At 35.1% G+C, this 144,179-nt stretch overlaps 1 protein-coding gene across 5 annotated transcripts; it reads left to right on the top strand.

Moving 5' to 3' along the window:
* Positions 1-34,103: 34,103 nt before the first annotated feature.
* On the top strand, positions 34,104-143,535 carry RPS6KA3 (ribosomal protein S6 kinase A3). Of its 5 annotated transcripts, none has more exons than XM_081276820.1 (23): positions 34,192-34,627; positions 63,895-63,951; positions 88,117-88,233; positions 94,706-94,787; positions 103,060-103,140; positions 104,472-104,551; positions 105,134-105,240; positions 107,725-107,762; positions 107,960-108,102; positions 108,748-108,818; positions 118,295-118,383; positions 118,586-118,650; positions 118,724-118,826; positions 119,578-119,702; positions 123,897-124,022; positions 126,379-126,468; positions 128,627-128,785; positions 130,454-130,615; positions 131,824-131,900; positions 132,252-132,369; positions 137,629-137,769; positions 138,313-138,403; positions 142,078-143,535. In XM_081276820.1, exons 1-23 carry the CDS (start codon positions 34,559-34,561, stop codon positions 142,140-142,142), a joined length of 2,256 nt encoding a protein of 751 aa, XP_081132946.1. In that variant the 5' UTR covers positions 34,192-34,558; the 3' UTR covers positions 142,143-143,535. The 5 variants fall into 5 exon arrangements, with proteins under 5 accessions (XP_081132944.1, XP_081132946.1, XP_081132943.1 ...); XM_081276819.1 differs by lacking the exon at positions 34,192-34,627 and adding exons at positions 56,618-56,692; positions 57,681-57,717 and having other exon boundaries at positions 138,313-143,535; XM_081276818.1 differs by lacking the exon at positions 34,192-34,627 and adding an exon at positions 34,104-34,185 and having other exon boundaries at positions 138,313-143,535.
* The last annotated feature ends 644 nt before the right edge of the window (positions 143,536-144,179 follow it).

Below are 144,179 nucleotides of genomic sequence, written 5' to 3'. Positions count from 1 at the left end.
TTAAGATTATACTATCTTTTTATGCTTGAAAAATTTCAAAATTAAAAAATTTAAAATAAGCTTTCTACTGAAACTCTTAAACATTGCTGGTGGAAATATAAAATGATATAACCACTTTGGAAATGTTTGCAAGTTTCTTAACAAGTTAAGCCTACACATACCACATGACCTGGCATTTCCCTTCCTAGATATAGACCTAAGATAAACCAATGAATAATTCACAAAAAAAGAGATGTACCAGAATGTTTATGCCAGCTTTATCCATAATAACCAAAAATAAGAAAGACCCCAAATGTTCACCAATAAGCAAAGGGATAAACAAATTGTGATATATTCATATAATGGAGTACTACTTAGCCACAAAAGGGAGAGAACTCCTTTTATCTGATAATATGGATAAATCTCAAAAAACATGATGAACCAAAGAAGCCAGATACATACTGTGTGGCTCTATTTACATCAAGTTCTGAACCAGGCAAAAACAAACCCATCATGATACAAACCAGAGCAGTGGCTGCCTATTGTGGGGGAAGATTGCCTAGAAATAGGCACACAGAAATTTCTGCAGTGAGGGACATATATTGGGAAATATCTTGACTGGGGCAATTACTTACACAGGTGTTTACATTTGAAAAATAAACGGAATTGTACAAAGAATGTATGTATTTATATGCATTTTCATGCATTTCACAGCATATAAATGTTACCTCAATTTTTAAAACTACCTAGAGCTGGTAAATATGTGTGTTAACTTCATGGACTCCCAGGAGATCTGGGGACCTCAGTACAGGAATTAGTCCTGGATGGAGGACCCCTGCAGTCATTTTCACCTCTATGTGATATGAGTTAACTTTCTCTGTCGCTCTTCATTCTCATTACAAATGAGGTCTTGCTTTGAGAATATCTTTCAAAGGCAATGTGGCATAATGGAAAGAATATAGGCTTTAGAAATAGAGCCTTAGGTTTGAGCCTTTGCTCCACGGCTCACTGGCTGTGTGACTCTGGGCAAGGAAGTGCCCTCCTTGAGTTTATTTTCTTAACCTTACACAGGAAAGTACAAAGCTTACTTCCTGGGGTTATTCAGAAGATTAAATTAGATCACACAAGCAAAAGCATATTTCACACAGCCAGGCTCATCACAGATGCTCCATACATTCTGGTTTCCTTTTCTTCCTTCCTTTACTTTTTATAGACCCTCCACAGAACAGAAGCTTTATATCTCCTCCATCATCACAGTTCAAATCCTAAAGAAATAGGAATAGCCTCCTTGCTCCTCCTCAAACGTGACAAGCAAAAGTGCCATCCATAGGTCCTGACAAAGGGGCTGCTGTTCTAAGCCCCATAATTCCAAGGGTCCTACTCCAACTCCTCCCCTACAGCAGCACCCTTCCCCTTAGGGCAGGAGTCAATGAGATCAAAGGACAATGCCCATCCAGAGCCTATGCCCATTTGGACCACTTTATGGGAGCCAGGCCCCATAATATGCTGCTCAAATGGCCAATAATTTCTTTCCAGGGCTGACCTGGGCTTTTAACCTGGTGCATCTTCCCAAGAACAGACTGTAATCATGAATGTGCACATTCCTAGTCCCAAGAAACTATCAAAGGACAGCTATTTGGAGCTGTGTGGACAGAGCTTAGACTTACAGAGTATTTACCCACATTGTATAGTACCCCTCATGGTAGAGGAAGGATCCTGGGGTGAAATTAGAAAGGGAAGATTGACCTCCTACTAGGCCCAGAAGGCAGCAGCTATCTCACACTGAACCACCAGGTTCTGGTAACGGCTGGACCCTGAGGAAGTCAGGATTTCTAAACCTTGGGCTGGGGATGTGGCTCAAGCGGTAGCGCGCTCGCCTGGCATGCGTGCGGCCCGGGTTCGATCCTCAGCACCACATACCAACAAAGATGTTGTGTCCGCCGAGAACTAAAAAAATAAATATTAAAAATTCTCTCTCTCTCTCTCTCTCTCTCTCTCTCTCTCTCTCTCTCTCCTTCCTCTCTCACTCTGTCATTAAAAAAAAAAAAAAGATTTCTAAACCTGGACCTAGTTTTCCAGGTCAATATTGGGGTATATTAGTCAAGGTAGGATACAAAATACGTTGTATAAAGTTTAACATTTAAGCACAGAGTACCTGGGCTTCCATTTGTACTCTTTCCCTGCATTTCTCAAACATTAGAGATTGGTTTACCCAGCACATGTCCCTCTCAGGGGCTTTGCACTTGCTGTTCTTCTACCAAGAATGCCCTCTTCCCTATTCACTTCTCTGACCATTGCATTTAAAATAGCTCCTCAGACCTCCTCCTCTTGAAACATCTTTTTCACATTAAAATTTGCTATTTTATTTATTAAGTGTCTGACTCCTTCATTAGAGTATAAATTCTAAACCAGAAAATTTTCAGCCTTGTTTACTACTACTGTATTCTCAGCATTCAAAATATAGGAGTGGTAAGTAAGGTATTTATTGAATTAATGAATTAATTATTTAATGAATGGATTTCAATTCCCAAACTGTTCTCTGTTCTGGTCCTGGTCCTAAAGTTTGACAACATAAAAAATTTTTTAAATAAACAAACTCACTTGCATATTAGATTTTATTTCAGTTTTAATAAACCTACTGAAAACAACCCACCATTCTTCCAGTTCTCTTGCTGTTTTTACCATTGTCTGTTCTTATTACAGAGAGCTCCAGCCTTTTGATATCCCCTACTTCATCTTCATCCATTAACCTTCATCTACCTCCATCTTCTTCCCTCTTCTGCCTTGAACCCCAAGGTCCATCACTTGAACCTTCAAGTAGTACATTTCTCTTTTGCCTGACAAAACCCTAACTCTGAATCAAATCAAGGAATGTTTCCATTTCTACACTTGAGCTACATCACAAGGTAATAAATTAACAGACATATCAAAATAGTCTAAAAATATAATCATTTCTTTCCTGGCCAAAACTCTTGCCTACCAACTATTGCACATTCTTTACATGACTAAAATTAAATATGCAAGTCCTCCATGGCATTTAATTAGCAATCTGGCAGGAAGAAAATGCTGATCTACTTTCATTCACAAATTTTAGTTTAATTACATTCTGTATACTTTTCCAAGCAAAGATGGTTGGGTTCAAATCTTTGATTAAGAAAATCTGAGGTAAATGTTACATCACATTTGAAAAACCTGAAATTCACACAATCAACACATATTCTCTCTGCCCCCCCATTCTCTCCAGCTACAGTGACATAGTCTCCTTAGTACTATTTTGCAATCTCCTTGTAGAAATTCCAGTTCTCTTTTCAAAAGAGTCCACAATAAAAAGCAGAATGTAAATTTTAGATGAGAGGAGTAAATTCAGCAGATCTATGTACAACATGATGAATATAACTAACAATATGATATTCTTGAAAAATGCTAGGAGAGTAGATTTTAAGTATTCTCAGCACAAAATAATATGTGAGATTAACTCAATTTAATCATTTAACTATATATCAAAATATCAGGTTGTACATGGTGGGTATAGCTCATTAGAATAGCACTCACCTAAGCACGCACAAGGCTCTGGAGCTGATCCCCAGCACCCTGCCCCCAAATTGTGCCCAAAAGAGTTCTAAGTTATAGTTAGAGAAGTTCTGTGCTATTGCACATTAGGTAATGATTATAGACAATGATAATGTGCTGTATATTTCAAAAAGCTAGAAGAAAAAATGTTGAATGTTTTTACCAGAAAAAAATAATAAATATTTGAGGTGATAGGTGTATTTACTCTGATTTAAGCCTTTCATAATGTGTGGCTGGGGATGTAGCACAATGGTAAAGCACTTGCCTAGCATGCATGAGGCTCTGGGTTGGACCCTTAGCTTTGCCAAAAAAAAAAAAAAATTCACAGCATATACCTACATAAAAACATTACATGGTACCAATAAATATGTAATATTTTATGTTTTATCCATTAGTCAAAATAAATTTAGAAAGCATACAATCCTGTATATATACTATGATTGCTACTATGTTTAAAAATATAAATGTGCATGGGCAAAAAGTAGAAGACAACAAACTGAAATAATAGTATCAATATTAGGAATTTTATTTCTTTTCTCTAAATACTCATTAGTGCTATAATATTGTTTTTGCAATAAAAAATAAGGACAGGATAGGGAAGGAGAGAGCCAAATTTACTGAAGATATGCTATCCTGTTGAATTTCAAATCGGCAATCATTCCACTGACACCAACAAGTAGTATCTCTCTGACTTTTAATAAATATCCTAAATAAATCGAGGCAGTCACAGTAGGACAATTATAATCTTGTAACAGTTTGTCATGTGCACCCTACTTATTACAAATGTATTACTGGCTTTTTAAAAAAAGATCTCAGAATACAGAGGATTTGAGACATTTTGCATGAATCAAGTTACAAGAGAAAATCACTATAACCTCTCATGGAAATACAACAATACATTAAAGATTATAAATAACAAATATGTTGTTAAATTTTCTCATGTTACACATGCATTGCTTCTCAGGATAAAAAGGGAGGCACAGAGCTCAAAAGGCTCAATTCTTGCAGGGGGAAATAAAATATCTCTTTTAAACTGGTGCTAAATCTCCACACTTAGAAGAAATATGAAGAAAGGGTCTTACCATTCCCTTTAGGTACGGGTACACAAACAATACAGTTTCAGTAAACAAATGGGATAAATAATCCTTTTGTGGTCGCATTAATATCATGAGGTTCAAAAATGTACCCTAGATATAAGTGTCTTTCTAGTGACTTCTCTGTAAATAAAATTACAAATAAAAAATTATGTAAATTTCCTTAGCAATGCCTTAATTATTACTCCATGTTGTTGCATAGAAATGTGAGTAAAACATAAACAAAATTAAATCAAGAAGATTCCAGTGTCTTCCTTAGCAAATATACTATTATTTATTGATTGATTTGATTGATTTTTTATTTTGGTACCAGAGGTGCTTAACCACTGAGTCATATCCCTAGCCCTTTGTTATATTTTATTTAAAGACAGGGTCTTCTTGAGTTGCTTAGGGTCTCACTATGTTGCTGAGGCTGGCTTTGAACTCGAGATCCTCCTGCCTCAGCCTCCTGAGATGCTGGGATTACAGGTGTGCACCACCATGCCTGGTTCTACTATTATTTAATAACCTTTATTTTAATCTGTTACTAGGGATTGATACCAGGGTCTTATGTGTGCTAAGCATATATTTACCACTGAGCTACAGCCTTAATTCCTACTACTTTTATTTAAAGACATTTTCCTCAAACATATATGTTTATCTTAAGGGATTCTCTGAGGGGCAGGAGGATTAAATTGGTACAGTTAAATATCACTGAGCATTCTAGTAAGAAATGATATTGAGTTTTAAACACATTAGTTGAATTATCAGTAGTAATATGGCTCCACTAGCATTCAATTTTCTCCAACAGCAAGTTGTTTATTATTTTGTTTATGTATATATTCATTTATTTGCTACCAAATTTTGTTACAGAAATAATGAAAGAAAGGCAAAGTACAAATTAAGTGCATAGATCACAGAGCAACATTTGTAGAAGCAGCAGCAAGTGAATGTACCACCTCTTTAGAATAATATTGTAATCACCCCTTAGGTGGCCTGCTTACACTCCATGTAAGACCGCATTATTAAGTAATAAAGCATGAGCAGGGTGAAGGATGATGTAATCATTCATGCTTACCACTTTGTGCCGTTTGAGCTCAAGTCAAGGGACTTCTACGCCCCTAAATGTGTTTTATTAAGCAACAATAAAGAGTCCTGAGAGATTCTTTTGTAATTCTCATTTTTAAATAAGAGCCAAAGAAAAAGAATAATTTCTAACAATGCAGGAATCCACTAGCACATTTTAATATACATATCTTTCAAATAAAAGGTAAATCACACTCAAGGGAGTGAGGCTAGTTCTGGAGGAATAATGACAGTGATTCCTCAACTACCTGTGGTGTGTCCCGAAGGATACTGGTATTCAGTGTGGGCCAATGGGTTGCTTTTGGGTTCTTGATACTTTTAGATTTCTGTGTTGGTGGGGATATAAAAGGAGGATAACCTAAACTGCCTTTTCAGAGTTCACCTGAATTATTGAATATAATGTATGGAATCTCACAGATGAGAGACAAGTTAAGGAAGAAAAAAGGTTGAGTAACAAGCTATGCCATATTCTATTATAGGACATCCTCATATAATATTGACTATAATACAATATTGGCTTTTTGGAATTTTAGATATTATTTCCCATTCCAGGGCTTTATATATTTAAAATAAAGATACTCATATCTTGACAAATTATAAACTGCTTCCACCTTTCCTCTCTTTGAAGTCCCTCTCCTTTTTTGTTATTGTTTTATGTGCATTTATCAAGCAGGCCTAAATCAACGCTACTCCAAAAATAAGAGTTACTCTGGGTAGCAAATACTGTCACCAAAATATTTACATATGTATCAGTTTTTTTATTTCGCCAGTTATGAGAGTAAAAACCCATGAATGAGAGTGAAGGAGAATGAGAAAGAGGAATTTTTTCCATTTCTTTTACATTATTATCAAGTTTTATTCTGAGATTTCTGTGTGACATCACAAGAAGGAGAATATAGATTGTTCAATGATTTTCAGTTATGATATAATATACAGAGACTAGATTAGGCCTTGATTTTTACAGCCTCTTCCTAAAAACTCCATTGTCATTGCCCAGTGATGGTGTGTCCTGAAGATATGATCCTTTCAACTGGGTGTTCGTTAAGCAGGGGAGTTTATTATCTCTTAGTGACCTATTCTATTGTGAGGTAGACTAAGAGGAAAATTATAATTTGTTTGAAATAATTATTTTAATTAGACTCTTGTTCTGAGTGTTCTATTTTTCTCATTCAATTTTTGTTACTTCATTCTTAAGATTTTTGATTGGGTAAAATTACAGCTTGGAGATATTTAGTCCTACCCTTTTCTTATACAGATGATGAAATAAGCACAGAGAGAAGAAATTAGTTACTAAATTAGCAGAAGTAAATAATGCTATTTAGTAATAATAACCGGGATCCAGGGGCTGGAGTTATAGTTCAGTGGTAGAGGACTTGCCTGGCATGCATGAAGCACTGGTTTCCATCCTCAGCACTGCATAAAGATAAACAAAATAAAGTTATTGGGTCCATCTAAAACTTTAAAAAAATTATTTTTAAAAAATATCTGGGACTCAGAACCTAGGTATTCGATTCCTGGACAAGTGATCTTTCATCTACATGTAGAATATATATGTCTGAACATACCAACTTTAGGGAAAAAAAGTTACATTAAGAATTTGTCTTGCTGGTTGCAGTGGTGCACGCCTGTAATCCCAGCGGCTCAGGAGGATCAGGCAGGAGGATCTCAAGATCAAAGCCAGCCTCAGCAACAGTGAGGTGCTAAGCAACTCAGTGAGACTCTGTCTCTAAATAAAATACAAAATAGGCCTGGGGATGTGGCTCAGTGGTCGAGTGCCCCTGAGTTCAATCCATGATAACCCCCCCCAAAAAAAGAACTTAAACTTCTCAACTTCATCTCCTATATTTCATCCCCTATGCTCTTAGTTTTTTCTCTTTTCTTGAATTGACCCCTACCATAGATTGTCTTGGGTATTTTTTTTTTTTGTTTTGTGTGACTTCTAACTAATTTAATTAAATCACAGGATAGTGAGTGTCATGTGTTTCTTCATGCTAAGCTTTTCAAACAGATTCACATCAGTGTAAAACCAACTTCCATGTGTTAATTTAAGCCATAGATTGAATATTATAATTCATCCTCATCAATCATAAAATTTTCTGAAGAAATTTGTTGTAGAAGAATCTTTGCCCCTTCAAAATAACTCTGTACAGCTCTCTCCCCAGTTCTGTGATCCTGCTGATCTGTATGGACTGCATCAATGTGCTTCCTTGTTTTCTGGCTTTCAGTTGGGTTTCAAAAACAAGAGGAAACCAGCAGGGAATCAGACAGTAGCAAGAACTTGAGGTAGTGATTCCTAAAGTTCTTTCTCCATAGGATCTCTACAGGTTGTCTGCATCCCTTTGTGGAAGGCCTGAGCTACTGCCAGACAGTACCGGATAGCGCTCCCTCCCTTTGTTCCTCCAGGCCTAGAAGTGGTAATGACTATTACCATTCCAGGGTAGGGGCACAATGTCTTCCGGTTTCCTTAATTCCTGCTTATGCTTTTGTAAATAGTTCCTCTGTCAAACCTCCCCCAGTTACCTAGTTTGAATGGGCCATCTGTTTTCAGGTAAGACCCTAACTGACATAGTCAAATTATTTGATGTCTTATTTATTCTAAGTAATTTAAGCATTTTTATATTATCACAAATTGATATTTTAAAGAGGAGAATACAAAATATAAATACTGTTCTCTGCTAAAGGGAATCACTGTGGAAATTTCAAAGCACATTAGTAAATGTTATTTTCTTTCCTTAAGGAAGATTTATGATCACCAGAACTCAATCAGAACTTCTGCATTACCACTTTTTCTGGTCTTTGGCTTATAGTAAAAAAGAAAAGGACAAGAAGAAAAATGAAAAGAATTTCATGGAAGGAATTCACCTAATAAAAATGTTTTCAAATTACACCCTGAGCTCAGAACACTTGATTTCCTTTTTTAAAAATCTGGTATTCACATTTCAATTTTTTTTTTTTTGCCTTTTACATTTCTACCCACAAATACAATTTTACAAAAATGTGTAAATGTAATCAGATAATACACATTTGGATTTTTCCATGCAGTCTTTATTACTTCTTTTCCTATTCAGATTAGCTTTCCTCCCCCTTCTCTTGACCCTTCTCTCACATGTATCCCCATTCCAAATGAACCATTATAGAAATTTAGTGTCTTTCCATAGATATCTTCTCCATGCTCATATAATTGTACATACATGCACACAAAATGGGCTATTTGGTCACTGTCTTAGAAAGATGAGATTATATTATACATGTTTTCTACATCTTGCTTTTGACATTCAAAAATGCCATGAGGAATTTTAAGTATACTGGTATAACTCTCATTATTTTGGCTGAATGAACAATATTCCATTGGGTAAATAGATCATAATTTATTTTACCATTCTCTATTAATAGGCATTTGTTTTGGTAACCATCTTCTACTAATACAAGCAGAGTATGTGTATATCAATTGCTGTTCTTAATTTCTTAAGAGTTGGATACCCTAAAAAGGGATGACTGGGTCAAGTGGCATAGATAGTTTTAGTTTTAATAGATGTTGCCAGATTGTCCTGCAAAAAGCTGTAGCAGGTCAAATTTCCCTCAGCAATGAATGAGAGTGCCCTTTTCCCTGCATTCAACCAACAATATGTGTTATAAATCTTTTTAGATTTTGTACCTGCTTCATGGGCAATATCTTATTGTTGCTTTATTTTGCATTTCCCTTTGCTAAAAGTATCTTTTCCTGTGCTATTGACCATCTGGGCTTGCTTTGTGGCCCATTTTTTATTTGCAGAGAAATTATATGTATAAAATAGAAATGTTGAAAGCTTAGAAAATATAACTGCAACGTTTATGTATTTATCTTCCAATTACCTATTCTACGAACGAAAAACACTGTTGACATTCTCATAGTGTAAGCTGATCTAGATTTTAAAATGTTTTTCACTTGTCCAGTAAAAACATGTGTCCCTTCAAAAAGTTAGGTTAATAAATTATTTTCAACTGTGAGTTTTGAAATAATTGCCTCTTTAAATTTTTTACACATTTTTATATTGAGTTTAAAAGCTATTTTTATTAAAGATATAATGTTTATATGTTGTTGCCATTTTCACATTTTTATAAAGTAACATACCTCAGCCAATTCTGGTTAAGAAGGTCTAACCCACCTCAGTTTCTATGTGTACTTTTCTAGATATTCTATCAGGATATTTTGTTTTGTTTTTTATATGTAAACATTTAATCCATCCTAAATTTATTTTTGTCTACAATACATAAGGTCTGATTTTATTTTATTTTAGGTACACAGGACACTGAGGTCTTCCCCATTTATTTAATAGTCCATCCTTCTCCCACATGTCTCCCTTCCTTTTACAATTCTTCCATTCCTTGCCTCTCTCATAGTTTTCCATTTTCTCCACCAGTTCCTTGTTTTTCCCCCAGTTCCCTGTTTTTTCCCCCAACTCCTCATCTTCCCTACAGTTTCTGGTTTCTCCCACTAGAGAACAGGAATTCTCTTCCTCAAGTACTTAGGTCTATTTTATTCCATTAAACTGTTTGTCTCTTCTTATTTGATTCAATATCGACGAGGCCTTATAATATGTTCACTAATTTGGCAAAAAAAACATTGTTCTTTCTACTATGATACTTGTTTAAAAATATTGACTATTCTCAGACATTCTTCCACTCAGGAAAAAAGAATAATTTGTTCAGTTTTTAAAAAAATATATACCCCCAAAATCACCATTGGGATTCTAACAGGATTAATTAAATTAATATATTAATAATTGCATAACAAATTACCTCAAAATTAGCAACTTAAAGCAAAACCATTATCTTAAAATCTCTGTGGATCGGGAATTTTTCAGTAGTTTAGTTCTTTTAGTTGCTCTTGAGATTGCTATCAAGATGTTAGCCAAAAGTGCTATCATCAGAAGACTTGACTTGGGCTGGAGGTTCTATTTCTAAAATGATTTCCTGTGCTGTAGATATTTGTGATTGCCCACATCCAAGGACAATTCCTATTTAATGCCTGAAGTAAAATTCTGAAGTGTATGCATAACCATTTTTCTCTGACTATATTTCCTTGACTTCTATGCTAATTTTAAAAGACATGTTTTGAATATGAACCCATCTAAATGTCAGACTCTGGCTACAAATGTCACAACCCATGTACATTTCTAAAGCCTATAAGTACTTTCTTTTGGAAGCACAATAGCATTTATAAGATCAAGAGGATGGTAAAAAAGGAAGCATAAATATTTTAAAACAGGAAATATGGGGAACCTCCAGATTTTGAGAGAATAAGATAGATGAAATACCATGTATTATCTGCTACTGTTTTGTAAATAGAATAAATGGTAATATCTATCATCATGGACACACTATTACATCCACCTATTTATAAAGGGGGAGTCCTCATGTAAATGAAACAGGAGCAGACATGTTTGGGAAGAATTACTCCATCCTCCAAGAGCTCAATGTATCTTTTGAATATTAGGTTACAACTTAACTACAATTTCCATCTTTTTCTTCTGGTTTTATTAAATGTAGTATTATTGAAAGTGGAGGGGCTGGGGATGTGGCTCAAGCGGTAGCGCGCTCGCCTAGCGTGCGTGCGGCCCGGGTTCAATCCTCAGCACCACATACAAACGAAGATGTTGTGTCCGCCGAGAACTAAGAAAAAATAAATGTTAAATCTCTCTCTCTCTGTCCCCCTCTCTCTCTAAAAAAAAAAAATGGGGGAAACCAAGAGGTATTTTCTTTTTTTTTTTTTTATTGGTTGTTCACAACATTACAAAGCTCTTGACATATTATATTTCATACATTAGATTGAAGTGGGTTATGAATCCCCAATTTTACCCCAAATGCAGATTGCAGAATCACGTCAGTTACATATCCACAATTTTACATAATGCCCTAATAGTAATTTTTGTATTCTGCTACCTTTCCTATCCCCTACTATCCCCCCTCCCCTCCCTCCCCTCCCAACTTCTCTCTCTCCCCCATCTACTGTAATTCATTTCTCTTTGTTTATTTTCCCATTCCCCTCACACCTCTTATATGTAATTTTGTTTAGCAATGAGGGTCTCCCTTCATTTCCATGCAATTTCCCTTTTCTCTCCCGTTCCCTCCCATCTCAAGTCTCTGTTTAATGTTAATCTTTTCTTCCTACTCTTCCTCCCTGCTCTGTTTATAGTTGCTCTCATTATATCAAAGAAGACATTTGGTATTTGTTTTTTAGGGTTTGGCTAGCTTCACTAAGCATAATCTGCTCTAGTGCCATCCATTTCCCTGCAAATTCTATGATTTTTGTCATTTTTTATTGCTGCATAGTACTCCATTGTGTATAGATGCCACATTTTTTTTTATCCATTCATCTATTGAAGGGCATCTGGGTTGGTTCCACAGTCTAGCTATTGTGAATTGTGCTGCTATGAACATCGATGTGGCAGTGTCCCTGTAGCATGCTCTTTTAAGGTCTTCAGGGAATAGTCTGAGAAGGGCAATAGCAGGGTCAAATGGTGGTTCCATTCCCAGCTTTCCCAGGAATCTCCAAACTGCTTTCCAAATTGGCCGCACCAATTTGCAGTCCCACCAGCAATGTACAAGTGTACCCTTTTCTCCACATCCTCGCCAGCACTTGTTGTTGTTTGACTTCATAGTGGCTGCCAATCTTACTGGAGTGAGATGGTATCTTAGGGTGGTTTTCATTTGCATTTCTCTAACTGCTAGAGATGGTGAGCATTTTTTCATGTACTTGTTGATTGATTGTATATCCTCCTCTGAGAAGTGTCTGTTCAGGTCCTTGGCCCATTTGTTGATTGGGTTATTTGTTATCTTATTGTCTAATTTTTTGAGTTCTTTGTATACTCTGGATATTAGGGCTCTATCTGAAGTGTGAGGAGTAAAAATTTGTTCCCAGGATGTAGGCTCCCTATTTACCTCTCTTATTGTTTCTTTTGCTGAAAAAAACTTTTAAGTTTAATTAAGTCCCATTTGTTGATTCTAGTTGTTAACTCTTGTGCTATGGGTGTCCTATTAAGGAATTTGGAGCCCGACCCCACAATCTGTAGATCGGAGCCAACTTTATCTTCTATCAGGCGCAGAGTTTCTGATTTGATATCAAGCTCCTTGATCCATTTTGAGTTAACTTTTGTGCATGGCGAGAGAAAGGGATTCAGTTTCATTTTGTTGCATATGGATTTCCAGTTTTCCCAACACCATTTGTTGAAGATGCTATCCTTCCTCCATTGCATGCTTATAGCCCCTTTATCAAATATAAGATAGTTGTAGCTTTGTGGATTAGTCTCTGTGTCCTCTATTTTATACCATTGATCCACCCGCCTGTTTTGGTACCAGTACCATGCTGTTTTTGTCACTATTGCTCTGTAATATAGTTTGAAATCTGGTATTGCTATACCGCCTGATTCACACTTTCTGCTTAGAATTGCTTTTGCTATTCTGGGTCTTTTATTTTTCCATATGAATTTCATGATTGCTTTATCTATTTCTACAAGAAATGCCGTTGGGATTTTGATTGGCATTGCATTAAATCTATAGAGAACTTTTGGTAATATCGCCATTTTGATGATGTTAGTTCTGCCTATCCATGAACAGGGTATATTTTTCCATCTTCTAAGATCTTCTTCTACTTCTCTCTTTAGGGTTCTGTAGTTTTCATTGTATAGATCTTTCACCTCTTTTGTTAGGTTGATTCCCAAGTATTTTATTTTTTTTGAGGATATTGTGAATGGAGTGTTTTTCCTCATTTCCATTTCAGAAGTTTTGTCGCTGATCTACAGAAATGCCTTTGATTTATGCGTGTTGATTTTATATCCTGCCACTTTGCTGAATTCATTTATTAGTTCTAGTAGTTTCTTTGTAGACCCTTTTGGGTCTTCTAGGTATAGAATCATGTCATCTGCAAATAGTGATAATTTAAGTTCTTCTTTTCCTATTTTTATGCCTTTAATTTCTTTCGTCTGTCTAATTGCTCTGGCCAGTGTTTCGAGAACTATATTGAATAGAAGTGGAGATAGAGGGCATCCCTGTCTTGTTCCGGATTTTAGAGGGAATGCCTTCAACTTTTGTCCATTCAGAATGATGCTAGCCTGAGGCTTGGCATAGATAGCTTTTACAATGTCAAGGTAAGATCCTGTTATCCCTAGTTTTTCTAATGTTTTGAACATAAAGGCATGCTGTACTTTATCGAATGCTTTCTCTGCATCTATCAAGATGATCATATGGTTCTTATCTTTAAGTCTATTGATGTGGTGAATAACATTTATTGATTTCCGTATGTTGAACCATCCTTGCATCCCAGGGATGAATCCTACTTGATCATGGTGCACTATTTTTTTGATGTGTTTTTGTATTTGATTCGCCAGAATTTTATTGAGGATTTTTGCATCTAGGTTCATTAGAGATATTGGTCTGTAGTTTTCTTTCTTTGATGTGTCTTTGTCTGGTTTCAGGATCAGGGTGATGTTGGCCTCATAGAATGAATTTGGAAGAGCTCCCTCTTTTTCTACTTCCTGAAATAACTTGAAAAGTATTGGTATTAATTCCTCTTTAAAGGTTTTGTAAAACTCCGCTGTATACCCATCCGGTCCTGGGCTTTTCTTGGTTGGTAGTCTTTTGATGGCTTCTTCAATTTCATCCATTGATATTGGTCTGTTCAGATTGTGTGTTTCCTCCTGACTCAGTTTAGGAAAATCATATGACTTAAGAAATTTATCGATGTCTTCACTATCTTCTATTTTATTGGAATATAGGTTTTCAAAATAAATAAATGTTAAAACTCTCTCTCTCTCTCTCTCTGTCCCCCTCTCTCTCTAAAAAAAAAAAAATGGGGGAAACCAAGAGGTATTTAAAAAAAAAAAAAAAAGTGGAGTTAATCTCAGTATCCAGCTTTCTGTGGACCTTCTCCTCATCAAATTTTCTGAACCTTAGGAATAACCAAGAACTAAAAGCCTAGGAGATAAAGGCAGAAACTAGGATGTAGATGAATAGTAAATTAGGCAAAAGTCACAGAGAAGGCAATTTTGTCTGATGAAAATTAATAAAAGTCAAGAAGACATTTAGGATTCATCTGGCAGAACAGCTGTCAAGAAAAAAAATGTCAGTTCAATTAGAAGGATATCTAGAACTTTCTCACTGACTACAATTTTGTTTTTGAAAAAAGTAGTTCATTAGGATCCATCAAAGCCTGAATACTACATCACTTATCATCATCTGATTTCCTCTCTGTAATTCCATCCTCAGCATGGTCTTCAGATCTAGGTATACCGGGAAAGGAGTACTTTAGAGAGAAGGCTTTGTGGTTCATATCACTTGAAAAGTCTACATCCTGCTATAAATTACTGAAAGTTTCACTGTGCTTCACAAACTGGACAACAATAAATTTTATTTTATAGTTTGCTAGGGCCTGATTGCTTCCCAGAGAAGGAAAAAATAAACTTGTGTGCTATTGTTTCTTTTTCTCTCATTTCGTATTCAAAAAGAAAATCAATATAACGTTAAAAGCACTTAAAACTTTTTAAAAATCTTGGCAAATATGGGTGGAGAAATCTAAAATATGGGAAAGTCTGAATTGTAGGACATTGCTAATGAAAAAAATTAATATATGTATATTATAATCCAACCTGATAACGTTTTGTATATAGAAGACCTGTTAAACTTACTTCATTTACTAGATAATTCATGTCTAATTAGCAAAATCCATTTGATCACAAGTAGTTACACTAATACACAGAGGAATCCTTAGCCCCTAGTGAATCCCCTGATAATGTAAGTTCAGTTTTACATGTAGCTGTAAATGCTCAAATCAACTTTGTTTGAGCAGAAAAAGGAAGTTAGAATAAAGATTTTTCATAAAATTCAAAATAAGATTTGTGATTGGCTGGGCCTTAAAAAAAAGAATAAGGGGCACATTTGTTAAATTCTCTCCTACTTCTTTCTGTTTGTTAGTTTTACTCTTCTTCCTTGCTACAAACTGATTTCCTCCATTACATGGAAAACATGGGTCATGATGGGGTTCAGGGCATGCTACTCCAAAATATGGCACCATGGCATTCAAGAAAACCACAGAAGCAGGAAGGTATTCTCTGACCTTCCTCTGCCCTTCTCCTTTTAAGCAAGTCATAAAATCTAAGAAGGATTCTCTGTCCTTCCCCTGAAACAAATCATAAGACCTTCATTCAAGAGGGCCCTCTCTATACATGTAAGGAACATCCTTATCTCTAAAGACACAGGAACACAGACTCTCTGAACAAAAAGGTTTACTAAGTCTCATCCCCCAATTTATTATTATTGGATCATGCTTTGTTATCTAATCATAGTTTTCTATGACTATCTACTTCTCCATCAAGCCTAGCATGAAAAACACTGATTTACTTATTTGAATTTTAAATTTCCCTATAAAGGCCCTCATGTCACTTAAAACTTATATTAAATGAATTTGTATGCTTTTCTCTTGTTAATCTGGCTTCTGTTATAGGTACCTCAGCCGTGAACCTAGGAGTAGGTAAAGAAAAGATGTTTTCATCCACTAAGTTGATTCTAGATTTTTTTGTATTACTTTTTCAAACATCCTAGGAGAGACTGGCCCTATTTCTTCTTTCTAGTTCTAAAAAGTTTTGGGCTCAGACTCTGATTGGCTTGACTTGGTTCAAGTGATCATTGCTGACCAATCAGAGGAAGCCAGTGATGAGCTTATGTTGTACCAGAATTAAGACTCCTATGAAAACCAAGTAGATGGAAAATCAGTTTCCAAAGAGTACTAAGCAGATAATTCCAATGTATGTCTGCTGTCTTGTGTATGTGTGTTTTCTTGGGATGGATCCATAATTTCCATGAAATTTCCATGGAATCTTGACCTCAAAATATTTATGAGCTACTACCTTAGTGAAGTTTCTGTCCTTAAACATTCTTTCACCCAAGATCATATAAAAATATACCCCCTTCAATATTTCTGTACTACATTATTAGTTAAATTACCTTAAGGATTATACAAGGTATATATAAAAAAGATTCCTACAAATTCTAGATTATTAGAATCCAAACTAAAAATGTTATCATCCCAAGACAGACAGATTGTATAGTCAATCTATTGGCAATGTATAGATGTTTATCTAGTTTTGTATTGCCTTTCAGTTTACTGTAATGGGAGGCAAAGATCAGGCCTTCCATTGGAAAAGAGGGATCATAACCTGTGTGATCTTTGAATGTCAGACAATGACAGTTCTAAAGTGTATACCAGTAAAAAAATTGACAAACTATTTCATACTGTGAACCAAAACTCACAAGACCCTGTCCCTGTTCTTTATTACTATTAATATATTTGATAGTTAAGGATGTCTTCTGAAACCTCTTGAACTTCTTTCTGAGGTAATGGCTTCTAGAAACTGCCAACTCTCATGACCTCCTTATCCTTTATTATACAGGCCACAAAAAGGTATGCATGATTAATAAGCTTGGTGTACAAACTCAATAAAGGAAAGAGCTCTTTTTGTTTGCATCAACCTATACTTATGCCTAAAGATATCCAAATCAGGGTAGGTCATATTATATGTGGCTACACCAATTGGCGAAGCATTATCTTACAACCCAGCTTCATCAGCCCAATTTAATGTCCTCATAAACAACAACAACAACAAAACCTGAGATATTTCAACTGTGTACTTAAAGGACAGAGAGGTAGGAGATGAAGCTTTAGAAAAGGAGGACTATATAGAGCCTTGAGGGTATTCTGGGCCTTGAAAGCTACAAATGACAGATAATTGTTTTCTCAGCCTCCCTTGTAGCTGCCTGGACATGGAACTGAATTCTAGCCAATAGGACTTGAGGCAAAATATGTAGGCCATACAACTGATAAGAATTTTTTCCTGAATAAAAAATAGACCTATGAGGGGAAATGCCACTACTCTTCCTCAGGCTAATATTTTCTCTACATATGATAGTTGGAACTGTTGTACATATCTTGCAATTGTGATGGGACACTTTAGAAGGCCAAACCAACTCTCTAAGAATGGTGGGACAAAAATATGGAATGACCCTGGATACTCAATGATATTGTGAAGCCACTGAGTTAACTAACTTTGCAATCACCCAATCCCTAGTCATATACGAAAAAATACCATTATTGCTTAAGTTACTTTTGGTTGGCTATTCTGTTTTCTACAGTTAAATACATCCTTAATTGAGAGGCTTCCCCTGGTATGAAGAAGGATATACTTTAGCTCTATTTCACATTAGCTTTTGTGCATTACTGTAAAAACTTGACCACCAAGATAAAAAGATGTGTAGAAGTGAAATTTTGTATGAGAAAGAAAATCATTTCTCTTGAAGAGAGAAAAGATTATTCATTTTCAGTCAATTGTATTTGTGCAGATAACAATGACATCAATGATCTTGAATTATTTAATACTTTGTTCCACACTGTCATTTATGAGCAATGTCTTGCAGGTCAAGATTAGAAGCATCTTAGTTTTGCATTTAAATTACCTTGCTTACATAGTTTTTGATTGTATGTTTTTCCAGGTTGGCTGTGCTTCAATTTCTCTTTTCAATGTATTGAAAGCTTCTGGATTGATCCTGTGCAAAATACAGCAATATATACAAAATACAAAAGCAGAAAAATAGAAGTAATTGATAATCACCTTAAATAAAGAATCCAATCTTGGAACTGGGGTTGTAGCTCAGCGGTAGAGTGCTCTCCTAGCCCTGGGTTCAATCCTCAGCACCACATAAAAATAACTAAACAAAATAAAGATATTGTGTCCAACTACAACTAAAAAATTAAAAAATTTTTTAAAAAGAATCCAATCTAAAACATTGACCTTGCTATACAAAGTTTCAGTGAAACAAGTAAAAACTAAAAATGACAAGAAAACTATGGCAGTAAAACTTGTGAATGATTCTATTAGATGAAAATATATTAAAGAGTATTTCTCTCTGAGGTTTAGCTGCTATGATATTAATGGGTTTGGTGAATGAGTTTAGACACCAAGTACAAGCCTGGAATAGTACCAGAAAAGAAGCATAGTTCATCAGCAAGTCCTGGAAAACTAGAAAGAACAAATGAAATGGAGTCAAGGAAGAAGATGAGATCATAAAAAGCAGCCTATTAAAGGTTCAGGAGATTTATATAATTAAAGTGAAAACTTTTTCAGGGACTTGAATTATGTTCAAATGGATTTTGATAAAATTCATTATTCAAACTTTATTAGTAGGACCCCATAATTGCTACCTATCCATTATATAGAATATACCCATGGAATTCTGCTGACCAAATTAGTCATGACTCTTTGCCATGTTTTTGTAACATTTACTCATATTGGTTGCATGAACATTTCAGGCAGTGTTGTTTAAATTTGTCTCAATCAGAATACTGCAGGAGATTTCAACATTTCTAATTAAGCACTAAAACACTTAAGAACCACTTAAAGAACATTTTATAATATAGACTTAAGCGAGTGAATGATGTTTCATTAATTCCAAAGGAATTCAGCAATAACCAATAACCAATAACCTAAGATTATTGTTGGCACTGTTTATAATGTTAATAACACACCCCTTCAATAGAAATAAGTATTGGCGTGGTTATTTATTCATTCACACAAATCTATCAGAACTGCTCTGTGCATAGTCCTGCAGCAGGCCATGTGGGGAATACTCCAATGAATCTAGCAGAGACTCTGCCCATTCTGATTTGATTGTTAATTTGGTAAAATAAAACACATATGCAAGTGACTGTAACATAAGATAGGAAGTGGTAAATGCTAGAAGAAACATGGACATAAAATTCAAGGAAAGTGAGAGTATATTTCCTTCAAGAAAAACATAGTAAAAATGCCCCTACTCTCAAAGATACTACAATCCAATAGGGAAAACTAAGGTGTTAGAATACTCCTGGAAAAGGGAAAGAGTTTGGAGATATCAAGAAACAGAAAAGGGGCCAATGTGGGCAGAGTGCAATGATAAAAGGAAAGAGTGATAGAAAATGATATCAAATGGATAGGTAGGGTTTGGATCACATAGGACCATGTGGGCCATAGAAAGGAGTTTGGATTTTATGCTAAGTGCTTTGGAAAGCCACTGAAGCAGAAGAAGGATAACATGATCTGGGTTGCATTTTTAAAAAGTCACTGTGGCTGCTGGTTGGAGAATAGATTGTTAGGGAGGTAAGAATGGAAGAAGAAACACCTCTAAGGAGACTACTGGAAAAGTCCAAGTAAAAGATCAGAGTGATTCAAATTCCAATTGTAGCTGTGGGTCTAAAGGGAAGTGGATGGAGTACAGATCTGCTTTGAAGCTAGAGCCAAAAAGAACTTACTGATGGATTGCCTGTGAGGTATAAGGGAGGTATAAAGGGTGAGGATGTCAATCTATGAATCATTAGCATATAAATAGAATTAATCCATGGATCTGGATAAGATCAGTAGGGAGAAAGTGTTGATAGAGGAATACAAAGACCTGAGGCCAAGATATAGAGCATTTGAAAAATGGATGATATTTGATGGACAGAGATGGAAAGGGCATCTAACAGGAAAGAAAAAAGTGAATAAAAGTTCCATTAAGGAACGGCTTGACATAAGTGGGAAAGCATGTGTAATCTATTTGAGGGGACACCATAGTAATTATCAAGCCCACAGACTTAATTTGGCCCACAGACTTCAATGGAGAGTCATGGAAGGTGTTAAATTTGTGGAATGGTTCTGCTTCTAATAATGTCTGAGTAGCTCTCATGTGACCATGCTTCGCTACATAACAACTATAAACATTGGACCAAGTTTTTAAAAATCCTTCCTAAAGGCACTGAAGAACAGACAAAAGCAGGCAGATGCAAAAAGGATCAATACTTGAAGGATAGTACCAGTTCTTTGTGAGTTTCTCATATGTATTTTACAACTGTCTACCTAAAGACAAGTCTCAGTCTTCACTAAGCAGGGTAGCTAAAAGTAGGAGTCCAATTGGACTGAAGAATCTGAAGACAGAATTGAGGGAAGGAAATAAAAATTGCTGAAAGGAGGGAGCCAGATATGGAGTGTTAACTGCCTAAATCTCTGTCTGATCCTGGAAGCACATATAAAGGACAGACTACAAGAGCCCAGATAAAGCTAAAAAAGTGTGTGGGGGTAGGTGGCTAAGAATTCAGCTGCCACCCACCACAGGGAAGACAGAATTTAGAATTTCAGTTCAACTAAGTTCAATGCCTATAAAAACAAACAAAAAGACCAAAAATTCCTTTGGAGGAACATAACAGAATCCAGAATCCCTAACACATGTCACTTATAATATCCAAGATATAATCCAAATTTATTAGGCATATGAAGAAAGAGGGAAAACATGACCCTTGCTCAAGAGAAAAGGTAAGCTGGGCACAGTGCTGCATGTCTGTGATCCCAGTGACTTTGGAGGTTGAGACAGGAAGGTTGCAAATTTGAAGGCAGCCTCAGCAACTTAGCAAGACCCTGCACAATTTAGCAAGACCCTGCCTCAAAATAAACATTTTTTAAAGGCTATGGATGTAGCTCAGTGATAAAAAGCCCCTGGGTTCAATCCCTAGAACCAAAAATAAATAAATATTTTTAAGAAAAGAGAAAAGATATCAAGGGAGAGAGTCAATGGAAACGATCCAAAGGTTAAGAATAAAAAGACAGGGCTGGGGATGTGGCTCAAGCAGTAGCGCGCTCGCCTGGCATGCGTGCGGCCCGGGTTCGATCCTCAGCACCACATACCAACAAAGATGTTGTGTCCGCCGAGAACTAAAAAATAAATATTAAAAATTCTCTCTCTCTCCTCTCTCACTCTCTCAAAAAAAAAAAAGAATAAAAAGACAAAGGAAAAACATTCTTGTAGTTAATAAAGCTGAGAAGTAAACTCATCATTCAGGAAACTGAATCTCAAGTCACTAGATAAGATTAACTTGAAGATGCAAAGGCCAGAGCTGAGAGAACAGTAAGTAAGCTATTAAGGTCAATAGTCCTATAAATAAAAATTAAGAAAATTAACAAAAAGGTATTTTGAAAGATAACATCTGACTCTGAGAAGAAGAAAGAGGAATTGGAGATGATACTAGGGTTTTGAGAATGGTTTACTGAAAAAAAATCATAGTACCACCAACAAAAATAGAAACATTGATGGCAGATGTCAGGCTTGGATATAAGATGAGAAATTCAGGTTTGGAAATATTTAATTTGAAGTGTTTACATGATATCTAGTTGGAATATCCAAGATGGAGTTCCAAATTCAAGATGGAACTATATGAAAAGTTGAGTCAAGGCTGAGAAGAGTAATTTGGAGTCATTCAATATAGAAGTGATCATTGAGGTCCCTATGAAATTAGATTAGATTTCCAAAGGAAGATATCTATAGTTTAAAGAGGAATAATATATATTAGTTATTTATTGCCAGGTAGCAAATCACAAATGCTTAAGGCAACAATCATATATTTGGCTCATAATCCCACTGGTTGGAAATTCAAGCTGGGTTCAACTGGATGTTTGTCCTGGTCTTTTGTGGGCTCACTTATGCATCTGTAGTTAGCTATCAGGTCAGCTTTGCTGAGCTTGGGTGGGCACTCCCACTTCTTTCAGGCCTCATCTAAGATGGCTCATCTCTGCTCATATACTTGCTTATCCTTGAACAATTCTAATCTGGACATGTTCACATGGATTCCAAGAGAGTAAGCAGAAGTATACAAGAACTCTTGAGGCTCAAACTTGAAACCAGTACCAAATTGCTTCCATCATATTCTATTGGTCACAGATAGTCATCAGGCTGTCTGAGATTCACACAGTAGAAAAGTAAACTCTGTACTCTGATGCAAAGTCATTTCAAAGGGGTATGGATATATGAAGGGGAGTAATTTGTGACCATTTGTCAATCTACCATATAATCAAATATAGAACTATGAATTTGCACACCCATGTTCATAGGAACATTATTTATGATAACCAAAAGCAGAAGTAAACCAATTGTCCATTGACAGATAAATTAATAAGCAAAACATTGTTTATAAAGGATATTTAAAAACATCCAGATGAACATCCAGATGGAAAGGGTTCATAGGAATAGGTCCAGATGAGTCCTGATGTTACCGTTGTTTACTGGTGATGAGTCCTTGCTTCCCCAAATGCTGAAGTATAACGGAGAGGCACCCCGAGACAAGGGTAGAATGGAAAGTAGAAGGCTTTATTAAAGGATAGAGAAGAGACTTCTCCCCGGAGGAAGAAGGGGACCCAAAAGGCAAAATCCGGGAAGGGGGAGGTCTTCTCTTTTTTATAGCTAAGATCTTCTTTTAGTCCTTCCACATTCCTGTTCTTTGTTTCCATCTATCCTGCAGTGATAGAATGCAGGTGGGAAGGCTGAAAGGTGGGAGATAGGTGGACCCTGGGGATGGAGTGGAGGAGTAATCTGGGCAGGAAGGGCCTAGGATGATTTGATTATCACCTCTCTGTTTGCTGGGACCTGCTTCATTAACAGTTCCTTAGGATGGGTTCCAGGCCTTGGGGACATTAACATTTCAATTTCCTGAAGTGTTGTTCTGTTTCCTGGACTCCATTCTCAATAATGGTTTCTATTTTCTTTATCTTACTCAATATTAAACCTGATTTACCTAACTACACTAACTACCTATCTGTAAATCTGGCTTCACTGAGTAAAGGAACTTTTATCCTTGTGGAGTTGAGGTATATCATGCACCTGGGCACATGGATATGTTCACCAATCTGGAAACTCTCTAAACCCCACAAATTAGGAATTTTTAAATTTTTAATGGAGACTTCATCATGTAGGCTGGATTGATTTTTAACTCAATTTCCAGTTTTTCTCTCCTCCCTAAAGGACAGGGGAGGATGCTGAAAGTTCCTGCTTTTTTTTTTTTTTTTTTTAAGTTTCAAGCTTTTAATCATGCTCAGTTTTGCTGGTGACCAGTGCCCATACAGAAGCCCAGGAAAAGTCCCTTATTAGAAAAGTCATTCCTAGGGCTGGGGATGTGGCTCAAGCGGTAGCGCGCTCGCCTGGCATGCGTGCGGCCCGGGTTCGATCCTCAGCACCACATACCAACAAAGATGTTGTGTCCGCTGAGAACTAAAAAATAAATAAATAAAAAATAATAAAATTAAAAAAAAAAAAGTGGGCTGGGGATGTGGCTCAAGCGGTAGCGCGCTAGCCTAGCATGCGTGCGGCCCGGGTTCGATCCTCAGCACCACATACCAACAAAGATGTTGTGTCCGCCGAGAACTAAGAAAAAAAAAATAAATATTAAAAAAAAAAAAAAGTCATTCCTAGCTGGCTCAAGTGGTAACACACTTGCCTGGCATACACAGGGCGCTGGGTTCGATCCTCAGCACCACATAAAAATAAAACAAAGATGTTGTGTCCACCAAAAACTGAAAAATAAATATTTTTTTAAAAAAGTCATTCCTAACACTCAGGAAATTATAAGGATTTTAGGATCTCTGTTCACAACATGAAATGGAATATTTTTCAGTCTTAGAACAAAGGAAATCCTGTCACACACTACAACGTGGGTGAACTTTGAGGACATTATACTAAGTGAGATAAGCCAGTCACAAAAAGACATATGATTCCACTTATATGAGGTATCTAAGTAGACAGAGTCATAGAGACAGAAAGTAGAATGATGACTACCAGGGGCTGAGGAGAGGGAGAAATAACGGGTTGTTGTTTAATGGATACAGAGTTTCAGTTTTACATGACAAAAGAGTTTTGGAGATTGAATGTGCTACTATGAGAATGTATTTAATGTTACTGAATATAACAGTTTAAAAAACAGGCAAGATGGTAAATTTTATATGATGTATTTTTGCTATAAAATATTAAAAGATAGAACTTTAAACATGACCTATATTTTTGGGAGAGGAGAAAAAGAACCAAAGGAAACATTTTGCCAAGTCTGGAAGTAATGGAAACCAATCTAGCAAGTGGGCTTTAAAAATGGTTCTCTACTCTTCTGTCTTTAAGGACCACAATCAGATAAAGGTATATCCCCGAAAAAGGAAGGAGGGGAGCCACCTGCTATTTGGACATTATCTCTCCAGGATCCTGGGGTTTACACCATTTATCTTGTTTTCCTGACTTATAGTTTCTGATGGATATTCCAATCCCTGATCCAACCAGCTTTCTTTCTCATTTTGCCAGTACCATCTATGGAACGGTGCTAGAGTTTTATCCTGGTTTATGGAAAGCCACTGAGGTTTTAAGCAGTGGGTAAACAAGATGATACTTTCATTTTAGGAAGCTATTGTGGGTTTTAAGCAGGGAATAAACAAAATGTTATATTAGGATCACCCTTTGGCCATAGTGTGGAGAATGGGTGAACGTCAGAAATACTCTGAAGGAAGCTGTCATAATTCAGGCTGGAGATGGTGGGGGCCTAACCTCAGGCAGAGTAGGAGAGAGTCTGACAGATTGTGTTGATTCTGCTTTCTGTTCTACAATCTAGCTGTCCAATAATGGAGGGGGTGAGGTTAAAGAAGAAGGGGAGAAGGAGGAGGGTCAGATGACACCTACATTCCTTTTTTTTGTTGTTGTTTTGTTTTGTTTCATATGTTTTTATGCTGAGGATTAAACCCAGGACCTCAAGCTAAGCACAAGCTAAACACACACACTACCACCGAACTAAACCTCCAGACCCTGAAACCTACATTTCTAATTTGGTAAACTAAGTAGATATTAATGCCACAAAACATCTTAAGAAATACAGGAAGAGAAATAGAGAAGAGTTAGTTTCTAAATAAAACACAAAATCTGCACTAATATGGACCTCCCAGATAGGAAGATTTAAGAAGCTAGTATGTTTTCACTGCAGTCTAACAAATAATAACACTACACCATACTAGGAGAAAATTGTTCATATGGAGTCATCCAGATTTCGGAGATCTTTAAAGAAGAATTGGGGTTCTTTGTTGGCCTTAAGTGTTTAACCTGAAGAAATTAAATTCTATGATCTATTGCTAATCCAGTTTTAAAAATTTTTTAAGAGAGAGTGAGAGAGGAGAGAGAGAGAGAGAGACAGAGAGAATTTTAATATTTATTTTTTAGTATTTGGCGGACACAACATCTTTGTTGGTATGTGGTGCTGAGGATGGAACCCGGGCCGCACGGATGCCAGGTGAGCGTGCTACCGCTGGAGCCACATCCCCAGCCCCAGTTTTAAAATTTTTACAAATTCCTTTCTGTTGTTATTTTTCCCCATTGCTTACATATGTACCTACTACTCTAGGAAATCCTTAATAGTAGATGCAGTGCTTTCAGAAGTGAAAAATGCCTTGCAAGTATTTAAGCAAAACCCATCTCAGTGGTTTTATTAGTCAGCTATAACTGCCTTAACAAAGAACCACAAACTGGATGGCTTAAAATAGAAATTTATTGCCTTAGAGTTGTAGAAGTTAGAAGTCTGAAATCAAGGTGGCAGCAAGACTCTATTCCCCATGAAATCTGTAGGAAACCTTTCCTTGCCACTTCTTAGCCTCTAGTGGTTTGTCAGCAATCTTTAACATTTCTTGGCTGGTAGATGCATCATTCCAATTCTAGCAGTGCTTCTGTCTTCACATGGTCATCTTCTTGTAAGGACACCAGTCATATTGGATTAGGAGCCCACTCTGTTATAGTATGACCTCATTTTAACTAATTATATCTGCAAAGACATTATTTCCAAATAAAGTCACATTCTAAGTTACTAGGGATTAAGACTTCAATATCTTTTTGGATAGGGAAGTAATTCAACCCCTTTCAGTGGTCTAAAGACCTGTGGAGAAGAAGTCTTGCTTTATCTATTTTAACATCCTTCCAAAAACCTTATATTGCTCTTTGGAGAAAGTGAAACTAATTTTCTTTTTCTTTTTTCAAAATGACATGTCATAGAATTCATAATAGAGAAATATGGCATGCAGATATATTTCATAAAGATATTCCTTTAAATGTTTGTTTAGTTATATTTATGGTAAAATATCCCAAGAATTTTCCTGAAATTTTCTGAAAGAATTAATTATAGGGAAAATATTCATTCTTTTTTTTTTCAGTATAGGGGATTGAACCAAGGCCTTGCACATGCAAGGCAAGTGCTCTACCACTGAGCTACATCCTAGCACTGAAAATGTTCTTTAACAAATTGAAACACTAACTTTTTTTCAATGAAATATAGCAACTTTAATGATGCCTATATTCTTATTTTTAAATATACCAATTAATTAATAACAATCTTCAAACATTTGGATTAGAGATTATTACATGATTTTTTAATAGTTTTTTAGTGTATTATAATTATACATAATAGGGGACTTTATTCTGACATTCATAAATGCATGTAACATAATTTGTTCCATTTCAGTCACCAATACTTTCACTTTCCCTCTCCTCTTCTGTCTCCCTGATCCCCTTCCTCTATTGTATTATCCTTCCTTCTATTTATTTAATTTGTACACTATAGTTATATATAAAAATGGGATGTATTGTGACATATTCATACATGAGCATAGCATAATTTGGTCAACTTCACTTCGCAGTTCTTCCCTTTTGCCCCTCCTTTTTCCTCCCCATTAGTAACCTGCCTCTATAGATCTCCCTTCTATTTTCCAGAGGTCTCCTTGTATTTATTTTTCTCTCTAGCTTCCACAAATGAAAGAAAATATTCAACCCTTGACTTTCTGAGTCTGGTTTATTTCACTTAGCATGATATTCTCCAGTTCCATCCATTTACCAGCAAATGACATTACTTCTTTTTCTTTTTCTTTTTTTATGGCTGAACTCCATTGTGAAACACTACTTCTTGCTAATAGTATCTAGTGTTAAAATGAAACAAGATAATGTATGTAAACCATTTAACAGTTTGCAAGCACTCAATAGTCCTTAGCTGCTACTAATATGTATTTAGTATCCTTAGGATTATAATGATGATTAAAAAGATTAATACATGTGAAGCACTGATGATAGTGCTTGACACAATAAGTACTCAATAAATGTCTGTGACTGTCATCATAACCATCATTATAAAAACTGGTAGTGTTCAAAACTGCCAATAAGACTTCCAATTGCTTTATTCTGGCTTAAACATGAACTTGCTATGTGTATGTAGTTTTTTAGGTGGGGTCTCTTAAATTTTCAAATAAAGTCATTTACCTATAGAATCCACTCCTTGTTTAGTAGACAGTTTTACAATTTGTCTTTTTTCAAAGGAATTCCTTAATGTTTATGGCCCTCTAAGATATTTATCTCAATATTTATTTATTTATTTATTCATTTATTTATTTATTGGTACCAGGGATTGAACTCAAGGGCACTCGACCACTGAGCTACATCTCCAGCCCTATTTCATATTTTATTTAGAGACAGGGTCTCACTAAGTTGCTAAGAACCTCACCATTGCTGAGACTGGCTTTGAACTCCAGATCCCCCTGCCTCAGCCTCTGGAGCCACTGGGATTACATGCATGCACCCCTGTGCCCCATTTATCTTAATCGTACTGCATACCAGAAAACTGACTTGAAAATAAGCTACTGAAATTGTAATCAATGTGTTGTTTGATGAAAATGTACTTTATTTATATATGTGCCATAATTAATCCATGACCACTTTTTCCAGCAATAGACCTGATTTGACACTGCCTAACTCACAACTTTGTGACTAAAGTTACAGATTTCCCAAGCACCAAATTGGGATTTAGCTAGCAGCCATGGAATTGAGTTCTGTTTAATTCTATAGTGTCACTTCCAGTTGAGGTCTGGTCAAGGGATGGTCTTAAATGCAAGTCACTAAAAAAAAAAAAAATGATAGTTTTCTTAAAGAAAACTCAAATCTACATTCAAAAGCACAAACACAAACTTTAAATAAAATAACTGGAGCTGGGATTATGGCTCAGTGGTAGAACGCTCACCTAGCACATGTGAAGCGCTGGGTTCAATCCTCAGCACCACATAAAAATAAATAAATAAAATAAAGGTATTGTGTCAAACTACAACATATACATATATGTGTTTTTAAAAAATACAATAGCAGCCATATTCTAAAGCAATAGTCCCATAAAGTTTTGGAGTTACTTTTTCTTTTGTCCTGTGGTGATGAGTAGGAACTGGTGGTCTTTGGGTTTTGCTTCAAAATGGTTTGTGGACTGAAAAATATTTGAGAACCACTGTTCTAACTAACCAAAGAAAATTGATAGTTATAAAACAGGAATGTTTATCCCCTGGAGGAATACTTCATACCATGATTTTTGCTTAATGTTAAAGCAGTCACTTTTAATATCATTTTGAGAATGAAACTTTAATGTATTATCTCCCTCTTATGAATTAGTGTTTATAAACAAGAACATTTAGACAGTCTTTTCTGTTCCAGTAAAATGAAAACTGAAGGAAAAAAGTAGCTTATTAAATCTCCAAGAATGGCTTCTCAGTTCCTTGTCAAATCTCAAAGCCCCATAATTCTTTCCCTTCAAACAACTCTGAGACAAAATGACACCTCTAAGGATTAAACATTTTGGAAACCAATAAAGAAGAAACATTAAAGCATGCCTGACACAGGCTCCATACTTCCCTGTTCCTCCCATCTTCCCTACATGAGTCAGGTAATGTTAACTTTGAATCAGACATTTGTTAGTTTCTTTTGAGCATTATATAAACAAGGTTTTGATCATAGCCTATGAGGCAACTGACCTGTAATCATTTACATTTCAACACATGTAGTTTGAAAAACAGAACAGTCAGTTACTCTTACATGCTGTTTTATTTGAATTCCACAGGAAGTTACTCACAGTATCTTTTTTGTGATATAATAGTGCCCCAAAAAAACAGATCATACTACAATAAAATGCTCATACAACAAATGGAAAGAGATAACTTTCAAGAGTGCCATATTTCAATTGCACTGTGTATGTAGTAGTAGTTCCTGTCTGAAGCTGCTAACAATAGCTCCATTTTTTGAATGCTTTCTAGGGGGCAGACACTGTGTTTAATGTTTTACAGACTTTATCTCCACTTAATCTTCCCAAAAATCCTATGAGGTATTATTATTCCTATTTAAAAGGGGGGAAACTAAGCTTAGTTTGCAAATATTTGTTGAACAACTACTATATACTAATCCCTTTCTGGGCAAAGTTGAATCTTAGATAAAAGAACCTGGAATTTCGACACAAGCTCATCTCTGCTCTTACCATGACCCCATCCTACCTTACTGGAAAGAATGTTTAAAAAAAAAAAAAGTTAATTTATTTGTATCATAGGATGTCTTTACCTTAGTTCCTTATAGATTTTATTAATGTATTTCACCATATATCAGTCTAAAATCATTGAACTTCATGTCTGGAGGTAGAGAAGATCCTTACATTTTCCAAAATTTGAATTCTCTTAAGTAAATTGTTCATATAGATGCCAAATTAGTGGTGTGTGTGTGTGTGTACATGCTCATATGCTCATACAACAAATGGAAGGAGATAACTTTAAAAGTGCCATATTCCAATTGCATTATGTATGCAGTAATAGTTCCTTTCTGAAGCTGCTAACAATAGCTCCAAAACCAGAGCATGGTACATGGTAGGCAAGTGCTATATCCCCAGTCCTGAAAACTATCCCCAGCCCCAGGTACTTGAGATTGGATCCAGGGCCTCACATGTTAGGCAAGTGCTCTACCAATGAGCTTCATACCAGCCTCCTTTTAAATTTATATTGAACAGGGTCTCCCTACGTTGCCTAGGCTGGCCTCTAACCTGTATTCTTATTGCTTCAGCCTCCCAAGTAACTGGGATTTCAGGCATGCAGTACTATACTGAAAATATTCTTAATATTTTTTTCAGAATTTTCAAGGAAAAAAATCACATCCATGAAAGATATGCCATCACTTATTATCTTAAAGTATTGTCTCATGTGAGACAAAATAGGAGTCTAAATCTTATCTTTCTCATTGAAAAGAAATAGTCCTATTGATTACTTTTTTCTTTTTTGTGAAAAATAAATATGCTTTAGATAATGTAAAAGGAAAAGCATTTTCCTGGAGGTGATGAGTACATTTAGTGGATTTTCTATAGTAGTGACACATCTGTATCTATATAGCCATGAATTTGGGATATATGTGAGGTAGACATTGCATCATAAGCCATAGTTAGTCATTTTGCAACTTTTCCAGACTGAGGAAATTCCATTTTTGAACAAATGTTATTTTGTTAAATAAATGCCCATTTAAACTTGTATACAAAGGTTATAATTATAGCAGGAAATTGTTGGGGGCAGAGGAGGTTAAATCTAGTTGTCCTGTCATGCATTAGGAATGATTTCTTGGAAACCTAGTTCAGATTTTTCTACTGAGGTTTGCTGTTTCCCCTGCTGTAGGAGAAAGTAATGACTTTCCAATATTTTGGCTCTGGAGACTTGGGGTAGAGAGATCAAGAGATAACTGAATCAGCCCTTTCTTCTGATTTTGCCTTGACAAGGCCAAAAAAGACAATGGAATCTGAAGATATCACTTAAAGTTATAGGACTTGTAGGAATACATAAAATGCTCAATATCAAAAGAAAATTCTACAACAGTACTGTCTTATAGAATTATAGTGTGAATCTTGACAAGTAAGCCACATATGTAAGTATACATTTATAGTAACACAAAAAGGGTTTTTTAAAAAGTGAAGTTAATTTTAATGAAATAGTTTAACCCAATACAAAATATCATTTCAACATGTGGTAAATGTAAAAGTTATTAATGACATACTTTGCATTCTTTTTTTTAACTAAAAAAGAATCTGCTATGAATTTACACTTACAATACCTCAATTTCAATTGGTCAACCTCGTTCTTTTTTGTGTGGTGCTGGGGATTGAACCCAGGGTGGCAAGCACTCTACCAACTGAGCTATATCCCCAGAAGTGCTCAGTTGCCATACGTGGCTAGTGCTTACCTTATTAGCGTTTGCAAGTCTAGAGATAGGAGATAACTATTATTTGAATAGTTACCCTTCAATGGTCGAGGGAGTAACCCTGCTTAGGGCAACATCAACTTCTATGTTCAAAATCCTCCAGCCTTGTTTGATTTTTTCCCAAATTCCCCAAACAAAGAAAATTGTTGCATCACTAGATTTAATAGAAGAAGTAAAAGAAAAAAGCTTCTTGTTAACAGTAAGAAAACTCTTTTCTTTCAGGGCAAAGGGAAAGAGAATACAGTGTTTTTCTCAATCAAATCACAAATACTTTTCAAGTTGATCCTTTGTGCAAGGCATTTGTGGTAGTGCTATTACCCATTGTTAACAGTCCATTTAATGCTTAATTTCCACAATATGACCACTGCTCACATTACTTTTACAGATCACTTTGTTTAAAAAGTTATTCCTCTTGGTTCTCAAGGTAAACAGAAATGAATAAAAGTTGACACTGAAAATGGCATAGAATTTTCTTTATTTTAAAAAGGGTATTTCATGCTTTGTGTGCAGTAATTAGCACTGGAAAGTGTTAGACACATAACTGTCTTCAACTATGTTGTGTTTTTACTAAAGTAAGAATATAACTGGATTAATTGATCACTGGGGAGCTAATTTACCTTAAACCAACCAAATTGACGAAGTTCTTTTTGCTATGAAGATGATAATGTGGCCTGGCAATGTAAATGAAAGATAAATTAAGCATTCTGTACATAAATGCAAAATAACTGCACAACTCCTTATCTTCAAATTTCTGCTAGCAGAAGCACGTTTTATCATCGGGAATTACACAAAGAAGGCACTACCAAATTAGCTGAGTTTGGACACACCCAGGTTGGATTTGCAGTACCATTCAGGTATGTTGAGGGAAGTGACAAGACCACAGAGCCAGGTGGTCCCGTCTGTCCTTCACCTCCACCATCAGATTGAGCCTGTCTAGATGTTGCCCAACCTGAACTGTGGCCCCTGAGTCCAAGGCTGAGGGACAGGCCACCTATCAAGGATTTCTAGCTGCCTTCTCAGACTCTCTAAATAGTTGGTGCCTCCCCCACCCACGAGGCTCCTGGGCCCTGAGTGTTAAGGGGTGCGTTGTTGAAGGCAACAAAAAGAGCTCCAACCACCTGCTTCTTGAGATCCAATGAGAAACTTTACACCATCCGCACAGACCTGGCCGGCTGTGTGTGAGTCTTTAATCTCATTCTCACACCTGCTTAGGGAGGAAGGCTGGGGATCTCCAGGTGTCTGTGCCCTGGGATGATGAAAGGAAGTTGTTAAAAGGCATACTAGGGGAGCGCAGCGGGGGGACGCGCTGTGGTCGCCAGGCGTGGGAGGATCTGACCGCTTTAGCCAAGCCTCCAGGGACTGAAAAGAGGCCGGCTCAGAGATTTCCCTCTGCTTTCTTCCCTTCCCCTTACAGGGCGGTTGGCCAGGGTCTACATACAGTAGCTTTCCACTCAGGCTGGGGACTTTTACACACTTCTGCCTGGGCGCACTAAGCGTGTACCTGGTTTGGTAAACCAGGGGTCGAACCCTTCCGGAACCCAGTACGGACGCCCGGGCCTCTATCCGAGAGTACTCCTTCTCTTCTCGGGGTTGATTGCCGGCTGAGGTTTCCTTAACTGGGGCTTCCCCATCTTGAGCAGGAGGAGGAGTCAGAACCCCTCCCCTCCCTTTCTCCTCCTCCTCCGCCCACGACCAGCCTGATTTTTTAATCTAATCTTTTATTTAAAGTCAACAGAGAAGCAGGAACCCCGCACTCCTGCCTACAAGACATTTTAATAACTCCCCATTTCTGCCGAGAAGGGCAACCTTAAGGAACCTCCTTGCTTTCTGCTTTAACACTTAGGTAGCAAGAGAGGGAGGGCGAGAGTCTGGGCTGAAGATCCAGGGCTCTACATACTTAGGGAAAGGTACTGGCTTTGTTGGGTTAGAGGGGCGACTCAAGGAGGACGAATGGATCTCAAATAAAAATTCAACACAATAGCATCAACTTGGAAAGCCTTGAATCAAATCAGAAGCCAACCCCCTGTGGGGATTCCAGGCACGAAGCTCCCCGAGTCCGGGGGTGGGGGGCAGGTGAATGCCCGGCATGTGACCCTGGAGAGGGAGGATCTTGGGCCATTAAGGGATGTGCTCATAGACTAGGCGCGCCTACACGCACCCCCAGAGGAGAAAGGCCTAAAAGTCATTTCACGCCTCCTTCTTGGATCATTGGCACGGGACTGCGCCCCCCGGCGCCTTGCCTATCTTCCTCTCTATTTGGGCGGGGACCACTGTTCTCATTCCCAAGAAGCCTCAGATCTGCTTGGACCCGTGGCAGTTAAAGGCGCCCAGTTTTTCGTTCCTCCTGTCTTTCCCATTTCTTTCCCCCGCCTCTTGCCGACGCCCCCAGATCTCTTGGGCTCGCCCTTCCTGAAAGTAGGCGAGGCCCAGAAGCTGAGGCTGGGGCGAAAAGGAGGGTGGGGGTGGGAAAAGGGAGGAGCGGAGCGCAGCGGCCCGGGGCAGAGTCTTCAGCTAGCCCCGCCCCTGGGTGCGCGCGGCGGTGGCGGCGGCGGCAGAGCCTCGCTCTGAGAGACAGGTATCGCTTAGGCGCCATGTTGTGAGCGGAAGTGGGGGAGCGCGCGGCGGTCGCTGTTCTGCTGGGAGCGGGCGCGGGAACCGGCGGGAGCGGGGGGCGGAGCCGTAGTCCCGGCGGCGGAAGGAGGAGAGAAAGAAAGGGGCGAGACCCGGTGCCCAGCGGTGGCGCGAGGCTCTTGCTTGGCGCGCGGGCGTCTGTGGCCAGGCGCTCGCATTCGGGCGGTCAGTGTCGGCGTCGAGCTCTCTCTGGGGCCGCCGCCGCTATTGCTGCTACTGCCGCCGCTGCCGTGGGGCTAGGGCGGCGACGGAGCGGGGCCGGCCGCGGGGCGGGCGGGGAGGGAGGAGGCGGTGAAGGCGGCGGGCAGGGGGGGAAGATGCCGCTGGCGCAGCTGGCGGACCCGTGGCAGAAGATGGCTGTGGAGAGCCCGTCCGACAGCGCTGAGGTGAGTGCAGCTGGGCGGCTAGGGCCGGCGCGCCTCCTCCCCGCGCCCCCGCGGACTACCTCTTCCCCGGGAGCTGGCCACTCGGTCCCTTCTCTCTCTCTCTGGTGTCTGCCCCGGGTGCGGGATTCCGGTTTGGGTTGTTGGGTTGGTGTGTTTGCCCGTCTGTCTTTTCCTCATCCTCACCCAGGGGTCTGCCAGTGTGGTGGCGCGTGGGGTTTGGAGTGGGTGCTGGGGCTTTGCAAGAAGCTGATTTTAATCAACTTTGCGTGGGGGAAGCAGGAGGCGGAACGGGGGCCGGCGGGGAGTTGAGAAGTTTGGCCCTGGAGGGTCGAGGGTTCCAAGGACCTTGGCGACTTTGCGGGGTGAGGGAGTTCGCGGGGGAGCCGGACTCCAGTCCAGCCCAGGGGAAGGGAGTCGCTGCCTGGAGAAAGGCGCGCCTGGGCAGGGGTGGCGATTCATGGGGGTTTCAGGTAAGGGGTGCAGGACTGCCGAGTATTTTGCCTCCCCATCTGTAGCAGCGATTCCTGCTGCTGCAAAGGAGAAAGTGGAAGCTTGAAGTCCTCCACCCCAACCCCCAGGTTTCTGAGGTCACTGAGCTTGAGAACCCCATCCCTGCGAGTTTAAACTTGAGCTTCCTGTCCGTGGAGGTGAGCGGGTAATATTCAAGATCAGCGCCCGCCGTAAAGGGCTTCATAGTTTCATAGTCCGGAATCTGGTGACTGTCCCTGAGACACCCACCCGAGTGCCAGAAAACCCAAACTATATCCCCACCGGGTAAAACAGAATTTCCCCGGACACATCGCAGCCCTGAGCTTTTTGCAGCCTCTCTCATCCCAGAACCAACTCGGGGTCTGCGAAAATAATCCAGACAAGACTCATTCCAGGGTATCAGCGCTCCGCTCCGAAGTGGAAAATCAATTCCTGATGGTGGCGCGTCTGTGATTCTTCCTTCTTGACTTTTTGCTGTCTTCTTTCCTCGCAGCGGACTTTGGGGGATTAGAGGATGATAGGCTGCGTGTGTGTAATAGTTACTGAGTGAGTGACCCCATTTCTGGAAAGCATGACTGAAACGCGGGGGTGGAATGGGGCAAGCTCCGATGAGTGGTGTACTTGGCGGCAGCCGCTGCCCTGCCGGCCTCCGCAGTGTGAGAGGTGGATAGGGTTACTGGTTACGTCAGTAAAACCGAGGCTCAGTTTGATCTGAGATGCGGGACACTTGCTTTCTCCGGTATGATAGAGGGGGAGGGAGATCAGTTCAAATCGCTTTTCAATGTTTTCCCCGGCTACCTCCACTACTGTAAAAAAATGTTTACTTGTTCATCTTAATGCAGAGTTGCAATAGTGCTTATGATTTATGCTTAATATTTTGCGACTTGGATCATGCTTTTAAAATCTAAATGTTACGCTTCGATAGGAAAGACATTGATATGTTGCCTTAAAAAGAAAAGTAAGAAAAAGGAATTCGTATTTTTAAGATTGCCAGAATTACGAGAATTTCATTTAAAATCGTTATCCAGTTTAATACTATAATTCTTTTGTAAGAAAATCAAATTTAGAATGCTTATCCTTCAAATGGCCAGTGTGAAAAACAGTGTGCCAAGGTCCAATTTTCATTTTTTTTCAGAATTTTTTTACATTAAAAACAAAAGGTTAATAAAATGTTCTCAAAGTGCTGAACTTGTGAAAGAAATTGAATTAACTTTGAGCCTGAATTTTTAGATGTAGACATTAACAACTGCAACACATGTTTATGTTTGGCATGTATTGATATGTAGGGGGAAATCATTTAAAATTCTGCCTTATCCTTTTTCAATATAGCATGCATTTAGGTAAGGAAGGTGTAAAACTAATATTCTTTAGCATCTACTATATACCCGGTAATGTGCTGTTTCATTTTATCCTTGCTATGACCCAGCAGGGGGATTATGGTTCTCATTGTTACAGATTAGGAAACCGAATCTCAGAAGTTAAGGGCACAAAGATTATACATAGTAAATGGCAGAGCCATAATTCAAAGCCAAGTGGATACATTTCATATGCTTTGCTTTATGTTAGGGTAGCTGCTTCAAATCCTTTGTGGAAAAATTCAGGATATAAATATGCCAGTAATTAGAGGTCATGTATTTTTCAGAAACAGATTATTGTAAGAGATCTCATTTGGTAAAGCCTTGTTATTTCAGTTACTGTCATGTTTTCCAAAACCTGGCAAATAGGATTCCACAATTTGCAGTTTGCAAAGATCTGTTTTTAATTGCTATTCTGGCATAAGGTATGTCAAACAGAGTGCATTACCTAGAATTATTAAAACTAAACTGGAACATATTGCCTTTAGATATTTTGTTTCCTTTGGTTGTTCAGCTGTTTCAAGTCAGTTCTGATACAATTTGGAAATATTGAAGCCAGTGAGGGAAGAGATAAGAGTTTTCACTCTGAGGTCTACTGTTATTTTATTTTATCTCCTCTCTAGTGTGTTCACATCAGAGAAAAAGTTTTATCTTATCAGAGTAACATTGAGAGTTTTAAAAATAGTTACTTGAGCAGGTACATCAAAATTTTTCTCTCCAGGATAAAAGATTTCAGGGTTGGTTTATATAAAATTTTATATTATGGTCTTATCTGTAGTATTCTGTGAACTCTTGAAAGCAGAGACACTTTTCTATCTCCACATCCTCAGCATTTAACATAATACGTGACATGGACATATTGTGGAATTAGTAAATGTCTGCCAAGGGAATCATGAAGGTCAGAAATAAGGTGAATATGAATCTTTTTTCTTATTTTACTCTTACATTGAAATATGAACAATTTAAAATACCCGAGTGCCTCACTAAAAATAAAAACATAGGCAGTTTCTTTATTCCTTTACACCAGCCTTCCTGCTTTAAGACCTCACAAGAGAGTCTCATGGTGTTCAAAACAAAAAAACCCTTGTGGTTGAACTCAAACATGGGTCAGAACATGATAGGCTAGAACTAGGCCGAATGTTTAAAGAAGCAAATTTAAGGATAATAAAGGAAGTACTGTGTAAGCAAAGTAAGGGTTGATGCAAGATAGAAATCAAAATCACTTCCTAAATGGTCTAGGTGAATTCAGAGCGCTTTAATGAGTTATTTAAAGATGCTAGTACATTTTGGGGTGTTTGACTGTTTAGGAAATGAATATCAAGGAGTGCTGGCTCTTCTCTTCTAAAAAAACCCTTGCCACTGCTGTTAGGGACAACACTTACTAGTTTGTAAGCCTAACTTCGATACTTTTTTTCTCAGCTGCAGTGGCTTAGGTATAAATGATAGTAAATCTAAACAACTTTCAAAATAGCTAAATTAAGGAGATTATTTTTGTTCTACAGAAGTTTCTTGTATAAAAATAGTCACAATACAATGTGTTGTATACAATGTGTTGCATAAAAATAACCACATCAACGTTCTTCAAAAGCATTGAAGAATTTTAACTATAAAAATATTTGATCATGGGCTGGGGCTGTAGCTCAGTGGTAGAGCACTTATCTTGCAGATGGGGGCCCTAGGTTTGATCCTCAGTACCACATAAAAATAAATAAACAAAGATATTGTGTCCATCTACAACTAAAAAACAATTTTAAATATTTGCTCACAAAAAATAAGATTCTTGTATTGGAGATCATCTTTAGTGAATGTGCAGTCATTCTAAACCTCAAGAGATGATGTAGTATTCTGTAATATAATATACAGCGTACTATAGAGATCCTGTAGTATTTCTATATCAAAATTATATAGGTTTCTTATATTTCATATGTAGGGACAATGTCCTATTAAAGTATTACCATTGATTTTTGGGGGGAAAAGATGTCTTAAGTTTCTTTTCTTTTCCCTATTTCATCATTGTTACTACCTTTCAGATTTTTTCTTTCCCCTAAGTGAAGATCTGAGGAGAGAACAGGTATTGTTACATGTCAACTGTCAAGTAACTGTGACATATTGCTGAACACTTCGTTGTTTACAGTGATTATAATATAGGATGCCGTTTTTTTTTTTTTTAATCTAGGAAAGTTTGCTCATTTTGGCAGCTTGATTTGTATGAATGGGGTAGATCCAAAATGTGAAACTTCTTGGGTGCATTTAAATTTTAAGATAAAGAATTAATTTTTTTTATCTAGCTAAAGAAACAAGTATGACAGATTTTGCCTTTTCTGTAGTATATTTCTGGAAATCACAATAAGTATATCCTATTTTTATATAAGAAGAGTGGCATAATTGAGGTATGCACTCCTGACCAAAGACTTAACATTTGGTAAATTATAAAATGATCCAAAATATAGCAGATCCTTTATCCAGATGTCTGAATTACAGAATAATTACTCTGAGGGGTTTTTTAAGATGATCATCCACTAAAAATTTCATACCATTGTGATAATTAACAAGATTTGCTCTACATTTCCATGCTCTGGGACATGTATCTGCCAGGGCGTAAATGATGGGTGAGGTCAGAGTGGCACAATTCACCCAGTGCAGACTGAATGTTTTAGATCTAATAGTTCATATTATAATGAAGGACAATGACATGTTGTTGGTCTTCCTAGTCTAGTAATGCGTAAGTGTAATAGTGCTCAGTATTTTGGTGGATAACAAGTTTTAAAGCATTAGGGTGCAGTTGTGCAAATATATATATATATATTACACATGCCAATCTAGAAAAAAAGGAACTGTATTTTAATGCCTAGCATTAGATATTATTTCCTTCCCACTCACCATTCAGTGTGTTCTTTTAAAGTTAATACAGGAACCTGTATCACTAATCTGGAACAAATATCAAATCTCAGATGTTCTGATTTATCAACTTAAGCAAAAGATATAAAAGCAAAGAAAAAAACAAAACATAATTTGTTAAGTAAACTGTCAGGATTTAACAGAACAAACTATATCTATATCTATCATATATATATATATATATATATATATATATATATATATATATAAAATAAAACAAGTTCAAGAGAGAAAATATATTTATATAGGACATAATGATAATTTACTACATTTGGCCTATTTTAAGATAATACATTAGTTACTTTTAATTAAGTATTTCAACTTTGCTTATCTCCTTAAAATTTAGAAGGAGTTTAGTGGGATAATTTGGATTGATGTCAAAATTTTAAAGAATATAAACTTCCGAGCATAAAAACTTGTGTTTGAGTCCTGGCTCTTGATACGTAATAACTTTTGTAATCTTATACAAGTTAATTAATATCTCTGTACTTCAGTCTGTAAAATAGTACCTCACAGTTGTGAAAAACAAATGAAATGGTATATATAAAACACTTGTTCAATACATGGTTTAAGTGTTTAATAAATAATACATAGTTCTTTAAGAGGGATGATTCATTCTGAGAAAGTTCTTTGTTTTCCTCATATTTTTTTCAGAATCAAGCAGAACAATAAAAATGATTTTATTGGTTGATCTGTGTAAACAGTCATCATAAAAAAAAGGACACAAAAAATAAAAAGACATCATTTACACCCTGGCAGATACATGTCCCAGAACATGGAACATCATAATACTTGAATATAGTTGTAAGGATTAAGTCTTGTCCTTCTTGGTCTTTCCTCAATATTGTCTTTTTTTTTTAATACTGGGGATTGATCTCAGGGGTGCTCAACCACTGAGCCACATCCCCAACCCTATTTTGTATTTTATTTAGAGACACGATTTCACTGAGGTGCTTAGTGCCTCCCCATTGCTGAAACTGGCTTTGAACTTGTGATCCTCCTATCTCGGCTTCCTGAGCTGTTGGCATGCGCCATCGCACCCAGCCTCAATATTGTCTTTAAAGGGAAAAAAGAGATAAAGAACATGGTGAAGAATATGTAAGGAAGAAGGAAGAAAGTATGGTCTAGGTTTTAACATTGCTCAAAATCGAAGGTGTCTCACAGTCTTTGACATGTCATGATTTAATGTTTTTTTTTCCTTCACACTACATAAAATAATATTGTATATGAAGAAATATGGAATATCCTGTGTCAACCTCTTGAAGATGGGTCCCAGAATAAATGGTTAAAGTCAATATATAGCATCAATACATAGAATTTTAATTTTCTTTCTAAAACATACCAAAACTAAGTATGCATACTTTTAAGTTTTAGGGTCAGTCAATTCTGTTAATTTCATTTTAGGAAAATAATATAGCACATCTCTTTCCCCATTACTACACATAAATTTAGTTATTTAGATATGCTATAAATACTGGGTTTCCCTGTCTAGAAAGGTAATCCTTTGGATTTTGTCTGTTATATGGTGTTGGTACTTAAGAAACAGTAAAATACTACACAGTAATTTTTAAACAGAAGTATCTAGAGATGTGATGTTAAAAGATATATCTGTGGGGCTGGGGTTGTGGCTCAGCGGTAGAGCGCTTGCCTTGCACATGCGAGACCCTGGGTTCGATCCCCAGCACCACATACTAAAATAAACAAGTGAAATAAAAGTGTTGTGTCCAACTACAACTAAAAAATAAATGTTTTTTTTAAAAATATATAGCTGTGCCCCAACAAGCATCCCCCTTCCAAAAAGCCAAGGGAGTGTGAAATAATCAAATAAGTTTGGGAAATATGGAGTTAAACAAGATTTAACCAGTATATTAACTGTATAACTTCTTAGAACTTCTAAGATAATGTTCACAATGAATCTGCAAAACAAATATATAGCCCACAGCATTTGAGATTTGATGTTGGCACCCCTTTTCATAAACTACCTATTGAAGTCTAAAAGGACACAAGTTGGGCTGTGGCTGTAGCTTAGTGGCAGAGCACTTGCCTAGCATGTGTGAGGCATTGGGTTTGATTCTCAGCACCACATAAAAATAAACAAATAAAATAAAGGCATGCTGTCCATCTACAACTTCCTAAAAATAAAAATTAAAGGACACAAGTGCTTTGCAGAATATGATTTTGAAAAGTCTGATAACTACAGTAAACTTATCTGGTATTGCCTAGAAATGGGCTGTTAGGTTTAATTGACTATCAAAGCTTTTTCTTTAACCATCAAGAGTTTTCATTTCATTTTGAATTAAAATCTTCCTAAATCATATGATAGTTTTCTTGCTTAATAGTGAACTAAAAATTTAAACATATAAAAATGGGAGTTCATAATCCGCGTGAATCAAATGTATGAAATATGTCAAAAGCTTTGTAATGTTTTGAACAACAACTAATAATAAATTAAACACAAAGTTAAAAACAATTTTAACTTTTATTCAATTTTCTGACAGCTATTGATCATAATCTACTTTAATATCAAGCTGGTTGTCCCTCCTATATGATCTCTACATTGACTGGCTCAGTACTCAGTTTGATAATATTCAATTTGAAAAAAATTATCTTTAATCATATGCCACTTTATTTTACTGTCCATTTGCTTACTCTCCCCCCCATTCTCCTTTTTAAATTAATTAATTAATTCTAACTTGCAGTTACTAGAGAATAGATAGCAAGGATTAATAGTATTTGATGCAGCCATTTTTAACATGGGAATGTTTTTACTTCATCTTTTTTAAGAAGTTACAGTTTACCAAACAATGTAAAATGGCATCCTTACCCTTTTGCTAGTATCTGCCCATCATGAACACACACCTCTGGGATCAAGATGATTATTTGGTCATACCTAATAATAAATGGTTATTTTATGTTCTTGACAAACCATAACAGAATGTTCAATTGCTGCCACTACCTGCTCTGCATATTTACCTTTCTTGAAGATGTCAACCAGAAAGCAGACTGCAAATGAAGTAAAGAACAGGCAGCTATAAGATGGAAAGCTAGCCTGCTGCCCCATTTGGAGACAACATATTGTGAGTCTTTTTGTTGTTGCTCTCATGAAATAGTGCCAGTTTCCTAAATATTAGGTATCCTACACTTATGTGAGAGATAAATCCAAAAGTACTTTTAGATTCTTGTCATTCTTCTCTCCTGTAGTATAAATATAATTAATGCCATAGTAAGTTAAATGAAATTTCCCCATCTTAATTAGTACATCTCTGGGGATGTAGCTCAGTGGTAGAGCACTTGCCTAGCATGTGTAAGGCCCTGTGTTTGATTCCCAGTACTGCCCAAAAAAGTCTTAGGAATATATCCATGGAATAAATTGATTTTTATAATCTTATATTTGTTTATGGTCTCATCTTTGAATCAGACCTGTGAGTTTAGCTCTGAACTTTTGGTTCACAAAGCTTGTAGGAAACTTGGTTCAGTCATTTGATATGTTAGAAACAGATGTCAAATGATAGACTGAAGCAAAAGATCGTTTTGACATTAATAAATTGAATTGCATCTCAAGGGCAGTGGTTTAGGAGAAGTCTCTTCTAGAAATCTTATAAAACCTATTGTAAAATCCTCAGCTTCTGAAATGTTATTTCCCATTTAGGAGCAGAAGTTTCTACCTGAAAACAATACAAAATAATAAAAGATTTACTTTACAAAATTTCTAGATCAGCATTGTTCAGTACATACAGTAGCCACTTGAAATATGGCCAATGTGACTGAGGAAATAAATTTTTCTCCCTTTCTTCTTTCTCTTTCTTTTTTTCATTCACTCATTTATTCATTCATGGTGCTGAGGATCCAACACAGGGCCTTATGCATGCTAAGCAAGTACTTTACCACTGAGCTATATCCCCAGCCCTGAATTTTTAATTTTAATTAATTTAAATGTAACAGTAACCAGTGACTATTGACTACCATATTGACCAGTACAGTCCTAAATTATAGATTGTACAAATTATACCCTTTTCCCCTACACCAGTGGTTTTTTTTTCAATTCTACATTCTATTATCTGTTTTTTGAAGTCAATAGGTTAAACTTTTTTCTACAGAAAAGTATATTTTATATGCTTTTCCAAATTGTGTTAGTTAGGTGGTCTTATCCCTGTCCTACCCTGAAGACTTTGATAACCCCTCTTAGGTTATATAACTTAAAAATCACCATTCTGCTTGTTCTACAATTTTACTAGTTTTTATAGTGACGTTTCTCACTTGAGTGATAAAATTAAAACATTGGAGAAATTTAGCTATCAAAATAATATTGCAGGCAGGATGGGATGGCATATACCTATAATCCCAGCTACTCAGGAGGGTGAGATCGGAGGATTTCAAGTTTGAGGTTAGCATGGATAACAGTGAGATCCTATCTCAAAAATTGAAAAGGGCTGGGGATGTAGCTCAGTGGTACAGCATACCTAGATTCAATCCCCAGTACCGCAAAAATAAATTACAAACTTCCTCTTGTGGGCTGAACTTGTGGACAGAGATATAGAACAAAAATAACATCTCAGGGTGAAAATACAGAATTATCTTCTATGCTGTTGGATTAAAAAAATTACTTCTTGGTATATTTCTTTAAATATTGCATTCTGTTCACTCCACTGTGCTAATTAAAACTGGAAAAGTGGACTTTTGCATCTTGGAACATGAAACTGTTTTAGGTTTTTTTAGCATAGAAATTTAGAGCTGAGAACAATTTAAATCTACCCTATTTATATAAGAAAATTGAGATTTGTTCAGGAAGGCCTGCCATGGGTAATGTGTTGACAAAGTCAGCTAGGGTATGATGCAGTACATTTCATTTCGTTACAATTTATTTTGCTGTCTACAACATATCTATAACTTTTAAATTCATCATTTATATAAATTCTGAAAGAGGCATAATGCATCAAAGTTCAATTTTTTTCTCTACTATCATGCTAATTTTGAATCCTTATTTTCTGTGTCAGAGTACTAAAAAAAAAAAAAAACTAATATACGTTCTTGCCTTGGCTTAAATACAATCAATCCTCAGTTTACAAAATCAAATCAGTCCTATCTACAGACAAATAATGGGGCATGGATCAAGATCATGGCTCTTTCTTTCCCAAGTGAAGATGGGAGGAAACATTTACTGAATGCCCCCTTTGATTAGACACTTAATTTACATTAACTTGAATGAGATGGACAAAAGAGGAAACTCTGAAGCCTATAAAGGTTAAGTAACAGGCTCAGGGTTGCACAGCTAAAGTGGTGGAGCAAAGATTCAAACCCAAGTCTCAACAGATTGCAAATTCCATTGATTTTTCCACTAGAGTGCGTCCTTGAGTTGAGAACATCTTAGATACCTAGATAGTCTACAGAGGAGAAAGAAGCCAGTTGGTTTGCATGAGTTGCTATTTTTGTGGGAATGTAGAGGATAATCACCTAGAAAGATAGGTGCTTTCTGATATATGTAGCATGAAGCCCTCCTTTTCCCAACGGTGCCAATAGTGAATATGTAGTTCTGGCATGAAGTAGGAATGCTGTTCATAAAAGAGCCAATGTTTAAGTAGTTAATAGACTTAGAAAAGTTAATAAAATCAATATTACTCTTCAAATGCAGAATGAGTTAAATAGGGGTTTGTAAGCTGGCCTGAGAGAAAACATTTGACATTTGAGAGATGCTTTGAGATTTATGAACAGCTGTATTAGAAATGAAATGTCTTATTTGTTTTTTTTAATATTTATCTTGTAGTTGGACACAATACCTTTATTTCACTTATTTATTTTTATGTGGTGCTAAGGATCGAACCCAGGGTCTCGCACATGCAAGATGAGCAGTGAGCACTCTACCGCTGAGCCACAACCCCAGCCCAAAAATGTCTTATATTTAAAGCAAAAATGCAGTATTTGGGAAAGAGGCTTCTGAGACATTTCCTAATAGCTCTTGCAGAAGCCCCTAGGTGTATGCTTGAGTAATGTGCTCTGTTTTTATGCAGCTTGTTAAATCATTATCTGTTTATATTTGCATCCTCTTTTCAGGAAAACTTATTTGACATTACTTCAATGGGAGGAAATTTAAAAGAAAAATTATATAATTATTAGGTTTTTCTCTTTAGACTGTTAAACTATTAGGTGTAATTTATATTAATTAATTTATTTTTTAAAAAAATATTTATTTATTTATTTATTGGCAGACACAACATCTTTGTTTGTATGTGGTGTTGAGGATCAAACCCAGGCCACATGCATGCCAGGCGAGCGCGCTACCGCTTGAGCCACATCCCCAGCCCCAATATATTAATTTATATTAGGTCTAATTTAGATCTAATTTATATACCATAAAATTCTCTCTTGTATATAATTCATTGGTTTTTGATAGATGCATATAATCGTGCAACCATCCCTAGTATCAAATTCTAGAACATTATCATTACCCCAAGAAGAAATCCTATACACGTTATCCATCATTCCCCATTTGTCCCTTCCCTCAGCTCCTGGCAGCCACTAATCTTCTTTCTGTTTCTATAAATTTGCCTCTTCTGGACATTTCATATCAGTGGAATCCTACAATGTGTGCCCCTTGTGTCTGGTGTCTTTTACTTACCATAATATTTTCAGGGTTCATCCATGTTATAGTATTTTATCAATGCTTCATTTTTTAATAGCTAATAATGTTCCATTTTGTGGGTATAAACATTTGTTTATCCATCAGTTGATGGAATTTGAATTGTTTCTAGTTTTTGACTATTATGAAATATGCTGCTGTGAACATTTGAGTACAGGTTTTTGGGTAAATATTTTGAGTTTTCTGTGTACCTAGGAATGAAATTGCTGTGGTCAGTCTGTGCTTTACATATTGAGGGAAACACCAAACCATTTTCCAATTCACCTGCACCACTTTACATTTCCACCAGTGTGTGAAAGTTCCAGTTTTTCCACATTCTCTTCAACATGTATTACTATTTTATGCTATAGCCATCATAGTGGTATAAAATTATATCTTGTTTTGATTTGAATCCCACTAATGATTAAGGACGTTAAGGATCATTTCATGTGCTTTATTGTCCATTTGTATATATAATTCTTAGGCTTATTTTGTAACTGATTTGGGGATTTTAAATGGAGTTTTGCTTGAATGCTGATGTAGAAGTTCCTTGTAGTTACTTATTTATGTGTGTATTCTCAGAAAACTTACTTTCAACACATGCTTTAAATATTTTCTTCATTTTTAAAAAATTGTTTTAGTTGTAGATGGACACAATATCTTTATTTTTATGTGGTGCTGAGGATCGAACCCAGTGCCTCACACTTGCAAAGCAAGCGCTCTGCCACTGAGCTACCGCCCCAGCCCCTCTTCATTTTTTAATATGTGATAAAAAAACAAAGCTTTTCCTTGAACTGTGGTTTTCCAACTGGATTCACACGATCTTAGGTTCTATGAAAATGCCTTAGATACCTTATCATAACCTTATCAGCCAGAGCAGAGTTTAGAGGAATGCAGCATGGAGTTAGATTAGTTTTAGAAAGTTACAGAAAGAAAACAAAGATTGAAGCAGTCAGTAGTCTCCTCAGTCTTGTTATTGCTGTTCTGTAGTTTCTTATTTAAGGCAAAAGAACAGAGATCAATTAAAAATTAAAATTGGGTACCTGAACTTACACCCTTTGACATCATAACCTGAAGATGGTATAGAAACTATACTTCAAGAACAAAATACAGAATCCTCAACAAAATAGGAAGACAAATCCATAAGAAGGCATATAAACCAAGTGAGTTTTTTTTCTCAAGGATTTAAGATTGTTTCAGTACCCAATAAACATTCAAGTCAGCATACTAAAAGGCTAAAGAAGAAAAATATTAATGCAGAAAGTGCATTTGGATAAGTATTAAACATAATAAAAATACAGCAAACTAAGAAGAGTTGGGAACTTTCTTAACTTGATAAAGAATGGCAAAAAGAAAATCCATAAGTTAACATCATATGGGCTGGGGATGTGGCTCAAGCGGTAGTGCGCTTGCTTGGCATGCGTGCAGCCCTGCAGCCCGGGTTCGATCCTCAGCACCACATGCAAAACAAAGATGTTGTGTCCACCGAGAACTGAAAAATAAATATTAAAATTCTCTCTCTCCTCTCTCCTCTCTTTAAAAAAAAAAAAAAAGTTAACATCATAAAGGTGAAAAGCAATGTTTTTTTTTTTTTAAAAGATCAGGAATAAGACAAAGATGTCCACTCTCACAACTGCTATTCAACATAATCCTGGAAATTTTTACTAGCATAATGAGCAATAAAATGAAATGAAAGATACAAATTTAAAAGGGAGAAATAAAACTTTCCCTATTTTTAGGTACATGATAGTTTCCAGTGAAAAATCACAGGGAATCTACCAAAAATCCCTAGAACTAATAAATGAGTTCAACAAGTTTGTAAGACAGTATCATTTAAGAATAAGTTATATATACTAGTAACAAATGTGTAGAAACTGAAATAACAGTAACATAATGGCTCAAAAAATACTTAGGTGTAAATCTAACAAGGCATGTATAGGACTTGTATGCTAAAAGTAAAAAATCCTAATGAAGGAGTGTCTAAACGAATGGAGATAAATATCATGCTTGTAGATTTGAAGTAAAGATGTTAGTTCTCCCAAGTTCATCTATAGTTTTAACCCAAGCTTATTCTGACATTGAAATGGAAAATTAAAGGAACTAAAATAAGGGACTGGAGTTGTGGCTCAGTGGTAGAGTGTTCACCTAGCATGTGCAAGGCATTGGGTTCAATTCTCAGCACTACATAAAAATAAATAAATAAAATAAAGGTATTGTGTCCAACTATAACTAAAAAAATACTAAATAAACTAAAATAAAATAATGTGGGAGGAGCCACTTCACACAATTTTAAGATTTACTACATAGGGCTGAGGCTGTAGCTCAGTGGCAGAGCACTTGCCCAGGACATGTGAGGCACTGGGTTCAATCCTCAGCACCACATAAAAATGAATAAATAAATGAAGTATTGTGTCCATCTACAACTAAAAATAAAATTTAAGATTTACTATATAGCCTCAGTAATCAAAATACTGTGATATTGACAAAGGGATAAACACACAGATCCAAGGAACAAAATAGAGAACTAAAAATAGACTCACACAAGTATGGGCAACTGATTTTTGTCGAAGTTGTAAAAGAATTTGATAGACAAGGATAGGTAGCATTTTCACCAGTGGTATTTGTAGCAACTGCATGTCCTTAGGTAAATCAGTGAGCCTCCATCCAAGCCTCACTCGTTATATGAAAATTAATTCGAAATGGATTGTGGATTTAAATGTAAAAGAAGAAATCTTTTAGAATTTAGACAGGAGAAAATCTCTGAGCCCATGGGCTAAGTGAAGAGTTTTTAGACCTGATACCAAAAGCATAGTCCATAAAAGAAAAACTAAATTGAACTTCATCAAAATCCATAACTTTTTCTCTGAAGAAGATAAAAAGGGGCCTGGGGTTATAGCTCAGTGGTAGAGTGCTTGCCTAGTATGTGTGAGGCACTGCGTTTGAGTCTCAGCACCACATAAAAAATAAATAAAGGTATTGTGTCCATTTATAACTAATAATTTTAAAAAAAAAAAAAGACAAGGTACAGTTTGAGTATATTTGTAAACATGTATATGAGACGAGACTTTTAAAGAACTCTCAAAACTCAACAGGAACAAAGAGAAGCAATCCAGTTAGAAAATGGATAAATGAAAAGACACCTCACCAAAGAGACTATATGGATAGCAAATAAGACTCTGAAAAGATGTTCAACATGGTTAACTGTTAGTTTGTTGTGATTTTAATTTTCACTTCCCTATCATTACATACCTATTCGAATAGCCAAATTTTAAAATGGTGATAAATATTGGTGAAGATGCAGGCAGACTGGATCTCTCATACATTGCTGTGGGTATGTAAAATGATGAAGCCCCTATGGAAAACAGTTTGGCCATTTCTTAATAAACCAAATGTATATTGACTATATGATCAGTTGCATTCCTAGGCTATTTCCAGAGAAATGAAAACTTACTTCACATAGAAGTTTGTACTCAAATGCAGACATCGTTATTTGTAATATTAAAAAATTAGAAACTGAAGATAATTCAATAGTAAATGATTAAACAAGCTGTGGCACATCCATACTATGGAATAATACTTAGCAACTGAAAAGGAATAGGAGTGTTAATACACAATTTAGATGAATCTCAGTGGAATTATGCTGAGTGAAAAGAAGTTGCATGCTGTATGATATAATTTATATAACATTCTTGATATGATAGAATTATAGAAGTGAAGAATAGATGAATAGTTGGCAGGGATTAGGAAGAAGAAAGGATCAAAAAGAGGCAACATGGGTATCCTGGTGGTGATATACTGTTAAGTATCTTTACTATTGAGGTGGATGCAATGACCTCCAAATGTGATAAAATGGCATAGGACACACACATAAGTACCTGTTAAACCAGTGAAATCTGAATATAAGATCTTTGCACTGTACCAGTGTCAGTTTCTTGGTTTTGACAGGAAATTATGTAAGATGTTACCATGGAGTAAAAATGGATTAAGGGTATATGGAGTCTATTTGCTTTGCAATTTCCTGTGACCCTATGATCATTTCCAAATAAACAATAAGAAACAAAGAATTAGATAAATGTATTTTTACTGAAAACCTTATTTCCAATCATTGTACTAATGAGAATAAAAGGGTATATCCTTCATATTAAAACAACTCAAACCAATAGCTAGCTAGCATCATGCTTGATGGGCACATATTATAGTTTTATTAAAATTATGCCTGCATAATTTGGTCAGTTTTATTCCACAGTTCTTCCCCTTTCCCATCCCTCCTGCTCAATTCCCTTTCCCAGCTTCATTGTTCTCCCTTCTATTTTCATGAGATCCCCTCCACCCCGCACCAGCCATTTCAAATTCCTTATTTCTTTAGCGTTTATAGATGAGAGAAAACATTCGCCCTTTGACTTTGAGTCTGGCTTATTTCATGTAGCATGATGTTCTCTAGTTTCATTCATTTACTAGCAAATGCCATAATTTCATTCTTCTTTATGGCTGAATAAAACCCCATTATGTCTATATGCTACATGAAATTGACCAAATTGTTACATGTATGTACGAATATATCAGTGAATTCCACTTTTGTGTATAACTCTAATGCACTGATTTAAAAAAAAAATAATAGAAGACCAGTATAGTAGAGGAAGGGAATCAGAGAGGAGGGGAGGAAAGGGGATAGTACTGGGGATTGAAATGGAGCAAATTATATCCATTTCTGAATATGTCAAAATAAACCCCATAATTATGTAAAACTATAATGAAATAATAAAAACAAAAAAATTTTTTAAAAGTATGCATGTTATTTTCACTTCTATTTTTATATTCTCAAAGACCTTGCTAATGCAATTAGGCAAGAAAATAAGAGAATTCAAAAGGAATATAAAAGACAAGTATTCATAGATGATATAATCATCTACTTAGATAATCTGAGGAAATTTATAAAGGTTTGTTAAAACTAATGATAATGTGATATTACACAAAATGAATTCAGAAATAAGTAGCTTTCCTGTTTACCGGTTATAGCTGGTTAGAAATTATATTGGTGAAAACTGTCTCATTCAAAATAACAATAAAAATATTTAATGTTTGGAAATAAGCATAGCAAGGAGGGAATAGGACCTAAATGAAGAAAATTATTAAATTACATTAAAGAATAATTTGAAAAAATTGGGAGACAGCTATGGTTCTTTAATGTAATTTAGTTTCAATAGGAGTTGAGGGTATTTTTTTAAAGAATTGAGCATAACTTTTCCTTGTATCTTGAATGAATGTTCTGATTTTTTAAGAATTTTTTAGATTTCTTTAAGTAGCTTTCAATTATTTTAGAATTTATGTTAACAGTTAAAATTAACAATTTTATTAAAATGCTCTTAGTGTTTATTCTTAACAGCTATACCAGTATAATTTGTGGTTATCTTTTCAGAAAGAAGTCTTATTAGCTTTATAAGCCAAGATTGTATTTATACCTAGAGTGATTTTATATAGTTAATTGGATTATTTCTTAGTAAATTCACCTCAGAATTTAAAACTCTTTATATTGAAATATAGATCATACCACACAAATACTGTTAAGTAGAGTCTGATTTATTGTGTATTTGAGCAAGTCCCACTGTCTCATTCCACTTACTTGTAAGCTATTAAATGCTGTCTTTTTGTATATAAGGATGTTTGTAAAGCTTTGTATAAGTTGAATTATTTTAAATGATTATTAACAATTAACAGTTGTATCATCAACAGTGTATATTGGATTCAATGCAGTAGACATTTAAGCATCACTTGTTTTGTAGATGAAAAAAGAGGTCATGGTGGTTTTGCCATAGTCATAGCAAAATAAGAACATGGACTTTGAAGCCAGCATGATGGTTCATCTGATTTGGATGGAAAGGCTTCATTGATCCTCTGGAAATTGGCCTAAAGAAATCATTAGGTTTGTTCCTAAGAAATGTAAGTGGGCTAGTTAGAGCAAGGGGTTCCTCAAAATACCCTCAAATATAAGGATTTGTCATTTCCCCTGGCAAGATGAGCAGAAAGAAGGAAAAGCTGATACATTCTGAACACCCAATATGGCTAAACATACTGAATTGACCACAGCCTTTGGCAAAACAAGTATCTGATTCTTACAGATAAGAAAACTGATTCACATCAAATCACTTGCCCAAAGTCACACCTATGAAAGGACAAAAAGGCCAGGTTTGGAAACTTGTTTGTCAGCTTCCAAAGCCCATAATCATTTCACTACACTGATTTCCCAGATTTGTCAAATCCTAAGAGTCATCTAAGGTACCTGTTTGAAAAATAAGCTACTAAGCCATGGGGCTTCTGGAAATTCTGATTCAGTTTCCATCTGAGGAAAGGCCACAGTGCTGGGGACCTTGAACGCAAGCTAAGCAAGACCTCTACCACTGAACTATGTCCCCCATCCCATCCCTGTGCAATTTAATAGGAATCTGAAATAATTCTGATCATCAGGCAGGTTTGGGAAATACTGCCATTTTGTACTAAAGAGATAGGGTCTGAAGATATTGGAGAGGCAAGAGTTTTTTTTAAAGTTGATGCTTTACTAAAATAAAGTTGGATGGTGGAAATTGAATTACAAAATTGTTAGATTCCTTAATCTGCACAGAAAAAGAGTATTTTTCTTTTAGGTGACAACATTAAGTGACATTATCTTTGTTTACACTAGGGAATGAACATACCACTGATGGGTATATAAAAAACTATTTTGAATGCAAACAGAAGGGAAGCAGAAATATAAAATTTCCTTAAATATAAAATCACTGATTTCTTTGTGTGTAAAACCCCACAAAATCTTAAATAATCTAAAATTTTAATCCTTTAAGTCAAAGGAGCGTATTTTCAAGCTGGAAGAGTTCTCAGCCACATATTTATGGATGAAGAAACCACACCTCAGAGCCTTGCCCACACTTGGTGGCCAACTTTTGAAATCCATGTAGGTCAAGGTTTCATAGAACTCTTAAGACTGTAGATAAGTACCATCAAAAAGTGACTTTTCCAAGATCATACTGGTTTCTAGAAGTAAATCTAGTATTTACCTTATATTCCTTATTTTAATTGATCTAATTTTGTTTTCTTCATTACCCTACTGAGAGTGGATATATTTAATGGAATCATTTTTTACTATGTATTATTAATATTATTATTAATATTTCTGATTAATGATAGAAAAATGAACCATAACCTTCTTAGACTAGTGTATTTAAATAATGGACACTTTAAAATATGCTTGTTAAAGAACTCCAGTTTTCTCTACTTTTTTTTACAAAATTTTACTGTATGAATAGAGATAAATGAGCATAGTTAGATGTTTGTACATGAATTGAAGCAGTAATACATTTCTAAGTACAGATAATAGTAGCTTTTGTATTCAGACTTGGGTTCAATTATATTCAGAGGGCTGGGGATGTGGCTCAAGCGGTAGCACGCTCGCCTGGCATGCGTGCGGCCAGGGTTCGATCCTCAGCACCACATACCAACAAAGATGTTGTGTCCGCCGAGAACTAAAAAATAAATATTAAAAATTCTCTCTCTCTCTCTTTAAAAAAAATTATATTCAGACCTAAAAGCTCTGTGATCTTGGACAAATTAATAACCTTTTTCTTTATATAACAGTATACCTAATTGTTTATTACTGATTAATTGGAATTAAATGAAAGAATATGCCTAATACAGCTAGCTCTGTAGTTTGGACAAAATAGGAAGTGAATAAATGATAGCTGTTATTATTCTTGACACAGTAGTTATTTAGAAGAATATTAATTTCTGAGTGAGTGCTTTAGTTTGTTTCTTTAACCAAATTTTTTATAACAATCAGAAAATGTCATGCTTTTAAGAATTTTAGATTTACTTGAAGACCTAGAACATGGTCAGTTTTTATAACTTTTCATAAATACTTGAAAAGAGCCCATAGTCTTTTTATATAATGAAATTCATCATCTGCCTATCCTAGACAGGGCACAGTGGCACATGCCTATAATCCCAGTGGCTCAGGAGGCTGAGGCAGAAGGATCACCAGCCTCAACAATTTAATGAGACCCTATCTCAAAAAATTAAAAGAGCTGGAGATGTATCTTAGTGGCGAAGCACCATTAAGCTCAGTCCCCAGTACAAGAAAAAAAATATTGTTCTACCTATCCTAATACAAATTATTTCAAATGCTTTGTCCTTATTTTGTTTACTTTGCTAGTTGGTATTAGTGTGCTAAAATTTTCTCATCCACTATGTTTCCATTGATTTCATGTTATAGTCCCAAAGCATCTACTTTTGTGTTTTGTGGTTTGTCAAGTCTGTGGTTAAATGTTCTGTGCTATTATGCACTTGCTCTTTTTGATGACTTTGTGTTTAAAAAAAAACACATGCTAATTGTACAAAATCTGAAAAAATAGAAAAATATACACAGAAGGAAATAAGCGTCTGTATTCTTACTATGAAAAGTCATTATTAAAAGATTTTTATGTGATTAGGAGTTTTAGATTTTGTGGTGGAATGTGTTCTTCACTTTGCACAGGATATTTATTAGACTTTTTGTGTATGCAACAAATATTGTGTACCTATTGCATGGCAGACATTTTGCTAGGGGCTGGGAATACAGTACTTTAAAATATTGATATACTCATCTTGGCTTAATTTCCTAATTTTTAAATTGGTGATTAAAAGTTTTTAGAAGCATCAAAGATAATTAATAGTGTTTAGCATTTACCTGGTGGGTAAGAACTCAGTAAATTATACCAATTACGATCACTATGTATATTCAATACTGATTATATCTTTAGTCCAAATAAAATGACCATTTTAATTAGCATAAGGTTTTTGCCTTACATTTTATTTTCGGTGTTAATGTTACAAACGCTTGCTTTTTCTTTACGTGTCTCTATACTTACCTGTTTTGGAGGGATTACTTTAATTAAAAATAAAATCCAAGATTTTTTTTTTGTGTGTGTGTGTAGTGCTGGGGATTGAACCCAGGGCCTTGTGCATGCAAGGAAAATCCAAGATTTTTTGTGAAACATTTTTCAATGCAGAGTAATAAGTAGTGTAATGAATTACCCTATATCCATAACCCAGCCTCAAGGATTATCAACTCCTACCCTGTCATTTCATTTCTACTTAGCCTTTCCAACCCACCCCACAACCTTCTCCTCTCCTGCTCCAGAGGATTATTTTGAAGTTAATCCTAGAAACACCAATTCAGATGTAAATATTTGCATTTATACTTCTTAAAAATAATGACTTAAAAATATATACCTACCTTACTCTTATCACTCATAAAAATATCAATAATTCTGTAATAGCATAAAATACCTAGTAAGTCACTCTTTTCCACATTTTTAATGGCACATTAAAGTTGTACATAATGGCTGAATTTATTGTTATATATTCTTATATGAATACAATTTAACAATATAATTTGACCAATAACATTCCCCAGCATCCTCTCACCACCTAGTCCCTCTCCTCTACTGATCTCATGATTTTCACGATTTCATGATTTTCATAAGACCTTCCCCCCACCTTTCTTTTCCTTTTTCACTTCTAACTTCCACATAGAGAAAACACATGACCTTTCAACTTCTAAGTTTGAACTGTTTTGCTTACCATAATGTCAAGTTCCATCCATTTTCCTCCAAATTACATAATTTTACTTTTCTTTAAGGCTGAATAAAATGCCATTGAGTGACTCTTTACATTTCTTATATTATTACTTTTGGAATGAGTTCTGTCATTTTGTTTCTTGTGTTTTTTTTTCTTATGCCATATGGATTGTTTTGTTTGAGGAGGTCGTGAAATATAGAAAAATAAATTATATAGCTAGAAAGATCTGGGTGTGAATTCTGCTTTTGCCAATCACTAACTTTGCTGATCCTTGCTTTCCTCAACTGTAAAGTAGGGGTAATTATACTCACCTCATGTTCTTAGGGTTGAATTCGATGTCTGCATAAAGGACTGTTAATGGTATTTGCCATTTATTATCTTCTTTAGTGATTTGGACTGTAACGATGTCTATTTTTTATTATTGTGTGTTTTTTTCAAAATATTCTAAAATTTATTAGATAATTACTAAAAATAGTTGTTAAATATTCTTGTAGGAAAGATGGAGTATTTAGAGTCTTTGCTTCTCCTATTACCTCTTTTAAGTCCACATTAATTTAGCCTGAGGTGCTTTTCTTTTATATTGTTTATATACTTATCAATTTTTATTCATTATTTACCCTTTTAGTAGAACTAATTATTTATTCAGTTATTTTTAAGTTGGTGTCATTATACTTCAATAGTTCTTTCCCGCCTCAAATATTCTTGAACTATTTTTTGATTCTCTTTTGATGGTCTAAGATGTACCTTTGAACAATTTGTTTTAAAAAGATACTATCAGGATGATGAAATTTTATAAGACTTTGCAAATCTAAGAATAATTTCCTGTGACCTTTGTACATGAAAAACTAGGGTGAGGTATAAAATTCTTAGATCTTAACTTTTCCCTTTCAACTCCCTATAGGTCATTACTTCATTGTCTTCTGGCAGTTTATTGTTGCAGAGGAGAAAGCTGAGGTCAACCTGATTCTAGTTCCTTTGAAATAACCTATTTTTTTCTGCTTGTATGCTTGTAGGATTATATCTTTATCCTTGAAATTTAAAAACATTTGCCAGGACATGTCTTGGTGTTGATGATCTCTGTTGAACCTTCTCAGTCTCCAGTCTCAGGTATTTTTTTCAGAACTGGAAAATTTTCTTGTACTTTTGATTAATTAAATTGCTCTGTTTTGTATTTTTTAGGAACATCTGTTGTTCATAGATTATTTTTCTGTCTTGTCTTCCATAGTTTTAAAATCTTTTTTTTTACTTTTTTCTTTTTTTTCATTTACTCAAATTTGTCCTCTGTGGCATGGATTCTGTTTTCTGCAGTGTCAGTTCTAATACTTGCTATTCATGATACAAACTTAATTTTGGCTACTGTGTTTTCATTTCTTTATTCTTATCTCAACATGTCTTGTATCATAAGCAGAATTCCCTTTAGGGGTACACTTTAAAAAACATGAAGTGGATTCAGGCCTGCCTAAAGCTTATTTTCTGAGGCCACAACCACAGGACCAGAGAAAATAAATAAAAATAAAAGCTTCTGAAAGGGTCCTCATAAACTTAGAAATGTAGATATAACCAGAGGTCATTTCTACCCTAGTCTAGGAAATAGAAAAATCTTGGGTACTAACAGGTCTTTGGTAGCTAGAGGAATAATAAAGCAGGTATAAGGGCACCATAACTAGAAATAAAACTGATTTTTCTAATTACATTTATTGTTTTTTATGTATAAAAATACATAATAAGTATATATAATTTTGAAAAGACAGTACAAAGAAGAAAATCCTATGGCCCAGGTAACTACTGATAAGATTTTATGTTTTGCCAATGACATGCACCCATGCTGGGAGGGAGGATGCAAACTGGGGTCATACTGATAGTTTTGTATCCTTTTTAATTTAATATATTGCAAACATATTTTTGCATCATTAGCTTTTCTTTGAGGCCCTAATTTTAACCATTTAATAGTATTCCTACATATTAATAGATGTATTATGATTTATTTAACCAGTCCCCTGTTGGTCATTTAGATTGTTTTCTATTTTTCAGTATAATGAGTATGATGAATATCACTGTACATAAGTCTTTATGCACATCTCTGATATTTCCTTAGGATAAATGAGGAGCTGATTCTTAATCCTGTCACGTTGGTAAGGATTATATACATTCCTTATTAAGAATATAAAATGCTTGTTTCTTATTGTTTCAATGTGATTGCATAGAAGATTCTTTGGATTCTGAACAATGTGATGTTACCTTAACCAAAGTTGGAGGGAGGTTTTTAATGCCTCATACTCGGTACCTTCATGATGAAACACCTGTTACATAAGCTTTGGGCAGGAAACCTCTGCTGATATCAGGAAGTTTGGGAAGGCAGATAATACTTGTGGAAACTTGAGGGTGGTTTAAAAAGAAATGTGGTCCTTGCTTGTTCCTACAACCTGGGTCTCCATATAAATGCACTATGGCTCTGGACCCTTTCTTTTCTTCTTCCCTTCCTATTATTTCAGACTGTTTTTTCTTTGTCAGGTATCTTTTTCTGCCAGTGTTCATATGTACATTTCATTTATAGGTAAGAGAATGTCAGTAGTTGATATGTCTTAAAAAAGGTCAAGGTTGTATTTTATCAATCTGATCATTTATTCACTCCTAGTATACTTGTACATTATGATCTGCTGGACTTGAAGAATTTTTTAACTTATATTCTTCAGAGATGTCACAATAGCCTGGAAATGTGCATTGTAACATGCCATTACAGCAAAACAATCTGCTTAATAGGGTTTCTTAAAATGATTTTTTTTAATTAAGGAAATATTCTTATTTTTAACATGTCAGCATTTCCCTGAAAAACACCCAAGAAATGCTCTAGAAGTCCTGAAACCTTGGTTCAGAATTACTGATTAAACTGTTCTTTTCTAAACCTGGAGGATGATCTTAAGTGATAATTTTATACAATATTGAAGGTTGTTTTGAAAGTAATTCCTGCTGAAACTCAAGCAGTTTCCTTTATCTGATTTGTTCTGGTGAGACCCATATTGTAGGTTATTCCAATTTGTGACTTTTTACACATTTCAGACTAACAAAATAAAGCATGATTAGCATTTCCTAACCTTTTTCAGTATTTCATATCATATTTGCATACGTACAATCTGCCAGGCTCCAGTTTTTTTGGCTAGGAGACGACGTGGTGGGATGAGAGAGGATAAATACATTTGCCTCACTTTTAAACTATTTTTTGGTCCATACTCATTCTTTAGCCACATTGTATAGAAATATAGCACACATATTAAAGATTTTTTTCCACCCTAGTTGGCAGGAAATTGACTGTAGTAAGTGGTAAAACAGGCATCTTTCCTATACTACTTCATTGCTTTACATCTTTAGAAGTTATCTGAGAAATGTAAACATTACACAGCCATTTGAGGCAAATAGGGAAGAGAAGTAGCATTTACTGAGCATCTCTGTCCCTTGGTGGATCCTTTACAATATCCCTGTGAGATAAACATTATATGCATCTTATGAATGAAAAAATAGGCTCGAAATGTTAAGTAACTTACCCAAGTTCAAGTACTACACCAGTAAGTGACAGAGCTAAGGTTTACATCCAGTAAACACATCTTTAAAACACATGTTTTTATCTATTTGTTGCTTCTTTAGAGAAATATATTTTCCTGTTTAATAAGTACTGTTTCTTGAACTTTGGGAACTATAGAATGTACAGTATTGAGTCAGACTGCTAACCCATGGAACCTAATTGGTAATGAAAACAGGATCATTTTTTCAAAAAGAAAATGTAAACTTTTCAACTGCAAAAGTAAATTTATGCTCATTTCTAATAGATAGCATTTGAATTCTTGTTTCAAAGATAGAAAAGTTTCATTGTAATGGAGATGCTTTTGGTAGAAAAAGCTTTGTAAAGTTTTTCAAATATGTATTATAATATCAACTTTCATATTTTCCTACTTTAAAAATTAAGTCATTCAAATTATATTTATTTATTTGGGGACTGGGGATTGAACTCAGGGGCACTGTCCACTAAGCCACATCCCCAGCCCTATTTTGTATTTTATTTAGAGACAGGGTCTCACTGAGTTGCTTAGTGCCTCACTTTTGCTGAGACTGGCTTTGAACTTGCGATCCTCCTGCCTCAGCCTCCTGAGCCGCTGGGATTACAGGCATGTGCCCCCGGGCCCAGCCAAAACTTAATTTTCCTAAAATTTTTGGTACTGGGGATTAAACCCAGGGGTGTTTTACCACTGAGTTATATCCCTAGCCCTTTTTAGTTTTTATGTTGAGACAAGGTCTTACTAAGTTATTTGGGATCCTCCTGCTTCAGCCTCCTGAGTTGCTGGGATTACAGGCATGTGACACTGTACCTGGCAAATTGTTCAAAATTTTAAATCTTTGCTAAACTTAGAAAGGAAATCGATACTTTTGCAAACGGTAGAGAATAGAATACCTTTTAGATCATGTCTTACTTAATTTTTTTTATTAGATTGCTTTGTTTATACTGTTAGTTAGCTGGGTAGTTAAGAAAGTATATTGGAAATTTGTGGATGACATGAAGTAAGTGGAAAATAGTGACGAGTCTGATTGACAAATTTAGAATATAATCTCTAGAAACTGTAGCAATGGGTCAGAGGTGGAAAAGAGGAATCAAGAATAAAATTCAGTGGGTAGAGCGCTTGCCTGGCATGTGTGAGGTACTGGGTTTGAATCTCAGCACCACATATAAATAAATGAATAAAATAAAGGTCCATCAACAACTAAAAAGTACATATAAAAAAGAATAAAATTAAGGTTTTATTCATGGAAGTAATAACAGGTAGGGATAGAAGATGCGGGGCTTAGTTGTAGTATAAGTAAAGAAAATAAGTATTTAATCTACAGAAAACTCACTGAGAGTCAAAAGTGTGTTGTTCAGATACCAAAAGTAATGCAGATGTGAATTGCATTTATGAGTGTATTATCTAGGATAAGGGAGGTGTTATGCCCTTTACTCTGGATTGGTCCTACTAAGGTTGGAATGTTAATTCCATTCTTTAAGATGAATTGGTATTTACTCAGAAAAGAGGAGGGTGACAAGTCTCATCTAAAAGAAATAATAACAAAGACAGACTTGAGGAAACTTGAGTTATCTAGGAAAACTGAGATTCAGAGTAATTTATGGTCATAGATGTAGATTTACCTCCTGTGAATTTGCAGATAGCCTACAGACAAGTTCTTCATTTGTTAACCATTTGTTAGTAATCCTCTTAAAGTGAATTTGTGGCTGAGGAAAGTTACTAGCAGGCAGTGCTTTTTCTGAGATAATATAAAAGACTGCCTGATGAGCCTGCATTCTTATCCTGGTGGTATTCAAACATAGGCGATAACAAGGTAAAAAGAATTAGAGCACATGATGTGTAGTTAAAACAGAAGACATTTGAGACCCTTTACCAGTCCTAGAGTATTATTTTATCTTCCTGAAACTACCTTCACCTTAATAGTAATTTGCATTGGTACAGCTCTTTATCAAATGCTTTCTTATGAGTTATTTCAGTTTTGACTCAATAAATAAATCTTTGGGTAGATAGGGAAAACATCTCCATTTTGAACAGATAAAGTAATAGGCTAAGAGAAAAGTCTCAAATCTCAAAGTTTGTGACAGATCTCTGGTTCTACCCCTGATCTACCAATTCCAAGTTCAGTGCTATTTCTACTGTATTGGTTTGCTTTAAAATGAAGTTATAAATTGTGATACTTGTTATGAATACATTGAAAATTACAAGGAGCAGATGGTTGTCAAATTTTATTTCCAAAATAAAATTTTGGAAATTAGGAAAATGTAAGTGCAGCTCAAGTTAGACCAAGTATTCAAAAAAAAAAAAAAACCAAATGATGAACAAACATTGAGCAGATTTGTGTTATAGAGGATAATGGTTTACAATTAATGAGAAAATGTAGTTTGGGCTGCTAGATGAATGATGGTGCCACTCATTAAGAGAGCAAATATAGGAGAGGGGATAAGTTGGTGGGCCATAGGTAAGGTGATTGAATTTTGGACATAATAAAAATAACATTGATTACTAAATGCCAGATATTATGCTTAGGATTATGTATATTTTATCTCATTTAATCTTCCACAACAACTCTCTGAAGATGAAACTTTAAAAATCTTCATTAGAGCTTAGATTAAGCTGTCCAAGGCTTCGTAATTAGTAATAACAACAGGATTTTAAATGTATGTGTTTGACTCCAGAAACAGAGTTCTTAAGAGCTAGTTTAAGGTTTCTTTGGGGTTTTATGATAAAGACAATCAGTAGCCAGTCAAGTAAATAGTAGTAGCTTTTAGGAGAAAATAGTATCCTTGAGACAGCTGGATGTGTTTACTATAGAAATGGGCAATATTGTAGCCTCTGAAAATGTCTTAGGAAACTAAAGATGTTCTACCTGCCTCCCCAATTTTCCTGCACATTAGCACCATTTTTGTGCTTTATAGTATTATATAGATATTAACTTACCCAGGAACATCCTCTGTGAGTGGGTAAAACTGAAGGGTACCCTTTGTATAAGTCAGTAGACCTTCTAGGATGAAGGCCATATTTTATTTACCCTTTCTCTCCAGATCAGTACTTAGAACAGAGCATGAATGAGATGGAATGTATGAGATGGAAATAGGGATGGGAAGATTAGAGAGAGGAGTTCAAATTCAGAGAAGCTGCCCCATGTGGTGAATGGAATAATAGGTGAGCTGCCTTTATTTCCCAGTTTACAATTCTCATAAGACAGTTAGCTTAGATCTTTCTGTACTTGTTGAATTAACGAGTAGTCAAAGGACTACTCCTTTTTTCCAGTGAGGGAATGAGAGAAATCCCTGTGTTCCTGACTTCTGTTTGTTTGTTTTTTTTTAAATTACACAAGTAATACATATTCATTGTAGACATTGTAAACATATTAGAACATTCAAATAATAAAACAAATAAACAATTTAAATTGTCTAAAATTCTACCACCCAGATAGCCACTGTTGACATTTTGGTGTATATCCTTCCAGAGTTTTCCCCATACAAATATATGCATATTTGAATGTATATATTTGCTTAAAATGGGATCATTACAATTCATATTGTTTCGTAAACTCCTTTTTCACTTATTACATGTGACTGTCTTTCCATGTCAATAAATTACATCTTTATCATTATTTTTAATGACTGTATAGTATTCCATTATATGGATGTACCATAATATATATTTAACTAGTTCTCTATTGTTAGGAATTTAGGTTTCCAATTTGGAGTTCTTTTTGGAAAAAATTATGGTGAGCATTCTTGTATATACATCTTTGTGCACTTGTCCATTTAAAAAAAAAAACAGAAGTAGAATCAATGAGACATTTCAGAATTTTGTGTTTTTTTTAATAGACATAGATTGCCTTCCTGAAGGGTTGTGCTGATTCACAGTTTTTCCAGTAGTTAATCCAGAATGTTCTTTTTTTCCATGCCCACTTTAGCATTGAGTGTTGCTGTTATTTGTAAACCATTATGTATTTGAAAGGCAAAAGGTATCTTCGGGTTAAATGCATTTTTGTGATTGGTACTAAGGCCGAATGAACTTTTTCCCCTGTTCATTTCTGTTGAGGTTCATGTTTTTTCTTACAGGTATGTTAAACAAAGCTCTTTATGTATCAAGGATATCAACCCTTTGTCATATGTTACTTTATTTTTTGTAATCAGTTTGTCTTATCTTTTTTTTGTGTCTGGCAGAAGAAGTTTTCAAGTATTATGTATTCAGATGTCATTTTTTCCTTATTATTTCTAACCTCCTTACTCCATGATTATTATTCACCTATATTCTGAGACTTACATAATTTTATTTTTTGACATTTCAATGTTTAATCCATCTGAAATTTATTTTGATGTAGAAATTAAGCTTAATTATCTCTGAAATAATCAATGTTTCCCTGATTAATTTTTAATGAAGTTGGAGTTTAGAATGTGTTTTGCCATACATAATGTTGTAAATGCTCTTTGGTGAGGCTTAACTAAGACCATTTGCAATGCATTTAACTATTGAAATAAACTCAAGGGCTCACCTGGAAAGGTAGTCATCATTTGTTATATTATTTCATGGGAAAATATTTTTTATAATTTCAAATAATTAGTTTACAAAAGAACTTTTGAAGCACAACCTGTTGGCAAATTTGCAATTGCATTCTTAGATGGTGGTTCTATTTCATTAGAGCACTATAGAGAAAATATTTCTGAATTAGTGTTTTTTTTTTTGTCTTCATTTAACTTTGATGTGAAATCTGTTTTGGTAACTTTCTACTTGATGTGCTTTTCACAGAATGGACAGCAAATTATGGATGAACCTATGGGAGAGGAGGAGATTAATCCACAAACCGTAAGTAGAATATTGTATCACAAGGGATAGAGACAAATCAGATGCCACAAAATTATTCTTATTTTTAAACTGAGCAAAGCAATCATTTTACAGTATTAGAAACTTGTTACTATCTCACATTGAATTTACCTGTGCACGTGTCAGAGGGCACTGTGGATTTAACCAAGGGGCATTTTACCACTGAGCTACACACCACCCTTTTTTAAAATTCACTTTCCCATGTTTAAAACCATCTCTTTATTTTGATTTGTGTGTGTGTGTTGCCAGATATTGAACCCAGGGCCTGCTGCATGCTAAGCAAACAGGCGCTCTGCCTCTGAGCTACACCCCATCCCCACACCAGCCTTTTAAAAAATTTTCTAAATTTGAGAGAGGGTTCTGCTAAAATGCACAGGCTGGACTTAAACTTGATCCTCTTGCTTTTGCCTCCTGCATTGCTAGGATTACAGGCATGTACTCAGCCCAAAACATATTTTTAAATATGTCAGTGACTTTTATAAAAAGTCATGACTGACTTTTAAGAGAACAATAAAACACATTGCTTTATATTGTCAAGTTTTTTATTAATGCATTATAGCTTATTTTAAATATCAAACTGACCATAAATTTATTTATTTATTTTTAAAGAGAGAGTGAGAGAGAGAAAGAGAATTTTTCAACGTTTATTTTTCAGTTCTCGGCGGACACAACATCTTTGTTGGTATGTGGTGCTGAGGATTGAACCCGGGCCGCACGCATGCCAGGCGAGTGCGCTACCGCCTGAGCCACATCCCCAGCCCTAAATTTATTAATAAATACATAGAAAGATCATAATTTACAGAATTATTTAACATAGAAAATAGATATCAGCCATTTCCTCACCTGTTTATTTTTTGTCATTACTGAATCACCAGCACTTAGAGCCAATATCTGGTACACAATGGACACTTGTTAAATATTAAATAAATGAATTAAAAAATTGTTCCCAACCTCCCCCACAAAATAACCATATCTGCAGCTTAGTTGTTAATCTTGGTATTATACACATAAGACAAATATTATTTATGTTTACAAAATAATTTGAGCTTCATTTTCTCTGAAAATACGTGTGTTGCACAACTTGGTCTTTTCATTCAATATCTTTTTATGACAGTATATATAGATCTCTTTTTAAATGGTTACCTAGTATTCTAATTTTATCCTATTTGTTTTTGTCAACTTGTGTTTGATTAGATGTACTCTTAGTAAAGGATGAGGTGGAACTAAGGATATGGACATATAAATTTCAATAGACTTTACCAAATTGCTCTTTTAAAAGATTGTAAAAATTTCAGTGTATAAGTACTAGTTCAACCATTCCCTATTCAATACTAGATATTATCAAAAAATATTTATTTCATCAGTCTAAATAAATAATAGTTTCTCATTTTAATTTGTATCTCAGTTGATTATTTGGTTAAATATCCACACATTATTGATTGACCTATGTATTCTATCATTTATCCATTTTTCTTTTTGGTTATTTGTTGTTTATTTATTTGTCTATATAATCTCTGAATATATTCTGAATATTAACTATCTGTTGAATACCTTTGAATTATTTTATCCCTTTTTTTGAACACTGATTTTGTATGAATACAGAAGTTTTCATTTTTAAATGGTCACATCTGGCTTCTGGTTTCATGTTTTAGTTAGAATATCCTTCTTTGCACCACAGTTATAAAAATATACTCTTACGTTTTCATCTACTTTTTTTGGGTTTTGTTGTTTGCGGATTTTGTTTGTTTGTTTGATTTGGCTTGGGTTTTGCATTTAGATCTGTGATCCACTTGGAATTTTAGTATCTCATATGAGGCAGAAATCTAATTCTTCTTTCTAAATAGTCCACTCTCTTAATCCTTATTTATTGAATAAATAAAATTCATTCTTTTCTCACTCTTTTGAGATACCTCTCTTCATATTTAAAATTGTGTTATACCCCAAATATAAGTATTCTAGGGCCGCCATAACAAATTACCACAAACCGGGTGGCTTTAAATGACAGAAATTTAATATCTCATAGTTTTAGAAGTCTGAAATCAAGTTTTTTTATATGTGGCAAGGCAAGCCTTCCCACTGTTTTACTTTTCAAAATTGTAGTCTTACGCATTTAATTTTCCAGGTTAAACTTTACAATCAATTTGTCAGTTACTCCCTGAAAAAATATTGGGATTTTTGTTAGAACTGCATTAAATTTATAGATTAACATGAAAAAAAAATAATAAAATTGAGTCTTCACATCCAGAAACAACATTTATCCTGATATTCTTTTATCAAAATTTTATAGCTTGTGACATAGTTCTTATGCATTTCCTATTAAGGTAATTTGTAGTAGTTTTTATGTTGTAAACAGGATTTTGTGCTATGTCTTTCATCTGGATATTGCCAGTATGTATGTACATATATATACAGTTATGTGTTTCTATATGCTTTTTAACATTTGGGAAAGTTTACTTTTCAGAAATCAGATTGTCATGGACCTTATGTCATCTAGGGAAGAGTGAGACCAATTTACTCTTCTGCTTTAAAAACCCCTGAATAGTTTTGTGCTTTCTTTAAATAAAGTTTAAACTCTTCAGTGTGAATGACCATGCTGTGCATTATAAGTTCTTTACATACTTCTTTCCACATCCTCTCTGGCCATCCACCTAACGCATTAGCTTCTCTTTTGCATCTGGGCTTTCATAGGTGATGTTCTTTCTTTCATATTTTTTTCTTGCCAACCCCCTCCATTTAATTCCTAGTCATCCTTAAAGTCCAAGTTTATATATAATTTCAATGGATACATCTTCCCAAGACAACTACCACTTCCAATTCTGACATTTTTCTTTGTGCCACTATACCAGCTTGTGTATACCCTAATGGCAATACCACACCACATCCCATTTACTTGTCTGTATTCCCTACTAAACTGTGAGCTGCAATGACCTAGTCTGACTTATTCCTTGTTTGTAATACCCCATTGCTATTAAGTATTTTATAATTAAATGAAAGTATGGATTTATTTTAGCTACCATAGGGACCCATGCATGAGGTCTTGTACCTGGGGCTACCTTCAAATTTGGTCTAGATTTCTACCCACTCCCAAACCATTTGAGGCGTTTCATTTCAATGGTCTATATAGTATGTATAAGCAAGTGTAAAAACAGTAAAAACAGTCAGTGTTAATATTGATTTTCCTGATTTCAACTGCCTTGTTTCTTTTTTAAAATATTCCTTTGGAAGGGAAACCTCCAAACCTTCTATTCTCTGTAGGCTAAAATTAAAGCATTATTATATGGCTTGTATTTTTTTATGGCATTAGTAGCTCTTAAACCTGTGGAAGAAAAAAAAATGTATTCTAGAGATAGGTAGAAAGGTACAGGACAAACATATTACTAGTAACTTGGATAAGGTTGTTCAGCAGATCATTCCAGATTTTAAAAATTAGGGTTTGGTATCAGATAAAGCCCTAGTATTTAATATTACTTTAATGGTATTAAATATAAAATATTGTCAAAATGTATATTTACTTTATACTTTTAAACTGTTCTTACCTCTGATACACAGTCAGAAGTTTTGTCAACTAATAATTTATATGATGAAAGTTGAAATGTTGTATTAGTTATCTATTTAGTGAATTACACATTATCTCAAACTAGCTGAGTATGGTAAGTATGGTAGCATATGCTTATAACCCCAGCAATTTGCAAATTCCATGCCAGCCTGGGCAATTACCCCATCTCAAAGAATAAAAAATAGTAGAGCTACAATCTCTGGGTTCAGTCCCCAATGCTGAAAAAAGAAATTACTCAAACTTAGGTCCCTATTTAAAACTATACACATTTATTATCTCAGTTTCTGTGGGCAAGAAATCTAGGCATAGCATAACTAGATCTTTTGGCTCAGAGATTCTCCTAGACTGCAGTCAAGGTGCTGGCCAAGGATAGAGCCTTATCTGAAACTTTACTGGGGAAAGATCTGTTTTCAAGCTCATATGGTCATTGGCCCAGATTCCTAGCCCACAGAAACTGAGAGATAATAAATATAATAGGGAACTTGTCAACTGGTGGGTGTTCTTGTAGATTGGTTGATCCCTTTTCCATGGGCTAGAATGCAAGGTAGTGATGATAAGCCAGTTTTGACTAAGACAAGACAGTCGAGAGAACAGAGTAAAAACATGAGAGAAGAGACCAGAGTCCCTTAATAATCTAATTATCTAGTGACACCTCTTCACCCTAAACTACCCTCTTACCTATGAACCACTCTTTGAGAAAGACAGATAGGCACCTTGTTTGCGTAATTGCATTTTGGAGTGTTTTTCTTACAGCACATTAGTCTTTATGTAACCAATTCTAGTCATTGATTAACCAAGTACTTAATATATATTCAGTGCCAGGTATTCTGCTACCTTGTTAGAGGCACAAAAGCATATAAGGAAACTTGTAATTTTAAAATGGCAAAATAAAGCTGTTTTGGTCCTCTTCTCTGGGAAGTTATCACCCCAAACAAAAAGGTGAATAAGAAACATAAACCTAATCTTTGAAATCAGAAAATTTCTATAACTTGAACAAGATATAATATGAAAAGTAGATGGAGCTGGGCATGGTAGCACATACCTGTAATCTCTGCTACCATGGAAGGTGAGGCAGGGGGATTGCAAGTTTGAGGCCATCCTGGGAAACTTAGACCTTTTCTCAAAATAAAAAAAAAAAAAAAGGCTAGAGGTGTAACTCGGTGTTAGAGTGCCCCAAAGTTTATTCTCCAGTACCACAAAACAGCAACAACAAAAACGTTAGTTATAAAGAAAACCAGACAGGCTCTAGACTTGGGGATCTCAGTCACAGTAGGAGCTATGGTGAGGCACTGGGCTAGAAACAGGGAGGTCAAGTAAATCCTACTACTGAATGGTGATAGAGCCCCACTCTACCCACAGGTCCATGTCTTCCTGGCAGGAGAGTGGGGTGACCTTACCTGAAGAAATTTGTAAAGACTTCCTACTTGGCTGATAAACCTACAAGAAAGCTTTCCAGTTGACCAGGCCCAGAACATCCAAGCCATTTCTACTGCATGACACACAAACACTCACCTTCCCTTTCTCCCCCTGCCTTTTTTTTTCTTTTTTTGAGGTGGGGGTCTTGCTATGTTCCCAGGCTGGCCAGGTACTCCTGGGATTGAGCTATCCTGCCTCAGCCTCTCAAGTAGCTAAGACTAAGTGTGCAGTGCTTTACTCTGAAAAAGCCAAATATCAGATGTTTGAGGAAGGCTTCCAACATGAAAGAATAATTTTAGAGGAATAGACAATACAAGATAAAGAAAAATGAAAAGCTAATGTGTTTGAATTGATTCCCTAAAATAGAATGTTTGCTATTTCTTTTTAAAAATCATAAAAATATACTTATAGAAATTAAACATTATAGGAATGTTTTACATTTTAGTAGAATATTTAGAAGCTACAGTAGAGGAAAACTCTCCCAAAATAAATAGTAAGACAAAGAGATTAAAAATAAGAAAAAAAGAAAGAGCAATCTCCTATTTAACAAAGAGGAATTCCAAAACAAGGTATAGGGAAATAAATAAATAAAATAAAGGTAAAAAACACCAGGAATAAAGGGAAGGCCCTAAAAGTTTTACAGATTTTAAAAAATCATATAAAGGATTGAATATAAGAATATTATTAGAGTTTTCAATATTGAAGTTAGAAAACAATAATGCCTTTAAAATGCTTAGTGAAAATGATTGATTATTAACTAAGATATTTTCAGACATCACCTATTTTAGGAAGTTGCTGGATAAAGGGCTCCACCACACTGGAGAGTTGTTAACTAAGAAAAAAAATGAGGTGTGGTATTTAGGAAACAAAGGATCCAACACTACAAGCCTGATGAATAAAGGAGGCTTCAGAAGACTAGTTCATTCAGTAGGCTTAGAGAGCACTCGATTCAAATTGTAGCAGACAGATGGCTCCAGCAATGCTGTCCCCCAGAGCTGGGGATGGGGGTTGTACTAGTATAGAAGTGATGAATTCTTCAGTAGATTGGAATATTGGAAATTCGCTGGAGAGGCTGTTGCAGGGTGGGAGATAAAAAGAAAACAAGTTTTGGGCCTGGGGATGTGGCTTAAGCAGTAGCGCACTCGCCTGGCATGCGTGCGGCCCAGGTTCGATCCTCAGCACCACATACAAAGATGTTGTGTCTGCCAAAAACGTTAATAAATAAATAAAAAATATTCTCTCTCTTTAAAAAAAAGAAAAGTTTTAAAACAAAGCAAAAGTTGTACACTGGAAAAATAAGAAATGTAACTAAAGTACCTCATCAATGAGCAATGTTTAAATAGACACACGAATTGCAAAGACTAATGGACTTAACCAAAATTGGCAATAGGAATGCTAAGTCATCTACATAATAGTATGTCTAAAAGTAATATCTGAAATTAATGAGAAAGTACTATTAAGTTGTTATTTATCACATAGAGGTAAATACCAGAGGGAACTACAAAAAAGAGTTGAAAAGGTACCAAGAGTGTAGGGTACTGTTGCTTTTCAGTTATAAGCCTAGTAGTAATCTCTGACCCTTTAACCTTCTTTTAGTTTTAGTTGGACACTATACCTTTATTTTATTTATTTTTATGTGGTGCTAAGGATCGAACCCAGACCTTTGCACATGCTAAGTGAGTGCTCTGCTGGTGAGCCACAACCTCAGCCCTGACCCTTTAACCTTTGATGACAATTTAACTAAAATTTTAGAAGTAGGTATACCTGTGTAAGAAAATGAAAATTCACAGAAGACATGAAACTTAACTTGAGGTTTGAAGAATAGATAGAGTTTTGAGAAGTAAATCTCAATATTGGGGTGAAAGCATTCTCATGGGAAATGGTATAAACAGAAGCCAAAGTTAGGGGCAGGGTGATGAGATATGTTAGAGGTAATTAAATTGGTTTGCCTAAAAGGATAAACATAAAGGATAGCCCATTTTCTCCTGAATATAAAATATCTTTACCCAGTCCTTCTTGATATATTGAGATAGTCAATGGAATGTCTCCTGACTAGATCTCCTAGGTTTCTATTTCTGGTAGAGTTATTTTGTTTTGATTGGATTTTTCCTTTATCCATACCTCATCTTTCCTGTTTCCCTTTGGTCTTTGCCCCAAAATCTGCTTCTCCCATCCATATCTTAGATCCCCTTGTCTTCCATCCTCTGGAACTTTAATGCTGTTTTCCGTCCTTCTGACTTTCTAAAGGTTCAATCCTTTCTGGTCTTTACCCACCTAAAGTGAGTATTTTATGTATCTCATAAAATAGAAGAAAATTTGTGCCACTAAATTGATCTATACCAGAAGATTAACCATCATCACCTTCTTCCTTCCCCAGTAATGTTTGCTTGTTAACCCATATTGATGCATAGTTAGTTTAATTTCTCACACAATTAACTTAATGCTAACCAATACCCTTTGTTTTCTCTGATTTCTGTGAGACTAGGGATGGAGACTGCCTCCATAGAAGAAGTTAGAATGCCCCTTATAGCACTTCAAAATGAGTTATACTCCATGTATATATAATATGTCAAAATACACTCTACTGTCATGTATACCTAAAAAGAACAACAACAAAAAAGACAGCTACCTAAACTCCAAAATTGTCTATCCTTTCTCATCTGGCCAGAGGAATCCATGCTCTGCATGATCCAGGCTGAAGAAATAGGGAGTCTTAACTGTTGAGGTACCCTTGGTTATCAAAGAAGAATTAAAACAATGTCCTGCATAATGAGGAAATAGTTCTCTTAACAGTTGATGCAATACCAGCAAAGTTCCTTTTGAGGATTGAAAATTTAAGGAGACAAATAAGTACCTAGCACAAAGTAAGAGCTTAATAAGTGTTAATTTCCCTGTCTTCTTCCTTCCAGAGGCTGGTCTTGCTTTCTCAGACTGTTCACCAGGGATAAAATATCCCCCCTTAGGAACCAAGATGATAGCCAGTAATTTTTTGGCTGACAATAGGCCAAAATTGTGAAATGAGTTGTTTTCCCTTAACTTGATCCTTTGACCCTCTCATTCTTCTTTCATTCATTTATATATAAATAAGATAAATGCTATTTGGTATTTGCCCAGTCTGGCCCCAAACTCTTGGGCTTAGGCAATCCTCCTGTCTCAGCCTCTTGAGTAGCTAGAACTAAAGACTCCCCTCTGTTTATTTCTTTTTTTCATAGCTCTTATGTCATAGTCATGGGCATAATTGTTAAGAATTAGAGAAAACTTTTTAACTTAATCTGAAATTACAAAATGCTTTAAAATCCAAAACTATTTGAGTACTCAAACAGTGCCACAAGTAGAAAATTCCACACCTGACTTCATGTGACAGACTGCAATAAAATTGTAGGTACACTAAAAATATTGTTATTTTGAGGTTTAGACTTGTGTCCCATCTCCAAGATTTCTCATTTATGAATTTGTAAATGTTCTCAATTTTTTATATATTTTTTAGTTATACATGGACACAATATCTTTATTTTGTTTATTTTTATGTGGTGCTGAGGCTCAAACCCAGTGCCTCTGTCACTAAGGCACAACCCCAACCCTGTTTTTATTTATTTTTTATTATTTTTTTTAATTTATTTTTTTTTTTACTTTTTTTTTAATCCAAAACGGTTCTGGCCCAAGCATTTTGGATAAATGTTATTCAACCAGTAGTGGTAAAACTGGTTTAAACAGAGAGTGCAGGTGATCTCAAAAGCCAGATTAATTAATAGCATCTCTGTGGAGGACATAGGCAATGTCCTGCTCTTTTCAAATCCCCTGAAGTCCTGCTGGGCTGGTAACACTAGTTTTTTTTTTTTTTTTCCATATTCCACTCATACTGTTATTCTACCTATTGTTCATATAGTAACCATAAAGGTCCAGTGATGTGTGTGATGCCCTTCATAAAATCCAGTTACTGCTTACCTGCTGGTTTCCCCCCATTTCCTTAAAACTTCCCTCAAACTGCCTTTATACTTGCATCTGAGCATCCAGAATGATACTCATAGCTATGAGTCTAACACATACTTAATTCTCTCTTGTAGTCATTGTAGTTCAAGCACAAAATAAACAATAGAAAGAGAAACACTAGCAGAGTAGGACAATAGCTATTCAACACAGGAAAATATAATATGGTCGTCACTGGCAGAGAAAAATTTTGGCATTATACATTAATAATACTTATTGACTGTATAGAATGTTGTCTGTTCTCTCATTGGCTGAGACTATATTTTAGTACTCAGCTTGGGGAAAAATAATCTAGTAGATTTAAGTATATACCACTTAGGAAAATATTTCTGAGAAAAGTAGCATTATAATTAGCACTGTATGGTGGCAATAAATAGGGTATGTTTGTAGTAGGCAGAATTTCCAAGCATGTAAGTCTTCCCTTTGCTATTTTTTGGCTTTCTTTCAGGGCTATTTTCTCCTTTCCTGGTATCCCTTTTCTCCACCCCTAAGAACTTTTAAAAAATTCTTTTTTTCATGCCTTGCTTCCTTCATATGGTGCCTCTAATTCAAACTCACTTCTCCTATCCTCTTGTGTATTCATCACAATACCCATTTCTTTAGGTTGAGTGATCTCATCTATTTGGAAAGAAAGTGGTGTGATTTAATTAAATTATGTTCAAATATGAATGGTTGGCTGAGTCAACCTGAAATATGGGCATATGGAAAGTTGTAACCCCTTTACCTAAATGAATATTTTAATTTAACTCTTTTAGACAAGCATGACTAAGTAAAAAGAATTTCAGGTTAAGCAGGAAAAAAATGTGTGGACAGGAGAAGAATAATATATTGCTGTCTACTGCAAGATTCTGATCTGGGACAGTGGTGCTACTACCCCTTGCCCTGTGTTCCTATGGGAAAGACTGAAAATGGAACACAGCATGCTTTTCAGAGACAGGGTCTTAGAAGAAAGCCTTCTCAGTGCTCTAGGAAACCACTACCATTTGATTCACGTTAATCACCTTTATGAAATTTATTTCCCATCTCAGATTTAAAACCTTAAAATCTTAGCACTTTTTGCATTAGCTATTGATATGTATGCTGGAGAAGCTCTTGCACATAAATGGCAATCCTTAGATATTAAAACCTTTTAGTATTTGAAAAACTGGGTAATTCATACAAATACAGATTTTTTTCTTCTCCATTCATCCAAAGGAATCACTTGAAAGCATGTTCAGGGCTTGGGATTTAGCTCATTGATAAAGTACATACCCACCATGCATAAGGCCCTTGGTTCATCCCCAACACTGAAAACAAATTAAAGAACATGTCAATTTTAATTTTCTATCGTGGGAGTTGATTCTTTTCTCCAGAAGGATTCAGCTGTCACAGGGTCATGAAGATGATTGATAGTTGCGTTTAACTGTGGTTAGGGTCCTACCAAGAAGTACATATTGCAGAAATTTTTTAGGAACTCTGCTGTGGACATTTTACTGAATCCTCTTGCTACAGGATCTTATCAGAAGATTGAGCACCTCCTGGTATTTTGCCAGCTACTGACTATTCACATGAACTCTTCTTCAGATTGAATTGCTTGGTTATATTTCTACCAATATCACACCACTTCCTCTTCTAATCTGTAAAGACTTGTGCAGCAGGCTATCTTCTTTCTAAGCCTCATTATCTTCATCTATAGTATGGATAATAGTACTTCCTTACTATAGTGGAAATTAACAGATAATTTCATGTAAAACATGGTACCTAGAATATAGTACTATCTTAATATGATAGTTATTCTTTGAAAGAAAACTTCATTAACAAATGAGTTAATTCAAATAAAGTAATTAAGAACTCTGAAAAAAAGCAAAAGGGAAAAACTACAAAGTAAACCTATAAAAAGCAAAAGGAAGAAGTTCAATATAAATTCCAAATCAGTTAATTAGAAAACAGCGGGGTGGGAGTGGGGAGCAAATGTACCACATTAGGAAAGCAAAACAGGATATAACCACAGATAGGAAGGAGATTAAAACATCATAACAACTGAAATATTTACAGATGAAATGATATAATGTCTGGAATTTGCTTCAAAATAATTATGGGAGTAGAGGGAAGTGAGTATATGAAAAGATTGGTCATGAGTTGAAAGTTATAAAAGCTGAATGTTGGACACACGAGGGATTGTTAAACTAGTCTGTCTACTTTTGGGTATGCTTGAAGTCTTCCTAAAGATCAGCTTCAAAAACTAAATAACAAGTGTGACAGTATACTAATGTGAAAGTCTTGCTGAAATATGTGGTTGTGTTTTTCTGGGGGATTGGGTTATTTGGGGTTTGAGGGGTTTTTTTGTTCTGTTTTGTGGTACTAGGGATTGAACCAAGGGGTGCTCTACCACTGAGCTACATCCACAGCCTTTTTAATTTTTTAAAATTTTGAGACAGAGTCTCCCTAAATTGCCCAAGCTGACCTTGAACTTTAAATCCTCTTGCCTCAGCCTCCAGAGCAGCTGGGATTATAGGAGTGTGCCACCGTGCACAGCTTGAAATATATGGTTTTTAAGGAAAATTTAAATTATTTCATTTGAGAATGGCAAGAAAAACTGACTATACCAATGACCATGGGAGAAATTTAAATCACTAGAAACCTTGTAAACTTTCAAGAAATAGATCAATCCTGTGGTCTTTGACTCCCCAACAAACAAAATTTGCATTGCATCTAGTTTGTTTTATAAAGTTAGTATAGCTTTGAAACTGAATGTTAGCACAGAAAAGGAAACCATGCACTAATTCCATTAATGAGTAAAACTTCAAAATCTTAATATTTACAAATATAAATACTTATAAATAAAGTACGGAATTATATTAAAACAATGGATTTTCTCCAGAAGTACAAGTATAGGTCAATATTAGGAAATGTATATTCATGTAAGTTGTCGAATCAGTAGGTCAAAGGAGAAAAAAATAGGTGACCATAGTAATAGATAAAAACAGTTATAAAACTAAATATTTATTCTTTTATATCTTTTATATTTATAAGTATTTATATCATCTGAATGCTTTCATGAGTATTTTCCTTAAGTCAGGACCAACAAAACATTTGTTAGTGATTACTTAAAACTTCAGACTGAGAAGTTTGGGTTCTTTTTCTATGATAGAAAGCCATAAAGAATTTGAAGTAGGGGCATAATCTGGTCTAATTTGTGTTTTAAGATTTTTCTGGATGCTGAGAAGAGAAAGGGTTGCTCTGGAGAAATTATAAGTATGGATGTACACTAAAGATGGGACATCACAGTGTTTTAGAAGGTCAAATGTCCAACAGATTTCTGTAGTAGTATTTGGCAGTTTTAATAATGCATTGAAATTTATTTAATAATAGAACAGGGGTCAGCAAACTATACCCATTGGCCTACCACCTGGTTTATTTCTTACTCTGATACTGGAGCTTGAATCCAGGGGCACTGTACTACTGAGCTACATCTCAAGCCCTTTTTTTATTTTTAATTTTGAGACAGAGTCTCTCTGAATTACAGAGGTTAGCCTCAAGCTTGTGATCCTCCTCTCTCAGCCTCCTGAATCACTGGGGTTTCAGGCATACACCACCATGCCCCAGTTGCCACCTGTCTTTGTAAGTGAAGTTTTATTAAAACACAACCTCACCCCATTGTTTTCCCACTGCATTGACAGAGTTCATAGAAACCATGTGTCCTGCAAAGCTGAAAATATTTACTACCTCACCCTTTACAGAAGTGATAATATGTATAGGATGATCCCAAAATCATATAAAAAAAGACTAGAGAGAACCTCAGATGGGAATATTTTCCTTTTATTTTTTATCCTTTTTTGTTTATCCTTATTGTTTCTATAATGGACATATATTACTTTAAAGGTAAATGATAAAATCTAAAGAAAAAAATGAAGAAAATTAGCTGAAACATAAAAAGATAAGTTCTAAGAAATTTAGAGGTAGAAAAAAGTATAAATAATATCTTGTTTTATGTGCACAACCACACAAAGTAGCTTCCATTTCACATTTTAGCATATGATTTATTCAGGCAGACATTATTTGAGTTCTTACTATCCACTTTGTGAATACTGAAATAAGTATGATGCCTATTCTCAAGAGTAATCTGGTCAGGAAGTGGGATATGCTTAAACAGTAACAAATGCCATAAGAGATGCACCAAATAAATTTTCAGAGCTCATGTTAAGTTAGGAGGTAAATTGCACCCAATTATAGCAGTTGGTCTGTGATAAGTTATAATGTGATGAAGAAGTTTTTTAAAATTTTAAATCAGATCTATATTACTTTCCTTTATGCTCTCTACATTTTCCAGACAGGTAGCTGTGTGTCCTAACATCTCCCTATGATGTAAAACACTATTTACTATTTTCTGTCTTTTTGTCTTTTTTAATATTTTTTAGTTATAGTTGGACACAATACCTTTATTTTGATTCTTTATTTTACTTTATGTGGTGCTGAGGATCGAACCCAGGGCCTCACACATGCTAGGCAAGTGCTCTACCTCTGAGCCGCAACCCCAACCTGTCTTTTTGTCTTATATAGCAATATCACATTTTTTAATTAAGGTATTGTTTCAGTTTAGGGAGACTGAAGATTATGGCAACTGAAATATTGCTTCATTTTCTTAGGACTAATGTTAAAAAAGCACACATAGCAAAATGAATTATTAACCTGAGCACTAGTCATAATTAAAGCCAATTTCAACTAATTCTTTAAAAAGTATTATTTGGTTGCCCCTCTTCAGACTTGAATAAAGTTGATGACTGCTCTTTACAGATATTCCCCTTAATTGATTATATAAAACATGATATTTGCATATTCCTAACTTAGTCTTAAGAATCACTTCATGTTTAGACTGAAGTTATGTAATAGGTAGTTGTCCTAACCTTGCTGCCCTTTTGGAGCATCAGAAGTAGGCTTTAGTAATTCCTTTGAGAGATGGGAGAATTCTGTTTTCATGAAAAACTGCTTGCTTTGCTGAAAAATTGAGGTATGCATTTAAAAATTTTTTTTAGTTGTAGATGGACACAATACCTTTATTTTTTTACGTGGTGCTGAGACTCAAACTCAGTGCCTCACACATGATCAGGTTTTTGGTTTTTTTTTAATCACCATAAAGATTTTATTTAACAAGAAAAGCCCTGGCCAGGCATGATGGTGCACGCCTGTAATCCTAGCAGCTAGGGAGGCTGAGACAGGATGATCACGAGTCTCAAAGCCAGCCTCAGCAAAAGTGAGGTGCTAAGCAACTCAGTGAGACCCTGTCTCTAAATAAAATACAAAGTAAGCTGGAGATGTGGCTCAGTGGTTGAGTGCCCCTGACTTCAATCCCCAATATCAAAAATGAAAAAGAAAAGCCCCGGCTTCTCATATAATACCCATAGCACATAATGGGCACTTTAGTGTTTTCTCCATCAATGTGCTAAATGGAGCTCCAGCTATAGATTTGACGATAGTTTCGTCATTCATAAAGTGAGCTGATTATCCTTAATGTTTGTTTAGTTTTGGTGTGGTGTTTTGTTTTGGGTACTGTGGATCAAACCCACTGCCTCATTCATGCTGAACAAATGCTATACCACAAAACTACACCCTCAGTCCCATGTTCTTGGTGTTCTCCAGTCTCTTCAGGTTTTGAAAATTCAGTGGCTTTATTGAATTCTCATAGGCTATGTATATTAACACCTTTTGTTGGTTCTATATTAAATAAAACATTTCCCCACAGCTCTTAAAGCGCTGTTCCTTGGGCTGTTTTGTTTTAGTGCCATGTTTAGTTAGTGTTTTGTAATGATCATGTTCTAGGTATTAACAGACTTTAGAAAATATTTTTCTGGCTGGGGTTGTGGCTCAGTTGTAAAGCACTCATCTGGTGTGTGAGGCACTGGGTTCAATCCTCAGCACCGCATAAAAAATAAATAATGGTATTGTGTCTCTACAACTAAAGAAAATATTTTTCTAAGGTGAAAATATCTTTGAAGAACTTCTATAATTAAAGGATGAAATGCAAAGTTGACTTCTTTTTTTCAAACTTCTTTCAAAGTGTTCCTTTTTTCTCACTAATAACAGGAATCAGCTTTTTAAGAAAAAGAAAGATTTGTTAACTGGAAATTGAGTTTTAGCTATGATCCTTCAAGTCTCTAACTTGGTTGATAAGTGATGTTTATAACCAATGTAAATTTAAATATATTTTTTTTTCATTTAAGATGGGAAGAATTTATACTTAAATCACAATTAAATATTTTTGCATGTGGTCTTCATTTCCTACCCATAGTTATAAAGCTCTTCTTTATTGACAGGGTACACCCATGACATGTCTATATATAACCTTAAAATCATCTTGAGGCCATGTCTTGAGTATGTGTATAAACTTTACAAAGGGTAAAATTCCTCATGCGCATCAGCGCCTTTTATTATTTTAATAGTGGTGACTAGGGGCTGGGGATGTGGCTCAAGCGGTAGCGCGCTCGCCTGGCATGCGTGTGGCCCGGGTTCGATCCTCAGCACCACATACAAAAAAAAAAAAAAACAAAGGTGTTGTGTCCGCCGAAAACTAAAAAATAAATATTAAAATTCTCTCTCTCTCTCTCTCAATCTCTCTTAAAAAAAATAGTGGTGACTAGTTTCAGTTGCTTTTAAGAGTCATATAGTTAAGAAATACTGGCATTTCTCAGGATTCTAAAATAATAACATTCATTTTACTGGTTATGAAAATTGTCTGCAGTGCTGGGAATGAGAAGAAAAGAACATTTCAACAGGGTTTGACTATCAGCAAATCTATTTGGGTTTCCTGTTCTGGCCTCCCTACCTATCAGCTACATCCCCCTGCCGGCAGGTTTCTCCTTTCTTTTACCACAGGAAAACTGTACAGCCTCTTTTTCTAGCATTTTCAGGACCCGCCTGACAGGAAATTTTCTAATTGCCGGAACAGCTGGTAGGAGAAAACTTTGCAGGGGCTTGGCCTTCCCTTTCTAACTTAAGTTTTACCGTCAGAAATTCCTTTATCACCAACATGGTTTCGTAGCCATGTTCAAATTTTTGTCTTTTCGTGTTCGTTCTATACAGGTAAGTTTTGTTCAACTTCTTTAAAAAAAATAAAATGCTTTAGTTGAGCTAACTAATTGTGCTAATTAAATAGTTACTTTATATGTTCTTTTAAGAAACTTCAGAATTCAAAACCAGTGTTGATAGAACTTAATAATAATATTTTTTAAGTAAAAGTAAGCCAATTGTATAATACGTTTCAACTTGATGTATTTTGGCAGCTTATTTTTACATTGGCTTTTTGTGCTGGAGTAATTTTTATCTTGCTAGTTTTTGTAATTTTGTTTAATAAAACAAATGATGTCTTAATTCTCATTTTTAAACCAGTAATGAACAGAATTACAAATTTACTAATATGTAGGAGATTATTATTATTATGTAAGGAATATTTTGGCAGATAGGAGAGTGCTATTTTAAGCAGCTAAGAACTTAAAATCAGTTTTTTGTTGAAATTCATTCTTGTAAAAACTTGAAAGTTAAGCTCCACATTGAAGTAACCTTAAGCAAGTAATTTTATCTGACTAAAAGTAGACAACAATTTTCAAACAATTACTTTGTTAAAATGGGCTCAGTGGATATTAATTTGCATTGTATTAAAATCTAAAATTCTGTCAAAATCAACTTGATATTTTGCCATGAGAATTGTGCTATTCTGCTGCTCTTTAAAAAAACATTAAATTTGCTGATTGGGATTCTCAGTTGGGAGAAAACTGCTCCTCATGGCTCTGATTGAGAACGTAAGTCTGGAGAACCAGCAGTATTTTTTTCCCAAACATGTAAGAAGCTGGCTTATAACACTCTGTTAAAGAATTTTGTTAAATAAAAAATGCTAAGCAAGCTTATCATTCCATTAGCAGATGAAGTAAAATGAATTTGATCAAATTATAATCTAGAATAAATTAAAATGTGCTCTTACCATGTCTTTAACCAGCCTAATTTTATATTAAAACCAAAAAATTTTTATCTTGATCATCTAAAAAGGAAGTTAAACCTGCCTTTTTCAAAGGCCTATCATAGAAATACAGGTATCTATAGAGATCTTGATGCTTCCATTACTTTGAAATTAACTTTAAGGGGCAAAGTATGCATTTTTCATTTCTAATGTCATTTTTATGTTATACCAAAAATGGTTACATATCTATGTTAGAAAAAGATTTTTTTCTTGACTTTTACCAAGGAACATTGAAATATTTTACTTCAATCTTTAATAATATTTTCTGGCATTCAAAACAATTTAGAAAATACAAATGCCTCAAGAACATACTTCCTGACTCAAGGGAGGGGAGGAAAAAGGAAATTATGTATACAAGGCAGGGCATAATGCCAAATGTTGAATCATTTTTTAAAATCAGTTAATGTCACCCAGTTTGTTTTCTTAATGTTAGCATGTTACGATATTAGTATATTTATAACTCAAACAGACATCATTAATTTCAGTTCCTTTTCTTTAATCCTTTTTACATTTTAGGATCAATTATAATTTTCCCTCACAACTTGAAAAGGAAATATTAGGTTATGTTTTTCCTCCATTTAAAAGGTGAACCTTAAAGACTGTTTAAGCTGTGGGTGACAAATGTCTTTAACAGAGGGAAGTATAGAAGAATAATACAGGATTATGTAGATTCACTGCCAGCCTCAACATTTTACCTACAGTTAGAACTTTGCTCATCAAATAAACATATATTTTGTAAAAATTACTATATAGAATTTATAACTTTTAAATGCACAAAGTAATGTATTTAATGGTAACAATTGGACAGGTAGGCAAAACTGCAGTTTCACAAACCATTGGACTGTAGTTTTATATTTTTGTGTGATTTAGTTCAGTAACAGGTAGTTTTTCACATGCACATGTCAGTCTGTTCTAGGTTTATTGGTGCCTTATCTGATACTCCTCTCTGAATCATGGTATAAGCTAGAAGAATACATTGTTGCTTTATATTCTGTTGCCCAAGATTGCCTGAATATTAGTTTATGAACTAGTTGAACTGTAGATCATTTCAGAAATATCCATGGCCCCATGAGTTGGTAGCATTAAGTACAACCTGGGCATTGAGAGATCAACCAAGAATATTTTGGCTATTATACTACTGCAGTTTTGCATATATATAAAAGTAGCTAGAAAAAGAGTATGCTGATATGATTAGTAAGAATTTATGTCTTATAAAATTTAAATTTGGAATGGGAAACATAGTCAAAACAGTGGCAATGTTTTGGAAATCAGCCATTGTCAAACTTGCCATAGGCATTGATCTTTCCTTTCCATCTGCAGAAAAATTTTCTATACTCTTTGTGCCCCAATTTAGAGATAAATATTTTTTTCTGGGCAAGGTGGTACATACCAGTAATCCCAGTAACTCAGGAGGCTGAGGCCAGCCTCAGCAACTTAATGAGACCCTGTCTCAATAAGAAATAAAGTGTCTGGGGATGTACCTCAGTGGTAAAGCACCCCTGGGTTCAATCCCTAGTATTTATGTATAAACACACATAAACATATATATATACACATATAAATATATATTATTCTAGTTTGTATCCTGAAAGGTCAAGTCAATGAAATCTCCATTAAACTGGAGACATAAAACAGGAGAAAAAAGATAAGAAGCATAAAGGGTTCAATTCTAGACATAAAACAATATTCAACTAATAGAGGAGTCTCAAAAAAGAGAAGCCTTGAAGAATGAATGGAAGGAAATTATCAAAGAAATGTTAGAATTCTTCAGAGGTAAAGAATTTAACTCTTTATATGATAAAAATTTATCAAACATCGAGCATTCTTTTTTTTTTAAGAGAGTGAGAGAGGAAGGAGAGAGAGAGAGAGAGAGAATTTTTAATATTTATTTTTTAGTTCTCGGCGGACACAACATCTTTGTTGGTATGTGGTGCTGAGGATCGAACCTGGGCCGCACGCATGCCAGGCGAGCGCGCTACCGCTTGAGCCACATCCCCAGCCCCATCTAGCATTCTTTTTTTTTTAATTTTTAATATTTATTTTTTAGTTTTCGGCAGACACAACATCTTTGTTGGTATGTGGTGCTGAGGATTGAACCTGGGCCGCACGCATGCAAGACGAGCGCGCTACCTACCGCTTGAGCCACATCCCCAGCCCCCCATCTAGCATTCTTAAGAAGACCCTTATTTATCTCAAATCATGGACTTTCAGAAAAAACAAGGAGAGAGAAATCCTTAAGCTTCCAAAAAGAAAACCAGGTCACCTCCCCCAAAAGTGTGACCAGGTTCACATCCATTTATTTCATGGCAGCACTGTGTACTAGAAAGCAGTAGACCAATAGCATCAAAGTTTTGAGGCAAGATTATTTTTATTTTAAATTTTGATACCAAGCCAAACTATACATATATGAAGACAAAGACATTTATAGATATGCACAGTTCAGAAAGTTTTCTTCCACACCACCATTCTTAGGAAATTATAAGGGGGTATTTTTAATAGGAAATTGCAAATAGTTCATTCAGCCAGAAAAACACTGCTATGCAGCAGGCCTGGAAGAACCCCGCCCATCCTGGTGGGAGGGTAAGGAAGGTCTCCAGTGTCTCTGAGAAGACTGGGCAGTAGTATGGTTAAGGGCTAAAAATTAAAAATAATTAACCTCTCTCTCCACTCAAGAATATTGGAGGACCTATTAGAAACAGGAAAAGTAGAAAACTGCTTATAAGAAATTCAGGGTCCAAATAAGAAAGTAAAATTTATCATGAATTTAAGCATTGATGGAGTGTTATTGTTTAAGTCTCCTTTGATTGGCCTGGGAATCATTGCTATGGGCCCAGATAAAAGGAAATTTAATATATTACTTAGCCTACAGTTGAACAATGTATTATTATGGTAGTATGGATGTCCCTATAGGCTTTTGAATTCAGAATCAGGCTGTGGCAAGAGCATGAAGTATTAGTTGCACTTGCAAAAGAGAACATTCATTTTCTTAATAGCCTTAATAATAATAAAAATGAAAAAATATAGTTAGCAGCAGGTGGGGGAAATTGGAGAAAGAATGAGCACTGTTAACTTCCTTTTAAAAAGTGAAGAATTAGGATTCTATCCAAAACTAGGAGAAAAAGTAAGAAGTTTATGTAAAATTAATATAACTTTTTTTTGGAAGGGGAGGATTGAACACGGGGGCATGTCATCACTGAGACACATCTCTAACCCTTTTTTAATTTTTATTTTTGAAGCAGGCTCTCACTAGATTGTTGAGGGCCTCACTTAGTTGCTGAGGCTGACTTTGAACTCACGATCCTCCTGCCTCAGCCTCCCGAGCCTCTGGGATTGTAGGCATGTGCCACAGTGCCCAGAAGTTACTATCTTAACAATGGGGAGGAAGATGATGAGAGGATGGGACATAATGAAAATGAACCTTAAATTTTTCTCATTTTTAAGTTAATAGACATTGTATTAAGGTTAATAAATTAATGAATTATCAAAGTAAATGCCATATTAATTGTTTTGAGAATCTAGGCAAAGAAGGTGCTTTTTATCCTAAGCTATTCTGCCACTGTTTGATCTGTTGCCTATGTGGACGTATTGTTTTCAATTTAAAAACAAAGTTTAAGGAACAGGAAATAACTCAGGTTGACAAAAGGGTATGTGTAAGGGAATGTTGAAAGATAATACCAGAGAAGTAGATTGACACTATATTATAGAAGGCCTTTTATGCCACCATGAAGCAGTGCTTTTAATGTGGGAAAATTGGAGGAATTTTTGAGTAACCTGTTCATATGACTGGAGCTGTATACTTTTAGAAAATGAATTTGTCAAGAAGATGAACTGGAGTGGACACAGGCATAAAAGGGGTATTAATGATTTATCACACTAGTTTCAGATTTCTACATGAAAGGTATTGAAAGGCTTATACCTGGATGATACTATTGGAAATAGAAAAATAATTAAGAAAATGTATCCCCAGTTGGTATTTCAATATATGTTTATTGAATGAAGGGATCAAAGGAAGAGTACATTTTTTAGTAATTTATTTTACATGGGAGGAAAGAAAGGGTAGTCATTAAAGATGAGAGTAGTAACTGCTCTTTATTTTGAGACTCACAGCTTGATACCAGCTCACACTACCTTGATCCTGTATGACTGCTACAATATGCAGAATGTTCATAATGCAGGAGTTATTCCTTCTTACAGGTGTTGCATCTTTATTTGTGAAGACGATTGTGATAGGCATTTGCTACAATATATCAAGTGAAAAAATATTGTGACCTGATAAATTGCATCCCACTTTCCCAAGAAAGAAAAGGGGTAAAACATGAAATGTTATAGAGTATAGTTCTTCATGCCCTTCTAATTTATGGGCATAAATGGTTGCTGTATTCCAGTTAAGCTCTTGGATAGTTTTTGTTTTTGTTGTTGTTTTTATCATTGGAGGCTAAGTGTCACATGCTGGAATCTAGCCCATGAACTTGGCTTCATGAGTCAAGTATGTAAAATGTAATACAATAATATTGTATTAATATTGTAATAATATTTCTGGGTACAGAAAAGAAAGAACTTCTTTACATGTATATAATTTATAAACCACTAATTATTCAAATATTGGATTATGCTAATATTTTGTACTATGAATGTGCTGTCAAATGTTCAAACACCACTTCTTTAAGCAACTGAGATAACTAAACCAAGAGATAATAGGCTAGTTACAAAGACCAGGGGTATAAGTCTATAGGTTCCTGTCATTGATCTTGGGATGGTAAACCACCAAAAGCTTCAGAGAGTCTCAGAGTGGTGTAATGATAAGGGCCTTGTTTTTGAAGTCAGAAGACCTGAACTTGAGCCTTTAGTGTGACACTTCCTGGCTTATGATCTTTAGACCTCACTTAATCTCTTTAAACTGCAGACTATGGAGTATTCAACCATTATGCCTTTCAAACATCTAGATCAAATTTCTAGTGGTAAATAGGAGAGTACGTAGAGAATTCTGAAATGTTCTTGCTTACTTTGTTATCAGCCCTCAAAAACATTAATATGAGGGGCTGGGATTGTGGCTCAGTGGCAGAGCATTTGCCTAGCATGTGTAAGGCACTGGGTTCGATCCTCAGCACCACATATAAATAAATAAATAAAGGTACATCAACAAAAATATTTTTTTAAAAACACTAATATGTGGTCAAATATTTGTTGTAAAGCATTAATGAGACTTAAAAAATGAAAAAAGCACCTAAAACAGGCTTGACATGAGGTGTAGGTGCTTAAGTATTTGCTGGATTTCAATCTATATCTTACTTAATCAATCCTATATATATTGTTCTTTGAAAGATTTTTTTTTAATTTGGTAATTTGCTTCCTGTCTTTCCTGTTGTATCTGCTAACAGCTATTACTCTAAGCCTTTGTACTTTGATCTCATTTGAAGAGAAAAATGCCCACAAAAATGGTAGCATCTTAGAATCTGCTAATGTTTGGTTCTACCCTAATACCTGCTATGTAGGGTTTTTGTGAGAATTAATGGAGACAATGCAAGTGAAATTACAAAGTAAAGAACCAAACCAGGGGCTGGGGTTGTGGCTCAGTGGTAGTAGAGCGCTCACCTAGCTGGGGCAGGACCCAGGTTCGATCCTAGCACCACATAAAAATAAAGGCATTGTGTTGTGTCCATCTACACCAAAAAAATAAATAAATAAATATTTTTAAAAACTGTTAAAAAAAAACCCAATATTAGGAGATTGTTTTTTGATGTTGTTGTTGTTGCATAAATTCCAGAGGAATCTGAAATGATTAGTTAGGCTGCATAAGTAGTAGGAAAACCTACTAACTACAGCCTCTGTCTTAGAAAGTAAAATAGTAGGTTTGGATTCCTTTTTATCCTCTTCTGGGAGCTGATTTTTCCTTTTAGAACTCATTTTCAGAAGCTGTCACATTAGGATATCCTAGTATATATTTTTGAGAAATCTTTGCAATTGTTTACATTGCCAACATCCAATGGATATCTCAAAGTGTAAATAGAAGTCAGGTGCAGTGGCATGTGCCTGTAAATCCCAGTGACTCTGGAGGTTGAGGCAGGAGCATCTCAAGTTCAAGGCCAGCCTCAGCAACTTATCAAGGCCTTAAGAAATTTAGCAAGACTCTGTCCCAAAATAAAAAACAAAAAGGTCTGGGGATGTAGTTCAATAGATGGAGTACCCCTGGATGTAATCCCCAACAAAGAGAGGGGAGTGAGAGAATAAATGTAAATTGAGCTCAAACATTTGTTTGGCATACTATAGTAATATAAATAATTATTTTATAGCACATTTAGATTCTTCTAATAGTATTTATGCATCCAGAAAAAATAAGATTATAGTCAAATAGATATGGTAGCCTTTATTTGACAGGCTTATGTTTCTGTTAGGTTTGGTTTTATGTTGTCATTTTTGTTATACACACAATATGTCTTTATGCTAAATTTGCTGATCTCAATATAAAAAAGTAATTGAAACCTTATGTACACTTCTCCCTTTCTGATACCTTTCCTCAGATATACTGAAGTGTTGACTGTCTTTTAAAATCCAAAGACTTTTTAAGACTTTTGTTATGCAGAATAGTCATTTTTTTCAGTGTCTAATCCTCCATCCAATTGTTAAATCTTTTCTTCGAATTTTTCAGTTTAGAGTTACTTCTTTATCCCCGTCAGACCCCAGTTTATTCTAGAAAGGAAAGTAACTTAGATATTTCAAGCAAATAAAACTTCAGTGTACTTTCTTAAACAGCTTTATTAAGGGTATCCATGTTTACCCTGGAATATTTTTTAACCCTTCTCTCTAGTAAACAGGGATTTTTGTATATAGCCTTTGTTCTGCCTAGTACAATCACATGCCAGAGTACAATATTTACTGTAATCAATCCATTTCAGATTTCTTCACACCCTCTTCCCTGCCTTACAACTATTTGAATTATCTCCATTAGGGAGAATTAAAACTTGGAAATACTCATCACTAATGTTAAATTGGCCCATGTAAGTTGACTGGTATAATTCTATCTCTAGATATTTGCTTGGTCTGTGTTTTCTATTCACTTCATAGATCAGTAAAGGGTAGTTTTTGTATGTTAACTTGAAGATTTCTAACGTTGTGCTAAATTAAGATTACTTGGTTTCTGGTGGGAGGAAAAGAAAAGTAGCTTGGACTGACTGTTTTTTCTATATTATATTTACTTCAACAGGAAGAAGGCAGCATCAAGGAAATTGCCATCACACATCATGTAAAGGAAGGACATGAAAAAGCAGATCCTTCCCAGTTTGAACTTTTAAAAGTATTAGGGCAGGGATCATTTGGAAAGGTAAGTTATAAATATGTGCTTTTTAAAAAGTTGATAGAAGTAGAGAGTAGAATAGTGGTCACTAGAGGCTAGAAAGGATAGGGAGAAGTAGAGGGAGTTTGGATAATAGGTACCAAATACAGTTACATAGTGGGAATAAGACTATAGTTACCAGTAATTTGTTATTATTATTTTTTTTTAAAGAGTGAGAGAGAGGGAGAGAGAGAATTTTAATATTTATTTTTTAGTATTTGGCGGACACAACATCTTCGTTTGTATGTGGTGCTGAGGATCGAACCCGGGCCACACGCATGCCAGGCGAGCGCGCTACCGCTTGAGCCACATCCCCAGCCCTGTTATTATTTTATTAAGAACTAGAAAAGAGTTTGAAGCTTCCCCAACACAAATTATATACAAGTTTAAGGAAAGGGAAATGCTAATTACCCTGATCATTACACATTATATACTTGTATCAGTTATCAAAGTATACCCTTAAATATATACAATTATTATGTATCAATTAAAGTGTGTGTGTGTGTGTTATACACACCTTGGAGAAAGAAGTAAGGTTTAGGTTAAAAAATTATAAGGAACTGAATGAAAATTTTAATCAAAAGATTTTGGGATTAAAAAGTTGACTTTTGTAATTTATGTATATTTCATACATATAGAAATGGAAATATTTTATGAAATGCTACCAGTCTCCATGCCAGCAGGGCTTTCTGTGTTTTTACATTTCTTACTATCATTGTGGAAAGATGAATAAAGTCACTCAAAAGTACATTGCATATCAGAGAAAATATTTGACCTTAGACTTTCTGGGACTGGCTTATTTCACTTAGCATGATAATCAACAGTTCTGTCCATTTACCGGCAAATGCCATAATGTCATTCTCTATGGCTGAGTAATACTCCATTATGTATATATAGCAAATTTTCTTTATCCATTCATCTGTTGAATGTATAACTAAAAAGAACTATTTTTAAAAAGCACTGTGCAAACCTTAGTTAATTGGCAGTATTTGTACTCTTTAGTATATATATACTCTTCAGTTGTGTTTTTTATGATTCTTTTTTTTTGTTTGTTTTTTGGTACCAGGGATTGAACCCAAGGGTGCCACATCCCCAGCCTGTTTTTGTTGTTGTTTGTTTGTTTGTTGTTTTTATTTTTTATTTGGAGATAGGGTCTCACTAAGTCGCTGAGGCTGGCTTTGAAATTGTGATCTTTCTGCCTCAGCCTCCCAATCCACTGGAATGACAGGCATGTGCCACCACACCCAGCCTAGTTGTGCTTCTTGAATGATTAAAAATCACAAAATATTCCCTTGATACACTGGCATCTGAGGTTGGAAGGTAATGCATTTAAAATTTGAATGTTAATTTGCATTCTATTCAATAACATCTTTGTTGTTTTTTTAAATATTTTTAGTTGTAGATGGACACAATACCTTTATTTATTTATCTTTATGTCATGCTGAGGATCAAATCCAGTGCCTCACACATGCTAGGTGAGCACTCTACCACTGAGCCACAACATCTTTGTTTTTTAATATCTAAAATGTGCTTCCCAAAGTCAACAAATAATTACTTCAGAAGATGCAGCATTCTTTATCAGTTTTCCTCAAATAGTTTTTGTTCTCTGTGAATTATTAAGCTCATGGGAACTTTTTGTACTCCATTTTGAGAAATAGCATTAAAAGTACTGCTACTCTATCTATCTAGACTGGTTTTCAGCAAGAGAAAATTTCTGAGATTGCATTCAATTTTCACAGTGCAGTAATTTCTTACTGCCTCTCTATAAGGAAACATTTGAAAATGTCTTGTTAGCAACCTTCAGAACTGCACCAGTTTAGCTCTCTTGTGTATTTTAGCAAGACTGCTTAACAGTGCTTGGCAAACATGGGTAATTTGTTAGTTGTTAACCTCTTTCAAACCCAAATCATGCTTTTAATCCAAATATTGACTAAATAGCCATCAGAGCATAATGGTTGCAGGTTTAGGCTCTAGGTCAGCCAGACTTGTATTCAGTATTTTTTCTCCTACTTACTGTGTGTTCTTGAGCAAGTTACTTGATGTCTTGGAATCCTATTTTCTTCTTCTAGTCATTAAGTATTGAAGTTCCTCCAGTTTTGATTTTAAGCTGCCATCTCCTCTGTAGCTCCTACTAATTGATTTTCTCTATTACATTATCTTAATTGTAACCCACGTACTGCTGACATGATAGATTTATATCCCCAACCTAAATTGTTCTTCCAAGTTCTAAACTCTTCTGTACAGCTGCTTACTTTTTCCATTCGCATGTCTCAAAGGCACTTTAAACTCATCATGTCTAAGACCAAACTCATGATCTTCCCCTACCCTCAAACCTATCCTGTTTCATTTTTCTCTGTCACTATGAATAGCATCCAGTTAAGCAAGCCAGAATCTTAGGAGGCATTTGGGGGGGGGGGCATTTTTGATATCTTTCAAGTCTCTCTACACAGTACATGCATGCACACACAGAAACACATAACACCCTAGCCAATCTGATCTGTCACCAAGTCCAGTTGATTTAGTAAAGATTTCTCAAATCATGCTAGTCTTCTGCACTGAGAGACATTCACCTCTCCAGATTATGCTACTGCTACTTCTCCCTGGTTTATTATTGAAGGAATCTTCTAACTAGGTCTTCCCAAATTTATTCTTGCCTCAGTCCGTTATTTATGTGACAGCTAGCATGAGCTAGTCTTACATTCTACCCTCTTAACCCTTCAGTAGCCTCTTTTTGTTTTGATAAGGACAAATCTTAAGATGGGTGAGGAATCCCTCAGTCTGATCACTAGCAATCTCTAGAACATCCATTTATATGCTCTTCATTCTGTGACTCCATCCCACTATAAAGCCTTTCCTTATTCCATTTATTCTCTGCCTGAAACATCCTGCCCCTTCCACCCCTTCCTTAACTGGTTAGCTCCTCTCCTGCCTGTGAGCTCAAAGATCTCAAAGATTTCTCTGCCATCCTGTCTAGGTCATATTCCCATTATATCCTCTCAGATCATTATATGCCCGAGAATCATTAGCACAATTGCAGTTTTTCTTTTGTATAATGATTTATTTATTGGCTATTTTCCCTACTAGACTATATAATCCATGAGTGCAGGGGTAATATATTGAACCAATAGCACAGTACCTAGCACATAATTCTGCAAAGAAGTAACAAGTGAATAATAATACTAACCTCATGGAATAGTAGTGAGAATTAAATGATATGAGTTCAAACACATAATATCTGGTATTAAATTATATTATCATGCTGCTCAATAAACCCAATAGATGAGCTTATTTTATAGAGTAGATTTTAGGGAACACAGTATTTAAGTTCCTAGGAATTAGCATGCTTCTCCCTTTTTTCTTTAGAAGTAGCTTAAATACCTTACTATAAATAGAAAACATTAAAAATAGGGTGTCTCCTTTCTTACTCATCCTTAAGGGCCAATGTAAGCCAAGGAAACAAGGATGACCTGTCAGAGCCTAGAATAGCTTCATGGAGCAGTGAGAAAGGTCAGAAATACTCTAGTGGAAGAAGGTTGGATGTCAGCTGGGACTGCTGGTGCTCATGCTTAGTGTGGCTGGTCATCAGCCAAAGGGAACAAATAAAGAGCACCCTAAGCAGAAGTCCGGGACTGGATGGCTGACCCAGTTCTTGTCCCAATATTTGCACTATGACACCAGGCAAATTGTTTAACTTCTCTAAGCCCTAATTTGGGTAGCTATAAAACAGACATTGTTTAGTAGGCCTGTCTCCCAAAATTGTCGTGATTATTACAGATGCTTGTGAGAGTACTCTGCAAGCTAAGAAGTGCTGAAAAGTGTTAAGAATATGCTTTCAAAATACTGTTGAATAAAGGTGGAATCTACAAAGAGAATTTTTTTTAAAGAGAGAGGGAGGGAGAGAAAGAGAATTTTAATATTTTATTTTTTAGTTATCGGCAGACACAACATCTTTGTTTGTATGTGGTGCTGAGGATCGAACCCGGGCCGCACGCATGCCAGGCGAGCGCGCTACTGCTTGAGCCACATCCCCAGCCCAAAGAGAATTTTTTAATAGAGTAGAACAAAGGTGCTTGATTAGAGAATCTTAAGATGAATAAATATCAGATAAATCCTAATCTAATTAGAATTTATTTCTGTCCAAAAATATTAACAATCTCTGATTACCTTTAACATTTTAGCAGCAGTCCACCTTAAGACCACCTTGATTAAGAATACTTTTCTCTCTGGGTGACTGAGGCAAGAGAATGGCAAGTTCGAGGCCAGCCTCAGCAATTTAGTGAGACCCTATCTCAAAATTAAAAATAATACGGTCTGGGAAAGTAGCTCAGTGGTGAAGTGCCCCGGTTCAATCCCCAGTAATACCAAAAAAAAAAAAAAAAAGGCTGTTAAGGAATGGGTAACGTAATTCAGGCTATTTAGTTGGTTTACTTAAAGGCTTGGAACAAAAAGATCATGAATGGGGCTGGGGTTGTGGCTCAGTTGTAGAGCACTTACCTAGCCCATACGAGGCCCTGGGTTCGATCTTCAGCACCACATAATAAATAAATAAATAAATAAATAAATAAATAGTATTGTGTCCAACTACAACTAAAAAATAAATGTTTTTTTAAAGATCATGAATGTAATGGTCAAAATGAGTAGATACTGATATAGATATTGGTAGTTTAGTATTAGCTGTGTTATAGCATGACTGTGAGTTATTTAGAGCAGGCTCTATTTTTTGTAAATCCCACACTGTTTTAAAGATAACCAAAAATATGGGGTTGGGGTTGTGGCTCAGTGATAAAGTAATTACCTAGCATGAGTGAGGCACTGGGTTTAATCCCCAGCACCACATAAAGATGAACGAATGAAATGAAGGTATTGTCCATCTACAACTAAGAAAAAATATTTTAAAAAAATGATAACCAAAAATAATTTGGAAAATAAAGGTGTTCAATAATACATCTGAGAAATGTATTCCTCAAATTTTAGAATATGTGAGAATTTGATTTAGAAAAAGGTAGGGAGTGGAGATACATTAAATATTTGTGAATAAGATTCTTCAGTATTAGTGTTTTAAATTGTTCTACCCAGCAATGAGATTAATATGCTGTTTTCAGATACAGAAAAGACCTTTCATCAGTGAATAATTGTATCAACAAAATTGTCAAGAGGAATCCCTATATATGAATTTGATGTGCCAGGTGTGGTAGCACAGGCCTGTAATCCCAGTGACTCAGGAGACTCAAACAGGAGGATAACAAGTTTGAGGTTAGCCTGGGAAACAGCAAGAACCTGTCCCAAAATTTTAAAAAGAGGGCTGGGAGTATATAGCTCAGTTGGTACAGTGGCTTGCCTCGCATGAATAAGGCCCTGGATTCAATCCCCAGCACCACAAAAAAAAAATTAAAAAGAAATAAAAGGGTTGGGGATGTAACTGAGTGGTATAGTACCCCTATGTTCCATCCCCAGTACTGCAAATAATTTTTTTTCCACGTGGCTGTGAATATAACTCAGTGATGGAGTGCTTACCTAGTATATGGGAGTCCTGGGTTCAATTTCCAGTGCAGAAAAGAAATTTTTTTATGGATTAGAAGAAATTTTATTTTGTTAAAAGCAGAGCCATAACCAGGCACAGTGGCATACGTCTGTAATCCCAGTGGTTTGGGAGGCTGAGGCAGGATTGTGAGTTCAAAACCAGCCTCAGCAAAAATGAGGTGCTAGGCAACTCAGTGAGCCCTGTCTCTAAATACAATACAAAATAGGGTTGGGGATGTGGTTCAGTGGTGGCGAGACCCTGAGTTCAATCCCCGGTACCAAATAAATAAATAAATAAATAAATAAATAAATAAATAAATAAATAAATACAGAGCCATCATTACCTGTATTATGCATTTAAAATGTATAACTTCTATAATTGCTACATACATGATTTAAAGGCTTTTTTCCTGTATTAATGTATTACATGCTCTTTGGGAACCAGCAAACAACAAATGAAAAAAATATGTTCATTTACATTTATATCCTAGGTTATATCCACAGTTTACAACTCATATGTATAATTAATACATTTTTGCCACAGTCTGGCTGGGCACAAAATAACCGAGCCGCCACAAAGCCTTGTAGGTTCAAACAGCAACTCTTCATTCCCGAACTCTCACCGGCACTCTACACATACTTCCCGGGAACACACTCCCTCCACTGGCTCCGCGCGCCAATTCTCCAAAGTAGCAGGCGCCGGAGGCAGCAGGATCCACCCTAATCCAGGAGCAGGGTCACCTTTCAACCATTCCCTCTAGCAAAATGCCAGGCATCATTCGACTAAACTGTGGCTCTCAACACATTTTGGGGGAAATTAATCTACCATGTATCATAATCTGTATAATAGTAAATTTTATTATGGCTTGGGTCTTATTTCATAAGAAGCTATATAGTTTCTGGTACTTTGTAACATTTGTTTTATCTTATTTAAATACAGGTTTTCTTAGTTAAAAAAATCTCAGGCTCTGATGCTAGACAGCTTTATGCCATGAAGGTATTAAAGAAGGCCACACTGAAAGGTAAGTGATACTGCTATTTGTGATGTTCATGCAGTCTTAAACAAACTGAAATGTCTCCATAGAGCTCATGTGACTCTGAGGCCACTTACTTATATTCTGAATTTGTTCCTGTTACTGGCTTTAAATTTAGACTGACTTTTAGTGAAATTTTCCTACTGGGCTAGGAATCATATGACTAGAGAGAACAGAAATTGCCACATTATAAAAGAAGTATTATAAATTCAGTTGAGCTCTAGTGGGTTTGATTCATCTTCAAATTAATATAATTATTAATGTTTTGAAAAAGTACTGATTTATTGGAGGCAAAATAGCTTTTATTCTAAGAGACTTTATCATCTTGACTTTTGGTTTCTAAATTTTTATTTTTGAGAGATCTCATGCAGGATCTGACTCTTAAAGGTAAAGAATCATTTAGAAGATATTATATGTAGATTTAAAAATAATTAAATCTTCTTTTTATTTAGTGGTATTGCTTATTTTACCACATAATCTCTAAATGTTTTATGTATTGATTCCTAATGTCATTTTTTCTATATAATTTACATGTGATTTATAAAGCTTTAAACCATCTGGGAAGGAATATTTAAAATGATCATTTATTATTTCTGATGTTATTCCCAATTAGTCACCCACTGTGGATAATATCATACTAAGAAATTTCACATTTTTTTAATAAACACTATCCTTTCCTTTCACTCTCCTGTTCCCTTCCTGAGTGTATTTTCTTTCCTATACAGAGTCTACACTCATGGCATTGCCACTTACTTGATGCAATACAAAAATTTTTAACCTGTCATGTAATCAAAAATAATATAAATAAGAAGAAAATATTTGCCTTGAATATTACAAAATATTAATACAAGGAGTCAGGGGGACTCCTACTTACCAAATATGGGACAATTTGAGCACTGCAATAATGAATGATAGTGATACATTGTAACCCTTTGAATAAAATAAGAATCCATGAGTTAATCCATAAGTTAATTAATGAAAAGGAAAAGCTCTTTCTTGTAGTAGAATTCCAATTAATAAATGTAAAAGTAATGATGGAGTTCGAAGTTATTTCTAAATACTGTTTGTTACCCAAGGAGATAAATAATCTTTGGAAATGTTCCATTTTGCCAAAATAATCAAAGAAATGGATGTTAAAGTAATGAGTTATTATTTCATATAATCACAGTATAAATTGGAAAGCAGTTTTGCAACAAGTACAAAGAGCCATTAATGTTGCTAAATTAACCTGAGGAAATAAACTCAGAAAAATAATTCATATGCTTGAAAATTCTCATTGCAAAATTATTTAAAATAATAAGAATTTAAAAATCACAAACATTGAAATAGAGGAATATTTAGAAAATTACAGTGTATCACTTAATAGGATAGTATTAAAATGAAATACTTTAATTACAAAAACTAAATGAAAATATGCATTTGAAATTTTGTTAACAAATTAGGCTTACTACAAGTAAAATTACATAGATCTAAACTATAAAAGGGATCCTAAAAAGGTTAAAATATTTGACTTATTTGACTTACTGGAATTGTAGTCTGCTGGATAATTCTGAATATGTTCTTAAATATAACTTTCATTTTTATTCAAAGTAATTTTGGTATAATCTTATCACTTAAGATAGCAGTGCTTCACCCACCCTCCTACCTATCTAGCTTCTTAACCCATCACAATGACTTTCATTTTTTAACTGCTGCTTCATGCCTTTCTTTACCTTTAACACTCCTATATTGTAATTCTTTGGTGGTTTTCACTTGGAGACATCATCTATTGACTTTCTAACATGGAAGATTAGGATTTAGTTCTCATACAGCCACCCATGTACAATTTTCCTTTCACATCTTCCCAGTAATGTTTTTATTATTATAGCTTTACAAATTGTTCCTAGCTAAACCAAATAGTGTGGGGGGGGTTGTTGATAGACCTTTATTTTATTTATTTATATGTGGTGCTGAGAATTGAACCCAGTGCCTAACACATGCCAAGCAAGTATGCTACCACTGAACCACAGCCCCAGTCCCCCAAATAGTTTTTTGGATTCACATTTCCTTCACATCTTTATTATATTCTCTTTTCCTGAATTCTGTATCTTCCTTTTTCTCAGTTTACTTTAGTTTTGGTCTAACACATCTTCTATTGGCCACTTCAAAAAGGATGAATGCGTGGTAAAACTTTTGTGACCTTACATGTTGGAAGATGCCTTTATTTTACTTCCTCAATTTATAATTTCACTAGGTGTACAATTCTAGGTCAGAAAGAATTTTCTCTCAGATATTTGAGGGCATTGTTTCCTGCATTGCATTGATGAAGTTTATTGCCATTCTGTTTTGCAGCCCTTTGTGTGTAAGCAGCTTTTCCTCTTTAAAAATCTTTAGAATCTATTCTTTACCCATGATATTCTAAAATTTATATAATAGTATTCTTTAGTGTGAGTTCAGCGCTTTTTAAATCTAGAAACTTATTTCTTTCAATCTAGAAACTTTTATGTTGAAATTTATTCTCTATTTTGGAATTTCTGCTCTTTGAATATATTGTACCTCCTGGATCGTTCCTTAATTTTCTGTACTTTTCCCTTTTCTATTTTCTGGGTTTTTTTTCTCTTTTCTGGTAAATTTCATCAACTGTCTTTCAACCTTTCTATTGGCCTTTTTATTTCTACCATCATTTATAATTTCCTGGATTTGCCTTGTTTTCTGATTATTCTGTTTTGGGGGAGTACTGGGGATTGAACCCAGGGGCAGTTAACCAGGAAATAGTCCTTTTTTATATTTTATTTAGATACAGCGTCTTGCTAAGTTGCTGAGGCTAGCTTTGAATTCATGATCTTCCTGTTTCAGCCTCCCAAGCCACTGGAATTACAGGTGTACATCACACACCTGGCTAATTATTCTATTTTTTAAAGGAAACTTTTAATTATGAAAGTGTCAAGTATTTAAGAAAGAAACAAAATTTAGTGAATCACCATATACCTACCCTTCCTCTGCTTCAACATTTATCAACTCATGGTTGATCTTTTTTATCTACGTTCTCTCCCTTCCACTCTTCATATTTTGAAGCACATCCCAGATACTATGTAATTTCTTCCATAAATATTTTTGTATATATATTTAAAAGATACTCCTAAAAGAAATAATAGAACTCTGGTATTATACCTTAAAAATTAACATACTTATATCTAATCAATGTTCAAATTTCAAATGTTCTATATTCATAATTTTCCTTTATGCAGTTTGTTTGGGTCAGGATCCATACATATGAGTTTGCCTTTTGCAATTGATTGATATCACTATATCTTTCCATCTATGAGCTCTGTTTCCACTTCTTGATTTTCCATTGTTTCCACTTCTTGTCACTTATTTGTTGAGTATAGTTGTTGCTTCGCTATCACATCCCCATTAAAATTTCCTGTTCCTATTCCATGGGTACCGTATCATTTTGTTAGTTTTATTCTGTTCTTAATATTGTCTGTTTTATTTTATTTTATTGCTTTTTGATGATTTTCATGTTTATGACCTTCCCTCAAATGCCTAGGGACCCTTCAGTAACTTTTCTTCATTTAAAAATATGTACTGCTGGGCTGGGGCTAGGGTTCAGTGGTGCTGGGCAACATCCCCAGTCAGAGTGCTTGCCTAGTATGTGTGAGGCACTGGGTTCGATCCTTAGCAACCCATAAAAAAAAATAAAGGCATGCTGTCCATCTACAACTACAAAAGTTTAAAAAATAAATGATGTACTGCTGGGCGTGGTAGCACATGCCTGTAATCCCAGTGGCTCTGGAGGCTGAGATAGGAGGAGGATGATGAGTTCAAAGCCAGCAAGGTGCTAAGCAACTCAGTGAGTTTCTGTCTCTAAATAAAATACAAAATAGGGCTGGGGATGTTGCTCAGTGGTTGAGTGCTTCTAAGTTCAATCCCCAGTACCAAAAAACAAAAATGATGTACTGCCAGGTGTTATGGAGCATACCAATAATCCCATCTACTGAGGAGACTGAGGCAGAAGGATCTCAAGTTTGAGACCAGCCTGGGCATCTTAATGAGACACTATCTCAAAAGTTTTAAAAGCTGAGGATATAGTTCAGTAGTAGAGCACCCCTGGGTTCATTCCCTAGTAATGCAGAACAAAATAATAGAAATAGAGGGAGAGACAGAGGGAGAAATAAGATACTAAAAAGCTGATTGAAAAGGGTTTTAGGTTTAAAGTTTAGCTTTCTCTAATCTGCTGTGATAATTACCATTTACCAATCTTCTGCTGTTCCCTCCTCTCCACATCCCCCCCCCCCCGCACTTTCTTTTTTCTTTTATTTTTTTTTTTTAAGACGGGGTCTTGCTAAGTTGCTGAAGCTGGCTTTGAACTTGTGATTCTCTTGCCTCAACCTTCCCAGTAGCTAGGATTACAGACATGTGCCATCATGCCTGACCAGTAGTCCCCTCCTATCTGTGATTTTGCTTTTCACAGTTTCAGTTACTGGCCATCAACAGTGGTCTAAAAATATTAAATGGAAAATTCCAGAAATTAACAATTTATAAGTTTTAAATTGTGCATTATTCTACGTAGCATAAAATCTTGTTCTGTCCTGCCCACCACATGAATCATCCCTTTGTCCGTCATATCCGTGTTTTATATGTTACTCCCTATCCATTAGTCACTTAGTAGCCATCTTGGTCATTAGATGGTTATGGCAGTGCTTATGTTCAAGTAATCCTCGTTTTACTTCATAATGTCTCCTAAGCACAAAAGTAACGACACTGGCAATTTAGACACTCAAAAAGGAAGCCGTAAATTGCTTCCTTTATATGCAACATTGAAAGTTCAGTAAGATATTTTGGAGAACAACTGAAACCACATTCACATAATTTTTATTATAGTATGCTGTTATAATTGTTGTATTTTAATAAAGGTTGTTATTAATCTCTTACTGTGCTTAATTTATAAATTAGACTTTATCATAGTATAGCTATGTATGTATAAGAAAAAATAGTAAATATAGGATTTAATACTATTCATGATTTCAGGCATATACTAGAGGTCTTAGAACATATCCCTCACAGATAAGAGGGTACTACTTTAATTTTTCCATTAATATCATTTCAATGGGGATTGGGGGAAAGGTAGAGAGAGTAAAACATCCATGTTTAACCAGAAGTCTCTTTCCATTTGAAAGTTCCTATTAGTACAGTAAGCCAGGTCAAATAGAAGTCAATGACATTAGGTCAAGTTAATGGGGAATTTTTTCCTATTAAAGTGGTCTGTCTGCCAAAAAGATTTTGTAAGCCATTGTTTAAAACTGTTTCTTAATATATAGCCCAAGAAATATAAACAGCATTCTTCCTATTCACACTCATGTTCAAGTCATTGAGGGTTTAAATCTAATAACTATGTCAGAAGAATCTAGCTGCCTAAGCAAGTATTAACAAATTCTATTTTAGAATTTAGAAGTTGACCAATATAAAACATGCTTTCTTTTGAACTAATACATACTCTGGTCAGAATTCCTGATTGTGGGATGATTTATATTTGTCACTAGGTCTTTACATAATGAAAGGAAACCAAATTATAATTATTATAGTATAATACCTCAGAAAAATGAAGGAATTCTTTAATGAGTGAATCTCATTGCTGATTTTCAAGTAAATGCGGTCTCATCAATGTTAATTATAAGAAAATGTAAGAAAGACAACTATTTCACAAGCTAATCACAAGCAGAAGAAAATCATCTTGTTCTAGTCCCTCATTTTATAGAAGAGGAAATAATCCCTGAGCAATGAAATGATTTGACCAAGGTAATTCTTCCAGTTAGTAGCACAGCCACTAAACCATAGTTCTTAACTCTCAAGTAACTGATCTTTTCATTGTAGAATAATAATAAGAGAGAGCTATTTAGTGAATATATTGATGGATATGTCTACTACTTAATGAGAAGAATGATGTGTAAATGATATACTTTGTATACTTACTGCAAGAGGTAGAAATGTGGATCCCAGGGGCTGGGGTTGTGGCTCAGTGTTAGAGCCCTCACCTAGCGCATGCAAGGCACTGGGTTCAATCCTCAGCCCCACATAAAAATAAATAAATAAAGCAAAGTTATTGTGTCCACCTAAAACTAAGAAAAAAAATTGAAAAAAGAAATGTAGATTCCAGGTTTAAGTAATAAGAACTACTCTAAGAGTGTATGAGTAATAATAAAAAAGAGCAAATATAGACTAGATTGGAACAGAATTATTAACAGGCCTTGGTGATGGACTTCATTCACAAAAAAAAAAAAGAAAGGGCCTATTGGGTATAATAAGGAAGACAACAGAGTTGTAGTGATAGTGATAGAACAAGATAATGAAATCACAGATTGATATCAAATTTGATATACTAGCAAGACAAGTCAGAACACAGAGCTAGTGCATGGTGGTGCATACCTGTAATCCCAGATTCTTTGGGAGGCTAAGGGAGGAGGCTCACAAGATTGAGGCCAGCTTGGGCAACTTGGTGAGACCCTGTCTGAAGATAAAAAATAAAAAGGCCTGGGAATGTAACTCAGAGCACCTCTGGGTTCAATCCCCAGTAATATACATACACACACACACACACAAACGGCATAGACATTAAGAACTATTGATTCCTATTCCTGATTTGCTCATTTTCGGTCAATTGGTACCAAAATCTCATAGTTGGGAGTAGAAAACTGGTAGAATGGGGGAAACTGTGTGTGTGTATGAATACGTGTATTTATTTACCTTATTTATTTTGCCCTAAGGTCTTATTTCTGTTTTAATATTTGTGGTTACCTTAAATTGAAAATAAAACCAACTGGGGCTGGGGATGTGGCTCAAGCAGTAGCGCGCTCGCCTGGTATGCGTGCGGCCCGGGTTCGATCCTCAGCACCACATACCAACAAAGATGTTGTGTCCACCGAGAACTAAAAAATAAACATTAAAAATTCTCTTCTCCCTCCCTCCCTCCCTCCCTCCCTCCCTCACTCTCTCTTTAAAAAAAAAAAAGAAAACCAACTCATCTTACTCCCTGTTTCCAGTTTCCCTCAAAAAACTCTCTCATTCTTTCTATCCTAATCATTGTCATAACCATTCATAATATTTGATCAAAATGTTTATCATTTTATTACTTCTCTGCCATTCCCACTAGTTTATGAGCTTCTTGAAGATTGTCTTGTTTTTATATTCCTAATGCCTAGTGCACAAAACTTTGCTCAGGAAATGTTTGATGGCTAGAAGATAGCTTTGTCCACACATCCTGGTTTTCCAACTTGTTGCAAATTGGATCCTCCCTATATCATCTCCCTAGTACTAAACCTGTTTCCATACTGATTGGCTCCTTCCTAATCAACATTTAGGCTTACATGTCTTTACTCTTGTTGGTACTCCATACCTGGTCTCTTCTAAACCCAGTCTTTCCTACCCTAAATTCCACTTAAAAAGTCTTAAGCTTGTGCCATATCCCTGCCTCTTTCTTCAAACCTTCCTATGCAGGTAAAACCAATTTTGCCTGCCTCTGAATTCTTGCACTACTTACTGCTGTAATACATTGTTTTATCCCTTAATCATATTCCTAGTGCTATAATTTGATGTAATGATGTCTACCATTTAGTTGAATATCTCTTGCATATCAGGCTGTGAGTACAAACCTTATCTCAAATGGTACAGTGGTAATATATCTATTTTGTAACTGAGAGGTAACTAAGGTTCAGTGAATTTAAATAAGTAACTTAATCAAGATTACAAAGATGACTCCAGATCTTTCCAACTTCAAAGAAACATCTTTTACCTGTATCACAGTATTTTCTCTCCTCCTCCTCCTCACTTCCTTTTTTCCCTTTCTCTCCCATCCTTTACTGTGTCTGCCTCATCTTATAAATACTTAATGTTTGTTGAATTGAGTTGATAATGATTGGTGGAAGTATTGAAGCCTATTCCACTTTGTTGTTTTAATATTTTATATTAAGATACCTTGTTTTTTTTGAAGTTGTTTTTTTTTTCATTGTCCACAACTTTGATTTAAATACTTAAAAATTTGACATTAAGCCTAACATGTATCTTTAAATTTAAAGCATAGATTCTATAAACAAACACAGTATCTTTTGGATATGTAATGTAGTAAACGATATTTGTATTAATTTTATGAATTTGAGAGCAATAATACTACATACTTCTATACACATAAGCAAATTTTTACTTAAAATAGGCAGTACAAAGAATTTGGCTTTAACATTATCTTTGAAAGATAGTGCGAAGCAGCATATTTGTGATCTTTTTTTAGTTCGAGACCGTGTTCGGACAAAAATGGAACGTGATATCTTGGTAGAAGTTAATCATCCTTTTATTGTCAAGTTGCATTATGGTAAGTTATGAACCAACAGTCATTTCATCACTTTACCTAATTTGCCCACTTCCTGGATAAACTCCAATATAGATATATATTTATATATGTTTAACAGATACATATAATAAAATAAAGTTATAGAAATTAAACTTTTTGTTTTTTGATGGTGCCAGGGAACAAACCAAGGGCCTCACGCATCCCAGGCAAGTGCTCTACCACTGAACTGCATCCCCAAGTAGAAGTTGGTCTACTTCTTAGACCAACTTCAGAAATTTTTGTTTCTTTAATTTTTTAATTTTACTTATTTTGGGGGTGGGGGTAACCAGATATTGAACCCAGGGGCACTCAACCACTGAGCCACATCCCCAGCCCTATTTTGTATTTTATTTAGAGACAGGGTCTCACTGAGTTGCTTAGCGCCTTGCTTTTGCTGGCTTTGAACTTTCCATTCTCATGTTTCAGCCTCCTGATCCTCTGGGATTACAGGCCTGCACCAGCCCACCCAGCTATTGTTTCTTTTAAACAAAATAAAATTAGTTTCTGGGGCTGAGGTTGTGGCTGAGTGGTAGAGTGCTCACCTAGCACATGTGTGGCACTGGGTTCCATCCTTAGCACCACATAAAAATAAATAAATAAATAAAATAAACGTATGCAAACATGGAGTATAACTTATAAAAACAATAGTTTCTAAGTGTTAGCCATAGGATTAGCTAATAGCATTTACTGCTTTTTAATAATAATAATAATAATAATAAACAACCAGCTTTTTATAGTCCCTACCTGTTAGCCCAACCTGAAGGCAAGAAAGAACCCTAGTATCAGTGGCCTTTCTTTTCTCCAAAGTCATGTACTTCTCAGTGGGTAAAGGTATAGTGATTCTTATTATGTGTTAATTAACAATAAGACATACTTCATGTTTGTATAAGTGTGTCAAAATATAATCTACTGTCATGTGTAACTAAAAAGAACAAATAAAAAATTATGTGTAATTAAATCTAACCAACCCACTTTTTTTGTAGTTAGTGACATGGTTTTTGCATTTTATTTAATGGTTAAGTAAGTCTTTTTCTGTCGTGGGTTTTTCTTACTAATTACATGTTTAGTCCTGTCATGTTCCTAAGAGACTCTTTCCTGTAGAAAACCTAATAGTTCCATAATAAGAAACCTTGATTTTAACATTTCCATGTAGAAACCAAGTGAAAGAGTAGTTTTTGTCTAAGTTGAAAGTAAGTTTAAATCTCTGATGTAATCATTAATTTGATAAAAGTAATATTTGTTTATGAATGACTTTTCCTAATATAAACCTAAAAAATGAACTACAATTGTTGAATTTTCTTTTCTTCATTTAGCTTTTCAAACTGAAGGGAAGTTATACCTTATTTTGGATTTTCTCAGGGGAGGAGATTTGTTTACACGCTTATCCAAAGAGGTATATGATTAATGTCTGTTTTAAATCTATTTATACTCATCCTGTTTCAATTAAAGCTTTGTTATATTTCAATATTATATTTTCTCCACTGGCACAAGATTCTTACATTGAAGAAACTGAGCTACAAGAGTTTTTTTTCCTATCTTTTGAATTTATCCTAAAAGTAGCAGTTAAAATTGACAAACTATCCTTGTATTAACCCAGCTTCTTTCATAGTTTTTCAGAAGTGATAATATATCCACAAGATTAACTGTAAAATGAGTAGTTGCAATTCAGCATGCATTTTAACTTTTAATTTCTAAGCTGTTACTATGGCGAGACAACAGTGGCACAATCTAAATATAGTTTTTAAATAAAATGTAAACCTATTTCCCCCACAGTGCATAGTTAGCATTTAATAAGTGATTGCTATTGACCAATTAGATTATTTTGCAAATTTCTTTCATGAGTAAATTGTGGATAAGGCTATGTCTAATTAGCATATTTATAAACTCTTTAATTATTTAAACTCTAAAGTGGAACTTTAAATAAAACTCACAGACCTTAAAAGAAAATAAAGATAGAAAAATTATTTTATTTTAGGTGATGTTCACAGAAGAAGATGTCAAATTCTACTTGGCTGAACTTGCACTTGCTTTAGATCATCTACATAGCCTGGGAATAATCTATAGAGACCTAAAACCAGAAAAGTAAGGAATCATTCTACTAAGTTGAATATAATGTAATATAATTGTTTAGGAGGTCATAAAAAATAAAGTGACTTCATAAAACTCCCACAATATTACATTAGTGTACCTGTGTGTAACATCTCTGTTGCACTGTATATTCTATACTTTTAAAATCTTGGTTAAACAAAAATATTGTCTTGTTCTCATTTGCATTATTTGATTTCCTAATGAGGTTGAAATATGTTTTATTGGAAGTTTGTATTTTTGTGAGTTTTCTGTTCATAACCTTTGCTGCTTGTATTTCTTTTAGAATGTTGTTTTTCCTATTAATTTATAAAAGAAAATAATTTCACAAATAAGAGCATTAACTGTTTAGCTAAGTGCTGTCACATGCATCACATGCACCTATATACCTAGAGTCCCCACTACTCAGGAGATTGAGATGAAACAAGAGAGTTGTTGGAGCCAGCCTGTCACCAAAAAAAAAAAAAAAAAAAATAGACATTTGACCCACGTTATATCTGCATTTTCTACTTTTTTTTTTTTTTTTTTTTTTTTTTTTGAGACAGGAGTCTCACTGTGTTGCCCAGGCTGGTCTCGAATTGGTGAACTCAAGTGACTTCCTGCCTTGTCCTCCCAAGTAGGTGGGAGTACAGGCATGTGCCACTGTGCCCAGCTTTCCATTCTTTAAATTTGTTATTTTAATCTACACACTTTTTTCTTACATCAATCCATTTTTTCTTTTGTGTTTTCTCTCATGACTTTTATTGTTCAAAATGCTTTTCCCAATCCCATGATCATATATTTTTCTTCTAATTTTGTGTTTTTTAACTATAATTCCGTCTAGAAATTCTTTGATATGAAGAATGTTATAGAGCTAACACTTTCCCCCAAATACCATTTATTGGGAATTTCTTCTTTTTTTTTTTTTTTTTTTTTTTTTTTTTTTTTTTTTTTTTAAGAGAATTTTATTTTTAATATTTATTTTTTAGTTCTCGGCAGACATAACATCTTTGTTGGTATGTGGTGCTGAGGATCGAACCCGGGCCGCACGCACTCCAGGCGAGCGCGCTACCAGTTGAGCCATATCCCCAGCCCAGGGAATTTCTTCTTTATAATTTCAACTTTTAAGTCTGAATTGAGCAAAATTTCCACAACTCTTTTAGTAGCAGTAATGGAAAAGCAAACATTGAAAAAAGGAACCTCATGAAAATAAAAGGAAGACCAGTGAAGGGTCAGGGGGAGGGACAGGGTAGGTACTGGAAAATAAAATTGATTGAATTATTTTAATTCAATGAATCTGTTATGTATAATCATAATGCACCAATTTTAAAAAAAACTGATATTGGTGGTGCATGCCTATAATCCCAGTGACTTAGGAGGTTGAAGAATAGCTTTATTGAGGTATAATTCTCATACTATATAACTGATCCATTTAAAATATATAATTCAGTCAGTGGTGTGTACCTATAAATTCAACACTTTGGAGGCTTTGGCAGGAGGATTGCTTGAGCCCATGAATTTGAGGTAAATCAGGGCAACATAGCAAGAAGTTTGATTAATTGGTTTTTGGTATATTCAGAGTTGTGTAACCATCATTTTTATCAGCTATTTTTATTACTTTAAAATGTTATGTGCAGAAATTAAATTACATATTGTGACAGGCAATAGAGAAAATGTTCCTTTGGAACCCTTTTAAGTGATTATTTAGAAATTGTAATACTTTTACATGTGTTTGTCATTTATTTTGTTTTTGGATACATTTCATATGTTCTTTATTGTTTTGTTTTGTTTATTTGTTGGTACTAGGACTGGAACCCTGAGCCTCATAAATGCTAATATCCAAAACTCCCTACCACTAAGCTATATCCCCATCCATATGATTCTTTTTTTATTTTCCAAATAATTACTGAGTTTTTCCTTGTTATTTTCCCAAATTCTATCATGATATGAAATTTATTCCTGATGAAATAAATATTCAAACAGAAGAAAAAGTTAATATAAGATTTTAGTAATTCCCCAGAAAACACTGAGGAATGTCTATAGTGAAGGGATAGGTCAGTGAAAATGAGGAATGTGGGGAACATGGTATGTTGAGAACAGGATTATGTAGGTTGTATCAGGAAAAAAGAACTTGGAAAGGATGCTTGAATTAGATACTTTAAAAAATGACCATGAAAATGAAACTGGAATGTTTAGTCAGGCCAACTGGGCGGGGGGCAGGGGGGAGAACAGCTTAGAAGGATATAGCTTATTTGGTTTGGTTTCCCCTAATAGTTTTTGAGTGCCTATTGTTCATTAATCTAAGTTATAGCATTGTTTTGGGTCTTTTATAAACATGTATCCAAAAATATTTTCACCCTTTACCTTTGCTTTGTAATTCTCAAGTCTAAAGCAATATTTTAGAATAAATGTGATCTGATGCTTAAGAAAGTTATTTCATTTTAGTTGCTATACATCACTATTCAGTGATTTGAGAGATTTTCTGACTTTGTTTTCTTTCAGTATACTTCTTGATGAAGAAGGCCACATCAAGTTAACAGGTAAAAAAAAAAAAAAACCTTCATTTTATTAAAATTCTCTCTTCTATATAATTTCTTCTAAGATTATTTATGGTGCAAATATTGACTTAATACATTATGTTTAAAACCTGAGTTAGAATTTTTTAATAATATAAATTTTGGAATTCAGAGTTTAAAATTTATATGTGAAAATTATTGTGGGGTATTTATTTTGGCAGATTTTGGCCTAAGTAAAGAGTCTATTGACCATGAAAAGAAGGCATATTCTTTTTGTGGAACTGTGGAATATATGGCTCCAGAAGTAGTTAATCGTAGAGGTCATACTCAAAGCGCCGACTGGTGGTCTTTTGGTGTGTTAATGGTAAGGTTTGGATTTTTGGCCTTTCGGAGAATTGGGATTTGTTGCTTTGTGTATTAAAGGATAATCAAAAGTGAATTCTATAAGAGAGAAATTGATATTTTTATTTTCCATATTTAATAGTATATATAATAAATAAGAAAAAATATTGCCTGCAGTGTAGAAGGACTATGAAACTCCTTAGTTTTTGCCAAGCCCAGTGGGTGCACATCTTTAATCCCATCTACTTAGAAGACTGAGGAAAGAGAATCACAAGTTTAAGGCCAGCCTCAGGAGCTTATAGAGACTATCTTAAAAAATAGAAGGGTTTGGCATGTAGCAAAAGCTCAGTGATAAAGTGCCTCTGGGTTCAATTCCCAGTATTGGTTAAAAAAAAGTTTATATGAAATTGACATCTGTCAGGTTATTCACATATCTACACTTTTAAGTTGCCATTTTAAATGTGATTTAAAAATAAATAAAATGATTAATTTATGCAAGAAAACTACAGAGCTCAATTATCTTTTAGGACTTATCAGGAATTTCTGTAATGAATATAGTGTAAGTATTAAACATTTGACTTATAATTAAGATAATGCTTTCTGTACTTCTGGCCTTGAGATTTTATATTTATTGGCTAATACCTCTGATTATTTTACCTTTCCATAGTTTGAAATGCTCACTGGCACACTACCTTTCCAAGGAAAAGATCGAAAAGAAACAATGACAATGATCCTTAAGTAAGTACTCCCTAATGAAGATGTTTTGATATTCTAAAATAAAGGCTTCATACTAAAAAAAAAAATGAAATTTTAGAGTGTTGGACATGTAGTATAAGAAATAGCCAAAAAACAATAAATAAATCTCGGGGGAAAAAATAAAGAAATAGCTAGTAAATTCATCACTATTACCTGGTTTAAATATAAACAAACTACATAGGTTTAGAGTACTCATTATCTTCATGTGAGTAGTGAAATACTGAAAGCTTTACCTTTTGAGATTTGGAATATGATAAATATGTTCATTATTCCACTTCCATCTGCATTGTACTAGTGGTACTAGACAGTATGTTAAAGCAGGCAAAAAAGTAAATTCTGTATGTGAGTAACAGAAAATGACAATTTTAAAGCAGATACTGTTTACAATAATAAAATATTTGAATTCCACAGTCATGGCAGTGAATACCTGTAATCCACACTATTTGGAAGGTTAAGGGGAGAGGATCCACAAGTTGAGGCCAGCCTTGGTAATTTAGCAAGACCTTGTTTCAAAATAAAAAGGAATAGGGCTGGGGATGTGGCTCAAGCGGTGGCGCGCTCGCCTGGCATGCGTGCGGCCCGGGTTCGATCCTCAGCACCACATACCAACAAAGATGTTGTGTCTGCTGAGAACTAAAAAATAAATATTAAAAAAAAAAAAGTTCTCTCTCTCTCTCCTCTCTCACTCTCTTTAAATAAATAAATAAATAAATAAATAGATAAAAAGGAATAGGGATATAGTTCACTGGTACCGCACCCTGGGTTCAATCCCCAGTACCACCAAAAAAAAAAAAAATTATTTTCAAATACCTAGGGTTAAATCCAGCAACAGTTATACAAGAACTCTATGCAGAAAACAAGAGAATTTTATTTAAAGGAAATTTAAACAACCAAAATAACATGAAAGGATAAACCATGTTCACATTATAAGAGACCCAGTGTTATAAAGATGTAGGTTCTATACATCATGTTATTCAATGGAAATATAATGCAAGCCATATACATAATTTTATGTTTTCTAGGAGCTACATTTAAAAAGTAAGAAGAAACAAAAATTAATTATACTATATTTTATTTAACCCAGTATTCCAAGATATTATCATTTCAACAGGTAACCAACATAAAAAATGATTAGTGAAACAGATGTGGTGATGCATACCTGTAATCCTGGTGACTCAGGAGGCTGAGGCAAGAGGGTAGCAAGTTCAAGGCAGCCTTAGCAACCAAGCAAGGCCCTAATCAACTTAGTGAGACCCCATCTCAAAATAAATAAAAAGGGCTGGGGATGTGGTTCAGTGCTTAAATGCCCCCGGGTTTGATCTCTAGTTAAAAAAAAAATGATTAAGACATATTATAAATTGTTTTTTCATATTTGTTTGAAATTCAGCGTGTATTTTTCACTTAGATTTTGGATGACCAGATTTCAAGTGTCCAGTGGCCATATATGTGTAGTAGCTACCATACTAGATAATAAAATTATAGTTGCAATGCAAATAAAATAAAAATTTAACCCAGTTTTATATGGAGGGTTTGATATACTGATTCTAATATGATAATGGACCAAGAACCACTAAAATACTCTTCGAGAAGATTAAGATATTTAGACTTCCTTTGCCAGGTATCAAGTATTATAACTGTAAGTAACTCAATATAGCATTGAAACAATTATGTAGACTTCTGCAATGATTAGAGATAACAGTAACAGACCTACATATATTTATACCCTTAATTTATAACCATTGGGAATTGCAGAGCAGTAGAGGGAAAATACTTCTTACCAAAAGATTCCATTAAGAGAGAGTAAAAGGGGCTGGGGTTTTAGCTTGGTGGTAGAGCACTTACCTTAGATTAGTGAGGCACTGGGTTCGACCCTCAGCACCACATAAAAATAAATAAATAAAATAAAGATATTGTGTCCATCTACAACTGAAAAAAATATTTTTAAAAAAAAGAGTAAAAGAAGTTTCTGACAGAATCGGCAAAGAGACTTGTACCCAGAATGTGTCAAACTCCAATCAATAAGAAAAAGAAACAATAAGAACGTGGGTAGAAGTAGGGACCACATAAAAGAGGATTTCAATGGTTTATAAACTTATGAAAAGATGCTCAAACTCATTAATCATAAAGTGGGGTGGTACATATCTGTAGTCTCAGCTAATTGGAAAGGTAAGGCAGTTAAGATCCCTTGAGCTCAGGAGTCCTGGGCCAGTCTGGGCAACATAAGGAGACTCTATCTCTTGAAAAACAAAATAAAAGAAAATGAAGATTAAAACTATTAGCTACCACTGCATATCCACCAGAATGGCTAAAATTAAAGAGACTAGCAGGCTAAACATTTAGGGCCGCATTGCTTCTAAAGAGAATAATCACTATACTTAATGGCAGAGATTTTGTGCTCAGTAGGTCAGAGACTCCCATCCAAACTACAGACTGTGACAAAAGGTGTGGAGTCTCTGATTTGTACAGATTGGCTCCATCACAAATTTACCAAATCAAGAATTTGAGTCAGGTATGGTGGTATACACATGTAATCCCAGCTACTCAGGAGGCTGAGGCGGTATATTGCAAGTTCAAGGACAACCTGGGGAACTTAGGGGAGACTCTGTCTCAGAGTAAAAAAAGGGCTTGAGATATATAGCTCAGTGGTAGAATGCCCCTGGGTCCAGTCCCCAGTAACACAGACACACACATACACACAAAGAATTCCACATAAAGTGTTTCAGCCTTTACCTGCAGATCATAAAAAATATCCAAAACCTTCAAACTGCATAATTTTTTAAAATATTTTTTTAGTTGTAAATGAACATAATACCTTTATTTAATTTTTTTTATTTTTATGTGGTGCCAGGGATCGAACCCAGTGTCTCACGCATGCTAGGCAAGTGCTCTACCACTGAGCCACAACCCTGGCCCCAAACTGCATAGTTTTACCAGAATAAAAAGTACCAAAAGGGTGGGATTGTGGCTCCGTGGCAGAGTGCTTGTCTAGCATGTGTGAGACACTGGGTTTGATTCTCAGCACTGCGTACCAATAAATAAAATAAAGGTCCATTGACAACTAAAACAAAATTTTTTTAAAAATCCATGTTAGGAGAAAGATACAATGTAGCCTTAAATTACCACAAGGACTTCCAGCAAAGGAGAACATGTCTAACACATTCCTCAAAAGCACTAGAGAGGGGCTGGGGTTGTGGCTCAGTGGTAGTGTGCTCACCTGGCATGCATGAGGCACTGGGTTCGATTCTCAGCACCACATAAAAATAAAGACAATAAAGTCCATCAACAACTAAAAAAAATTTTTTTTTAAAGCACTAGAGAATTAGCAGTGCAATGGTATCTAAAACCTGTAGAGCAGGAAACAGTATGCCTTGATGCCACAGCAGCATTAGATTAAAATATACAAAATCATTTTTATTTCAAATTGGCAAGAAAGTGTTTTCATTGAATATAATTTAAATTCCAGTCAAAAAATGAGAGACTGGAAATATATATTGTTGGTGGGATGTAGAGCAGTGGCAACTTTCATACATAGCTGGAAGGAATATAAATACAAATACTCTTATAACCATTTTGGAGAACAGTTTTTGTCATTATCTTCTAAAGACAATATATATATACCATCATGCATTTATTCCACTCCTAGCCATGCACTCAATTTATATGCATCAAGGAACTCACATTAAAAAAACAGTATAAGGCTGTTCATAGCACCATTGTTTGAACTAGTAGACGGTACTTCATTAGCAGAAGAATGGATTAATAAACCCTGGTATATTTATACAGTTGAATAGAGTAGGAATTGTATTTACTATCTGTAAATATTTTAGGTTTTATAGGCCACACACAGTCTCTGTCACATATTATTCTTTATTTGTATTTTTTGATCCAACTCTATAGGAAGAAAACAATTCTTAGGACACATACAAAAACAGGTCCACATCTTTGGCCCATGAGCATGGTGTGCCACAAGCAGAGAAAATGAACAAACCACAGTTACATACAACAACTTGGATAAATCTTACAAGAATGTTAAGCAAAGGAATTTCAGACTCAAAAGAATAAATGCTATGTGTTTCTATTTATACAGTTTATAGAGCAGGCAAAATTAAAGCATATTTTTAGGGTCTGTATTACATGGTACAAGCTAGAGGCAAAATAAGGAAAGTGGTTACATTGGATGAAGGATTCTGGTAATGTTATCTTTCTTGGCCAGATAATTATTCACTTTTTGGTAAATCATTAAGCTATGTGATTTGGGCAGGTTTTTTTTGTTTGTTTGTTTGTTTGTTTGAATTTTTTTTTGTATTTTATGTTATTCTTAAAATGTAAAAATATGTACTTGGCTTTCATCACTGAACTGAACCTTCATCACTCCATCTACTCTGGTCCCCCTCCTTTCAGCTGACAGACACTCTCTTGTGTGTTGATGAAAACCAAGCCTTTTCTTTGACCTGACCTTCCTTTCAAGTTATTACACCATCTTCCTACATCCTTTCAGTACAAAGCCTCTAAAAGAATAGTCTGTGCTTTCTGTTACTATTTTTTGGCTTCTTTTATTCCACAGCCTGTTTGTCATTCATCTCTACCACTCTACTGAAATTGCTCTCACTATGGTTATTAATGTTCTTCTGGTTTGCTAAAACTTGTGGAAGGTTGTCACAAAGGTGACTGTCTACCAGTCATTCACAAAATTCATTCAACAGGTAATTGAGTACTTTATACAGGTACTGGGGATGCAGTATGAACAAAACAGACAATCATCAGTGGTCTCACAGAACTTACATTCTAGTGGGAGAGATAAGGAATTATTATTTAAGTAAATAAATGTAATACTTTCAGATAGTAATGGGAACTGTAGGTATAAAATAAGCCAGGGTAATTTACTCTGCCAGTGACCCCTTAGTGTGTGAGGGAAGGGGCAGGGACAGGAGCCATTTTAGATAAGACACTTAAGGAAGGCCGCTCTGAGGAATATTTGACACTGTTGGCCCCTCCCTCATCCTCATTTTTTCCTATTATTTCCTCATCTATTTCTTCTACCTCTCTAAGCATTCTTCTCTTTGCTGTCTTTTGCATGCCCATTCTTTCTGTTTCTGTTTTTCTTTAATTATAAACATTTTCAAATATAAATTTTGAAAAATGGAATATACAAGTATCACATATACCCATCACCCAGATTCAGCAATCATCAGAACTTTGTCACATTTGCTTCATGTATTCCTTTTTCTCTTCTTTCCTTCTTTAAATATTTTTAATTGTAGATGGACACAATATCTTTATTTTGCTTATTTTTTTAATGTGGTGCTGGGGATTGTACCCAGTGCCTCACATGTGCTAGGCAGGCACTCTACCACTGAACCACAACCCCAGCCCTCTTCTTTTCTTCTTAACTGAAATATTTTAAACACTCCAGATGTGTCATTTCTCACCTTAATTCAGTTTTCCTTGCTCAAATATGCATTTTTTTTATTTTCCCCAAGAATAATGATATTTATTTGGGAATAGGAGAGCATTGCAATCTGAAAGCGCCTGCCATAGCAAACTAGGCACATATTCAGAAAATAAAACTCTTGGGCTGAGGTTGTAGCTAAGTGGTAGAGTGCTTGCCTAGAGTGTGTGAGACAGTGGGTTCGATTCTCAGCACCACATAAATAAATAAAAATAAAGGTCCATCAACAGCTAAAAAAGTAATAAAAATAAAATTCTTCTTCTGGTAAAAGACTCAAAAAGAAAATATGCATGTTTTCTTACATAATAAATCTAGTAATAATGCTTGAGTGTTATCAAATGCCAGTTCTTAACCAAATTTTTCAGATTTTCTGTCAAGGGAAGGGACTACCTCACTATCCAAAACAAAGAATGTAAAGCTGATTTTGTTAGTTGTTCATAGTAAGAAAGAATAATGTTGTTCTTGTAGAGACTCTCCCAGCACAGTAGACCAATGATCTTACATAGGGCTTGGGAGAAAATATAGAGTTTAAAAATTGGCAGATTTTCAGGTCTAAACATGGGATGACATCATCACTAAGTATAATTACTTAAGAAGGGATTGTTATTGATCAGTTGACATTCACATGTGTTTATTTGAGTGAGACCAATCCTGTTTGGCTAATTTTCAGGGACACAGACCACTTATCGATTGATTGGCTTAGAAGTTTCCACCAGGGCTGGGGATGTGGCTCAAGTGGTAGCGCGCTCGCCTGGCATGCGTGCGGCCCGAGTTCGATCCTCAGCACCACATATAAACAAAGATGTTGTATCTGCCGAAAACTAAAAAATAAATATCAAAAAATTAAAAAAAAAAAAAAAGAAGTTTCCACCAGGCAAATTGTCATTGATAATTGAATGAACTGAAAATCAACTAAGGGGGCTGGGGTTGTGGCTCTGAGGTAGAGCGCTTGCCTAGCCCATGTGAGGCTCTGGGTTCAATCCTCAGCACCATACAAAAATAAATAAATAAAGGTATTGTGTCCAACTACAACTAAAAAATAAATAAGTATTTTAAAAAAGAGAAAATCAAGTAAGGGTTTAAAACCAGTTCTGATAGTTCTCTTGTTATCATGGTTACATAGCAATTAGTCTTTTCTTAGGAATGTACAACCTTTTTATTGTCCTTGTGATATTAACTTGTTTCTCTATCCTCTTTTTTTATGGTGCTGGGGATCAAATGCTGAGGATCCAGTGCCTCCTGCATGCTAGGCATAATACTCTACAACTGAGCCACATCTCCAGCCCTCTTCCATCTTTTCTGTTAAACTTTTGGCAAGATTATTTCATAGCTTATGCTTAGTGCTCCCTATTGTGTTAAGCTAAGAGGTTTACAATGCCAGGTTGTCTGACCAGTGATGAGTTCCTGTGATTCCAGTTGTGATCCCATCACTACAAAGTTCCCTGTTAGGCTTTTGTCTAATGTTTTAATCCATTGAAAATAAGTACTTGAATCAATTATCTTTTAAAAGATTCAAAAATGGTGGTGATTTTTCTATTACTATTATTCCTTTCTCACTTGTTAAATGTTTTCTGAAACAGTGAATTTTCTCTCATTGACTGGGGCTGTTTAGTTAACTTTAAGGGTCATCCAAGAAACGCAGAATACTTTATTATTTTCTTAATTTTTCTTAATTATTTCCAATTGTTCAGAGCCCAAGTAACTTTCATTTGGAGTGGTGTCTAATGAATTGGGTTTTTAATGTTTGTTTTAACTTTGCTTTTTCTTTTTTCTTTTTTTTTTTTTTTTACTATGGTGAACTCGTGAGATTTGATAATTAGTGTGATTCAGCCAATTGAATTCTTTTTGTTTTGTTGTTGTGGGTGCTGAGGATTAAACCCAGGGCCTGAGCATTTAGGCCATGGATACCTCTTATCCACATTCCAATGTAGAATATCTACCACCTACCACCTCTTCCCAATCCAGATCATTCTCTACTACCCTTGGAGTTATTTCTTAGGGGAAAAAAATCTACTGTTTCAAGAGCTCTGCCTAATATACCTAATATAGCACTGCTTCTTCAGTTTTGTTCAATATAACCCTAATTTTTTTTGGGGGGGGGGGGATGTGTTGTACTACGGGAGCTACACCCTCAGCCCTTTTCTACTTTTGAGACAAGGTATTGCTGAGTTACCCAGATTGGTCTTGAACTTGCAATCCTCCTACTCTAGCCTCTTGAGTTGCAGGTGTGTGCTGCCCTGGCCAGAACTCTAATTATACAGACTTAATAGGAATTCTCTGAAAAAGAGGTGCTGAAGACAAATGTTCAGAAAATAATGGTTTCTTAGCCCAGCATGGTGGCACATGCCTGTAATCCCAGGAGGATTTGAGGACAGCCTGGGCAACTTGGCAAGACCCTGTCTCAAAAAAATAAAATGGGCTGGGAATGTAGATCAGTGGTAAAATGTCCCTAGGTTCAATCCCTAGTGCCAGAAAAATAGAAGAGAAAAAAGAATGATAATTCTTGACTCTAGATTTCTCAACCTTTTATGTGCAATGTATTTTATTCTATGTCTCCAACAGAAGGCTATGATAGATAGCATTGTACAAATTCATATTCTGTAATATTCATTCTATAATATTAATGAAATGTTTTATTATTTGTACAATATGTCTGGAGGAACTTAATGTTATTCAGTAAAATTTGGGGGAATGCTGGCCAAATTACTAAGTTTTCAACCTTTAGGTTACATTGAAGGCCTTTCAGGATGTCCCATGTTAAATTAGATATCCATTACTATTCACTTAGCATTCTTTCCATGTTTTTCTAGATTTGCCTCCTAATGTACTAAGGTTATCTATAAGGTTATCTGACCATGGGGGGGGGGGCTGTATTTAGTTCTGTGTCCATAGCACTAAGTACTGTCTGGCACATAATAACTCAGTAATAGCTCAGTGAATAATAAATGGATCTATTTCTGAAATAGGAATTTCTCTTCTAGACATTTTCTCTAACTCTGTTATTATTGTCATACTTACAGGATCATGGTTTCTTTAATTTGTAGTTTGGAAAAAGAATAAAATTATATACTGTAGCTGAACCAAATCATAAGCTCATTCAGGCCAATGGTTTTCAGACTGTGTGCCAGTCTTCAGTGTTCCACAAACCCCTTTTCCATCAATCAGTTCCCTTTCCCTGCAGGAGCTGTTAAAGGGATTGAGAGGGGGAAAGTAGCATATGAAGTACACATTCTTAATATTAGATTTTTTAAAATTCCCTTCAAGAAAGACTTCTAAGTGTATAGTTTTAGGGTCATTGATCTAGCATCCAATCCCTTTGCTTTTGCTTTTCTTTCCTTTCTTTTCTTCCTTTTATTTATTTATTTATTTACTTTTTTGGTGGTGCTAGGGATCTAACAACCCAGGACTGCATGCATGCCAGGCAAGTCACTCTACAACTGAGCCAAACCCCCAGCCCCCACCCAATCCTTTGCTTATTAAGACTGGCAGAAAGAGATTGGTTTTCCCAGCATCACAAAGTTCTTAGTAACAGAACTAAGGCTTAGATAACCTTATTTTCACAGTAGTACTCTTTGCAAATTTCTGAAAATGAAGAAGTCCATTAGAAGATTTTGGGGCTAAAATTTTAAAATTATACATGAATATTCATAGCAGTTTTATTCCTTCAACAGGCAAATGGATAAGATAACTATGGCATGTCCATACTATAATGCACTAATAAAAAATGTGGAAAGTAAAAAAACTGGCAAAAGAACTAAAGACACACAAACACATAGTGCAAATAAAACTGGGGCCATCTTAATGAGATCCATGCATTGTCATTATTCTGGTTGTGATATTACATTAGAGTTCAAAGTGTTATCATTGGGGAAACTTGGTAAAGGATCTCTATTGTTTGTTATAACTGAGTGTAAATTTATGAGTATTTCAATATAAAAAGTCTAATTTTTCTTAATAAAAATAAAGATGTCTCAAAAATGAAATGTTATTATGTGGATCTATTATTTAGAGCCAAACTTGGGATGCCACAGTTTTTGAGTCCTGAAGCTCAGAGTCTTTTACGAATGCTTTTCAAACGAAATCCTGCAAACAGATTAGGTAAAAATTCTAATTAGTTTGTTTCTTGTGTGTGTGTGTGTGTGTTGGTGTTTGGAGTTATTTGGGGGTGGGGGTGGATTTTTTTGTGATGGGATTATTAAATATTCAGACAAATACTAAAAGCAAAATCAGAACTAAGTAAATATGTATAATTATCTATTTATTTATTTCTCCTTGAAATGAACCTACCATTTTTTTATAGGAGCAGGACCAGATGGAGTTGAAGAAATTAAAAGGCATTCATTTTTCTCAACAATAGACTGGAATGTAAGTATAGGATGAAAACTTATTTAAAATATGTTTATAATTGACACGTCTAAGTTTCTCTTTTTTCTTCCAGAAACTGTATAGAAGAGAAATTCACCCACCTTTTAAGCCTGCAACTGGCAGGCCTGAAGATACATTTTATTTTGATCCTGAGTTTACTGCAAAAACTCCCAAAGGTAAAGAGGAAACATGAACACTCAAATATAAGATGGCAGATTATTTTCTTGTTCAATCAGAAAATCTTTTCCAAGATAACACTTGATGGTATTCACAAAAGATCCTAAATTTGCTATATATCAACCTATCTCCCCAACTTGCTAGGAGCCATAGCATTGATAGATTATCATATAAGGCTTCACTGTCCAGTATGGTAGCGAGTAGCCACATGAGGCTAATTAAATTTAAATTAATTGAAATTAAACAGTCCCAATAGGCACATTTAAATGCTTAGTAGCCTCATGTGACTACTGGCTACCATATTGAACAACTCGGATAATAAAACTGTCCATTGTTCTAGGGAATTAAATAGTAGGATGGCACTAATTTCAAATACTATTAACCCAATAATTCAATTTATTATATTCTTTAAAAGAATTAGTTACTTTTGGGCTAGGGATATAGCTCAATTGGTAAAATGCCTGCCTCTCATGCACAAGGCCCTGGGTTCAATCCTTAACACCACAAAAAAAAAAAAAAGACTTATTTTCTAGGCTTTGGAGAGTAGGATGTTAGAGTGGTAACATCCTAGTAGGATGTAGAGTAACCAGGACAGATCTGACACAGCACCTCACTGAAATATCCTAGATAGCAGAAGGTACATGGTGCCCGAGAAGAACACCAGAGTAAGTGATAAAGGACACAAATCAACAATTCTTCCCTTAGTTACATTTCAAAGGAATATTCTTAGTAATTTCTTCTTCTTTTCAGATTCACCTGGCATTCCACCTAGTGCTAATGCGCATCAGCTTTTTCGGGGATTTAGTTTTGTTGCTATTACCTCAGATGATGAAAGCCAAGCTATGCAAACAGTTGGTGTACATTCAATTGTTCAGGTGAGTGGATTCCTAAATAATTTTAAATTTGAAATTTAAGATATAGTTTATTACATGAATAATAAGATTAGATTGTATCTATTAAGTAAGCAATTTAAAATATTTTATATTATTAGCATTACTCTTAGAAATTCCTTTCATATGTCATTGAAAAGATTGCATGAACCAAATCCTAGATGCCTAGGTGATGTGAAAATAGAATTCTTTCTACTTTTTCTGTCTCCTGTCCCATGCCTCAAAATGTTTATCAGGCCAATGTGTTTCACTCCCTGCCTCTATCAGGTTAGCTGTGGTGGGCTGAGGTCCCCTGGTTCCTTGATGCCTTAGAATAGGGTTCAACAGACTTTGTAAAGGGTCAGAAAATAGATATTTGAAGTTTTATGGGCTATATTTTCTCTCTCATGACTAATCAACTCTACTGTTGTCTCACAAAATCAGCTATAGACAGTCCATAAACAAATGGGCATGACTGAGTGCCAATATAATTTTATTTGAAAAAAACATACAGTGAACCAAATTTGGCCCATAGGCCATAGTTTATCAATCTTTGCCTTAGAAAGGCATAAGAACTAAAAATGAACTCAGATCTTAAGTTTTCTAAGAATTATGCCCTCATTCTTTTGGAGCCCCCCATTGTCATTAGGAAGAAATGGTTATGGACATTGCCTTAGAGTGCCCCCTACTCTTCATCCTAGCTGTTTATCAGAGTTACAGAAAAAGTAGGTAAGGCCATAGAGACAGGTTGGAATGTTTATAACAGGAAGCTGGAGTAGTAATTTAAATATTGTTAGAAGAACACAAATAATACAACAAACCATTATATTTCTTTCCTCTCATTCTAATATTATGGAAAGACAAATTTAATTCACCCTGATGTGTTAATTACACATTGTATACACATATACATACATTGAAATGTCATGCTGTATGCCATAAATACATACAATTATTGTGTCAATTAAAAATTAAAATAAAATTTTAAAATTTTAATTCATCCTTTTACTCAGAACTAAATCTATTTTGAGGCATTAAATCATTTTTAGGGTATAATTAATGCTTACATTTGCTTAATGACTAAGTTGCTTCTCTGTAAGCATGTATGCACACACTAGGGACCAAACCCAGGGTCTTAAATATGCTACCACCAAGCTACATTCCCCAGCCCAAGTTGCTATTGCTCTAAAATTTTTTTCATGAGTCATTTGTTTGCTTTCTGCTTTCTAGAGAATCAGTTTAAACACTAGGTTTATTTATGGGGTTTTGTTTGTTTGTTTGTTTGTTGCAGTCCTGAGGATTGAACCCAGGGCCTTATGCACACTAAGCAAGTACTCTCTTACTGAGCTACACCCCAGCCATAAATACTGGTTGTTTTGTTTTTGGTTTTTTGTTTGTTTGTTTGTTTATTTAGTTATTTTTGTATTGCTAGGGATCAAACCTAGGGCATCGTGCACACTAGGTAGGTGATGTAATACAGAGCTCACCGCCAACCCTAAACACTCATTTTTAAACAAAGCACATAAGTGTGTGGAAAGTTTTTTAAATTATAACTTCTATACTTAACATAGCAACCATAAACATATATTCTAAAAAATTCAAGTTCTACTTTATGCAAAGCACATAGTCACGGAGGATCTCATATCAATATAGCTAAGGGCAACACAACTTCCCTCAGTTCCCTTTATGGAAACAGTAATTTGCTAATTGTCAACTACCAGACATTATTAGTCCCTAACTCATGAGCAGTTTTTTTTTTCTGAGAATTTGTATAAAACTATGACTTAAGGGTAAAGAAAGGAGAGCATGACTACTGAAAGTCCAAAATAACAGGTAGCACTTGCAGATATTTTCATTTAATCCTCATCATTACCATTTGAGAAAACACAAGTTTAAGGTTACATGACCTAATAAGTGGTACATCTTAAACCATCCAGATGTTCTAATTCTGAATTCTCATAAGTCTTTTCTTGTATATGAGAAGTTTCAAACGTCTCCTTATTTGCAAAGGTGCTTTAAAAAACCTATAGCTCTTTGGGGAATGGAATGGGGCTAAATCACAGACAAAGCTATAGGCCCCTTTTTCTGTTGTACATATTCAATATTTCCTCTTGAACATGAATTTTTTGGGATTTTTAAAAATATTTTTCGTTGTTGATAGATCTTATTTTGTTTTATTTGTTTTTACGTAGTGCTGAGAATTGAACCAGGTACCTCACACTAGCCAGGCAAGTGGCTACCGCTGAGCCAGAGATCCAGCCCCTTGAACATGAGTTTTTTTAATTGGCTCTTTTTAGTTACAGATGTTAGTAGAAACCATTCTGATAAAATTATATAAGCATGGATTATATCTTATTCTAATTAGGACCCCATTCTTGTGGAGGTACATGATGGTGGGATTCACTCATGTACATGGGAAAATTATGTTAGGTTCACTCTGCTGTCTTTCCTATTTCTATCCCCCTTCCTTACCTTCATTACCCTTTGTCTATTGAACTTCTCTCTCCTCCCCTTTATTGTTGTTTGCCTTATTTCACTTAGCATGATGGTCTCCAGATCCATCTATTGACTGGCAAATGTCATAAAGTCATTCTTTATGCCTGAGTAATATTTTATGGTGTATATATACCACAATTTCTTTATCCATTCATCTATTTAGTGGCACCTAGGTTGGCTCCATAGCTTAGCTATTATGAATTGTGCTGCTATGAACATTGATGTGGATGCATCACTGTAGTATGTTGATTTTATAATTCTTTGGATAGATGCCAAGGAGTGGGATCACTGAATCAAATGGTGGTTCCATTCCTACTTTTTTTAGGCTTTATTTTGTTTATTTAGTTTTTTGTTTTGTTTTGTTTATGTGGTGCTGGGAATCGAACCCAGTGCCTCACACATGCTATGCAAGCACTCTACCACTGAGCCACAACCCCAGCCCCCAGATTCCTACTTTTTTGTGGAATCTCCATACTATTTTCCAGAGTGGTTGCACCAATTTGCAGTCCCATCAACAATGTATAAGTGTACCCTTTTTTAATATTTATTTTTTAGTTGTAACTGGACACAATATCTTTATTTTATTTATTTATTTTTATGTGGTGCTGAGGATCAAACCCAGGGCCTCACACGTGCTAGGCAAGTGCTCTACCACTGAGCCACAATCCCAGCCCCAAATGTACCCTTCTCCCACATCCTCACCAACATTTATTGTTCCTTGTATTTTTTTAAGAGAGAGAAATTTTTTAATATTTATTTTTTAGTATTTAGCGGACACAACATCTTTGTATGTGGTGCTGAGGATCGAACCCGGACCACACGCATGCCAGGCGAGCGCGCTACCACTTGAGCCACATCTCCAGCCCAATGTTCCTTGTATTTTTGATAACTGCCATTTTGACTGGAATGAAATAAAATTTCAGTGTAGTTTTAATTTACATTTCTGTAATTGCTAGAGATGTTGAACATTTTTTCATATATTTGTTGACCATTCATATTCTTTTAAGAAGGGTTTATTCAGGTTTTTTGCCCATTTATTGATTGGGTTCTTTAAATTTCTTGAGTTCTTTGTGTGTCCTGAAAATTAGTGCCCTATCTGAGGTGCACATAGCAAAAATTGTCTCCCATTCTGTAGGCTCTCTCTTCATGCTCTTGACTGGTTCTTTTTCTGTGAAGAAACTTTTTAGTTTAATGTCATCCCATTTATTGGTTTTTTTATTTTATTTATTGCACTTTAGAAGTCTTACTAAGGAAGTCAGTTCCTGAGCAAATATGTTGAAGTGTTGGGCCTACATTTTCTTTAGTATGTACAGGGTTTCTGGACTAAATCCTATGTCTTTGATTTACTTAGAGTTGATTTTTTGCAGGGAGAGAGATAGTAGTTAGAACTTTCATTCTATTACATACGGATTTCCACTTTTCCCAGCATCATTGTTGAATAGTCTATTTTTTCTCTGATCATGAGCTTTTTAAAAAGGTATACTTTGCCTGGTACAGTGGTGCATGCCTGAAATCTGAGCAACTCAGGAGGGTAAAACAGCACTTGTAGAATAAATGCTATAAATAATTATTTTTTATTTTCACCAATATTCATTTACATTTATAGTTATAATCAGCAATGCATACTAAGTAACATATTCCCTTGTTATGAAATGCACTAAAGGTATTATGGAACTCTTCATCAGTTAATAATTGTGTTTGTAGCAGTTGCACAGGAACAGTATTCAGTTTACTGATGGATATGAAGTAAAAGAAGATATTGGAGTTGGCTCGTACTCTGTTTGCAAGAGATGTATACATAAAGCCACAAATATGGAGTTTGCAGTGAAGGTAAGTATATTTAGATTTAAACTGTGGCTCTTTAAGTTCATTCTTATACTTTTCAGTACCAGTTAAAAAGTACACTCTTTGGTAAAAGTGCCTTTTGTTATAAAAAGTTAAGATAAATTTAAATATCTGGGCTAGTGGTGTTCAAAGATCTTAATCTGGAACTATTAATTCCCCTGAGGCTAAAAATAAGATATTCATAATCCAGTTAGCCCAGGGTAATACAAATTTGTACCTCTCACTCTTAATAGTATTCCTTTTACTCTCAGAAGTCCCCATTTTATCATCAGGGTATCAGAGAATTCCCCAAAATTGTGTGCCAAATTTTGTATGTTTACATTTTTCTGGCAAAAACCTTCATAATGTCTTTACATCTAAAGGATTTGTGATTCAAAAGAATAAGAGCCATGGTCATACAATTTATGATCATTAGCAATTTTCATTTCATCAAGTGTACTAAGAATTCTCTAAGACACCTAGTTCTGTGATGAAGTTTTATTTTTTTTATTTTTATTTATTTTTTTAAAGAGAGAGAGAGAATTTTTTAGTATTTATTTTTTAGTTCTTGGCGGACACAACATCTTTGTATGTGGTGCTGAGGATCGAACCTGGGCCACACACATGCCAGGCGAGCCAAATCCCCAGCCCCGAAGTTTGATTTTTAAATCTGAGTTATGAATGAACAAATACTATATTCAAAGTATCTGCCTTTTCACATCTCAGAATTGTAATGTCTGCTCTCCCCGTTCAAGCAATTCAATTAATATCTAAAGCTTCCAACTTTTCTTGAATCTTAGTACTAGTTTATAAATATGAGAATATGTTTAGTTATTGAGAGAGTAATATTGTTATTACTATTTCAAACTTGGATCTAAATACTTTAAAAAGTCATCGGTGTCCATAAGGCTTTCTGTCAGATATAAAGATGAACCATAGAAATAACAAATAACATATTTTCTTACTATTGCTCTCATTAGAATCTAGAATACATAGAAATTTTTAAGTTGTTTGCATAAAAGGAGAAACAAAGAATAATACACTTGATGTACAGCTTAAGGATATGTCTTGCCACCATAAACACATCAGAAAAAAAACAAAATTGGACTGAGGCCCCCTTTGAATTGCAGAAACCAGGAGCAGTATGCTCAAAACCTTGAAGTTTTCTCCAAGCTATTTGTAGATTCCTGTGACTTAGGTCCCAACATGACTGTAATACTACCAATCTGAGGTCCACAAGCACAAGTATGATGTAAACTGAGCTCAGATTAGCAGATCAGATTGTGTTGTTAAAAATGACACTTGTCAATATGTTCTGGTTTCCAAGAGCCTCTTCACTTAACATGCCTATTCCATATACCTTCTTAATTATCCATTTGCCTAATTCCACACTATCATTTGCAGTTGGTTTCAATGATGGTGTGGAATTGTCTTACCTGTTCTCCAAATAGGGTATTTTGTTTTACAACTAAATCTATTTCAGAAAGATTGGACTCAATACTGATTTACATTCTTTCCTAAGTTGCTGGAGTGATTGGGTATTTACTGAATACATTTACTACTGACCTGTTTTAAAACTGAATATATGAAAGCCACAAAATTTGTTTCAGAATTGAAACCAAACTTGTCTTTTTAAAAAGACAAGTTTATTACTTTAACAGATTAAAACATTATGAGAAATGTTTTAAGAAGCAGCTGACATACAAGGATTAGAAAGCTATGTTAGTACTTTAAGAGCTTTATTATAATTAAACTTAATTCTAAACAAGTAAAATTCTAGGTGTGGTTTTCTGCATAGTGTTCTATTTAGCTACAAAAATAAGCTTGTTCTACTTAACTGTTAATTTTTATAAGTAGCTTACAACTAATGGGATATTTCATTAAAGAACTGTATTAAAAGAAATGAAGTTAGTTCAATAAACAGATGCTGGTTGTGGTGTTATAGATACATCCAGCTCTTAATTATCTGTATTGGTAGAGGGTTAGAAGTTAACTGAATTCCCAAAAGTTTAAGATGTTCAAGGGTAGAAGAAAAGATATGTTAACTGTATTTTTGAACCTTTTCCTGAGGCTTTTCAGTTTTTAGTAAGTCCTAAACTTACTACAAATTTACACTGGAGAGATTGGTGGGAATGTGACTCATGGGTTAGCATTTACAATCTTGCCATCTATATCAAGACTACCTTTCTAATTAAACAGTCTAGCCAGGTAGTTGAACACACCTAATGATAAATGGCATATACACATGCACATGCATGCATGCGCATGTGTACACACACAGAGAGTTGATACCTAAGGTCTGTGGCTACAAACATTCAAAGTTTATGTTCATGAGATTTTGTGATAAATATTTGCCTTTTAGATTATTGATAAAAGCAAGAGAGACCCAACAGAAGAAATTGAGATCCTTCTTCGTTATGGACAGCATCCAAATATCATTACTCTAAAGGATGTAAGTATATTAATAAGGATCACTTGATTCAGTTGTCTAACTCTCATTTTGGATATTTTAAAATATCATATGGTAGACAAAGGCCTCCATATAGTAAATTTAAAAAGTAGATTTGAGTACAACATATGTAGCATAATTCCATTTCTAAAGAAAAAAATTTCTATAATTTTCTATTTTTGTCATAAGAAGAAAAGTATTTTAACATTCTTTTTAGTATCTGCATTTGCTTGAACATATACATAAATGTCCAATATTAATGTTGCTATTAATTAACATTCGGGATTGACAAGTCTCTGCAGATTCCCCAAACTGTTTAACACAATACTGCCAGAGAGCTAAATGCACTTATCTACCTATATTACTTCACTTTCTCCAATTTATATTCATACTCCCCAGCCCTTCAAGCCCCTGCCTTCCTCTATAGCAGTTGTCACACTTCCCCCTATGCTCTAACCATGCTATATTGTATATATATTTTTTTTGAGCATGCCTCTTTGTCTCATATTCCTCTGTCTTTGAATTTATGGTTCCCTCAGTTGGGAACACTATTCCCCTCCTTTTCTTGGCTAACTACCACACATTTAAGACATTGCTAAAGTACTGCTTCATCCAGGAAGTCTGCCCTGCACATCACCACCCTTAGGACAAATGAGGTATCCTTTCCTAGCTGTCATGTTACCCTGCTTACTTTATCTCCTATGGCTTTTATTATAACAGTATCGGCAAAGGGCGTGCACTGCCCAGGTAGCATTTAGCTCACTCTCTTATTGCTGGTGCTCACATATGCCCAAGGGCTATATCTGGGTGTTATAAAAACTCCAATTTAATCAGATTGATTTATTTCTGCTTGTTGTTGGAAGAAAAATGTTTACTAAATCACATCAAAGTGTGAAGCTGAACAGTGACTCTAAACATAATCTCCAAGAATGCAATCAAGAAAATTAAAAAGGAAATCTAGAAATACTTTCTCTCAGCCTAGCCTTGGAAACTCCCTAAGCTGGCTATATATATATATATATATCTGTGCTAAAATTTTACTCAGACTTTTTTTTTGTATTTGGACACAATACCTTTATTTTATTTTTATGTGGTATGAGGATCGAACCCAGGGCCCCACACATGCTAGGCAAGCACTCTACCGCTAACTCACAACCCCAGCCCCTTTACTCAAACTTTTATTATAGCATCTCCAGCACAGTTTTATTCCTATTTATATGTCTGTTTCTCCATATAGAGTATGAAAACTTGAGGGCAGATATTTAACTTCATTTTCTCTGTGCTTGAGGCCCTAGCACCCATATAGTATCTAGTACTGCTTATGGAGCTACCTAAAGTTTTCCAGTAACAATATAGTGAGAAGGAAATAAAAAGAACTTAAGTTTAATAAAGGGATTATTTCAGTTAGGGCTTGTCTGGGGTATAAATACAAAATTCCAGTGAGCTTTCTATTTCTGTGTTAAGAGTTCACTTCTTTGTGGTTGGATGGAATTTCTCTTTAATAATTAATCTTCCTTCCTAATTCTTTCATATAACTTGTTTTTTTTTCAGTTTAATAAAAGCCAAAATAATTCATTCATTCTGTGTATATAATTATAGAAGTTCTGCCTTTGCAGAAATTGGAAAATCACAGGAGTATATACTTTTGATACCAGTCCCTGCTGTCATCAGTAGATAGAAAGAGATCCAGAAGAGAAACAAACCCTAAGAATATAGGTTCAATGTCCCCTTTGCATATCGTACCCATAGTTGTTTCGATTGCCATGACTTAAGTTTCACAGAAGAAAATTACAAGGTATTTTTCTGACATTCAATCTCATCAATTTTTGTTTTCATATTTTTAGGTATATAAAATTGTTTACAGATTTTATATCTTCCACTGGTTGTGAAAAGCAAAATTTTGTTTGAATATAAAATGAATTTTAATATCTCTTCAATGGGGGCTGGGTTTGTGGCTCAGTGGTAGAGCGCTCGCCTAGCAAGTGTGAGCCCTGGGTTCCATCCTCAGCACTACATAAAAGTAAATAAATAAAATAAACGTATTGTGTCCAACTACAACTAAAAAATAAATATAAAAAAGCATATTTCTTCAATGTGTTAAACTTTGGGATACACATAAATCTTCAAATAATGTTTTATATTTTGATGCTTAATTTTACAGGTGTATGATGATGGGAAATACGTGTATGTAGTAACAGAACTTATGAAAGGAGGTGAATTGCTGGATAAAATTCTTAGACAAAAATTTTTCTCTGAACGAGAGGCCAGTGCCGTCCTGTTTACTATAACCAAAACTGTTGAATATCTTCATGCACAAGGGGTATGTATTTTTAACATTGTTTTTATTAAGAGATAGGTGTGTGTGTGTGCACGCGCACGCAACCCCGAGTGTGCACATGCTTTCTTTTTCTTAATATTTTAGCTAAAATTACAAATGTTGGAGTTAATTTCTGCATGTAATAGGAAATAACTACAATTAGGTTCATTATCCTACTGGTTTTTTCTACATTAAACTTTTTCCATTGAACTTTGAAGTACTACTTTGAAATCCTAGCTTGTTTATACTAAATCCTTATGCTTTCCAATAAAAGATGAATGAGATCATCATATTTTTTTAAAGAAAGGAGATCTGGGTAGACAAAATTTTAGAAAAAAGCAAAAATATCAGGAATTCTGGGAAGGAAAGAAAGAAAGGAGAAAATGAGGGAAAGGGGGAGGATAGGAAATCAGGAGTGAAGAAGGATAGAAAGCAAAGGAAACAAAGATTGCTTCTTCTTTACATTTTAATTGACAAATAAAATGGTATATATTTATGGTATACAAAATATTTTGATACGTGTATGCAAAAAAAGAGTTCTTCTTTTAGGAGTTCATTTTCAGAGCTTTATTCTAATTTTGTCTTTGCCCTTAGAAGCTAACAAATGGAAATTGTCATTTCTAGAGCTTTGTAACTGCTAATTAAGATTTGCCTAGTATTGAACCTTTAAATTAACAGAACTCAGTATTTACTGGAGAATTCATGACTTTGCAATCATCTAAGTCTTCTATATTCTTTTTCCAGTATCTTATCAGTAATTAGTAAAATAGTAAGGAAGAAGAAGTAATACTCTGGATGTTAAGAACTAAAACTAAGATGATTGATTAGAATATCGACTTAGAATTTGATGATGGAGAAACACAAGTCTAAAAAGCAGTTATCAGAGAAGCATATGATAAAAGAAGTATTCAAGTAGGTTACTAGAGGAGGAAAATAATACAAAACTCTAAAGAAAATATATCTTTTTGCTTGTGTGACATATTCACTTCAAAAGGCAATACTTGAAAGAGGGTTTATTTTTTCCCTTCTCCTCTTTTATTCCTCAACACATGCCTATTCTATTTTGCTGTCGGTACATATTTGTATGCACTATTTCTATTACTTAGAATGACTTTATCCCACTGTTACTGTGATTTATTTATTGTGTTCTTCAGGTCTTAGATCAGATGCTGTCCCCTCTAGAGACCTTCTTTTACAATGCTATTCAAAGTGACCTTTCCACCTACATCCCATTACTCAACCTGTCTGTTCCCTGCCCTTCCTACTTACCATGCAAGCTTTCAGTACAGAACAGCTGGGATCTTAAGTTTCTTGTTCACCAGTGTTTACTGTTCCTTATAGAATACCCTAGTACATGATAGGCACTCAGTAAATATTGTGGAATGAGTGAATAACTTGGAGATAGATATTGTTTCTATTTGTATTTATCCTTAACCCAATTGCTCAGTTGGATAAAGAGGGAAGAAGTAACTATTATTGTTCCTCCTCCTCCTTGCCCTGGAGTCTATGTAAGAGAGTTATACTTACATTATCAGTATTTTATAATGTTGGGATAAGTTAAAGGTCAGGACTCATCATCTTGTTAAATGCATTGCTTCACATTTTGTGAATAACGTTTTATAATAGAAATGAATCATTAATATTAACACTTTAATTTGTATTTCAATTTAGGTGGTTCACAGGGACTTGAAACCTAGCAACATTCTTTATGTGGATGAGTCTGGTAATCCAGAATCTATTCGAATTTGTGATTTTGGCTTTGCAAAACAGCTGAGAGCGGAAAATGGTCTTCTCATGACTCCTTGTTATACTGCAAACTTTGTTGCACCAGAGGTAATTGTGAGAGTTTGCTTATGTATTTTAGTATGTAAAAAGTTGCTTGTTGTGTTTAATATAGAATAGTTAATCATTGTTAATTGAAGACTTATTGAACAAATAATTATGGTAAAATGCCAACCCTTTATTTTCCTGTTTAATGCTTCAATCACATCTAAGTGCCTACAAGAAAAAAATCTAAATTCTTTAATATTACAAAATCTCTGCAGTCTTTACTATCCTTTACCTAAAGTTTGGCTACTCAGAACTTCTTGCCTATCACTAAGACTCTTCCACCCTCTTTCCTCTATCATTTGAATGACCTCTACCCTTCCCCTACCTCCTCCCTTTTCATACTGAATTCTTACTTATGGGTTGCACACAAGGTAGCTGCCCTCTAACCTTTCCTCTCTCCCCTTATCAATAATAAATTGAGGCTGAGGTTATGCTCAATGGTAGAGCACTTACCTAGCATGTGAAATACAACTTCAGATATAATTATGTTATGATGTTTATCATGTTGAATTATTAACTATGTATATTTCCCTGCCATATCTTGATTATTTTAGGAAATTGATCTTTTTTCTTATTTGTCATAGCTCATGCCTAATAATACTGATTATTAAATAATCACTATTGATTATTTGCTTGAGTGAATCAACTTATTCATTTTTTTATATATTTGGTATTTTGCACTATATCATTTGTACTAGGTTATGTGTTATTGAAAGTATTGTCTGTAAATATTTCTCTAGTGCTATACAAAATATAAATTAATTAAAATAAGAAATTGATCAATTTGTTTTATATTTCTTTTTGTAACTACAGCAGCTCAATAATGTTATTCAAATACCAAATTAAATTTATAGGGCTGGGGATGTGGCTCAAGCGGTAGCGCGCTCGCCTGGCATGCGTGCGGCCCGGGTTCCATCCTCAGCACCACATACCAACAAAGATGTTGTGTCCGCCGAGAACTAAAAAATAAATATTAAAAATTCTCTCTCTCTCTCTCTCTCTCTCTCCTCTCTCTCTTTAAAAAAAAAAAATTATATATACAAATTGTTGGTAGAATGTTCTAGAATAGATTTTAATATGTTGCCTTGTCATTCATGTGCTGTTGAAGTTTTTTTTATACACTGATTTTGAAAATATAATTTAGTTCATAGTCTATCCAAATATATATAAAAAACAGTAGTGTGGTAATGCTAATCTTTTATTTTTTCCAGGTTTTAAAACGACAAGGCTATGATGCTGCTTGTGATATATGGAGTCTTGGTGTCCTCCTCTATACAATGCTTACTGGGTGAGTGTGTACCATTTATTCATCAATATTTTGCTTAAATTATGTAGGTTTTTAAAAATCCTTATGTTGTAATATCTTTCCATGTTTTATCATACTTTCTTTTATATACACATAAAATAAAAACACTGCGTTTATAGCTGTATCATCAATGTCTTGGTCTTAAGTTGATTTTAACTTAAAATATTTAGAGTACCATATATTTAGACTACTTTGGGCCATAGAGCATTGTTTTAATAAAGTATTATATTAACTGAATTACTCAATACTTTTGGAAACTTCAACTGAATATAAAAATTACCAACCAAAAAAGAAAAATTTATTTATTAACATTTTAATTTTATTATAAACTAGTTACACTCCATTTGCAAATGGTCCTGATGATACACCAGAGGAAATATTGGCACGAATAGGTAGTGGAAAATTCTCACTGAGTGGCGGTTACTGGAATTCTGTTTCAGATACAGCAAAGGTAAGTATGGCTTCCTTGTACAAGCTCTTTTTTATTCCGTTTTGGTTTTGGTGTTAGGGATCAAATCCATCACCTTATACATAATAAATATGCACTGTACCACTGAGCTACATGCCCAGCACTGCTACAAGCTTTTGGCTCTTGAGAAAATAATTTGTCACAATCCATAGTGAGAAGAAATACTCTCAGTTAAAAATATCTGCTTAAGCCAGGTGCAGTGACATACACTTGTAATTCCAGCAACTTGGAGGCTGAGGCAGGATGATTGCAAGTTCAAGGACAGCCTGGGCACTTTAGCAAAATACTAACTAAAATTTTTGAAGGGTATTGAGGATGTAACTCAGTCATAAAAGCATACATGAGGCCCTGGGTTCAGTTCCTAGTTGTGAGGGGAAAAAAACTTACAAAGTAGTATATTGAAGTGATGTTAGTTCAAATAACTTGAACTCCAAAATGGACCATTTATTTTGTTTCTTTCCCAGAAGATGTCAGTTTGGCCTTATTATCCTTACAGATAAAGCTACTTCTTACTGACAAGCTTGATGGATAATAATGGTGGTAGTGTAGTCTTCATTTGTCCTCTATGTGCATCACACTTGATTTCACCTCAGTGTCTCATGTAATACTCATAACAACTCTGTAAAATAGATGGTAGTGTCCCCTTTACAAAAGAAAACCAAGGATCAGAGTTTTAGTGTGAACTCGTCTATGATTACGCACCAGGAACATGTAGATGCTTTAAATAAAATGTCTTATTCCAAAGCCCTTGTTCCCTAGAATAATTACACCATGTTCTAGTTTTGATTTATGTTAAGAAGAAAGAGTCTTAGCTGGGCGTGGTGGCAAATGCCTATAATCCCAGTGACTCAGGAGGCTGAGGCAGGAGGATTGCGAGTTCAAAGCCAGCCTAAATAAAATACAAAATAGGGCTGGGGATGTGGCTCAGTGGTTGAGTGCCCCTGAGTTCAATCCCCAGTACCCAAAAAAATTAAAGAAGAAGAAAGGGGATTCATCTTTTTCACAATAAACAATAGCATAGTTTTATAGCCTCTGCTTGAAGCCAATTGAAAAGCCCTTCTCTCTAGATCTGCCATCCCAAGAATACCACTGACTCTATGTTCAGTTTACTGAAAGAAAAATGTGTTTTTTAAAAAGTAAAGTTTTACGCTTCAAAATAAGAAAAACATAAAGGAAATGAAGAAACATTGGTAAAAGTGCTGAGTTTTCTTAGGGATGGAAGCTTGAGTTGAGATGATTGTGTAAGTAAATAAAGCATATCAAAAATTTATATAGGTTCTTTTGGGATAAAGCATGAATCCTTAGCTAACCAGTTTAATGTATATACATTTAATATTTGTTTTTTCACTGCATTTAAAATGAAATATTAGACTGGAGTGTATGTTGGTGGTAAAGCACATGCTTAACACACAAGGCACTGGGTTCAATTCCTAGCACCACAAAAAAAATTTTTAATAAAATATTAGCCTTTGTTTTATTTTTCTGGGTACCTGTTTCCTTTGTAATTCTCTTAATGAGCACCTACAGTGTGCTTAATAAATGAAAGCTGTAGAGATAAAAGATAGAATTCCTGATCTCAGGGAGCTCAGAATCTAAGAGGCAGCCAGAAATACACAATTGATAGGAATACTACAGACTGCACAAGAGAAAACAGCTGATAAATAAACCTTTGTGGCTCCTGCTTAGGATTGCGAGCTTACTCTGGGTTTTATGGAACTGTTAAAAATATTAAGTAGTGCAGTGATCAGATTTTCCTTTTTACATTCTGTAAAGTCTGCCACAAACTGTTATAATCCATTAAGAAGTATATCAGTTAATGTTCCCAAATAGTGAAGTATCAGAAGCTACACATTTCTTGGTTTTTTAGTAAACCAAGGCCAGTTGAGGTTATCTCTATAATTTTCTCCTTATTTACTTTCATTCCAGTATGATTTTTGGTAGGAGAAAATAATATGGGTGAGGATGAAGATACATATAGAGCACAAAAAATTGTATCCAACTAACAGCCTATCTTAAATTCCACATTATTACTAGTAACTTTTGCTAATATGTACAGTTAAGACTTGTGATTGCGGGCTGGGGATGTGGCTCAAGCGGTAGCGCGCTCGCCTGGCATGCGTGCGGCCCGGGTTCGATCCTCAGCACCACATACCAACAAAGATGTTGTGTCCACCGAGAACTAAAAAATAAATATTAAAATTCTCTCTCTCTCACTCTCACTCTCTCTCTCTCTCTCTCTCTCTCACTCTCTATCTTTAAAAAAAAAAGACGTGATTGCAAGCATGATGTAACACTGATTACTCACAAAGTAGGAGGGAGGGCTTTCTCTATCAATTTGGGTGTGTCCCTTTAAGAGCAAGTTACATTATGTGAACATTATCAGTCCTTTCGTGCCATGTGTATCACATGTGGTTTTGAGAAGAACAGGAACATAGCCACTCTTTATTGAGCATTTAAAAGACAAGGACTGTGTTATCACTTTTACCTACAGGACCAGTTCATTCAGTACTTACTAACCTAATAAATATGGACATTACTTGTAAGATTTTGTATATTTCAGGTTATGAATGATGAGGACCTAAACTAGAGCATCTGTGATGGAATTTGGGCCAAATAGAAAATATATTTAGGATGCAGAATAGACTTGGTAGCTTATTGGACATAAATAAAGGATATATTGGACAGTCATGGTCATACACCCCTATGATCCCAGCAACCCAGGGGGCTGAGGCAGGAAGATTGCAAGTTCGAGGCCAACCTTGGCATCTTAGACCCTGTTTCAAAATAAAAAATAAAAATGGCTGGGAGTAGCTTAGTAATAAAGTGTCCCTGAGTTCAATCCCAGTTCTTTGAAAGGGATGGGGGGAGAGGGAGAAGGAAAGAAGCGGGTATCAAGCTTGCAGTCCACATTTCTACCTTGGGCAACCATTGCAGGGGGGTGGTCTTTCACCAAAAAGTAGAAAATGAAAGAAGCTTTGAGAAGAGCAGTGGTTACAGATTTGGACATAATGAATTTGAAATGCTTATGTGACATAATACTTGTATGTCCAATACGCAACTGGCCATATGGATGCAGGTTTCGGAGAGAAGTTTGGGGTGAAGTTTGAAGTTAGGAGTTGGTATCATCCATGATAACTAAAAAGCCAAGGAAGGAATTAAAGGGAATGCCACTACTTAAAGAGAAAGCCAGGACTGGAAATGTAGCTCAGTAGAAGAGCACTTGCCTAGCATGGACAAGGTCCTGGGTTCCATCCTCAGTGCCACAAGAAAATGAGAGAAAGAAAAAGCTGAGGGGCTGGGGATGTGGCTCAAGCGGTAGCATGCTCGCCTGGCATGGTTGCGACCCGGGTTCGATCCTCAGCACCACATACAAAGATGTTATGTCCGCCGAAAACTAAACAATAAATATTAAAAAAAAAAAAATCTGAGGAGTGGCCATTGAATGGGGTAGCAGTAGGAGAGAGAAATTCAGAGTGACTTGGGCCAAAAATCAAGCACACAGATTAGATTAAAATTATGAATTTGGTTTTTCCCTGGACAGTTTTGCAATATTTTATTCATTTTAAGCACTTTGGCCCACTTTCAGAATTAGATAGGAGAAATCGCTACTTTGTTCACTTTTTTCTTTTTTCTTTTTTAGACTCTTCCTTATTGATTGACTGACTGACTGATTGATTGATTGATTGATTGAGATGGGGGTTTTTCTATGTTGCCCAGACTGGCTTTGAACTCCTGGGCTTAAGTAATCCTTTACCTGCTTCAGCCTCCCAAATAGCTAGTATAGGTGCACATCATCATACCCAGCTTATGTTTTATTTCTAATTCTCTTCAGTAATTTATTCCTATTCTAAACTGTTAATGATAACTAAAAGAAAGAAACCATACTGCCTAGTAGGAGAGTACTTGGAACAACATTTTCCCAGTACCCCATATATAGTCAACCACTAGATTCTGTTAGTTCTTTCTTCTAAATATTCCATTTCCACCCATTTTTCTCCATCTCTTATATCCCTACTTGAAGCTGTCATTTTCTAAAATGGAGTCTCCAGGCTTGCCCCCTCAAATCCATTTTCCTCCACACTTAGTGATTATGATCTCTCTAAACTATAAACTTATTACCCTCTCACCTCCAGAATACATCCAGGTTTGCAAAGGCCTTCCTAATCTAATCCCTTCTCAGCTCTCCCACTTCATTGGCTGCCACATTCTCCTTGACAATTTGTACTGCATCCACATTGCACTCCAGTCAGTTCCTCAACTATGACCTGTTCTCTTGAACCTGAAGTCTTTTCTCTAAATGCACTCCCTTCTGTCTACCTGAAATGCTGTGTTTCCCCCTTCCCTTCTCTAATCCAGCTCCTGCTTATCCTTTAGGTTTCACCTTCCTCTTAAGAGGTCACTTTCAAGCCATCCCATCTAGTTGAGGTCAGGTGTCTCTTTATGTTCCTCTAGATATACCTTGTACTTACTTGTCCCTCCCATCAAAGAACTTCTTGTTTGCTTTGTCTGCCCCTCACTGAATTGAAAGCTTCATGGAGTCAGAGTTCTTCTCTGACATTTATAAATGACAATTATGTTATCATTTTGAAAAGGTGTAAAACCATGTGGTGGTGACATGAATCTATATTCTATGCCTAGGAAGGTGTTTGGATATATACTCAGTGTTAACAGTGATTGCCTCTGGAAGAGTGAAATTATGGGTGTTCTTTATGTTCTTTCATTTCTCTGTATTTGCTGGTTTATGTGTAATGCCCGTGTGTTACTTTTGAAGTAGAAAAAAAATTTTTAAAGACTCCTGTAATCTTTGAGGGGGGCATTGAGCCCTCTCCAATTGAATTCTTGTTATGGATGTTTATGTTCTGCTTTTCAATAGCAACACCAAAGTCTTAGGTAGTTGAATATTATTTAGAAATAAATCTCCAAAAATGTCAGAAGCTCAAAAAATCTGAGGGGGAGAAGAGCCAGAATATTTAAATATATATAAAATGTGGTATACTGACCCTTTATTATGCACCAAAATTATTGTTACTCAGAGAGGAGAAAAGAGAGATTGGAGTATTTTTTTTTCCAAATTGTCATCTTGGCCAAATTGCTTTGAGCCCAAAGGGCTGCTACCAGGAAAGAACAGTGTCATAGAAGCTAAGGAAGAATCTTTACCAGGATCACATGCCACAGAAATAGAAGCAAAAAAATAAGAGAGGGGGCATTCAACTTATTTTACTCTTTTTCTTCACATAACAGGACCTGGTGTCAAAGATGCTTCATGTAGACCCTCATCAGAGATTGACTGCTGCTCTTGTGCTCAGACATCCTTGGATTGTCCATTGGGATCAACTGCCACAATACCAACTAAACAGGCAGGACGCACCACATCTAGTAAAGGTGAGCAGCCCCATTCAGTCAGTGATTTTGTATGTCCTCCAGAAGGGTCAGGGCCAGAAGAGACTCTGAGAAGCCCTCTCATGTCCTCAGCAACTTACCTTTACCTTCTAGTATGGGGTCCTCTTACATGGCTGACTTAGAAAAGTCAAGGCATGCCAAAATGTCAGTAATAAAATTAGTTTAAGATGACTTTTAAATTTCTATCAGTCTACAGAAATAGGTATTCACTAACAATAAGGACAGATAAGTTTATGGATATTCCTTTTTTAATATATTAAGGATTGCAAAGTCACAAGTTGAATAGTCCTGAGAAAAATAAGGACCTCTTGTTTTAAACCCATCCCTATACTTTCAGATCTAATTCCAACCTCCCACATTGGCCTGAGTTTTAGTTAAATCAGAGGATTTGACCAGTGTGGCTGTTTTCATTGTGAAAGTAATAAAATCTATGTACATTTGTATATTAAAAAATCTGGGGGAAAATGTTTATTTCATATTTGAGTACATATCACTTTTTTTGTTACCTTTCGTTTCTTTTCTCAGGGTGCCATGGCAGCTACATATTCTGCTTTAAACCGTAATCAGTCACCAGTTTTGGAACCAGTAGGCCGCTCTACTCTTGCTCAGCGGAGAGGTATTAAAAAAATCACCTCAACAGCCCTGTGAAGTGACCTCAGTGAGATTTGGTACCATGGTGTAAGCTGATAGCACAAGTTCTGGCGACAGGTAGCACATATCTGAGAGACACCTGCAAGCACACACTGTCCCAGCTGGTACCCATAATGCTGCTGCTCCTGCTTTCGTCTCTTCTCGCTTTAAATGATTGTTAGCAAGTTAGATTTTCCTGGAGCTTCGGATGAAATGAAAATGAAAACATGATGAAGATATATTCACTCAATCAACAAGAAAAATAATGAACATATGAATACCACCTAAAATACACTGAATAAAGTACTCTACACCATATAGCATTATTTTTATAGGAAATATTTCATGTCCCTTAAATATTCTTTGTTAGTTATAGGGATGGACAGTTTATGTTAAGCACTTAGCTTAAACAATCCGTTTATATTAGCACTGTATCCCTTGTGCCATCCAACATTTTGTATGTTTTTGTAAACAGTTCATATAAAGTACATTTCTGTACTACTTTCTTTAATGTATACATGCCTTGTTTAACTTGGAATCTATTATTAATCAATTGACTATTAAATCTGATTAAATAGTTCACCTGGATTAACAGTATTGTTGGACAGCCCTAAAAATGGCCACATGTGGAACAGCTGTTGAATGTAATACTTTCAAAATGTACATATCTTTTCCCCATGTCTGTTTCACTGGTTCATTTGTTTGTTTCTTAAAGTCAGGTGCTCTGTTAGACTAACCTAGAGAGCTGTTATGGTACAGAAAGTTATCGTGTGTGGGGCATGAAATCAAGTACACCTATGAAGTTAGTCCATATACTTTGCAACTCCTTAGGATGCTTTTTTTCTTCAACTAGGGAAGTAATCCTTGTATTGTCACTCTTACATAGTATACATACTTAGTATTTGACATATTACTTGGGATCTTGCCAATATACATCAAAGGCCTTCAAGAGTCATGGTAAAAAGTTTGGTGAAGGAAAATATAGCAACCCATAATTGAAGTCCTATTGGGTATTTCATGTTTAAATAAATACTCTATATTAAACACTAATTTGAATGTAGTAAAGGCCACAGGCCTCTATATGAAATTGGACTTAAAACTTTGTTATTTTAGGGAATAAAACATTCTTGATCAAACATTATCTGTTCTAACCTGAAATCATGGCTAAGTTAACCCAAGTGAATATTAATTGTTTTCTGAATCTTTCCTGATGATTTAGACCCATATAATTCTTCCTTTGATTTCAGAAATGACCGATTTTCATGATGGCTCCTGGGTCCACTTAGATTGAAGTGTTCATTATCTGCATCTAATTTGCTAGTTTCGCGAATTTTTTTGATGAAAGAAACTTCTGTACCCATCATTACCTATATCTTTGCCAAACTACCTAGCATACATCAACATGTAATGTGAAAAACATAAGAGCAAGGAAAAAGTGATTTAACGTACCTCATCAGGAATGTGCCCAAACAGATCTAAGTCATGTACTAAGCCATTTACATCAGAAATCTGCCAGAAGCTTTAAATCTTCCCATAAGAATGTTCAGCCAAGAGAGTGTGCTTTATCTAAATGTTTTGAAAGCCACTTTTAATTCCTTAATTTCTCCTATATGCAATTAAAGAGAAATAGGAAATTTATAACATTCCTTTTTGCCCAACAACATAAAACCCAACCAAACAACATAAAATGATAGTTGCATAGAAACCAAATGTACGTTTACCTTCTAAATGAAAAATATAAAAGAGGAAAGGTATCAGAAGATCTAGATAAAAAAATTTTTAAGCTCTTGAGTGTATGGATGCTAACTATTAAAAGCTGCTTTCTGTTGCTTGGAAAGAAAGCTTTTTTTTTCCTTTTCTGTTCAGTTTTTCAAGCCATGGTCAACCCAAATTCTTGTCACTTTTTAACTGTTAATATAATTCTGAGCAAAAAATATTTTCAGATTTTTGCCAGTGATGTTATTCCCTAATTGTTTAGAGATATTGTCCACCATCATCTTTTAGAACTAGAAGTAAATATATAAATCCTTATAAGTTACCTGGTTAGATTTTATCATATTGCATGTAAGGAACCTGTGACCCAAATCAAAGGCTAGAATTCTTCTCTCCATTTCATTTTTTTTCTTCATAACACCATGCTGCCTTTCCTTCATATTATCCCCTGACCAGTAGCCAAATTTAAAAAAAAAATTCTTAAGGTAGTCATCTACTTTTATATGATACCAAGATTTTTTTTTCCTTTCAAGGATCATTGCCTTCTTTATCTAGTCAAACTGTCAGTTTATTGGAAAAAAGCAAAAGTGAAGGCTTTCTGCCTAAAATGCAGTTTATTAACTTAAATTGTTCTCTCTGTGGTTCTGATGTTCTCATTGCCTTTGGGCAGACTTGGCCAACAATGTGCTCCAAGTGTAGTGCTTGTGCTAAGTTAAACTTCTCATTAATTTCTCAAAGTCCCAATTCTTCCAGACCTCTATGGTTGTGGTATTGAGAACCCTGAAATCTTTTGCCTTTTACAAGTTGCTGCCAATTTTTCAAGCTTCTCCCAGGAGTTGTTAGTCCAGTCTTAAAGATATCAGTACCTTTTACAAACTTCCTCTTAGTTTATAATACACAATAATATTCAGAATGATAGATTGCATTTAACATTGCCAAGCATGCACTGGAAAGTATGAATTACACTACCATGCGTTTTGTATCTTCCCTTTCGAGTAATGATATTAAATGAAGGTAAGTTTTTTGCCCATTTTTATTTTTCCTTTTTATGAATCATTTCAGCTCTTCCTGGTTTATAGTGATATCTTCTTTCTAAATACATTAGACCCTTGATTTTAACAGATTTTATGTGAGTACATTTACAACCCCAGAAGCAACCCCAGAAGTCCAAAAATGTGATTTTGGTAGAACCTAACATCAAGATGCTGTGAGGCTGCCATGTGGGGAAAGTCACTTGACTGTCCGAAGAAAGGGTGTGGTGTCTATGCAGTAGAATTTACCCATTTCACATGCATTGCACTCCAGTGAGTGATTTTGAATCAAGCATTTCCTGTCTTTTTTTAAGAAGTGACTGCTGTTGGGGTCAGGTACATCAGGGGAGATAGGGCTTTTCATTTAGCTGTGACCTGTACCCTCAGCCCAGGCAAGATTTGAACAGAGGGTGGGTGAGTGCAAAGACTCCAAGAGAAGATAGAACGTGTTTGGTAGGAACAGGACTTGGTAGGCCCAGTCTAGAATGAGAGTTGGCATTCAAGATTTAAGGACCTTGGCACAGATGTGCTTAATCATATTGAGGCCAGCAGTGCACACTCCTTGGCCTTGATAAATGACTTACCATTTTTTCAGCTGGCTTTACTATATTTTATAGAGTAAACTAGATCTTGTAGTGGTATTGAGCATTTGAGATTTAGGAAGGTATTAGGACAGATAGCTCAGGAACGTAAAAGGTCTATTTTCTGTGATTCATAAATACATAGGATTCCTTGGCTGATCTTGGTGCTTAAACCAGAAGGTTCCAGTTTAGATCTCTCTGTCCTGAAAGGTTCAATTCCCTGTGGCTAATTTTAAACTGGATGTATACTTTGAGCCTTATTTAATTCACAGATAAGTTGACTTAAGTCAGTATTTTTATTTCAATTAATGAAAATAGTCCTCTTTCAGCCCCAGGTTGCTTACATTTTACTGGTCTCCCCCTAGTGACCATTAGTGGAGACCAATTAACGAAAGAATAAATTCACTTTCTTGAGACTGTGGTATTCTACAGAGCCACACTTAACCACTTTTTGCAGTGAAGAATCTACAGAATGATGATACCCAAATATGGATACCAAGAAGAATTTGTATCTACAATGTGCTTTATGTATTTTTGACACTGCTGCATTCTGTGTGATCAAGTGACTTGTAACTGGTTCCAATGTGACTGAGTGTTCTCAAAGAATAGTAACTAAGTCAACTTAATTTTCTTAAGTCTGGTATTACTATCAATCTCACATTTACCACTTTGATTCCAGTCTTTTAACTGTTAATAACAGCATACCAAGGGTTGGGATGAGAGCCTACTTCCTACCTCTTCAGGCACTTTCCTCATTATTTTGCCATATAACCTTGAACTGCATGATAAGCTGTTTAAATGTCCATGACTTCTCCCAGAGTAACTAGCAAAGTATATGACATTTTGAATAGAGATTAGTGGAAAAGAAATTTAGAGATAGAAGTTCAGAGGTGCAAACCTTAAGAAAATGTCTTTAGAGCACATACCATTTGAGTAAAGTATATGTAAATGTATATGAAAAGAGAGTTGCTATAATAGTCCTCTCTAAGTAGATTAGTTCAATATCTAATGGAAGTGAGCATCTTTACTCCTATTATCACTGTAGTACTGATTGAACTGTATACTGAGTCTTTCAAACAAGTATTTAAAATAGAACTTTTAAATACAAAGCAAGGACATAAGGATAAAGATTTTGGTTTGTGTGTCTATATGTGTAGTTTACCATCTAAAGCTTTGTTTTTTAATTTAAAAAAGCTTCAAGGTATTGCCATTCATTAACATCCTTAGTGATTATGGGTTATGAGTTTGTAATTCCTAAAATCGTATACATATATTAGTTTATCTTAATTTTTGCCCTAAACAAAAGGGAAGGTCTACACCTATGGGATGTAATTATTTTGCCTTTTTCTCCATGGGTGGGAATGGGATGGGTATCTCTTCAGCAGTTTTTAAAAAAGAAAAATCACAAATATTTTTCTACTATTATATATGATCTTACTTTATACTAGTTTCTCTCTAGTAAAGGCATGCCAGAAGCCCAAGGTACCATATCACAAGTTCTTACATATTGTACCCTTTATTGGTGGTTAAATCACATCAGATGCTTGGCACTGCTGCCATATAATTATGAATTGCTTGTAAAGGATCAAATATCACTGAATACTTTAAATTGTTTTACTTAAGAGTCTAATCTGGGAAGTTTGCAAATCGTACTATTAATGTGTAATCTAAGCTCTTTCAGATGTATCCATGAATAATCCTGGAACAATATTGCTTGTATTCCTGTCATAGAACAGGTTTTGTAATCTTTAAAAGAAATGAAAATTTATATAATAAAGTTTCAAATAAATTCACATATGTCCCTTTTATCAGATTATTTTGATTATATGATGATCAAACCTTATGAAATTATTCTATCCAAAGCATATTTTTGAAATTGTATTAATAGAACTTAAAACAGGAATATTTCTGAAATAAGTGCAAAATAATTTTGTTATGCATTATCTTGTTTGACCCAAAGGACTTGTCAGATCAGACACATATAACTCACATTAGTTACACATCTTACCAATACAAAACCTGATTAATGATTTGAAAGATACAAGTTAGTAGGCACAAATGAGACATTGTTTTCTTGGAGAAGTCCAAAATGATCAGATTCTACTCCAAAAATTCCCCTTTCCTTCCTCATTACAGTATATTTTGGGTTCAGAATTAAAGGATACATTTCCTGGTGAATTTATATGTGGAGACCTTGTTCAAACAAAGGGAGTCATTTGCTTTTTCAGCTTCGCCTTTTCATACCTCATTATTTACACAATTTAATGATGAGCCCCTGTTCTCTCCAGTCAGCCATACATCATGAATTGCAGGTTTTACAATAAGCCATCTATAAAGACCAAGTATATCTTTTTTGGGGGGGGCACTGATGATTAAATCCAGGGGCACTCAACCACTGAGCCACATCCCCAGCCCTTTTTATATTATTTAGAGACAG

Source organism: Spermophilus citellus (assembly GCF_964194105.1).
Source record: "Spermophilus citellus genome assembly, chromosome: X".
In the NCBI taxonomy this organism is placed as follows: Eukaryota; Metazoa; Chordata; class Mammalia; order Rodentia; family Sciuridae; genus Spermophilus; species Spermophilus citellus.
The sequence above is the reverse complement of the archived record's forward strand: the minus strand, read 5'-3'. Positions and strand labels throughout refer to the sequence as shown.

What these genes read in the sequence shown, in the direction of transcription:
- RPS6KA3 (XM_081276820.1), top strand. Translation starts at nt 34,559, where the DNA reads ATGCCGCTGGCGCAGCTGGCGGACCCGTGGCAGAAGATGGCTGTGGAG. An exon ending in ATATGGAGTTTGCAGTGAAG is followed by an intron (nt 124,023 to 126,378) that starts GTAAGTATATTT and finishes TTTGCCTTTTAG; the next exon opens with ATTATTGATAAAAGCAAGAG. An exon ending in TACTCTTGCTCAGCGGAGAG is followed by an intron (nt 138,404 to 142,077) that starts GTATTAAAAAAA and finishes TTTCAGCCCCAG; the next exon opens with GTTGCTTACATTTTACTGGT.